This window comes from Primulina eburnea, unplaced genomic scaffold, assembly GCF_022965805.1.
Source record: "Primulina eburnea isolate SZY01 unplaced genomic scaffold, ASM2296580v1 ctg1252_ERROPOS400000+, whole genome shotgun sequence".
Lineage (NCBI taxonomy): Eukaryota > Viridiplantae > Streptophyta > Magnoliopsida > Lamiales > Gesneriaceae > Primulina > Primulina eburnea.
This window is the reverse complement of record NW_027330781.1, coordinates 28,861-173,039: the sequence shown is the minus strand read 5'-3', so window position 1 is coordinate 173,039 and position 144,179 is coordinate 28,861. Positions and strand designations below refer to the sequence as shown.

Sequence of the window (144,179 nt, the reverse complement as noted above, 5' to 3'; positions counted from 1 at the left end):
TCAACTAAAATAAGATACCATCTTTAAATTGCCAAAAATCGTCCCCGGGTCTTTTCCTCAATCCCGCCTCGAATGATCGCCTGAAACATGAAACTCGAAAGAAATTTTAACGTGCATCACATAAACGTAGATACTTTAAAATAATGCATTTAAATGAATTATGCATGACTAAACTCCTTTAAAATAAATTAAATGCTTTACTAATTTAAATAAATGCATGGGTTTTACATGTACGAAATTGGGCTCTACAAATACCATCGTTATTATTATTCATGCTATGATATTCTTATTTCAGAGTTGATGGTATTTAATGTTTTCAAAGTTATGTTTTTAGAGTATGATATGTACATTGCTATGTAAGAGTTCCACTTGCTGAGTTTTATACTCATTTCAGTTTATTCATGTGATGCAGATCAGAGCGACGGACCAGGACGTTGATTGGAGTCGGGGTCATATGCATAGAGAGATGGAAGGGAGAAGATATTTTGATGGCATCTTTGGACATGATCATAGGAATGATATTTTATGTTTTTGTTATATCATTGGAATGATCATGTATTTATTTTGGTTGTAAATATTTTATGGTAATGCATTTTGAATCCTTCCTCTCTTCAAGTAAAAATTTTAAATTCCGCTGTATTTTATTTAAAACGGGTAGAGGTGTCACATTAATGGTATCAGAGCACCGTTCTTCGGACCAATGCATATGACTTCGTCTACTTTCAACTGTCCGGGGTATGTCTTCTTCTACATCTATTCATTGTTATTTATTGATTTGCTTTTTGTGAGCACATTGTAGAGTATGCCTCCTAAGAGGAAAGCCGTAGAGGGTGAGGATAGTTCTTCTTCTAGAGTTGTCGATGAGTTCGGCAAGTTGTTGAAAGAGCAAGCTAAGGTCCATAGTGAGCAGATCCAGAAGTTGCTTCGTATGCAAGTTACAGGCCAAGGCAGAGGTCAAGTGAGAGGCCAAGTAGCTCAAGCAGTTGGTACCGATGGCATCTTTACTGTTTTCGAGAGGATGGATCCGCCGGAATTTGCAGGAAGCACTGATCCGTCAGTGGCCGTAGAGTGGATCAAGGAACTCGAGGCTATCTTTGATCATCTCAACTATTCAGACAAGGACAGAATCAGTTGTGCAGTGTTCATGTTAGTCAAGGCTGCACGTATTTGGTGGAATGCGACCAAGGTTAGTGTTGATCTACCGGCTTTAAAGTGGCAAGAGTTCACCGATCTTTTCTATGACAAGTACTTCCCAGATGCACTTCGAGCTAGGAAGGTGACTGAGTTCTTGCAGCTTCGACAGGGAGGCATGAATGTCGATGAGTACATTCTGAAGTTCGAGGAGGGCTGTTTGTGTGCCCCGTATATTGCTTCCAACGACAAGGACAAAGGTGCTCATTTTATTCGACGCCTTAGAGCGGAGATCAGAAGAGATATCAACATGTCGAAGGCTGTGACGTTCAAGGAGATTGTGTCTAAGGTGTTGTTGGCTGAGCAAGACGAGAAAGACATTGCTAGGGAGAGACAGGAGAGACAGCAGGCTATTGCTCAGAGGGGTCAGGGCTCGAACCAAAGAGGAAAGGATCGTTCCAAGGGGAAAGGCAAGATAGAGCCGAGTCCGAAACCACCAGCAGGCTATTGCTATTTATTCGTATTGAGATTCACATCATTTGGTATCAGAGCATAGGTTTATTGAAATCAAGTAAGTTATCTTGTTATATTTCAGATCTGCGTTATTTCTTCAATCGTTTTCAGATCTGTTTCGTTTTATCGTTATTCAATTTTCGTGAAACAGTGTTTCTCGAAAATTAGGTCAATTTTCTTCATTTTTTTTAGGATTTTCGAGTTGTACTCGGCCTAAAAAAAATACAAAATTTCGAAAATTTGCCTACACAATTGTTTTGGTATATTGTTCTATTCGCTTTAGAGAGTCATATTCAATTGTCTCTCACAGTCAAAAAAAAAATATTCCCTATATTCGAATTTCTTGTCTACACAGTCCAAGTGAGTCGGTCGCATTTGTTCACAAGTTTGAACCTTGATTGTTTGATATACCCAGAATACAAAGCTTGAGCACTTCCAAGAGAGCTCTCAAAATTTGAGTGATACACTTGAGTGCGAGTGACTTTTCTTTGGAGTGAACGGTGAGTATTTGTTGTGAGCAAACAAAATTGTGAGAAAAGATGAGTGAATTTCTTTGGAGTGACCGTGAGCATTTGGGTGAGGATTATTTTATTTCTACTAACCTTTTCTTGCAGGTACAAATTGACATTAAATGGAGAGGGAGGTAGGAGGTAGTTCGAATTCGGGGTTGTCTAAGGCCCAAATAGATGCGTTGTTTGGGGATTTTAGTAGGATGATGACGACCCAAATGGAGTCATTGCATGAGAGGTTGGATAAACTTGAGGTTAGTGTTAGTGGGGGTAAACCTAAGCCTAGGGATTTGGGTAGAGATGATGAGGAGTATGATCTGGGAGGAGGCGATGAGAGTCAAAATGAGAATTGGGGTAGGAATGGAGGAGGTAGAGGATTTGGTAGAGGAAAAAGGGAAGCCATGCGGGGTAGATATGAGGAGACTAGGGAAGATGGTCACATGGGTAGCATTAAGATGAAAATTCCATCGTTCCATGGGAAATCTGACCCGGAGGCATACCTAGAGTAGGAAAAGAGGGTAGAGTTCATATTTGAATGTCACCACTACTCCGAACAAAAGAAGGTGAGGTTGGCGGTGGTTGAATTCTTAGACTATGCTCTCATTTGGTGGGATCAATTAGTTACCACTAAAAGGAAGTATAATGAGAGACCCATTGAGTCTTGGGATGAGTTGAAGAGGGTCATGAGGAAGAGGTTTGTGCCTAACCACTACTATAGGGAGATGTTTAAGAGGTTACAAACTTTGAGGCAAGGAGCTAAGAGTGTGGAGGACTACTATAAGGAGATGGAGGTAGTCATGATTAGGGAAAATACCGAGGAGGATAGTGAGGCGACCATGACACGTTTTCTTTGTGGTTTGAACAGGGAGATTCAAGATCAAGTGGAGCTTAGGCACTACTTGAACCTTGACGAGATGGTGCAAATGGCCACAAAGGTGGAACAACAACTCAAAAGACGTGGAGTTGGCCGCACCAACCAAACTGGAGGTACGTCTTCTTCTTGGCGACCAAATGTAGCAAAGCGTGATGATAGCAAAGTGGTGACCAAGCCTAAGATTGAGACAAAGCAAGAGGCACCTAGACACGGTGTAACACCCTGACCCGTAACATTAAAATAATACAGCGGAAATAAAATTTTCTTTAAAATATGGAAGGAGTTTCAAAATACATTTCTTTAAACATCTTTACAAAATAACAATACATGATCATTTAAATGACATAACAAAATACAAAACATCATTCCTATGATCATGCCAAAATCTTCCTTCCAACGGTGTATGCATATGACTCCCATCCACGATCACTGTCCTGGTCGGTCACTCTTATCTGCACCACATGAAAATAACTTAAATGAGAATAAATCTCAGCAAGTGGAACTCTACATAGCAATGATACATAGTATACTCTGTAAAACATGACTTTGAAATCATAAATACCATCAACTCTGAAACATGAATAATATAGCAATAACTGTAGCAATAGCAATAGCAATAGATAGCAATACGATGGTATTTCTCTTTTCTCTGGTTGGATTGATATCAATAGTATCTCTGACTGTGGTTGCAAATATCCCATCGATATAAATCGATAACTGTGAGGGATAAAAGCCTATGGTCGTTGATCAATTAATTGCATGCAATCTCTGACTATGTATTTATCAATCCAATAGAAACATTTAAACTCTCTCTGGCTTTAACAATCACTTTGAAACTCTATCTTTTCTCTTGTATTCCCTTTTGAACAATAATGAGACATAAAACCCTCCAATATGCATAGCAATGGAATTAATACATAACAATGAATCAATTGAAGGGAATAACACATTAAAACCTTTGAAACACAATACATATAACATCATGTGAGCACAAGGGATGAAATTCCACTTACAACCAATAGAACACCTCCAAACTATACTCTTGGTACACCACCTACAACAATAACCCATAAATAACACCAAAATCAACTCTATATCCAAAAATACAAGTCAAACAATCCATTAAACCAACAATAACATCACCCTATAACATCTCATATCCAAAACCATGATAGAACTCAACCAAAAACTTACCTAAGCTTCCTTATACCACGTAGAACGTCGATCTCAAGTCGAAAATCCAAAAAAATCCAAGAATCAAAGGTAGGAAGCAAAAGAAAATGGAGAAAACCCTTGGAAAATAGAGAGGAAATCGGAAATGAAGGGGAAGATGAGGATAAGGTATGGCCAACAACTCCAAAAAGTAACTTAAAAACTCGCCCATACCTATACCGCGGGTGCGCTGCCACAAGCACCGCGGGTGCGCTATGCTCACGGCACAACAAAATAAATTCCATGCACGATGACCGCGGGTGCGGTGCTGCAATGACCGCGGGTGCGGTCCTTGCACTGTCGCGGGTGCGGTGATGCCACGGCCTTCTAAATCCAAAATGATGAATAGTACACCACGGGGGCACTCCTCTAAGAGCGCGGGTGCACTCTTGCTATGGCAATGATCAACACCAAAGCAACTAAAATCAATCCGTAACGCTGAAACGACGCAACCAACAACATCTAATACAACAACCAAGCCACAAACAATAATACCAACTAAACTATAACCCATAACACGACTCAAGTCATCTAAATCATAAAACCCAATAAACACATAAAACTTAAACCGTACCGTACACCGGGCTCGGCTATTACAATCTCCCCTCCTTAGAGGAATTTCGTCCGCGAAATTGACGTCACTACACGAACAACTCAGGATACCTCTCTCTCATCTCAACCTCTGGTTCCCACGTAGCCTCTTCTTTCAAATGATTCCTCCAAAGGACTTTAACAATGCCGATCTCTTTGTTGCTCAAAACTCTAACTCTGCGATCCAAAATCTGAATCGGAATCTCTTGGTATGTCAAATTCGGCGTCAAGTCCAATGGCTCGTGGCGAAGAACATGGGAAAGATTCGCAATATACTCTCCTGAGCATCGAAACATGAAACACATTGTGAACTCTGTCAAAGGCAACATAGAATCCCAGCTACCTGGATAATCGATAGTACAAGCTCTGAGCATATCCTCTAGAATCTGAATGACTCTCTCTGATTGACCGTCGCTCTGAGGGTGATAAGCTGTACTAAATGCTAACCGAGAACCCATAGCTCTATGCAAACTCTTCCAAAACTCTGAAGGAACACAAATACAACCTCTAAGGGTCACCAAACCATCACCATACACTCTAAACTCTAAGATAACTCTCTCCTCTGCTCTAGCTCTCATCTCTATCAACTGAACCACGACAGTCTGCTCTCTACGGATCCTGTCCGTCAATGTAGCCCTAATAACCAATGCTGATAAACGAGCAATGATTCCAGGGACCATCAAATCAATCACAAACTCCCTATCTCTGTCCGGAGGCAAACCCAGCACATCAAGCTCAAACACATCAACAAACCCTATCACCACATCAATATCACCAATATTCAACTTAACCATACTATCCACATCAAAAATAAAAGCCAAAAACCCAACACAACCTCTACACAGCAATCTCTCAGCCTCAAAACAAGAAGTAAAAGGAAGGACCAGCGAAGTACCTGCACTGGCGAGCATACCTCCCCTATCGCCATCATCTTCCTTGGTCAACGAAAAGATACGACCCTGCACTCTCTCTTGACTAGCTCCCTGAGGACAATCTCTGGCAACGTGTCCTGCCGTGCCACAACGATAACAAGTATGAGTGCCATATCTGCACTCTCCCCAATGATGTCTGCCGCACTTGGGACACAATGGCTTCTCAGGATCAGATGGGACTGTCGGTGGTCTAGGACTCAGATCCATCTTGTCTTTCCCTTTGAATCGATCTCCACCTTGCTGACTCGAACTCTGGCTCCTCTGAGCACTAGCCTGATGTCTCGCTTGCCTCTCTCGGGCAATGTCCTTCTCGTCCTGCTCGGCCAACAAAGCCTTAGACACGATTTCCTTGAAAGTCACAGCCTTGTACATGTTGATATCTCTACGAATCTCTGCTCTAAGGCCTCGAATGAAATGAGCGCCTTTATCTCTGTCATTGGATGCAATGTAAGGAGCAAATAGGCAACCCTCCTCAAACTTCAGGATATACTCACCAACATCCATGCTCCCCTGTCGAAGCTCCAAGAACTCTGTCACCATCCTCGCTCGAAGTGCGTCGGGGAAATACTTGTCATTGAACAACTCTATAAACTCTGTCCACTTCAGTGTCGAGACATCAACTCCAACTCTGGTCGCATTCCACCAGATGCGAGCAGCTTTAACCAACATGAAAACAGCCCAACTGATACGGTCTCTGTCCTCGTAGTGGAGATGATCGAAGATCGCCTCTAAAGCCTTGACCCACTCAACTGCAACTAAAGGATCGGTGCTCCCTGAAAATTCCGGTGGATCCATCCTCTTAAAATCAGAAAATATGGCATCAGTGCCAACAACCTGAGCAACCTGCCCTCTACCTTGATCTCTGCCCTGACCTGCTCCTTTCAATCGGAGCAACTGCTGGATCTGCTCACTATGAACCTTGGCCTGCTCTCTCAGTAACTTGCCGAACTCGTCGACAACTCTCGAGGAAGAACTATCCTCACCCTCTACTGTTTTCCTCTTAGCTGGCATCCTCTACTCTACAATGTTCTCACAAAAGACATATCAATATATAACAATGGATAGATGCAAGAAAACATACACTACAAGAAAAAGCCCAAACAACAACACACATTTAACAACGGTTTTTGTTAAAACCGTTGTTAAAAAACTTTTAACAACGGTTTTTGCGAAAACCGTTGTTAAAAGTGTGTTTTTTAAGAAAAAGACAACGGTTTTTATAAAACTGTTGTCTTTTGGGGGCAAACAACAACGGTTTTATAAAAACCGTTGTCTTTTGAGTGCAAAAGACAACGGTTTTTTTGATCAAAGACAACGGTTTTATAAAACGTTGTCTTTGAGCGTTTTTTAGGGTCAAAGAAAACGGATTACAAAACCGTTGTCTATGAACGCTTTTTTTGGTACATTCGACAACGGTTTTGTATATGATAGTTTTTTGTGGTATATTTAGCGACGGTTTTAACAAAAACCGTCGCTAATTTTAGCGACGGTATTAAATTACTGTCGCAAAATTTTAAATCGGCGACGGTTGACTCCTAACCGTCGCTCATGTTAGCGACCGTTAAAGAAAAACCGTCGCATCTTTAACATCAGCGACGGTTTTGTTCATATCGTCGCTACATTTGGCGACCGTGTTATCAAAACCGTCGCTATATTTAGCGACAAATAAGATTAAACCGTCGCCGATTTTAAATATTGCGATGGTTTTAGTCAAAACCGTCGCTATTTTCAAAAAATTCGTTCCCCCCCTAACTTCCCTCCTTTTTTTCCCCTCACTCTCTATAAATACATACAACTTTCATTCAATTTCTTCCACTTCACTTCACAACAATTAAAATTTTCTCACTTACACAATTTTACAACTTCACAACACTTAAATTTTTTATCTCTTACATGATTTTACCACTTCACAACACTTAAAATTTTTATATTTTACACGATTTTTTTTACAATATCAAAACAATTAAAATTTTTATCTCTTATACAATTTTATTATTTCACGACACTTAAATATTTTATCTTTTATATGATTGTACCAATTTACGTATTTATTAAATTTTAATTTTTTTTTATTTTACCAAAAATTTTAGCGACGGACTTATAAACCGTCGCTATTAGCGACTGTTTTTCCACATGAATACTGTCGCTACATTTAGCGACGGTTTATATCAATTTTCGTCGGCACTAAATTGTGCGACGGTTTTAAAACCGTCGCAATTTTCATTTGCGACGGTTTAAAAAACTGTCGCAATTATCATTTGCGACGGTTTTTAAAACCGTCGCAAATTGCAGATACGACGACGGTTTTTAATTGGCGACGGTTTTTAAAACCGTCGCAAAATATAACTACAACAACAGTTTTTAACCATTGTCTTTGAGCGAACATTTAACAACACTGGCTTCAACAATAGTTTTAAAATGGCTACGACAACGGATTTTATCCGTTGTCGTATAGCATTTTTCTTGTAGTGATACCCGGACAGTTGACAGTAGACGAAGTCATATGCATTGGTCCGAAGAACACCGCTCTGATACTACTAAATGTAACACCCTGACCCGTAACATTAAAATAATACAGCGGAAATAAAATTTTCTTTAAAATATGGAAGGAGTTTCAAAATACATTTCTTTAAACATCTTTACAAAATAACAATACATGATCATTTAAATGACATAACAAAATACAAAACATCATTCCTATGATCATGCCAAAATCTTCCTTCCAACGGTGTATGCATATGACTCCCATCCACGATCACTGTCCTGGTCGGTCACTCTTATCTGCACCACATGAAAATAACTTAAATGAGAATAAATCTCAGCAAGTGGAACTCTACATAGCAATGATACATAGTATACTCTGTAAAACATGACTTTGAAATCATAAATACCATCAACTCTGAAACATGAATAATATAGCAATAACTGTAGCAATAGCAATAGCAATAGATAGCAATACGATGGTATTTCTCTTTTCTCTGGTTGGATTGATATCAATAGTATCTCTGACTGTGGTTGCAAATATCCCATCGATATAAATCGATAACTGTGAGGGATAAAAGCCTATGGTCGTTGATCAACTAATTGCATGCAATCTCTGACTATGTATTTATCAATCCAATAGAAACATTTAAACTCTCTCTGGCTTTAACAATCACTTTGAAAATATATCTTTTCTCTTGTATTCCCTTTTGAACAATAATGAGACATAAAACCCTCCAATATGCATAGCAATGGAATTAATACATAACAATGAATCAATTGAAGGGAATAACACATTAAAACCTTTGAAACACAATACATATAACATCATGTGAGCACAAGGGATGAAATTCCACTTACAACCAATAGAACACCTCCAAACTATACTCTTGGTACACCACCTACAACAATAACCCATAAATAACACCAAAATCAACTCTATATCCAAAAATACAAGTCAAACAATCCATTAAACCAACAATAACATCACCCTATAACATCTCATATCCAAAACCATGATAGAACTCAACCAAAAACTTACCTAAGCTTCCTTATACCACGTAGAACGTCGATCTCAAGTCGAAAATCCAAACAAATCCAAGAATCAAAGGTAGGAAGCAAAAGAAAATGGAGAAAACCCTTGGAAAATAGAGAGGAAATCGGAAATGAAGGGGAAGATGAGAATAAGGTATGGCCAACAACTCCAAAAAGTAACTTAAAAACTCGCCCATACCTATACCGCGGGTGCGCTGCCACAAGCACCGCGGGTGCGCTAAGCTCACGGCACAACAAAATAAATTCCATGCACGATGACCGCGGGTGCGGTGCTGCAATTACCGCGGGTGCGGTCTCACCGCGGGTGCGGTCCTTGCACTGCCGCGGGTGCGGTGATGCCACGGCCTTCCAAATCCAAAATGATGAATAGTACACCGCGGGGGCACTCCTCTAAGAGCGCGGGTGCACTCTTGCTACGGCAATGATCAACACAAAAGCAACTAAAATCAATCCGTAACGCTGAAACGACGCAACCAACAACATCTAATACAACAACCAAGCCACAAACAATAATACCAACTAAACTATAACCCATAACACGACTCAAATCATCTAAATCAAAAAACCCAATAAACACATAAAACTTAAACCGTACCGTACACCGGGCTCGGATATTACACACGGAGTGCAAGGTAAAACTGAAATTCCTTCTACTCGTTCAAGAGATACTAAATGTTTTAGATGTCAAGGGTTGGGTCATATTGCTAGTGAGTGTCCTAAAAAGAGGGTAATGTTTTTGAATGATTATGGTGAGTATGAGTCTCAAAGTGAGGGAAATGGCGAGGGCAGTGATGATGTTATGCCTGCGCTGGAGGAACCCGATGAGGGATATGGAGCGGTTATAGGAGAAGCGCTAGTGACTAGGCGAATCATGAGTGCCCAAGTCAAGGATGAGGAGGCTAGCCAAAGGGAGAATTTGTTCCACACTAGGTGTTTTGTGAATGGTAGGGTTTGCAATGTAATCATAGATGGGGGAAGTTGCACTAATGTGGCTAGTGTTGAGATGGTGGAAAAATTGGGATTGCCTACAATAAAACACTCTCAACCATATAGGCTTCAATGGTTGAATGATTGTGCGGAAGTGAAAGTAAATAGGCATAAAAAGAGTGATCAAAAGAGTGGGATAGCCATAAAAACAAAAAAAGAGAGGAAATAAAATGAGGGAAAAGAAAAGGAGAGGAAAGAGGCCAAAAAGAAATCATACATGGCCCAAAAAGGTGAGTTGAAACAATTGTTGCACACACATGAACCACTTGTGTTAATTCTTTACAAGGAGATCAATTGGTACTAGATATGTTGCCAAGTACCTTATATCCAGGGAGGTCTTGGGTTCCATTCTGGGAAGGCACAAACTATAGCCTGGACTATAGAAGTTCTATGAGTAACCCGTACGATGCCTATGGAAAGTCCGTGAGGGACAAGGCCCCGTAGAGGGACCCCAAGATCGGGATAGCCTTGGGTCGATCGGGGCAGTGGGCCGTATGGGCGGTCCACTGGGCCTGTAATGGGTCGTTACAATAAAAGGCGCCTTTTATTGTAACGACCCATTACAGGCCCAGTGGACCGCCCATACGGCCCATTGCCCCGATCGACCCAAGGCTATCCCGATCTTGGGGTCCCTCTATGGGGCCTTGTCCCTCACGTGCTTTCCATAGGAGTCGTACGGGTTACTCATAGGATCTCCCCCTCCCTACCAAGGGGTTTCTTTCGCCTCCCCAGGAGTCGATCCCATGACCTATAGGATAAGTACATAGATATCAAGAGTCTTGGTACCAATTGAGCTAGTATTGTAATAGCCGAGCCCGGTGTACGGTACGGTTTAAGCTTTGCATGTTATTTGGGTTATGTGATTAGATGTTAAGAGTTGTGTTTATGGGCTATAGTATGTTTGGTATTATTGTCTTGAGGTATTAGTTGTTGTTGGTTGTTCGTTTCAGAGTTTCAGATTGATTTTAGTTGCATGGGAGGTGTTCATTGTCGTGACTAGAGTGCACCCGCGCTCTTAGAGCAGTGCCCCCGCGGTGTACTATTCATGATTTTGGTATTGGGAAGCCGTAGCAGGACCGGACCCGCGGTAGAGTAAGCACCGCACCTGCGGTGGTGTAAGGACCGCACCCACGGTCCTAGTGGTTCAGGAAATGATGGTTTGGTCGAAGGCATAGCGCACCCGCGGTGATTGTGTTAGCGCACCCGCGGTCATGCATTATTGAGGTATGGGCGAGAAATTTAGTAGCTTTTTGGATAAGTTGACTTCATTTCCTCCTTTCCTTTCCCCTTCAAACTCGATTTTCTCTCTTCTAGCAAGGGTTTTCCTCCATTTCTTTCACTTCCCATCTTTGATTCTTGGATCTAGTTCGATTTTCGACTTGAGATCGAGGTTCTCCTTGGTGCTAGGAAGCTAAGGTAAGTTTTTGGTTGTGTTATTTCATGGTGTTGGAGAGGAGATGCTATAGGTTGTTGTTTTTGATGGTTGAATGGATTATTTGACTTGGATTTTTGGATATAGAGTTGATAATGATGTTATTTATGGATTATTTTTGTAGGTGGTGTATCAAGAGCATAGATTGAGATGTTCTTGTGGTTTGTAAGTGGAAATTCATCCCTTTTACTCACATGATGTTATATGTATTGTGTTTCAAAGGTTCTAATGTGTTATTCCCTTCAATTGATTCATTGTTATGTATTGATTCCATTGCTATGTTTATTGGAGACTTTGATGTCTCGTGTGAGGCCCTTAGCTCCTAATCGTTATTACAACACAATTTGATTAGGGTTAAGTAATCACAGCGGAAAACGAGTTTAAAATTTCTTTACAATGAGCCCAAAATATCTCTTCTGATATTTAAATACTAAAAATAGTATCTAAATTCAAATCATAAAACATGCCCACACATAATCAAAACCAATCACATACAAACAACTCATATCCTCGGGACATGCCCCGGTATATAGATACATATACATATATACTGGGAACAACATATAAAACCTCAACTCAACAGTGACTCCCTCCAGAAGTACCCTCTCCGGTCTCCTGATATCCTGGAGTACCTGCCATTGTCCACACACAAAGACAACAACAGCCCCCCTTGGGGGTGAGCAAAGCTCCGTATGGAACAACCAATCATATATACCACAGATATCTAAACAATGATATATGGTATGCAATGCATGTATGTCGTGGAGGTATCAGGTCAAATGCCCATCCACTGAGCACATGTCAGAATCAATCGAATCGCTATCAAATCAAATCAATGCTCGAGCTGGCACACCGGCCGTTATGGGAATACACATATGACAACGTCGACGAAGCGTCGTCTATCCCACATCTCATATCCAATCATATGGGGCCACAATTGTCTATGCTTTACGGGTCATATAATACCGGCATAGCGATTGTGTTCACAAACCCCGAAATCCAATCAAATCATATCAGGGTATCCAAGGATCATAGCTCAACGTGCATGTCATGTATCGATGTATGCATAAAATGATGTGTGTTAACAAAACATTTATTTTATACATCGATACTCAAATCTCAATGTCATGTATGCCACATCAAATCATCAAATAGGCACATAGACACGTATTCCAATCCAATCCAATCATATATCATATAATACAGATACCTGTCGTATGTTACCCGGTCGCAACATACCTCAATTCTTCGTTCCAATTGATGTAGCTGGAAGATACACTTTATCTACATCAATTACATACTCATTTCAATCAATAACATACTCCAAAATCATTAATATGAGTTTCAAATATCATTTGAAACTTCAAAAATTCATATCAAATCATAATCATATCATAATTCAATTCCGACTTCGAATACGAGTTTATTGTCGGTTATTCTACTACATATCAGAAATTCAACTTCAAATACATGCTATTCCAGCACTTTGATATTTAAAGCTGCTGAAACCAGAAGAAAATTACCTCAGTCTAAAGCCCTCGACTCGCAGATAACAAATATATAATTTGTTTCGCGTTTAGACGGCGTTTCGAAGTCGATTCGGACGAAAGAAATCGGAATCCTCTCGGTTATTTTCGAAACTCTTAAATAAAAATGAAGACGAAGCAAACAAAATCTTATTCTTATCCTTCCACCGTTCTCGCGCTCGGGCGGTAGAATTCTCGCGCCCGAGCGCGAGAAACTCTGCCCCCGAGTACAATTGCACCGCGCTCGGGCGGTAGGAAATTACCGCTCGGGCGCGGCATGTTCTGTCCGAGAACATGATTTACATCGCGCTCGGGCGGTAACAAACTACCGCTCGGGCGCGAAGTATTCTGCCCGAATACTCTCCAACTCAACCCTGGCGCTCGGGCGGTCATTTTCTACCGCCCGGGCGCCGCACATTCTGTACAAAATATAAAATTTGTACTAATTTGGCGTCCGTCCTTTCCAATCGAGCTCTTACAACGTCAATTCATATCCAATACTCATGGTCAAAATGCACATCATATACATAATCACATCTCAAATTCATTAATTATCGATAATCACATAGGATTTACGATAATACGATACACGGTCCTTACATTTCTCCCCCTCTTAAAAGATTTCGTCCTCGAAATCTCAAACATCACTATATACATAACATTGGTAAACATAGATATGTCACCAGTTATAGTACATATCAAAACTAAAATCAGAATAAGGATCAGAATACATCGAATACAATGGAACAGATGGATCAGCATCAAATAAATGCGGATATGATTCTCGCATTTTGCTCTCCAATTCCCACGTTGATTCTTCAACACCATGTCGTGTCCATTGCACTCGTACCAGAGGAATCGATTTATTTCTCAATATCTTTTCCTTTCGATCCATAATGCGAACAGGTTGTTAAACATAGGAAAGAGAAGGATCCAGCTCAACCTCATCAGGTGCAAGTACATGTGATGGATCAGGTTCATATTTCCTCAACATAGAAACATGAAACACATCGTGAATAGCAGATAGAGCTGGTGGCAATGCCAATCGATACGCAAGATCACCAACTCGATCCAGAATCTCGTATTGACCAACATATCGAGGAGATAACTTCCCTCGCATGCCGAATCGAACCGTGCCTCTAAAGGGAGATATCTTCAAAAACACTCTGTCACCTTTCTGGAATTCCAAGGGTCGTCTTCGTTTATTCGCATAACTCGTTTGACGATCCTGAGCAGCTTTCATCTGCTGCCGAATTAACTGAACCTTATCGTTCATTTCCTGTATCATTTCAGGTCCAGTCAATTGTTTCTCACTAATCTCATCCCAGAATAACGGTGATCTACATCGTCTCCCATATAGAGCTTCAAACGGAGCCATACCGATACTCGTCTGAAAGCTATTGTTATAAGAAAATTCAACCAATGGTAAGGCATCTTGCCATCCCATTCTAAAGTCCATCACCACAGCACGCAACATATCTTCTAACGTTTGAATCGTACGCTCGGTTTGGCCATCAGTTTGAGGATGATAAGCAGTACTCATAGCCAAACGCGTACCCATCGCTTCCTGAAAACTATCCCAGAATTGAGAAGCAAATCTGGGATCACGATCAGAGACAATCGAGACTGGCACCCCGTGCAGTCTCACAACATTCTCAATGTATAAACGGGCCATTCTCTTATAAAAATAAGTCCGTTCATATGGAATAAAATGTGCAGATTTCGAAAGCCGATCAATAATCACCCAAATAGCATCACAGCCCTTGGGCGAACGAGGTAAATGAGTCACAAAATCCATAGCAATATGCTCCCAATTCCATTTTGGGATTTCAAGACTATGGAGCAATCCTCCCGGTTTCATTCTCTCGGCTTTCACTTGCTGGCAGACAAGACATTTAGAAATAAATTCAGCAATGTCCTTCTTCATACGTTTCCACCAAAATTGAGGTCTCAATGTCAAATACATCTTCCGACCTCCCAGGTGAATACTATATTTGCTACAATGTGCTTCTCGAAGAAGGGCAGATCTCAAATCAGAGTCGTCAGGAACTACCAGCCGACCATTAAGTCGTAAAGAACCATCAGAAGAAATCTGGAATCCAGACTGATGTCCTGCAGATACAAGTTCTTTCGACTTTTGAATCTGAGCATCGCTTCATTGGGCCTTTCGTATCTTCGATATCAAACTCGGCTCAATTTGCAATGCTGAGACAGTGACAGAATTCCAATTCGAGTGAAAAGTCCAACCAGAAGTACATATATCTTCATGTACCTTGGCGACACTGACAGAAGCTAGAACAGAATCATGAACTTTACGGCTCAGGGCATCCGCAATAACATTCACCGATCCGGGGTGATATTGAATCTCACAATCAAAATCCTTCAGGAGATCCATCCACCTGCGTTGCCTCATATTCAAATCAGATTGACAAAAGAGATATTTCAGACTCTTATGGTCCGAATAGATAACAAACTTTTCTTCGTACAAGTAATGGCGCCAAATCTTCAAAGCGAACACAATGGCGGCCAATTCGAGGTCATGAACAGGATAACGAGTTTCATGAGATTTCAATTGACGAGACGCATAAGCAACCACTTTGCCATGTTGCATCAGAACACAGCCCAACCCTTTACCAGACGCATCTGTACAAACCACAAATCCTCCGGTACCTGAGGGAATAGTAAGCACAGGTGCTGTGGTTAATCTCGTCTTCAATTCAAGAAAACTAGCTTCACATTCATCTGACCAAATGAATCTCTGATTCTTCTGTGTCAGTTGAGTAATCGGTTTAGGTATTTTCGAAAATCCTTCAATAAAACGACGATAATATCCAGTTAAACCCATGAAGCTACGGATCTCAGGAACATTCGTAGGTCTCGGCCAATTCAATACAGCTTCGACCTTCGTAGGATCAACAGATATGCCATGTCTCGAAATGACGTGGCCCAAAAATACCACTTTGTCCATCCAGAAGTCGCATTTGGACAATTTAGCATATAAATGACTAGTACGAAGAGTTTGAAGTACCAGTCTCAGATGTTCAGCATGCTCCTTTCTCGAGTTCGAATACACAAGAATATCATCGATAAACACAATAACGAATCGGTCCAGATAATCTCGAAAGACCCGATTCATTAAGTCCATAAAAATAGCAGGAGCATTCGTAAGACCGAAAGGCATAACCAGAAATTCATAATGGCCATACCTCGTACGAAAAGCAGTTTTGGGTACATCTTCGTCTCGAACACGTACTTGATGATACCCAGAACGAAGATCAATCTTCGAGTAAACAGAAGTACCTTGAAGCTGATCAAACAAGTCATCAATACGCGGAAGTGGGTACTTGTTTTTCACAGTAGCCCGATTCAATTGTCTATAATCGATACACATTCGCATTGTACCATCTTTCTTTCGAACAAATAAAACTGGAGCTCCCCAAGGTGATACTGTAATGCCCGGGAATTATAGAATTGTTAAACCAAGATTATTAACCTTCATTAACGGGAGACTCGGAAGATATGAGAACGCATGGCATGCAATGAGGGAAGAAAAGACATGAGAAAATAGGGTTTGCAAGACCGCACCCGCGCTCAGAACAGGAGTGCACCCGCGGTCATTAAAAATGGAAATTTCGAAGGTGATCCCGTAGCCACACCGCACCCGCGGTATTAGACGGAGCGCACCTGCGCTAATGACACCGCACCCGCGGTCTCGTAGGAAGCGCACCCGCGGTCTGAGCTGCCGAGAAATGTAGTGATAGACATGGCATGAGCGCACCCGCGGTGCATGTATGACCGCACCCGCGGTGCGACGTGCTGCAAAAAGAAGCGTGCCACGTTTTCCTTTATGCATGTAGTATATATACATGGACATAAACGTGTCTTCTTCAGAATTTGAAGAGGAAACCGAGAGCTTAGAGAGAATTTCACTTTTTAAGTTTAGGATTGATTTACAACGAATCCGTCTATCAGAATTCGAATCCGAACGCAGTATCGTGTTCCTCTCGAGTAGAGCTACGCAAGGACGTAAGTTTTATTACGTTTTAAGATGTTTTGAAAATATGATGTTACTAGAATTGCATGTGATTCAGATATGGTGTTTCTACTACCGGGGATATCGTATAATTGAAGTCAGATTAAAGAACAGATTATTTCTGTGATTGTTATGAATTGTGAAAGATATTGATTGAGATTCTGATATCAGAATTGTGTATTACTGATTTTGAATATACCGATATTCAGATTATGAGTTCTGGTATTATATATGTGATGTTCAGATTGACGGGGTATTCAGATTGTATTGTTATGCCGTAGAAACATCACTTGATTTAGATTGATCAGACTCAGTATTAATTGAGATTGATCAGATTCCGTAATTATTCAGATTGTATTGTTATGTCGACGAAATGAATTGGATTGTATCTTGTTCAGATATTGATCAGATTGTATACTGATTTGTGTATTGATCAGAACAGAATGTGTTTTGAGTTACACATTGATACAGTGTATTTATATTGTCATGTCAGATCGGATATGGACAGACTGAACTTCGAGACTTCGTCTTCCTCAGACGGGGACGACAAAGGTATAATTCATGTGATATTCGGGAAGAAACAACTCAATTGAGATCACCATTTGAGTTGCCCAATAAATCACATACTATATTCTTGTTTATGTATTTGTTTACAGAACTTATATATAAATCTTGCTATGCTTTGTTTACAGATCATGTTGCATTGCATTAAGATGATTATGCTTGTCAGATTGTGTATTCATGCATTAAGATAGGAAAGTCTGCGAGATCATCCAGACTTCAAGATGTTCGGCGATATCACAGCTTAGGGGAAGATCACCGCCCCTATTGTAGATGCGGATACAGATCAGGCCGAAGTCTAGGAATAAGACGGACAGCACCTCGATTGGGAGGGTAGGTGACAGACAGTGCCGTCTTATTCACCCCGGGATCCCTAGAGTTCCAGATCGAGTCGAGTCTAAACATGATTTGATTAGGACTTCATGCTTATATGGATGTGGCTCCTAGACCATGGGACCCATCGTTATTGCTTTCAGTTGTGCTAGCATGATTTTATGATTTAGATTGTTTATATGCATGTTCATCTGATTTGAGCTGCATGCTTAATTTCATAGATTATGAAATATATTGTGTTTATACATGATCGCATGTTTTATGAATTAGTTTGTTGATATACATGCTTACCATGTTTTATACTGGGATTTATTCACCGGAGTTATCCGGCTGTTGTCTTGTTTTGTATGTGTGCATGACAACAGGTGGGGCTGGATCAGGGTCGAGATGACGATGAGAGAAGACGAGTTAGCGTGGTGATTCCGGACTTGCAGTAGATTGGATTTTACTACTAGAACTTTAGTAGTGAACCTTAGATTAGAATGTTGTACATTATTGTACTTTTCTACTGAACTGTAGTTTTTATACAGATATGTATATTGTTTAGATTCCATTACCTTCCGCAGTTACTTATTAAAAAAGAAAAATTTTTAGACCCTGTTTTATCAGAAATGATAATTAAATCCCAAAAGATGATTAAGAAGATGATTAGCGTCCGGGTCCCCACAACAGGTGGTATCAGAGCTGATAGTTCCTTTAGACTTAGATTATCAGAACTGATAGATCCTTTAGACTGAGTTAGATTGAGATAGAAGCGAATGAGCGAGGTAGATTGAACTTTCTCCCTTGCATGTGATTGCTAGCATGAGATTTATTTCAATGTTGACTACATTGTGTGTGCTAGCATGATTTATTGCTTTCCCTATTACATGTTGTTTGTTATCTGAGTCGATTGCAGCATGTAATTAATAAGCCTGAATCAGAACCGAGTCTGGATCAGAGGTATATGATCAGAGGAGGGCTGAGACAGATTATACAGATTGTGTATTGATTTTTTTGACCTTCAGATATACCGCCTCGGAGATTTCCAGAAAGGGGTAGTACTTCGTCTGAACAGCTAGATGCATCCGAAGCTCAGCTAGAAGAAAAGATGAAAGAATTTGAGTTATTACACTCGTCGATTCTGAGTGGTACCGAGACATCTGAAGACTGTCAGAACTGGTTTGATGATATAGAAATCTTGTTTGATTTACTTGATTGTACAGATGAACAGAGAGTTAAAATGATGCCTTACCAGTTACGAGAAGCCGCCAGGAGTTGGTGGATTACCAGTACAAGAATGTGGGCACAGAGAGGTACAGTGATGTCGTGGGAAATATTCAGAACTGAATTCTATCGAAGATTTTTCTCAGCTTCGTACCGAGAGGACAAGAAATTAGAGTTTGAGAATTTGAGCCAAGGGCAGCTAAATATTGACGCATATATTGCTAAATTCTCGACTCTAATGCGTTTTGCTCCTCATTTAGCTGGAAATGATGAAGCTATAGTAAATCAATTTATCATAGGATTGAATTCAGAGGTAGTTGCATTCATGAATTTGCAACGACCTTACCATTTTGCTGACATCCTGAGTAGAGCGAAGAGAGCGGAGGCGAGTCTGATTAGACAATTGACAAGGTTGTGTGTGAAGCCACCCCAGACACAGCAATCCCCTCTTCGATATGAGCGTGGCAGTACGAGTGGGAAACAAGAGTTGCTGAAAACTCGTAAGAAGCCATTCAAGAAGTTGGGAAGTGGCTCCTCTAGCTCAAGTGGTTCGAGTCCAAGCCATACTGATGTCTATTGTAGGACTTGCGGAGGGAGACATTCCTCAGAGCAATGCCAAGGAGTGCTTGGTAGATGCAATATCTGTAAACAGCTGGGGCATTTTGCTAAAGTTTTTCCCCAGAGATGGTCCCGAAGATCGTAGGGAACAGCGTTTAATTGAGAAACAGAACCAGAATCCACAACAGGTACTATTCTTTATGATTTTATTGCATATGTATTGATATATACGAATGCATTTGTTAAAAAATATCTTTGACTGAGTTGTATGGAGATATGCTGTATCTGTTGGGTCTAGTGGTACTGTAGTATTGATTTCCTAGCTTGTTGAGGAAATGTTGATATCAGAGATGCCTGTGACATATTATATACTACAGTAAGATAAGAATGAGATTGAGTTAGATTATGATGTATTTGTGTTTTCTGATTTGCACGCATTATTGATATGTATATGCTGCACAAGTACAGACATATTGTAGAATTTTTTCAAAAATGGTAAGAGTAAGACTAGAAAGGAATGATCAGTGGAGATACCACGATAAGGATTCTAGATTTAGAATTCCTTTGACATCTGTATTGTATATGACTCGACTAGTACAGAAAAGAACAGATGGTATCCTTATGTATTCAATAGATGTACTGGAATCAAGCCTGGCATTGGCAGATTTGCCAATGAGGTATGAATTGACTGATGATTTTTAGATAAGATTGCAGATTTGCTTTATATCAGAATTGAATCGAGATCAGGTACTGTTTATTTGATTAGAATTCAGTACAAAATAATATGGAAGATACAGAATGAGTTGAAAGAATTGACAGATTAGAATATCGACTGAGAATCACAGTTGATTGAGTATTTCTTTCGAAGATACTTCAATTCTGTTTATAAATTGACAGATTCTGGGTGTTCAGAGGTATTTTGAAGAGCTATGCTTGTTATATCTGCTTGCGTATGGTGATTGCTCTAAATCAGTATTTGAGACATCTGATATTGTTTGAGAGCATATTCTATTTGCAGATGAGATATGGCAGATGATTTAGGCACTGTGAAGATTGATCAGTAGTCAGAATCCTCAGTGTTGTCGCAATCTTTGTTTTATGAGTTTTTTTAAACTCACTAGATCTGTATAGGTTCTTTCTATTCTGAATCTGATGTAATATTACTGTTATTGTGAATCAGTGTTTGATACAGATTAGTGTAAGCAGTCAGACATGTGATCAGAATGTTCAGAATTTGTTTGTAATAATCAGAACAGAGCATCAGTCAGAATAACAGATATTTGATTTTGTGTTATATGGGACTGATTATGTTATGATATCAGAATGTTTCAGAATTGGTTACAGATTTTGATATTGATAGTCAGAGCTGAATACCAGGTAGGTATTTCTTACTTAATTTATGTTATTCACTAATTTGTTTATACAGGATGGTTCGAATCTGAATTCACAGATAACGTCAGAACCGAACAGTTATGGATTCAGTTTTCATTCAGATAGTTGTGAATGTACGTTATTCGAACAGATAGTGGTGATATAGACAGATCAGATCAGTTGTCACAGAATTTGTACAGAAATGTTGGCAGAAATTGTACTGATAAGTCTGAATTGCTAACAGAAGAAGCCAGAAAGATAGAAATCAGAAGATTATTACAGAATTTGTATATTTCTGAATAGAAATGGAAGTACATTTCTATGGCTTTCGTAATGAAATTACCGTCATTTTCTTTAGATTATGATATGATATGATTATGATTGACATATTTCTCAATCTATATCTATCAGTTTGTACCAGATTACGTTCAAATAGAACTAGATGACATAGATCGATGTCAAAGAAATAATCAGATAGATTAGAATATTGAATAAGATGATATCAGATTGTGATTTTGGTGGAGTTGTACTTATGATAAACTATATCATAAGCTCTCTTGTGCAGATTTACTACAGATTGGCAGGCAGTTAGAGAGATTGACAGACAGTCAGAATGTACTAGTCAGATATTGGAAGATATCCAGAGAGTGGTAGTGCTGGATGCTAGCACTAGTTGACATAAAGTTTTGTTACCTTATGGGTGATTGTGTGGTGATAGCTATCCAAAGAGTACGGAGATTGTTACAGATGACACATTGTACAGTAAGTGCTACAGAGTCCGTATAAAGAAGATTCAGACAGGAATAAAGATAACTCAGAAATGACAGATTTGATAAACCAACATCAGATGATGATGCTTGGTATTGAGAGTGGAAGATTGAATATATCCTTGATTGGGATAAACAGGTTGAACAATGGCTGTTGGTATTGGTTACTGAACTGTAATTGGTTTATACAGATGTTGTATAACCAGCATGGCAAGATTGATTCGGTCAGAGTTGGTTTAAGAAATATTATAATAGGATACTTCATGAATTCTTGTTCCAGACTGGAATCAGAGAGTTGAGTTTGAGTTTAACTCTAGTATACATTTCTTCTCGTACAGCTGAATTGATTACTTGAGAGTTCGAGGACGAACTCAGATCTAAGAGGGAGAGAAATGTAATGCCCGGGAATTATAGAATTGTTAAACCAAGATTATTAACCTTCATTAACGGGAGACTCGGAAGATATGAGAACGCATGGCATGCAATGAGGGAAGAAAAGACATGAGAAAATAGGGTTTGCAAGACCGCACCCGCGCTCAGAACAGGAGTGCACCCGCGGTCATTAAAAATGGAAATTTCGAAGGTGATCCCGTAGCCACACCGCACCCGCGGTATTAGATGGAGCGCACCTGTGCTAATGACACCACACCCGCGGTCTCGTAGGAAGCGCACCCGCGGTCTGAGCTGCCGAGAAATGTAGTGATAGACATGGCATGAGCGCACCCGCGGTGCATGTATGACCGCACCCGCGGTGCGACGTGCTGCACAAAGAAGCGTGCCACGTTTCCTTTATGCATGTAGTATATATACATGGACATAAACGTGTCTTCTTCAGAATTTGAAGAGGAAACCGAGAGCTTAGAGAGAATTTCACTTTTTAAGTTTAGGATTGATTTACAACGAATCCGTCTATCAGAATTCGAATCCGAACGCAGTATCGTGTTCCTCTCGAGTAGAGCTACGCAAGGATGTAAGTTTTATTACATTTTAAGATGTTTTGAAAATATGATGTTACTAGAATTGCATGTGATTCAGATATGGTGTTTCTACTACCGGGGATATCGTATAATTGAAGTCAGATTAAAGAACAGATTATTTCTGTGATTGTTATGAATTGTGAAAGATATTGATTGAGATTCTGATATCAGAATTGTGTATTACTGATTTTGAATATACCGATATTCAGATTATGAGTTCTGGTATTATATATGTGATGTTCAGATTGACGGGGTATTCAGATTGTATTGTTATGCCGTAGAAACATCACTTGATTTAGATTGATCAGACTCAGTATTAATTGAGATTGATCAGATTCCGTAATTATTCAGATTGTATTGTTATGTCGACGACATGAATTGGATTGTATCTTGTTCAGATATTGATCAGATTGTATACTGATTTGTGTATTGATCAGAACAGAATGTGTTTTGAGTTACACATTGATACAGTGTATTTATATTTTCATGTCAGATCGGATATGGACAGACTGAACTTCGAGACTTCGTCTTCCTCAGACGGGGACGACAAAGGTATAATTCATGTGATATTCGGGAAGAAACAACTCAATTGAGATCACCATTTGAGTTGCCCAATAAATCACATACTATATTCTTGTTTATGTATTTGTTTACAGAACTTGTATATAAATCTTGCTATGCTTTGTTTACAGATCATGTTGCATTGCATTAAGATGATTATGCTTGTTTACAGATTGTGTATTCATGCATTAAGATAGGAAAGTCTGCGAGATCATCCAGACTTCTAGATGTTCGGCGATATCACAGCTTAGGGGAAGATCACCGCCCCTATTGTAGATGCGGATACAGATCAGGCCGAAGTCTAGGAATAAGACGGACAGCACCTCGATTGGGAGGGTAGGTGACAGACAGTGCCGTCTTATTCACCCCGGGATCCCTAGAGTTCCAGATCGAGTCGAGTCTAGACATGATTTGATTAGGACTTCATGCTTATATGGATGTGGCTCCTAGACCATGGGACCTATCGTTATTGCTTTCAGTTGTGCTAGCATGATTTTATGATTTAGATTGTTTATATGCATGTTCATCTGATTTGAGTTGCATGCTTAATTTCATAGATTATGAAATATATTGTGTTTATACATGATCGCATGTTTTATGAATTAGTTTGTTGATATACATGCTTACCATGTTTTATACTGGGATTTATTCACCGGAGTTATCCGGCTGTTGTCTTATTTTGTATGTGTGCATGACAACAGGTGGGGCTGGATCAGGGTCGAGATGACGATGAGAGAAGACGAGTTAGCGTGGTGATTCCGGACTTGCAGTAGATTGGATTTTACTACTAGAACTTTAGTAGTGAACCTTAGATTAGAATGTTGTACATTATTGTACTTTTCTACTGAACTGTAGTTTTTATACAGATATGTATATTGTTTAGATTCCATTACCTTCCGCAGTTACTTATTAAAAAAGAAAAATTTTTAGACCCTGTTTTATCAGAACTGATAATTAAATCCCAAAAGATGATTAAGAAGATGATTAGCGTCCGGGTCCCCACAGATACACTCGGTCGAATATATCTGTAATTGTTCTTTCAATTCTTTCAATTCCAATGGTGCCATGCGATAGGGAGCTTTAGAAATAGGCACAGTCCCCGGCACAAGATCAATACTAAACTCAACTTCTCGATGAGGAGGAAAATCAGGAATCTCATCGGGAAATACATCTGGAAACTCTTTCGCAACAGGAATCTCAGATAAAGAAGACTCCTTCTTCGAAATATCAATAGCGTAGATAAGATAACCCTCATCTCCGCTATTCAACAATCGAGACATCTCCAAGGAAGATACCAATGGAATTTTGGCTTGGGAACCCTTGCCATAAAAATTCCACTTGGGTCCATCAATAGGTCGAAATCGAACCACTCCGTGACAACAATCAACGATAGCTCGATTTGTTGTCAAGATATCCATGCCAACAATACAATCAAAGTCGTGCATAGGGAGGACAATCAAATTCAGAAATATCACATTATCCTCATATATCAATACACAATTATGCACAACTTTCTCAGACAATATAATCTTCCCTGCTGGCGTGGCTATCGACAAAGTATCATACAACGGGGTACACTCAATATCGTGAGATGCAACAAATGCATGAGATATGAATGAATGAGATGCTCCTGTATCAAATAAAACACGTGCAGGATAATCGCAAAGCGTGCAAATACCTGCAATCACACCTCCAGGAGCTTCTCTTGCCTGATCCTCAGTCATGGCGTACACTCTCACTTGAGGAGGAACTTGGGCACTCTGACCACCCGGTCCTCGATATCGTGGGACACTCGACTGCTGAAAAGATGGAACAGGAACAGCAGGTCTCATCATACTAGGGCCACCTCTAAATCCTGGCTGGGGTTGAGCAGAAGTCGTACCCCTGTTCGGACATACTCGAGAGAAATGGCCTTCCTGCCCACATTGATAACAAGTACCAAACATAACTCGACACTGCTCGATAGTATGTTTGCCTCCACAATGACTACAGTAGGGAGCTATCACAGGAACTAGAGCTCGAAGAAGACGAAGAAGCAGATCCAGTCTTCTTGAACTTCTTACCCCTCGGTCGCAAAGTAGGCTGCTGAGCTGACACCGGTGGTGGAGGAGTATACTGTGGACCTCCCCGCCTAAGTCCAGCCTCGGCTGCCTTGGCTCGTTCAACTGCCTCTGCGTAGCTGGTAGGCAATCCAGAAACAACATATGTATACAAGACAGGATGTAAACCATTTACAAACCTGTTATATTTTGCCCTCGCATTCCCAGCTACGTGAGGTGCATACTTCAACAAAGTAGAAAACTTTGAAGCATACTCTGCAACAGACATCGTTCCCTGCTGCAGATTATTAAATTCATTCTCCTGAGCAGTATAATAAGAAGGAGGGGAATACTGCTCCAAAAACTGGGCCTTGAAGACATCCCATGTGACTTCAGTCCCGGCCTCTTTCAATCCAATCTCAGCGGCTTCCCACCAAGATTTAGCTCGGTCTTTCAACTGATAGAGAGAAAGTTTCAGTCTCCGAGCCTTGGAATACTCAACAATATTAAACAAGTGCTCGATATCCTTCAGCCAGGCCTCAGCTCTTTCAGCACTCTCAGTGCCAAAGAACCTCGGTGGTTTCAGATCCTGGAATCGAGCCATCACAACATCCATGGACAATCCTTCAAATTGCCCAACAATCCTCTCAGTACTGCTACTCGCAGTTTCATTTGTGTGATCCATCTACAAATCAAAAGATGAATATCACAATTTCATATCAATTTCATAATCTCATCACCTCATATCATCAATCTCATCAGATACTTACTCAAATCAAATCACATAAGAGCAAGTAATATAAATAAGTCAAACACATACGCACAATTCATTTGTGCCTATTCAAGTGTACACAAGACTCAATAGAGTATTCCCAGCTATGCTCTGATACCATCTAGTGTGGGGCCCTTAGCTCCTAATCGTTATTACAACACAATTTGATTAGGGTTAAGTAATCACAGCGGAAAACGAGTTTAAAATTTCTTTACAATGAGCCCAAAATATCTCTTCTGATATTTAAATACTAAAAATAGTATTTAAATTCAAATCATAAAACACGCCCACACATAATCAAAACCAATCACATACAAACAACTCATATCCTCGGGACATGCCCCGATATATAGATACATATACATATATACTGGGAACAACATATAAAACCTCAACTCAACAGTGACTCCCTCCAGAAGTACCCTCTCCGGTCTCCTGATATCCTGGAGTACCTGCCATTGTCCACACACAAAGACAACAACAGCCCCCCTTGGGGGTGAGCAAAGCTCCGTATGGAACAACCAATCATATATACCACAGATATCTAAACAATGATATATGGTATGCAATGCATGTGTCGTGGAGGTATCAGGTCAAATGCCCATCCACTGAGCACATGTCAGAATCAATCGAATCGCTATCAAATCAAATCAATGCTCGAGCTGGCACACCGGCCGATATGGGAATACACATATGACAACGTCGACGAAGCGTCGTCAATCCCACATCTCATATCCAATCATATGGGGCCACAATTGTCTATGCTTTACGGGTCATATAATACCGGCATAGCGATTGTGTTCACAAACCCCGGAATCCAATCAAATCATATCAGTGTATCCAAGGATCATAGCTCAACGTGCATGTCATGTATCGATGTATGCATAAAATGATGTGTGTTAACAAAACATTTATTTTATACATCGATACTCAAATCTCAATGTCATGTATGCCACATCAAATCATCAAATAGGCACATAGACACGTATTCCAATCCAATCCAATCATATATCATATAATACAGATACCTGTCGTATGTTACCCGGTCGCAACATACCTCAATTCTTCGTTCCAATTGATGTAGCTGGAAGATACACTTTATCTACATCAATTACATACTCATTTCAATCAATAACATACTCCAAAATCATTAATATGAGTTTCAAATATCATTTGAAACTTCAAAAATTCATATCAAATCATAATCATATCATAATTCAATTCCGACTTCGAATACGAGTTTATTGTCGGTTATTCTACTACATATCAGAAATTCAACTTCAAATACATGCTATTCCAGCACTTTGATATTTAAAGCTGCTGAAACCAGAAGAAAATTACCTCAGTCTAAAGCCCTCGACTCGCAGATAACAAATATATAATTTGTTTTGCGTTTAGACGGCGTTTCGAAGTCGATTCGGACGAAAGAAATCGGAATCCTCTCGGTTATTTTCGAAACTCTTAAATAAAAATGAAGACGAAGCAAACAAAATCTTATTCTTATCCTTCCACCGTTCTCGCGCTCGGGCGGTAGAATTCTCGCGCCCGAGCGCGAGACACTCTGCCCCCGAGTACAATTGCACCGCGCTCGGGCGGTAGGAAATTACCGCTCGGGCGCGGCATGTTCTGTCCGAGAACATGATTTACATCGTGCTCGGGCGATAACAAACTACCGCTCGGGCGCGAAGTATTCTGCCCGAATACTCTCCAACTCAACCCTGGCGCTCGGGCGGTCATTTTCTACCGCCCGGGCGCCGCACATTCTGTACAAAATATAAAATTTGTACTAATTTGGCGTCCGGCCTTTCCAATCGAGCTCTTACAACGTCAATTCATATCCAATACTCATGGTCAAAATGCACATCATATACATAATCACATCTCAAATTCATTAATTATCGATAATCACATAGGATTTACGATAATACGATACACGGTCCTTACATCTCGATTATTGTTCAAAGGGAATACAAGAGAAAAGATAGAGTTTCAAAGTGTTTTTAATGCCAAGAGAGAGTTTAAATGTGTTTATTCGATTGATAAATACATAGCCAGAGATTGCATGCAATTAGTTGATCAACGACCATAGGCTTATATCCCTCAGAGTTATCGGTTTATATCGATTTGGGATACGAGCACCCTAGAGCAGAGATACTATTGATATCAATCCAAGCAGAGTAAAGAGAAATACCATCTCATTTATATGCTATTGCTATGATATTCATGTTCAGAGTTTATGATTCAGAGTTGATGGTATTTATGATTTCAAAGCTATGTTTTACAGAGTTTATTGTCATTGCTATGTAAGAGTTCCACTTGCTGAGATTTATTCTCATTTCAGTTATTTCATGTGATGCAGATCAGAGTGGAGGACCGGGACGTTGACTGTGGACAGGGGGGTCATATGCATACACACGTCGGAAGGAAGATCGTGTCCAGGGTCGTGACTTTCAAGGAGATCGTGTCCAAGGCTTTGTTGGCCGAGCAGGACGAGAAGGACATTGCCCGGGAGAGGCAAGCGAGACATCAGGCTATTGCTCAGAGAGGCCAAAGTTCGGGTCAGCAAGGTGGAGATCGATTCAAAGGGAAGGGCAAGATGGAGTCTCCTAGACCACCGTCAGTTCCAGTTGATCCCGAGAAGCCATTGTGTCCCAATTGCGGCAGACATCATTGGGGAGAGTGCAGATATGGCACTCATTCTTGTTATCGTTGTGGCACGGCAGGCCACGTTGCCAGAGATTGTCCGAGAGGAGCTAGCCAAGAGAAGGTGCAGGGTCGTATCTTTACGATGACAAAGGAAGGTATTAATCATGATTCTTCTGTGATCTCTAGCACTATTTTAATTTCAGACAGAGTAGCTACGACTTTGATTGATACTGGTGCTACTCATTCCTTTATGTCTGAATTGTTTTTGAGATCTTTGGGTATAGTTCCTTCTGTTTTTCCCCTCCAGTTCAATGTTGTTTTGCCTTTGGGGGATGTGTTGTGCCCGACGTCTATAGTGTATGCATGCCCTGTTCGTATTGTTGAGCGAGAGGTCTTTGCTGATTTGATTGTGATTCCGATGGTTGCTTTTGATGTTATTCTTGGTATGGATTGGCTATCGACTTACCGTGCAGTGATCGATTGTGTTGCTAAGACGGTGACTTTTGCAGATGATGGCGATAGGGGAGGTATGACCAGTGCAGGTACTTCGCTGGTCCTTCCTTTTATTTCATGTCTTGAGGCTGAAAGATTGCTGTGTAGAGGTTGTTGATGTGTTTGAGAATGTTGTGCCGGGTTTGCCTCCAGACAGAGATGGGGAGTTTGTGATTGCTTCGGTGGTTCCGGGGACCATTGCTCGCTTTTCAGCGTTGGTAATTCGGGCTGCATTGACGGACATGATCCGTAGAGGGCAGACTGACGAGGTTCAGTTGTCAGAGTTGAGAACTAGAGCAGAGGAGAGAGGTAACTTAGAGCTTATAGTGTATGGTGATGGTTTGGTGACCTTCCGAGGTTGTATTTGTGTTCCTGTGTTGATCGTGATTGATCGTAACCTTAGATTTACTTCAGAGTTTTGGAATAGTTTGCACAGAGCTATGGGTTCGCGGTTAGCATTTAGTACAGCTTATCACCCTCAGAGCGACGGTCAATCAGAGAGAGTCATTCAGATTCTAGAGGATATGCTCATAGCTTGTACTATCGATTATCCAGTTAGCTGGGATTCTATGTTGCCTTTGGTTGAGTCCGAGATTTATTGGTCCATTTGAGATATTGGGCGGAGTTGGTGATCGAGCCTACAGGTTAGCCTTACCGCCAGATCTTGACAGAGTTCACAATGTGTTTCATGTTTCGATGCTCAGGAAGTATATTGCGAATCCTTCCCATGTTCTTCGCCACGAGCCATTGGACTTGACGCCGAATTTGACGTATCAAGAGATTCCCATTCAGATTCTGGATCGCACAGTCAGAGTACTGAGGAACAAAGAGATCGGCATTGTTAAAGTCCTTTGGAGGAATCATTTGATAGAAGAGGCTACGTGGGAACCAGAGGTTGAGATGAGAGATAAGTATCCTGAGTTGTTCGTGAAGTGACGTCAATTTCGCGGACGAAATTCCTCTAAGGAGGGGAGATTGTAATAGCCGAGCCCGGTGTACGGTACGGTTTAAGCTTTGCATGTTATTTGGGTTATGTGATTAGATGTTAAGAGTTGTGTTTATGGGCTATAGTATGTTTGGTATTATTGTCTTGAGGTATTAGTTGTTGTTGGTTGTTCGTTTCAGAGTTTCAAATTGATTTTAGTTGCATGGGAGGTGTTCATTGCCGTGACTAGAGTGCACCCGCGCTCTTAGAGGAGTGCCCCCACGGTGTACAATTCATGATTTTGGTATTGGGAAGCCGTAGCAGGACCGCACCCGCGGTAGAGTAAGCACCGCACCCGCGGTGAGCACCGCACCGGCGGTGGTGTAAGGACCGCACCCGCTGTCCTAGTGGTTCAGGAAATGATGGTTTGGTCGAAGGCATAGCGCACCCGCGGTGCTTGTGTTAGCGCGGTCATGCATTATTGAGGTATGGGCGAGATATTTAGTTGCTTTTTGGATAAGTTGACTTCATTTCCTTCTTTCCTTTCCCCTTCAAACTCGATTTTCTCTCTTCTAGCAAGGGTTTTCTTCCATTTCTTTCACTTCCCATCTTTGATTCTTGGATCTAGTTCGATTTTAGACTTGAGATCGAGGTTCTCCTTGGTGCTAGGAAGCTAAGGTAAATTTTTGGTTATGTTATTTCATGGTGTTGGAGAGGAGATGCTATAGGTTGTTGTTTTTGATGGTTGAATGGATTATTTTACTTGGATTTTTGGATATAGAGTTTATAATGATGTTATTTATGGATTATTGTTGTAGGTGGTGTATCAAGAGCATAGATTGAGGTGTTCTTGTGGTTTGTAAGTGGAAATTCATCCCTTTTGCTCACATGATGTTATATGTATTGTGTTTCAAAGGTTCTAATGTGTTATTCCCTTCAATTGATTCATTGTTATGTATTGATTCCATTGCTATGTTTATTGGAGACTTTGATGTCTCGATTATTGTTCAAAGGGAATACAAGAGAAAAGATAGAGTTTCAAAGTGTTTTTAATGCCAAGAGAGAGTTTAAATGTTTTTATTGGATTGATAAATACATAGCCAGAGATTGCATGCAATTAGTTGATCAACGACCATAGGCTTATATCCCTCAGAGTTATTGGTTTATATCGATTTGGGATACGAGCACCCTAGAGCAGAGATACTATTGATATCAATCCAACCAGAGTAAAGAGAAATATCATCTCATTTATATGCTATTGCTATGATATTCATGTTCAGAGTTTATGATTCAGAGTTGATGGTATTTATGATTTTAAAGCTATGTTTTACAGAGTTTATTGTCATTGCTATGTAAGAGTTCCACTTGCTGAGATTTATTCTCGTTTCAGTTATTTCATATGATGCAGATCAGAGTGGAGGCCCGGGACGTTGACTGTGGACAGGGGGGGTCATATGCATACACCGTCGGAAGGAAGATTTTAGCATGATCATAGGAATGATGTTTTGTATTTTGTTATGTCATTCAAATGATCATGTATTGTTATTTTGTAAAGATGTTTAAAGAAATGTATTTTGAAACTCCTTCCGTATTTTAAAGATAATTTTAATTTCCGCTGTGTATTTTATTTAAAGAGGTCAGAGGTGCCACAGCAATCAATAACATAACCATTAAGTATAGGCATCCCATACCTAGACTAGATGATATGTTAGATGAATTGCATAGGTCTTGCATTTTTAGCAAAATTGACTTGAAAAGTGGGTATCACCAAATTAGGATGAGAGAAGGTGATGAGTGGAAAACTGCTTTTAAAACTAAATATGGGTTATATGAATGGATGGTTATGCCTTTTGGCTTAACTAATGCACCTAGCACCTTTATGAGGTTAATGAATCATGTTTTGCGTGCACACATAGGAAAATTTGTTGTGGTCTATTTTGATGATATCCTAGTGTATAGCAAAAACTTAGATGAGCATGTTAACCACTTGAAACTTGTGCTAATCACATTAAGGGCTGAAAATTTGTATGCTAACTTGAAGAAATGTGATTTTTGTACTAGCAAACTTGTCTTCCTTGGTTTTGTGGTAAGTTCACAGGGTATACAAGTTGATGAAGACAAGGTAAGTGCTATTCGAGATTGGCCAACGCCTACTACTATTGGTCAAGTTCGAAGTTTTCATGGTCTTGCAAGCTTCTGTAGGAGGTTTGTCAAAGATTTTAGCACATTGGCGGCACCGATGACGGCGGTGATCAAGAAGAACGTTCCATTCCATTGGGGCGAGAAGCAGGAAAAGTCCTTTAATCTCATTAAGAAAAAATTGATTAATGCTCCTTTACTTGTTTTACCTGATTTTGCTAATACGTTTGAAATTGAATGTTGTGACACCCTGACCCGTAACAATAAAATAATACAGCGGAAATTAAAATTTTCTTACACTGGAAGGAGTTCAAAATACATTTCATAAAAATGTTTACAAAATAAATACATGATCATTCAAATGATTTAACAAAAATACAAAACAATCATTCCTATGATCTGAAAGGGAACGATTTAGGGAGACCGAAAACGCAACGGAAGCTAAAATTTTAAAAATATAAGCTGAAAAATTCGGCCCCCTTCCATTTTGTGCAACAAATACATTTAACACCTTAAATCTCATTCATAGGGTGTTTTAGAAGATATTACCTATCAACCTCTTGAGGTTGATGATGGCTCCAACTTTGTTGTCATGCAACAAAGCTCTTGAATGGCATGAAGATCTACAAGCTCTCCAAGATCTTGAATCTTTCCTTCAAATTAGGCCCACCACTAACTAGCTAGAACCCTTCTTATTTTGCACTAGAAAAATAAGAAGATTTTTCAAAGAGAAGTGTTTTGTTTCCTCAACAAATTGAAGAACAAAAGGAGAGAAAAATTTGGGGAGAAAGATCATCAAGAATTCGGCCAAGGCATTGTGGGAGTGAAGTGGGAAGACTTGTCTTGGTTTGTGAAAAAGTAGATATCACTTTTTGCATGCCATGCCTTGAAAACTCAAAAAGTAGTCTCCCAACCCTTGACCTCCCATGCATGCATATTATATGGTTTTTAATCAAATTAAAAACCTTGGACTAAATTTTAATTATCTCAAACATATTTGAGACTAATTAAACATTACTTGAATTTACCCAAGTCCCACTAGTTAAATAATTATTTTAATTGAGCTCTACAAGACTCAATATTATTTAATTAATTCAACACTTGAATTAATTTAATTATTTGGACTCTACTAGGTCCACTAGTGTTTAATTAATTCAACACTTGAATTAATTTAATTTAGTCCATAATAATGTTTATGAAAATCACAATTTTCAAATACATTATTCACTTGGCCAATTTTAATTTAGGAACACTTCCAAAAATTAAAATTTACATTTCTCTCATAGAAGTCATACTTCTATTTTTCTTTACACTTATAAACTCATTTATAAGTCGTTCAACACATTGAACTATTTTCTCCTTTATAGAAGTCATACTTCTAATTTTCCTTACGCTTATAAACTCCTTTATAAGCCGTTCAACACATTGAACTATTTTTACTTCTCAACGGGATCTAGAAAGCTAGTACTTGTGTGGCCCTCAATGGTTCATTGATACAACTAGCCGTGGGTTCACATCTCTATGTGATTCGGACTAAACATGTCCTTATATGAGCATACCCCAATTGCTCTATTCTTATTTATCAACACCTTGATAATAAGAACGTCAGAACTCAAGTCTGATAGTACCCAACCAATCATGTTAAACGCCTAGCAGCATCGCTTACATGATTCCCTAGGTATCAAATGATAGTGCCTGCAAGAACCATTCAATTATGGTTAGCGTACAGTACGGTCCCTTCAACTCATATATCCCGATCGATTCGACAACCATTGGTTTATCGAGAGTTGTCAATGAATCGATACTATGTGTCATGTCGTAGTTGCATCGATGGTGTAATCTATGAAACACCTTTCATAATTACAACCATACTCTGGCCAGAGATTTCGATCTACATACACATGATAACACATAGGATATCCATACCCGAAGGTAAGCGGTGAATCCCCGACTACAATGCATCGACTCCTATGTGTTTCGACAGAACACCCAACCTTGCCACCTGATGACCCCATAAGAGTCGGTAAACAAGTCAAAGTGTAATTCTAGCACATAGAGTCTCAATGTTGTCCCGGGTCATAAGGACTAATTCTGTACAACCATAAACCAGGACTTTTCCACTCGATAAGTGAGAACCACTTGGAAAGTCCTTTTATGGAGGGTTGTTGAGTGCACTCTACAAGGAGCACCTATCTGCATGTTCGGACATCACAATGTCCCCTACCAATGAAACATGGTACTCACATCGCAGATACTAGTCTCTAACTCGAGCGGCCTATATCCTTCTTAGTGGCGGCTGAATCGACTAGGAACCGTTTAGAATATACAGTATTACAAATATGAATTTCATGATACTCATCATATGAGCATCTCATATTCTTTCTACTATTTGTATATTCAAGGGCTTTATCTATGCAACTAGCATGGGTATACAGATAAAGATTTTCCAAAATAATAATTTCAAATATTATTAAAATAAAGATTGCTTATACATAGAGTTTCCATTGTGAACACTCGGCCAACACTTGGCTCGACGGGCACCTATTCTAACAATCTCCCACTTGCACTAGAGCCAACTATCCATATGCTTAAAACCCATTGATTCGCGATGCTTGTCGAATAATGGTCGAGGTAAAGGCCTAATTAGTGGATCAACAACATAATCTGCGGAGCCGACTTTGTCAATAGACACTTCTCTTCTTTCCACAATCTCTCCGAGGATTTGGTACTTTCTCAATACTAGTTTGGATTTCTGACGAGACCTTGGCTCCTTTGCTTGAGCTAAAGCTCCCGTGTTGTCACACAACACCGGGACAGGAGAAACTCCATTAGGAATGACGCCCAACTCTTGGACGAAATTCCTTATCCAAACAGCCTCCCTTGCTGCATCTGATGCAGCAATGTATTCGGCTTCTGTGCTGGAATCCGCAGTATTGTCTTGCTTGGAACTCTTCCAAGAGACAGCAGCACCATAGAGCATGAATACAAAACCAGAGGTTGACTTCGAGTCATCGATATCGCTTTGGAAGCTAGAGTCGGTATAGCCTTCCAATTTTAGTTCTCCACCCCATAGACCAAGAACAATTTATTGGTCCTTCTCAACTACTTGAAGATGTCTTTCACAGCTTTCCAGTGTGGAAGACCAGGGTTCGATTGATATCCTTTCACTACACATAGTGCTAACGCCACATCAGGATGTGTAGATATCATTCCATACATGATGTTACCAATTTCCGAAGCATACGGAATGCGTGTCATCGCCACTATCTCTGCATCAGTCTTGGGAGACAGACTTGGATAGGGACACGCCATGACACATTGGTAGATGTCCTCTCATGGACTCATCCATCGAGAACCGCTTCACGATGGTATCAATGTATGTGGACTGGGTGAGACCAAGCCATCTTTTCGATCTATCTCAATAGATCTGTATTCCCAGTACAAAAGATGCTTCACCCAAGTTCTTCATCGAGAACTTACTCGCTAAACATATCTTAGTTGATTGCAACATTCCTACATCATTCCCAATGAGTAGAATGTCATCAACACAAAGCACCAGGAATGTCACAACACTCCCACTGACCTTCTTATATATACACGGTTCCTCAAGATTCCTAGTAAAACCAAACTCTTTGATCGTACTATCGAATCTGAGGTTCCAACTCCTATATGCCTTCTTTAGACCATAAATAGATCTCTGAAGTTTGCATACCATATGCTCACTTCCGACAGATGTAAACCCTTCAGGTTGAGACATGTAAATCACTTTCTTAATATCCCCATTAAGAAAGGCTGTCTTGACATCCATCTGCCATATCTCATAGTCATACTATGCAGCCATGGCTAGCAATATCCTATAGACTTGAACATTGCAACTGGTGAAAAGGTTTCCGCAAAGTCAACTCCTTGTCTTTGAGTATATCCTTTTGCCACCAATCGCACCTTGAAGGTCATTACCTTCCCATCCGCCCCAAGTTTCCTCTTGTAAATCCATTTACACCCTGTGGGAACAATTCCCTCAGGTGGATCCACGAGATTCCACACTTGGTTTGAATGCATGGAATTCATCTCAGATTCCATCGCTTCAAGCCATTTGGATGAATCGGCATCAGATAACGCTTCCTTGAAGGTCCTTGGATCACATCCATGGTTAGGCTCATCATGGCCCTCTTCAAGAAGCTGACCATACCTCATAGGTGGTCTCGAGACTTTCTCGGATTTTTTAGGAGCTTGTATCTCCTCACTTGGCTCTTCGGGTGTGGGTTCTATAATTGTGGGTGTCTCTCGAACCTCTTCGAGTTCTATCATCTCCCTTTTCTATCCAATAGAAAATTCCTTTTTCCAAAAAGTTGCATTCCTAGAAACAAACACCTTTGTTTCTTGGGGATGATAGAAGTGATATCCAACTAAATTCTTTGGATATCCCACAAAGTAACATAAAATGGATCAACAATCCAATTTATCTCCCACTACCTGCTTCATAAGCAGGGCACCCCATATTCTAAGATAAGAATACTTAGGAGGCTTACCCATCCATATCTCATATGGTGTATGCCTTTGAATGGACATTTAGTAGAATATCTTTTCATTTTAAGTTATAGAGATTGTTTTCAAGTTTTCAAGTACCAATCAAACATTCATTCATGTAAATGTTGCAAACACCTTTGCAAAATAAACAAGAATATCCATTTTTATCACCATAGAAATGGAAACAATGTTTTTACAAAATTAGGTACAAACAAAACTGTTAGAGTAGGTGCACGTCGAGCCAAGTGTTGGCCGACTGTTCACAATGAAACTCTTTGTATAAACGATCTTTATTTTAATAATATTTCAATTTATTAATTTGGCGCATCTTTATCTTTATACACATGTTTGTTGCATAGATAAAGTCCTTGAATATACAAATAGTAGAAAGAATATGAGATGCTCATATGATGAGTATCATGAAACTCATATTTGGAATACTGTATATTCTAAACCGTTCCTAGTCGATTCAGCCGCCACTAAGAAGGATAAATGCCGCTCGAGTTAGAGACTAGTATCTGCGATGTGAGTACCATGTTTCATTGGTAGGGGACATTGTGATGTCCGAGCATGCAGATAGGTGCTCCTTGTAGAGTGCACTCAACAACCCTCCATAAAAGGACTTTCCAAGTGGTTCTCACTTATCGAGTGGAAACGTCCTAGTTTATGGTTGTACACCATTAGTCCTTATGACCCGGGACAACATTGAGACTCTATGTGCTAGCGTTTCACTTTGACTTGTTTACCGACTCTTTTGGGGTCATCAGGTGGCAAGGTTGGGTGTTATGGCGAAACATATAGGAGTCGATGCATTGTAGTCGGGGATTCACCGCTTACCTACGGGTATGGATATCCTATGTGTTTCTCATGTATGTGTGGGTTGAAATCTCTGATCAGAGTATGGTTGTAATTATGAAAGGGGTTTCATAGATTACACCATCGATGCAACCACGACATGACACGTAGTATCGATTCATTGACAACTCTCGATATACCAATAGTTGTCGAATCGGTCGGGATATATGAGTTGAAGGGACCGTACTGTACGCTAACCATAATTGAATGGTTCTTGCAGGCACTATCATGTGATACCTAGGGAATCACGTAAGCGATGCTGCTAGGCGTTTAACGTGATTGGTTGGGTACTATCAGACTTGAGTTCTGACGTTCTTACTATCAAAGAGTTGATAAATAAGAATGGAGCAATTGGGGTATGCTCGTATAAGGACATGGTTAGTCCGAATCACATTGAGATGTGAACCCATGGCTAGTTGTATCAATGAACCATTGAGGGCCACACAAGTACTGGCTTTGTAAATCCCGAAGAGAAGTAAAATAGTTCAATGTGTTGAACGGCTTATAAATGTGTTTATAAGCGTTAAGAAAAATAGAAGTATGACTTCTAAGAGAGAAATATAAATTTTAATTTATGGAAGTGTTCCTAAGATTAAAATTTGGCCAAGTAAATAATGTAGTTGAAAATTATGATTTTCATAAACATTATTGGGGACTAAATTAAATTAATTCAAGTGTTGAATTAATTAAACACTAGTGGACCTAGTGGAGTCCAAATAATTAAATATAATTCAAGTGTTGAATTAATATTATTGAGTCTAGTAGAGCTCAATTAAAATAATTATTTAACTAGTGGGACTTGAATAAATTCAAGTAGTATTTAATTAATCTCAAATGTGTTTGAGATAATTAAAATTTAGTCTATGTTTTTAATGTGTTAAAAAACCATATAATATATAAGTGAGACATGTAGGGTTTGCATGCTTGGGAGGTGAAGAGACTTCAATACTTTTTAATAAAATAATGCATGGCATGGGGAACATCTTTTTCCACTTTTCCCACACCCAAGTCTAGACTTCACTCCCTCACTTGTATCACTCCTTGGCCGAAAATTTGAAGGATTTCTCTCTCAAATTTTTTCTTTCTTTTGTTCTTCATTTTCTTGGAGAAAAAATTCTTCTCTTTGATAAATCCTTAAGTTTTTCTAGTGCAAAACTTAAGGGGGTTTACATAGCTTGTGGTGGGCCTAATTCTTGGAGGATTGGAGGTGGAAGCTTGTAGATCTCTCATCCATACAAGAGCCAAAGTGTTTACACTTTGGTTGGTGCCATTCATCAACTCTAAGGGGTTGATAGGTAAACCTCTTTATACATCCTATGCATGTTTTATGATTTTGCAAATTTTACACAAAACTTTTCATGGGGGCCGAAATATATGCTCTAAAAATTTTAATTTTTCGCTTCCGTTGCGTTTCCGGCCCCCGTAACCGGTCCGCTTTCAAGTGGTATCCGAGCTATGGTTACGGTTTTTGTGTAATATTTGCATAATATTATGTTGAGATCGATTTCTAACCGTTTGAGATTTTTTTGTGCAAGAAAACTCAAGGACCGAAATTTTGAAAAACAAACAAAAAAAAAAAATATATTTTTAGGGGCTGCCCGAGGGCTGCCCGAGGGGCTGCCCGAAAATTTCGGGCAGCCGAGGGGCAGCTCGAAATGCTTCGGTTTTTAATAAAAAAAAAAAAATTTTTTTGTTGTTGCCGGAATCCGGCGACGGAGCTCCGACGACGACAATGACGACTAGGTTTTCCAAAAATGTTTTGGACAATCTTAGTGTCATGGGCCTTGAGTTGTTGGGCCATTGGATGGCCAACATAATTTGTGAAATTTAAATGGGCCAAAATAATTTTTGGTGAAAAAAATGGTTTTTGGGCCCTTAAGTTTAAATTTACAATGGTTGCACATATTTTCTCATAAAATAAATAATTGAAGTAGGACTTTAATTATTTATAGTAAATTGTGATTTACAAGAAATTCGATTATAAATAAATTAATTTGAAAGTAGACAAAGTTGTTTGTATACTTTGTTAATTTAATTTATAATTGTGGCGGTTAGTGATTGGATCAAGATATATAATATTGGATCAATTAATTATGGTGATAATTAATTGATGGTGTATGATATGTGATATTATGCATGAAGGATGATCAAAAGCCCAAGCCCAATTTGCTAGGTGTATGCTAGGATATTTGTGTTGTATGATTGTAATAATTATCAATTTAAAGTGGGCTTGGTTTATGGCCCGTTCCCACCCCCCATGAGATGTATCCCTATGTGCCATGGATATTTAATTGTAAATATTAGAATAGGTGAAGATCAAGATTGGAATATGGTGGCCTTGATGATTATGAAGATCGAAGACATGTAATATTGGATGCTAATGTAATAGTATAGTTGCATTGCATCCCGTGCATTTACCCTAGGATTGGACCTAGGCCCGTGTTTGGCTCACACGGGCCATTAGTGTTGGGGCAATTGATCATCCTTGTACTGTTTTCTATTTATAATATATGCATGATATGTTATAAATAATGAGTATGTGCGTTATTATTATTATAATAACAAAGTTGCATGAATCCGGCAAACATACGATCAAACATGGCGAGCTTTTAAAATAAAATTAATGATGAGACCTTTCAAAATTAAAACCCCTCATTTTGAATAAGATTCAAAATTAATATCAAGTCCGAAAAGGGGAATTATAAATTTGTTTATAATTTCCTTGTCTTCCATCGACAATGGATGCATGATGAACGCTACCCGTACTCGGGGCTCGGCTCATATTATTGGGGGAGCCTTGAGTGCCGGAAAGCTGTGACATCCATTGACATTGCGATGTGAACTACGTGGAACTCCCATGATTTCGGCTCATATTATTGAGGGAACTCTTGGCGACCGTCCATTAAGGTTCAATATCGATGGGTTAGGCTTGACACGTAAAGATGAACGACGTCATATTATTGGGTCCTAATCAAACGTGAGACAAAAGTATACGTAGAGGGTTGCATGGCGATGCAATTGGAAATTACCTTTTAGGAATTGTGATGGCCGATATTATTCGGGATCACAATTCGCTAATTGGACCTTACGTACCTTCTGAGGAAAGTGTTTCCCGTTTTCACTAGAGGGTAGTGAAAATGTCAAAACAGTGGGAGCGATTATTTATAAAGTAAAAGTCCAAACTTTATATCTTATTAAATATTTTAAAATAGTCATTAACATTTATCTGTTTTACTTTTCAGTACAATCTTTGACATGTCATCAATTCGCAACCCGTTTTCAGTCATTCTCGAAAAACACATTCTAACCGGACCAAACTATATCACTTGGCTAAGAAATTTAAAGATTGTCCTAAACTCGGAGAAGATCGCATATACACTTACTGAGGCGCCCCCTGCTGAGGCTCCTATAGGCTGCACTCCTGAGGAATTGCAGACCTACAAGGATTGGTGCGACCATGACTTGAAGGCGAAGTGTTATATGCAGGCTTCAATGAACGATGAGCTGCAAAGGCGATTCGAGGATGCTATGAATGCTGCTGACATTCATATGCACCTCAAGGAGCTCTTCGGTGAGAAGACTCGGCCTTTGAGGCATGCCACAGTAAAGGAGCTCATCACTTTACGCATGCGAGATGGGACTTCGGTCCATGAGCATGGCCTAAAGTTGATTGGGCTCGTGGATAAACTCGTAGGCATGGATTTGATCTTGCCATCGGAGTTGACCACGGATGTGTTGCTGTTGTCACTGCCCAGCTCTTTCGATCCTTTTGTCGTGAACTTCAACATGAACAAGCTTGAGCCCAGCCTTGAAGATTTGGTGAACATGCTTGTGACCTTTGAGTCCACAATCAAAAAGGAGAAGCAGGTTCTTTATGTGGGCTCTTCATCTGGCACGAAGACCGGTCCACATGGGAAGGGAAAGAAGCGTTCTTTCCAGCGCCCCAAGAAGAGCGAGCCCTTGAAGAGGCAGACTCCGAGTCCCTTAGTGGCAGCCGCGCCAGCAAAGGCTGAGAAGACTGTTGACATCTGTCACCACTGCAAGAAGCCTGGACATTGGAGGCGTAACTGCAGGGAATATCTTGCGCAGAAGAGTTCTGGCAAAGGTATGTTCTACATTGAAATGAATATCTCCATTAACTCTACTTCTTGGGTATTGGATACCGGCTGTGGCTCACATCTCTGTAATGATTTGCAGGTGATGGGAAGAAGTAGGAAGCTCAGGGAAGGTGAGACCTTCTTGAGGTTGGGCAATGGAGCAAGGGTTGCTGCCAAGGCTGTGGGAGATGTTTATTTATGTTTGAACAATGATTTTAATTTGGTTTTAAGAGATGTTTTATTTGTACCAGACTTGATCAAAAACATTATTTCCATTCCTATGCTTGATATCGATGGATTTTCTTGTTTATTTGGCAAAGGTGTTTGCAATATTTACAAGAATGAATGTTTAGTTGGTACGGGTGAACTTGAAAACAATCTCTACACCTTAAAATTAAAAGATATTCCACTTAACAATGTCCAAACGATAACAACAACAAATAAGCGCAAACAAGATACTCTTAATTCGGCACAATTATGGCATGCTCGATTAGGACATATTTCCTCAAGAAGGATGAACAAGCTAGTGGGAGTTGGCATGTTTGATATGTCTGATATTAACGCTCTCACGACTTGTGAATCCTGTCTGAAAGGAAAGATGACCAAAATTCCCTTTAAGGGCCATGCGGAGCGACCCAAAGGGTTATTGGATTTGATCCATACCGATGTGTGCGGTCCACTTAGCATCACCACTAAGCATGGACATGCCTACTTCATCACCTTTACCGATGACCATTCGAGGTATGGGTATGTGTATTTGATGAAATACAAGTCTGAAGCCTTTGAAAAGTTCAAAGAATTCAGAAGTGAAGTAGAGAATCAATTGGGACGAAGCATCAAGACACTTCGATCGGATCGAGGTGGTGAGTACTTGAGTGCCGAGTTCCAAGAGTATCTTAGAGAGAATGGGATTCTCTCGCAGTGGACTCCGCCCGCTACACCGCAGTTGAATGGTGTTTCGGAGCGTCGTAACCGGACTTTGATGGACATGGTTCGGTCTATGATGGGGTTCACGGAGTTGCCGCCATCCTTTTGGGGATATGCGCTTGAAACAGCGGCACTGTTGTTGAACAATGTCCATACAAAGACAGTTGACAAGACTCCATATGAGATATGGATGGGTAAGCCTCCCAAGTATTCTTATCTTAGAATATGGGGGTGTCCTGCTTATGTGAAGCAGACAGTGGGAGATAAATTGGATAGTCGATCCATTTTATGCTACTTTGTGGGATATCCAAGAAATTCCATTGGATATTATTTCTATCATCCCCAAGAAACAAAGGTGTTTGTTTCTAGGAACGCAACCTTTTTGGAAAAGGAATTTCTATTAGATAGAAAAGGCGAGATGATAGAACTCGAAGAGGTTCGAGAGACACCCACAGTTGTAGAACCCACACCCGAGAAGCCAAGTGAGGAGATACAAGCTCCTAGAAGAACCGAGAGAGTCTCGAGACCACCTGTGAGGTATGGTCTGCTTCTTGAAGAGGGCCATGATGAGCCTAACCTTGGATGTGATCCAAGGACTTTCAAGGAAGCGTTATCGGATGCCGATTCATCCAAGTGGCTTGAAGCAATGGAATCTGAGATGAATTCCATGCATTCGAACCAAGTGTGGAATCTCGTGGATCCACCTGAGGGAATTGTTCCCATAGGGTGTAAATGGATTTACAAGAGGAAACTTGGGGCGGATGGGAAGGTATTGACCTTCAAGGCGCGATTGGTAGCAAAAGGTTATACTCAAAGGCAAGGTGTTGACTATGAGGAAACCTTTTCTCCAGTTGCGATGTTCAAGTCTATTAGGATATTGCTAGCCATAGCTGCATGGTATGACTATGAGATATGGCAGATGGATGTTAAGACAGCCTTCTTTAATGGGGATATTAAGGAAGAAATTTACATGTCTCAACCTGAGGGTTTCACATCTATCGGAAGTGAGCATATGGTATGCAAACTTCAAAGATCTATTTATGGTCTTAAGCAGGCATCGAGGAGTTGGAACCTCAGATTCGATAGTACAATCAAAGAGTTTGGTTTTACTAAGAATCCTGAGGAACCCTGTGTGTATAAGAAGGTCAGTGGGAGTGCTGTGACATTCCTAGTTCTTTATGTTGATGACATTCTACTCATTGGGAATGATGTAGGAATGTTGCAATCAACTAAGATATGGTTAGCAAGTAAGTTCTCAATGCAGGACTTGGGTGAAGCATCTTTTGTATTGGGAATACAGATCTATAGAGATAGATCAAAAATATTGCTTGGTCTCACCCAGTCCACATACATTGATACCATCGTGAAGCGGTTCTCGATGGTTGAGTCCAAGAGAGGACATCTACCAATGTGTCATGGCGTGTCCCTATCCAAGTCTATGTCTCCCAAGACTGATGCAGAGATAGCGGCGATGACACGAATTCCGTATGCTTCAGCCATTGGTAGTATCATGTATGGGATGATATCTACACGTCCTGACGTGGCATTTGCACTAAGTGTAGTGAGTAGATATCAATCCAACCCCGGTCTTCCACACTGGAAAGCTGTGAAAGACATCCTCAAGTATTTGAGAAGGACCAATAAGTTGTTCTTGGTCTATGGGGGTGGAGAACTGAAATTGGAAGGCTATACCGACTCTAGCTTCCAAAACGATGTTGATGACTCGAAGTCAACCTCCGGATTCATATTCATGCTCAATGGTGGTGCTGTCTCTTGGAAGAGTTCCAAGCAAGACAGTACTGCGGATTCCACCACTGAGGCAGAATACATTGCTGCATCGGCTGCAGCAAAGGAGGCTGTTTGGATTAGGAATTTCGTCCAAGAGTTGGGCGTCATTCCAAATGGAGTTGCTCCTATCCCGGTGATGTGCGACAACACGGGAGCCATAGCTCAGGCGAAGGAGCCAAGGTCTCATCAGAAGTCCAAACACGTATTGAGAAAGTACCACATCCTCAGAGAGATCGTGGAAAGAGGAGATGTCGTGATTGACAAAGTCGGCTCCGCAGATAATGTTGCTGATCCACTAACTAAGCCTTTACCAGGACCATCGTTCGAGAAGCATCGCGAATCAATGGGTCTAAAGCATATAGGTAGTTGGCTCTAGTGCAAGTGGGAGATTGTTAGAGTAGGTGCACGTCGAGCCAAGTGTTGGCCGACTGTTCACAATGAAACTCTTTGTATAAACGATCTTTATTTTAATAATATTTCAATTTATTAATTTGGCGCATCTTTATCTTTATACCCATGCTTGTTGCATAGATAAAGTCCTTGAATATACAAATAGTAGAAAGAATATGAGATGCTCATATGACGAGTATCATGAAACTCATATTTGGAATACTGTATATTCTAAACCGTTCCTAGTCGATTCAGCCGCCACTAAGAAGGATAAATGCCGCTCGAGTTAGAGACTAGTATCTGCGATGTGAGTACCATGTTTCATTGGTAGGGGACATTGTGATGTCCGAGTATGCAGATAGGTGCTCCTGGTAGAGTGCACTGAACAACCCTCTATAAAGGACTTTCCAAGTGGTTCTCACTTATCGAGTGGAAACGTCCTAGTTTATGGTTGTACACCATTAGTCCTTATGACCCGGGACAACATTGAGACTCTATGTGCTAGCGTTTCACTTTGACTTGTTTACCGACTCTTTTGGGGTCATCAGGTGGCAAGGTTGGGTGTTATGGCGAAACATATAGGAGTCGATGCATTGTAGTCGGGGATTCACCGCTTACCTACGGGTATGGATATCCTATGTGTTTCTCATGTATGTGTGGGTTGAAATCTCTGATCAGAGTATGGTTGTAATTATGAAAGGGGTTTCATAGATTACACCATCGATGCAACCACGACATGACACATAGTATCGATTCATTGACAACTCTCGATATACCAATAGTTGTCGAATCGGTCGGGATATATGAGTTGAAGGGACCGTACTGTACGCTAACCATAATTGAATGGTTCTTGCAGGCACTATCATGTGATACCTAGGGAATCACGTAAGCGATGCTGCTAGGCGTTTAACGTGATTGGTTGGGTACTATCAGACTTGAGTTCTGACGTTCTTACTATCAAAGAGTTGATAAATAAGAATGGAGCAATTGGGGTATGCTCGTATAAGGACATGGTTAGTCCGAATCACATTGAGATGTGAACCCACGGCTAGTTGTATCAATGAACCATTGAGGGCCACACAAGTACTGGCTTTGTAAATCCCGAAGAGAAGTAAAATAGTTCAATGTGTTGAACGGCTTATAAATGTGTTTATAAGCGTTAAGAAAAATAGAAGTATGACTTCTAAGAGAGAAATATAAATTTTAATTTATGGAAGTGTTCCTAAGATTAAAATTTGGCCAAGTAAATAATGTAGTTGAAAATTGTGATTTTCATAAACATTATTGGGGACTAAATTAAATTAATTCAAGTGTTGAATTAATTAAACACTAGTGGACCTAGTAGAGTCCAAATAATTAAATATAATTCAAGTGTTGAATTAATATTATTGAGTCTAGTAGAGCTCAATTAAAATAATTATTTAACTAGTGGGACTTGAATAAATTCAAGTAGTATTTAATTAATCTCAAATGTGTTTGAGATAATTAAAATTTAGTCTATGTTTTTAATGTGTTAAAAAACCATATAATATATAAGTGAGACATGTAGGGTTTGCATGCTTGGGAGGTGAAGAGACTTCAATACTTTTTAATAAAATAATGCATGGCATGGGGAACATCTTTTTCCACTTTTCCCACACCCAAGTCTAGACTTCACTCCCTCACTTGTATCACTCCTTGGCCGAAAATTTGAAGGATTTCTCTCTCAAATTTTTTCTTTCTTTTGTTCTTCATTTTCTTGGAGAAAAAATTCTTCTCTTTGATAAATCCTTAAGTTTTTCTAGTGCAAAACTTAAGGGGGTTTACATAGCTTGTGGTGGGCCTAATTCTTGGAGGAATGGAGGTGGAAGCTTGTAGATCTCTCATCCATACAAGAGCCAAAGTGTTTACATTTTGGTTGGTGCCATTCATCAACTCTAAGGGGTTGATAGGTAAACCTCTTTATACATCCTATGCATGTTTTATGATTTTGCAAATTTTACACAAAACTTTTCATGGGGGCCGAAATATATGCTCTAAAAATTTTAATTTTTCGCTTCCGTTGCGTTTCCGGCCCCCGTAACCGGTCCGCTTTCAAAAACATCTCATAAAATTAACTTAAACTATTGTTCAATAATAAGTAAACATATTCTATAGCCTTGGAAACAACTCTTGCTCCATTGCCCATCCTCAAGAAGGTCAGACCTTCCTTAAGCTTCCTACTTCTTCCCATCACCTGTAACCCATTACAGAGATGTGAGTCATAACCGGTATCTAATACCCAAGAAGTAGAGTTAATTGAAATGTTTACTTCAATTTAGAACATACCGTTTCCAGAACTTTTCTGGGCAAGATATTCTTTGCAATTACGCCTCCAATGTCCAGGCTTCTTGCAGTGATGACATACATCATCAGTCTTGTCAGCCTTAACTGGTCTGGCTGCCTCAACGGGATTCGGAGAATGCCTCAACAAGGGCACGTTCTTCTTGGGACGTTGGAAAGAACTCTTCTTTCCCTTCCCATGTGGATCAATCTTCGTACCAGATGAAGAACCCACATAAAGAACCAACTTCTCTTTCTTGATGGTGGATTCAAACGTAACAAGCATGTTTACCAACTCCTCAAGGGTCGGTTCCATCTTGTTTATGTTGAAGTTCACCACAAAAGGATCAAATGAGCTAGGCAGCGATAACAGCAACACGTCGGTGGTCAATTCCGAAGGCAAGATCAAATCCATGCCAACGAGCTTGTCCACGAGCCCGATCACCTTTAGGCCATGCTCATGGACCGAGGCCCCATCTCGCATGCGCAAAGTGATCAGCTCCTTGACGGTAGCATGCCTGAGAGGACGCGTTTGCTCTCCAAAGAGCTCCTTGAGGTGCAAATGAATGTCAGCAGCACTCTTTGCACCCTCAAAACGCCTCTGCAGCTCATCATTCATAGAAGTCAGCATATAACACCTGGCTATCAAGTCATGGTCACACCATTCCTTGTAAGCCTGCAATTCCTCAGGAGTGCAGTCAGTCGGAGCCTCAACAGGGGGCGACTGAGTCAGTGTATATGTTACCCTTTCCGAATTCAAGACTATTTTCAAATTTCTTAGCCAAGTGAGGTAATTAGGTCCAGTTAATATGTGTTTGTCGAGTATAACAGATATCGAATTGCGCATCGAAGACATTGTCGATTTGTACTGAAAGTTAAAAACAGATAAATGTTGATGACTATTTTAAATATTTAGTAAGATATGAAGTTTGGACTTTTACTTCATAAATATTTTCTCCCACTGTTTTGACATCTTTCACTACCCTCTAGTGAAAGCGGGAAACTCATTTCCTCAGTAGGTACGTAAGGTCCAATTAGCGAATTATGATCCCGAATAATATCAGCCAATCACAATTCCTAAAAGATAGTTTCCAATTGCATCACAATGCAACCCTCTACGTAAACTTTTGTCTCACGTTTGATTAGGACCCAATAATATGACGTCGTTCATCTTTACGTGTCAAGCCTAACCCATCGATATTGAACATTAATGGACGGTCGCCATGAGTTCCCTCAATAATATGAGCCGAAATAATGGTAGTTCCACGTAGTTCACATCACTATGTCAATGGATGTCACAGCTTTCCGGCAACCAGGGCCCCCCCAATAATATGAGCCGAGCCCCGAGTACGGGTAGCGTTCATCATGCACCCATTGTCGATGGAAGACAAGGAAATTATAAACAAATTTATAATTCCCTTTTTCGGGCTTGATATTAATTTTGAATCTTATTCAAAATGAGGGTTTTTAATATTGAAAGGTCTCATCATTAATTTTATTTTAAAAGCTCGCCATGTTTGATCGTATGTTTGCCGGATTCATGCAACTTTGTTATTATCATAATAATAACGCACATACTCATTATTTATAACATATCATGCATATATTATAAACAGTAAACAAACAAGGATGATCAATTGCCCCAATACTAACGGTCCGTGTGAGCTAAACACGGACCTAGGTCCAATCCTAGGGTAAATGCACGGGATGCAAATGCAACATTTACATAAGCTTCCAATATTTACATGTCTTCGATCTTCATAATCATCATGGCCACCATCTTCCAATCTTGATCATCCACTATACTAATATTTACAAATAAATATCCATGGCAAATAGGGATACATCTCATGGGGTGGGAACGGGCCATAAACCAAGCCCACTTGATAAATTGATAATATTACAATCATTCAACACAAAATATCCTAGCATACACCTAGCAAATTGGGCTTGGGCTTTTAATCATCCTTCATGCATAATATCACATATCATACACCATCAATTAATTATCACAATAATTAATTGATCCGATATTATATATCTTGATCCAATCACTAACCGCCACGATTATAAACTAAATTAACAAAGTATACAAACACCTTTGTCTACTTTCAAATTAATTTATTTATAACCGAATTTCTTGTAAATCACAATTTACTATAAATAATCAAAGTCCAACTTAAATTATTTATTTCATGAGAAAATATTTGCAACTTTTGTAATTTTAAACTTAAGGGCCCAAAAAACTCAATTTTTCACCAAAAACATTTTTGGCCCATTTAAAATCACAAATGTGTTGGCCATCCAATGGCCCAACAACTCAAGGCTCATGACACTTTGGTAATCCAAAACACTTTTGGAAACCCTAGTCGTCATCGTCGTCGCCGGAGCTCCGTCGCCGGATTCTGGCCAACATTCCGGTGAACAAAAAAAAGTTTTTTTTTTATTAAACAAGAGGTTTCGGGCAGCCCAAGGGGCTGCCCTTGCTGCCCGTTTCGGGCAGCCCCTCGGGCAGCCCGAGGTGCCCGAAATGGGCAGCAACATGCTGCCCAAAATAGCTTCAAAAGTGGCCTTGATTTTGGTTGCAAAAAATATCTCAAACGGTTAGAAAATGATCTCAATATAATATCATGTATTATGCTACACAAAATGGTAACCATAGCTCTGATACCACTTTTGAAAGGGAACGATTTAGGGAGACCGAAAACGCAACGGAAGCTAAAATTTTAAAAATATAAGCTGAAAAATTCGGCCCCCTTCCATTTTGTGCAACAAATACATTTAACACCTTAAATCTCATTCATAGGGTGTTTTAGAAGATATTACCTATCAACCTCTTGAGGTTGATGATGGCTCCAACTTTGTTGTCAAGCAACAAAGCTCTTGAATGGCATGAAGATCTACAAGCTCTCCAAGATCTTGAATCTTTCCTTCAAATTAGGCCCACCACTAACTAGCTAGAACCCTTCTTATTTTGCACTAGAAAAATAAGAAGATTTTTCAAAGAGAAGTGTTTTGTTTCCTCAACAAATTGAAGAACAAAAGGAGAGAAAAATTTGGGGAGAAAGATCATCAAGAATTCGGCCAAGGCATTGTGGGAGTGAAGTGGGAAGACTTGTCTTGGTTTGTGAAAAAGTAGATATCACTTTTTGCATGCCATGCCTTGAAAACTCAAAAAGTAGTCTCCCAACCCTTGACCTCCCATGCATGCATATTATATGGTTTTTAATCAAATTAAAAACTTTGGACTAAATTTTAATTATCTCAAACATATTTGAGACTAATTAAACATTACTTGAATTTACCCAAGTCCCACTAGTTAAATAATTATTTTAATTGAGCTCTACAAGACTCAATATTATTTAATTAATTCAACACTTGAATTAATTTAATTATTTGGACTCTATTAGGTCCACTAGTGTTTAATTAATTCAACACTTGAATTAATTTAATTTAGTCCATAATAATGTTTATGAAAATCACAATTTTCAAATACATTATTCACTTGGCCAATTTTAATTTAGGAACACTTCCAAAAATTAAAATTTACATTTCTCTCATAGAAGTCATACTTCTATTTTTCTTTACACTTATAAACTCATTTATAAGTCGTTCAACACATTGAACTATTTTCTCCTTTATAGAAGTCATACTTCTAATTTTCCTTACGCTTATAAACTCCTTTATAAGCCGTTCAACACATTGAACTATTTTTACTTCTCAACGGGATCTAGAAAGCTAGTACTTGTGTGGCCCTCAATGGTTCATTGATACAACTAGCCGTGGGTTCACATCTCTATGTGATTCGGACTAAACATGTCCTTATATGAGCATACCCCAATTTCTCCATTCTTATTTATCAACACCTTGATAATAAGAACGTCCGAACTGAAGTCTGATAGTACCCAACCAATCATGTTAAACGCCTAGCAGCATCGCTTACATGATTCCCTAGGTATCAAATGATAGTGCCTGCAAGAACCATTCAATTATGGTTAGCATACAGTACGGTCCCTTCAACTCATATATCCCGATCGATTCGACAACCATTGGTTTATCGAGAGTTGTCAATGAATCGATACTATGTGTCATGTCGTAGTTGCATCGATGGTGTATGTAGTAACCCGATTCCTAATTTGAGTTAATTATTGGATTAATTATATTTCGGTGGGATCGGAAAGACCGAACCAGGTTCGGATCGTCCGAAGAGGGTTCGGATCATCCGAAGTGGGTTCGGACCGTCCGAGACAGGTGGCTGGACACGTGGAAGGGTTCTGGACACGTGGAAGGGTTCGGATCATCCGATCAAGGTTCGGATCGTCCGAGCCAGGTGTCTGGACACGTGGAAGGGTTCAGATCGTCCGATCAAGACTCGGATCGTCCGGGACAGGTGGCTGTACTCGTGGAAGACATGCAGGGTTCGGATCGTCCGAAGTGGGTTCGGATCGTCCGAAGTGTACCAGATCGGAGCTTCCGAAGTGGATCGGAGCGTCCGAACATTGGCTATAAATAGAGGCGCGAGGCTTCATTTGTGACTCGTCATTTCAGAGAGTTCCAGAGCATTTCAGTCGTTTCTGACAGGTTTCTAGTCTTTTTCCGAGGTTCGGGCACTAGCGGGGAGCTACTAGTGTTGTAGCGGAGCTGTGCTCTAGTTTGGAGCTAGCGGCACCAGTGGGCTGACTGCGGACGCAGGCGTGAGTCTAGGACTGATTGTTAGGATCTGCTGGTTTGAGGTACGAAAGTACTATCCGAGATATCCTGGTCGAGTATACATTCTTATATGTGTTGCATGATTATGTGGTGCATTGATATATGTCATATGATGCATGCTATTATGTCACGTTTTATGATGCATGTTGCATTTCATGTTGAGCCGTATCTCCTTCGAGATAGCCTTTACTGTTGAGCTGTATCTCTTTCGAGATAAGCTATATCTTGTGGGGCCGCTCAGCCCTGTCTTGTCTTGTGGACGCATGGACACCGAGAGTACACAGTGGCCGACGGGTCCGGAGGGCTTCGGTGATCCGGGACATTTTAGGTCCACGTCTGTTCTTGTAGTGGATGCAGTGACCCAGAGGAGTACCGCGCGGCACTATCCACTTGGCGCCTCTAGACTGAGCATATTGAGATCCTTTGTTACTCCTGTTTCTTGACTACCCTGGTATCATATCATAGCATGTGCATTTCATATAGGCTTGTATACTCATGCTTTTGTACTGGGCGTTCTTATCGCTCACGTCCTCGGTTTTGTTTATCTTGGACACCCCATTCCCTCGGGGCAGGCCTCAGGTTGGACAGCTCAGGAGGAGGAGGAGGAGGACGTGAGTAGCTGGTTGGTTTAGTTTTCAGTACTATTTCTATTCGATATGGTTGTACCGTATATTTCATTTTAGTTTAGTTGTCCTGGATTTTCGATTGGGTTGTATAACTATCTTTTGGTGACAGTTTTCCGCTGTTATCTCTGATTATTATTATTATTATTAATTAAGTTAATCGCATGCTTAGTTCTTGATTAGTAGGTGATTCTAGAACGGGTCACTACATTTATGGTATCAGAGCATGCTTACGATTTTGGGATATAGATCCTGTTTTGAGATTTTCGTTGACCATTTTACCATTTTTCCCCATTCTATCTTGTAGCGATGGCTGACCACTTTGGTGATGAGAGTAGTCAGGGAAGTGTAGGTCGTTGGGGTGACCAGGACGATCGTAGGCGTCATCGTGAACATCGTCATCGTCGGGATGGTCCTAGGCGTTTTGATTTGCACCGTTTCATTCAGATGGGGCCTAAGCCTTTAGTCGGCGGTGAGACTCCCGATGATGCTGAGGATTGGTTAGAGCGCATGGAGAGTTGTTTCCGTGCATTCCAGTGCACCGAGGAGCAGCAGATGGAGACCCTTAGTTTTCTTCTCGAGGGCCGTGCGCGCAAGTGGTGGCGATCGACTTCTGCGCCGATAGTCCAGTCCCAGGGTAGGGTGACTTGGGCCGATTTCCGTGCAGCTTTCATGCAGCTGTATTTTCCTCCAGCCCTTCGCCAGGCAAAGACGATTGAGCTCCTGAATCTTAAGCAGGGGAGTATGTCTGTTGATGAATATCAACAGAAGTTCTTTGAGTTGTTACCTTTTGCTCCTCATATCAGTGGCAGTTCTGAGGCCAAGTATGACCATTTTCTCCAGGGTCTTAACCAGGAGATTTTTGATCGAGTCACTGTCTGTGATAATCCTACTTCGTATGATGGGTTAGTGAACCGGTGTTGCCAGGCAGAGATCAGTCTCCAGCGTGGTAGGGCTATTCTTTCTTCTAGACCTCCGAGTATTTTGAGCCCTCGATCTCAATCTTTCAAGAAGTCAGGTTCTTCTTCTTCTGGATCTGGATCACGGTCTAGCGGTGTTTTCCGCTTTGTTAAGAAGAAGGTTTCTTGTGTGCATTGTGGGAAGAACCATCCATCGGAGCAATGCCGATCAGCCGCGGGAGCTTGTTTTCAGTGCGGAGAGATGGGTCATCTCAAGAAAAATTGTCCTCAGTTGCGAGGTGGAGCAGGATCTGGTTCCGGATCTCAGACGACTGTTCAGCAGAGGAGGCAGGGTCAGGCAGTGGGTAGTTCAAATCTTCGACCTCGTGCCCAAGGTCAGGTTTTTGCGCTGAACCAGGATCAGGCTGCAGATGAAACGGAGAGAGTCATAGCAGGTACTTTTCGTTTATGCGGTATTCCTGCTTTTGTTCTTATTGATACCGGAGCATCTCATTCATTCATTTCTACACGATTTGTTAAGCGTCATAAGTTACCGTATGTTTCTCTAGACGTCATTCTTTCCGTTTCTACCCCGATGGGTCATTCGGTGTTAGCGAAGCGTCTAGTGATGGGTTGTCCCTTAGATTTTGAGGGTAACGAATTGATTGCGAATCTTATAATCCTAGAGATGGAAGATTTTGATTGTATTCTAGGTATAGACCTATTGACTACCTACCGAGCTACCGTGGATTGTTACCAGAAGCTTGTTCAGTTTCGTACGACTGAGAGCTCTAGTTGGTTTTTCTATGGTGAGGGAGCGCGACCTCCGATGCCAGTGGTATCTGCTCTGAAAGCCTGTCGTGCTTTAGAGGCGGGCGGGGAAGGCTACCTCATCTATGCGATTGATTCATCCACAGGTAGTGTTGGTATAGAGGATATTCCAGTGGTTTGTGAATTTCCTGATGTCTTCCCAGATGAGATTCCTGGTTTTCCTCCGGTTAGAGAGGTGGAATTTGGCATTGAGTTAATGCCAGGGACTGCACCGATTTCTCGTGCCCCCTATCGTCTTGCTCCGTCAGAGATGAGAGAATTGAAGCAGCAATTGCAGGATCTTCTTGATAAAGGTTATATTCGCCCGAGTGTTTCACCTTGGGGAGCTCCAGTCTTGTTTGTCAAGAAGAAAGATGGATCTATGCGATTGTGCATTGATTATCGCCAGCTGAATCGTGTGACGATCAAAAACAAGTATCCATTACCTCGTATCGATGATTTGTTCGATCAGCTTCAGGGTACCTCTGTTTACTCCAAGATTGACTTGCGATCGGGTTATCATCAGATGAGAGTCAGAGATGATGATATTTCCAAGACTGCATTTCGTACTCGATATGGGCATTACGAGTTTCTAGTTATGCCATTCGGATTGACGAATGCGCCAGCGGTGTTCATGGATCTAATGAACCGAGTCTTTCGGGATTTTCTGGATCAGTTTGTTGTGGTTTTCATCGATGATATCTTGATTTATTCTCACAGTGTGGAAGAGCATATCCAGCACTTGAGGATTGTGTCGCAGATTCTTCGCGAGAAGCAATTGTATGCTAAGCTGAGTAAGTGCGAGTTCTGGATTGATCGTGTAGTATTCCTTGGTCATGTGATTTCCAAGGAAGGAATTTCTGTGGATCCCAGCAAGATCGAAGCAGTGCTGAATTGGTCACGTCCTACGACGGTGGCTGAGATCCGTAGTTTTCTAGGTCTGGCAGGGTATTATCGTCGCTTCATCGTGAATTTCTCTCAGGTAGCTAGACCATTGACGCAACTTACTCGGAAGGATGTTCCATTTGAGTGGTCATCTGAGTGCGAAGATAGTTTCAGAGAGCTTCGTCGACTTCTGACTTCTGCACCTGTTTTGGCGTTACCGTCAGGATCTGATGGTTTCAGTGTTTACACCGATGCCTCTTTTCAAGGCTTAGGGTGTGTGTTGACGCAGAATGATCATGTGATCGCTTACGCATCCAGGCAGTTAAAACCTCACGAGGAGAAGTATCCTATTCATGATCTAGAATTAGCTGCTATTGTGTTCGCGCTGAAAATCTGGCGTCATTACTTGTACGGGGTTAAGTTTGAAATTTTTACTGATCATAAGAGTCTGAAGTATCTGTTCACTCAGGCTGAGTTGAACATGAGACAACGTCGTTGGATGGATCTACTTAAAGATTATGACTGCGAGATCAAGTACCATCCAGGTTCTGCGAATCTCACAGCCGATGCTCTTAGTCGCAAGGTGAGAGCCTCTGCACTTCAGACCAGTGCTATGATTAGTACTATCCAGGATTGTTGTTCATTGGGATTTAATTTCAAACATTGGAAAGGTATGGAGAGCATTCGTGTTGCTACCATTTTATCTGAGCCAGCTTTGTTCGCTCGGATTCGAGATGCTCAGATGTCTGATCTCAAGACTCAGAGATTAGCTCGGTTGGCTGGTGGAGATAGCAATTTCCATTATCAGTCTAATGGTCTTCTGTGTTTGTCTAATCGGGTTGTGGTACCAGAGGATGATACTCTGAGGGAAGAGATCTTGGCTCAGGCTCATCGAAGCAAGTTGAGTGTCCATCCAGGAAGCAACAAGATGTATAAAGATTTGAGGACACGATTTTGGTGGAAAGGGATGAAGCGCAGCGTGTATCAGTTTGTTTCCAAGTGTCTTGTTTGTCAGCAGGTTAAGGCAGAGCACCGTCGACCGGGAGGATTATTGTTGAACTTACCTATTCCCGAATGGAAGTGGGAGCATATCGCGATGGACTTCATTACTCACTTACCATTGTCTTCGAGGAATAGTGATGCTATTTGGGTAGTGGTGGATCGACTCACCAAGTCTGCTCATTTTCTGCCTTATAACCGTGATTTCACTTTCGATCGTATGGCTCGATTGTACATTCAAGAGATTGTACGTTTGCATGGGGTGCCAGTTAGTATTGTCAGTGACAGAGATCCTCGTTTTACCTCACGATTTTGGGGTAGTTTCCAGTCAGCATTGGGCACTTCATTAAGTTTAAGTACGGCTTATCATCCAGAGACCGACGGTCAGACAGAGAGGACTATCCGTACACTTGAGGATATGTTGCGAGCCTGTGTTATGGATTTCGGAATCGCTTGGCATGATCATTTGCCTTTGATTGAGTTCGCATACAACAACAGCTATCATCGTAGTATTGGTATGGCACCATTTGAGGCGTTGTATGGGCGACGTTGTCGTACTCCATTATTCTGGGACGAAGTTGGGGAACGACATGTTGAGGGACCGGAGTTAGTCCAGCAGGCTATTGATAAGGTTGCAATAATCAAGAAACGGATTAAGATCGCTCAGGATCGACAGGCTAGTTATGCGAACACCAAGCGGCGACCTCTTTATTTTAAGCCAGGTGAGAAAGTGTTTCTCCGAGTTTCACCTTTTCGCAGGATTTTGAGATTTGGTCTCAAGGGTAAGCTGTCTCCGAGATTTATTGGTCCATTTGAAATATTGGAAAGCGTGGGAGATTTGGCTTACAGACTTGCTTTGCCGCCGTACCTATCAAGTATTCATGATGTGTTCCACGTATCTTTGTTGAGACGATACGTAGCAGATGAGTCTCACATCTTGCATCCCTCAGAAGTTCAACTTGATTCGGATTTGTCTTACGTAGAACGACCAGTGCGGATTCTCGATCGCAAAGACAAGGTATTGCGGAATAAGATCATTCCTCTTGTCTTAGTTCAGTGGCAGCGCAGAGGCACTGAAGAAGCCTCTTGGGAGCTAGAGAGTCGTATGCGTTCGGAGCATCCAGAGCTCTTTTGAGTTATGCTTTGTATATGTTTGTGTTTTCAGTTATAATCGAAATATCAGTTGTATTCAACAACAATTGAGATGTAATAACAATGTTGTTATTTCAGTTTTTGTTCATCCTATAAACCTGATTTCGAGGACGAAATCTTTTTAAGGGGGGGAGAATGTAGTAACCCGATTCCTAATTTGAGTTAATTATTGGATTAATTATATTTCGGTGGGATCGGAAAGACCGAACCAGGTTCGGATCGTCCGAAGAGGGTTCGGATCATCCGAAGTGGGTTCGGACCGTCCGAGACAGGTGGCTGGACACGTGGAAGGGTTCTGGACACGTGGAAGGGTTCGGATCGTCCGATCAAGGTTCGGATCGTCCGAGCCAGGTGTCTGGACACGTGGAAGGGTTCGGATCGTCCGATCAAGACTCGGATCGTCCGGGACAGGTGGCTATACTCGTGGAAGACATGCAGGGTTCGGATCGTCCGAAGTGGGTTCGGATCGTCCGAAGTGTACCAGATCGGAGCTTCCGAAGTGGATCGGAGCGTCCGAACATTGGCTATAAATAGAGGCGCGAGGCTTCATTTGTGACTCGTCATTTCAGAGAGTTCCAGAGCATTTCAGTCGTTTCTGACAGGTTTCTAGTCTTTTTCCGAGGTTCGGGCACTAGCGGGGAGCTACTAGTGTTGTAGCGGAGCTGTGCTCTAGTTTGGAGCTAGCGGCACCAGTGGGCTGACTGCGGACGCAGGCGTGAGTCTAGGACTGATTGTTAGGATCTGCTGGTTTGAGGTACGAAAGTACTATCCGAGATATCCTGGTCGAGTATACATTCTTATATGTGTTGCATGATTATGTGGTGCATTGATATATGTCATATGATGCATGCTATTATGTCACGTTTTATGATGCATGTTGCATTTCATGTTGAGCCGTATCTCCTTCGAGATAGCCTTTACTGTTGAGCTGTATCTCTTTCGAGATAAGCTATATCTTGTGGGGCCGCTCAGCCCTGTCTTGTCTTGTGGACGCATGGACACCGAGAGTACACAGTGGCCGACGGGTCCGGAGGGCTTCGGTGATCCGGGACATTTTAGGTCCACGTCTGTTCTTGTAGTGGATGCAGTGACCCAGAGGAGTACCGCGCGGCACTATCCACTTGGCGCCTCTAGACTGAGCATATTGAGATCCTTTGTTACTCCTGTTTCTTGACTACCCTGGTATCATATCATAGCATGTGCATTTCATATAGGCTTGTATACTCATGCTTTTGTACTGGGCGTTCTTATCGCTCACGTCCTCGGTTTTGTTTATCTTGGACACCCCATTCCCTCGGGGCAGGCCTCAGGTTGAACAGCTCAGGAGGAGGAGGAGGAGGACGTGAGTAGCTGGTTGGTTTAGTTTTCAGTACTATTTCTATTCGGTATGGTTGTACCGTATATTTCATTTTAGTTTAGTTGTCCTGGATTTTCGATTGGGTTGTATAACTATCTTTTAGTGACAGTTTTCCGCTGTTATCTCTGATTATTATTATTATTATTAATTAAGTTAATCGCATGCTTAGTTCTTGATTAGTAGGTGATTCTGGAACGGGTCACTACAGTGTAATCTATGAAACACCTTTCATAATTACAACCATACTCTGGCCAGAGATTTCGATCTACATACACATGATAACACATAGGATATCCATACCCGAAGGTAAGCGGTGAATCCCCGATTACAATGCATCGACTCCTATGTGTTTTGACAGAACACCCAACCTTGCCACCTGATGACCCCATAAGAGTCGGTAAACAAGTCAAAGTGTAATTCTAGCACATAGAGTCTCAATGTTGTCCCGGGTCATAAGGACTAATTCTGTACAACCATAAACCAGGACTTTTCCACTCGATAAGTGAGAACCACTTGGAAAGTCCTTTTATGGAGGGTTGTTCAGTGCACTCTACAAGGAGCACCTATCTGCATGTTCGGACATCACAATGTCCCCTACCAATGAAACATGGTACTCACATCGCAGATACTAGTCTCTAACTCGAGCGGCCTATATCCTTCTTAGTGGCGGCTGAATCGACTAGGAAACGTTTAGAATATACAGTATTACAAATATGAGTTTCATGATACTCATCATATGAGCATCTCATATTCTTTCTACTATTTGTATATTCAAGGGCTTTATCTATGCAACTAGCATGGGTATACAGATAAAGATTTGCCAAAATAATAATTTCAAATATTATTAAAATAAAGATTGCTTATACATAGAGTTTCATTGTGAACACTCGGCCAACACTTGGCTCGACGGGCACCTACTCTAACATGATCATGTCCCAAAAATACTTGCAAAACAACATCCTTCCAATCTTCGTATGCATATGACCTCTGACCACAGTCAACGTCCTGGTCCGTCGCTCTTATCTGCATCACATGAAAATAACTGAAATGAGTATAAAAACTCAGCAAGTGGAACTCTTACATAGCAATGATACATAGTATACTCTGTAAAACATGACTTTGAAATCATAAATACCATCAACTCTGAAACATGAATACTGTAGCAATAACTGTAGCAATAGCATAGCAATAAGATAACAATACGATGGTATTTCTCTTTTCTCTGGTTGGATTGATATCAATAGTATCTCTGACTGTGGTGCTCGTATCCCAAATCGATTATAAACCGATAACTCTGAGGGATATAAGCCTATGGGCGTTGATCAACTAATTGCATGCAATGCTCTGACTATGATTAAATCAATCCAATAAAACATTTGAATTCTCAATAGCATTTAAACAATCACTTTGGAAACTATATCTTTTCTCTTGTATTCCCTTTTCAATAAATGATACATACAATGCCTCCAATAGATAATCAATGAAATCAATACATAACAATGGATCAATTGAAGGGAATAACACTTTGAAATCATTAGAACACCATACATATATAATCATGTGAGCAAAGGGATGAAATTACACTTACAAACCAATAGAACACCTCCAAACTATACTCTTGGTACACCACCTACAACAATAATCCATAAATAACACCAACATCAACTCTATATCCAAAAATACAAGTCAAATAATCCATTGAACCATCAAAACATCCACCTATAACATCTCATCTTCCAAAACCATGAAAGAACACAACCAAAAACTTACCTTAGCTTCCTCTCACCACGTAGAAGCTCGATCTCAACTCGGAAATCCAAACAAATCCAAGAATCAAAGCTAGGAAATGAAATGAAATGAAGGAAACCCTTGTTTCTAGAGAGAAAATCGGAAATGAGAAGGAAGGAAAAGATAAGGTATGGCCAACAACTCCAAAAAGTAACTAAATATCTCGCCCATACCTAGACCGCGGGTGCGCTGCTACAAGCACCGCGGGTGCGCCTAGCTCACGGCACAACACAATAATTCTGGAACACAAACACCGCGGGTAACCACCGCGGGTGCGGTCCTTGCACTACCGCTGGTGCGGTCCTGCTACGACTTCCCAACTCCAAAATCATGAATAGTACACCGCGGGGGCACTCCTCTAAGAGCGCGGGTGCACTCTGGTCACGGCAATGAACAACTTCCAAGCAACTAAAATCGATCCGAAACGTTGAAACGAACAATCAACAACAACTAATACCTCAAGAACAATAATAACCAATAATACTATGGCCCAAAACACAACTCTAAACATCTAATCACAAAACCCAAATAACAAGGAAAAGCTTAAACCGTACCGTACACCGGGCTCGGCTATTACAAATGTGATGCTTCAGGTGTAGGTATTGGTGGCGTGTTGATGCAAGGAAGAAGGCCGGTGGCGTACTTTAGTGAGAAGCTCAATGGGGCAGCGCTGAACTATCTCACGTATGACAAGGAGTTCTATGCACTTGTGAGGACTCTTGAGACGTGGCAGCACTACTTGAGGCCTAAAGAGTTTGTGATTCATACGGATCATGAGTCTCTAAAGTACCTCAGGGCGCAACAAAAGCTGAACAAGCGGCATGCTAAGTGGGTGGCATTCATAGAGACATTCCCCTACATGATCAAATACATGCAAGGTAAGGAAAACATAGTGGCCGACGCACTATCACGGAGGTATGTGCTTTTCTCTACTTTGGAATCTAAAATCTTGGGGTTTGAGCTTGTTAAAGAATTGTATGTGCTAGATGATGACTTTAAAGAAGTGTTTGAAACTTGTATGCATGGTCCACATGATAAATTCTACTTGCATAAGGGTTTCTTGTTTAGAGAGGATAGATTGTGCATTCCTAAATCATCAATTCGTGAATTACTTGTTAGGGAAGCACATGGGGGTGGCTTGATGGGACACTTTGGGGTGGCTAAAACTTTAAGTGCATTGCATGAATATTTCTACTGGCCACACATGAAACGTGACGTTGAGCGTGTTTGTGAGAAGTGTATAACTTGTAGACAAGCTAAGTCTAGGACACAACCACATGGATTATATACACCACTTCCCGTCCCTAGTGAACCTTGGGTTGATATCTCTATGGACTTTGTTTTGGGGTTACCTAGGACAAAGAATGGTAGGGACTCTATATTTGTTGTTGCGGATAGGTTTTCTAAAATGGCACACTTTATTGCTTGTCACAAGACTGATGATGCATCTAACATTGCGGATTTGTTCTTTAGAGAAGTCGTTAGGTTGCATGGCATGCCTAGGACTATTGTTTCTGACCGTGATGTTAAATTCTTAAGTTACTTTGGAAAACACTATGGGCTAAACTTGGCACTAAATTATTGTTTTCTACGACCTGTCATCCTCAAACTGATGGTCAAACTGAGGTAGTTAATAGGACGCTAGGAACTTTATTACGTGCTATACTTAAAAAGAACTTAAAGAATTGGGAAAGTTGCTTGTCATTTGTTGAGTTTGCATATAATCGTTGCGTGCATTCTACTACCAATTATTCGCCATTTGAAATTGTGTATGGTTTTAATCCTTTAACTCCGTTGGATTTGATGTCTTTACCTGTGAGTGAAAGGTTAAACATGGATGGAAAAAAGAAGGCTGAATTTGTTAGGGGGTTGCATGAAAAGGCCAAAGACAATATTGAGAAGCGGAATGAGCAATATGCCAAGCAAGCTAACAAGGGGAAAAAGAAGGTAGTATTCGAGAAGGGTGATTGGGTGTGGCTACACTTGAGGGAGGAGAGGTTTCCGGAGAAGCGACGCTCAAAACCTAGGGGCGATGGACCATTCCAAGTTCTTGAGAGGATCAATGACAACGCCTACAAACTCGATCTGCCAGGTGAGTACAACGTAAGTTCTACATTTAATGTTAGTGATTTGTCATTGTTTGATGTAGGTGATGAGCAAGATTTGAAGACAAATCCTTTTCAAGAAGGGGAGGATGATGCAAACACGGGTCGTCAAGCCCCAAGGAAAGCATGGGACCCTTTGCAGTTGCCGGAGGGACCAGTCACGAGGGGTCGATTAAAGAAGTTCAAGGAGGCACTACAAGGAGTCATGAGTAGGAATAAAGGAGTCGTGATGCATGGGAGTGTGTTAGAAGACCAAAGGAATAGTATTCAAGTACTGATAGCATTGGCCGAGTCTGGACGGACCTGTACACGGACCTGCACACGGGGTCCGTGTTCTATACAACCTGAGGTGCCCATTGACAGTATCTACACGGACCCGACGATGGACCCAGGCACGAGGTCCGTGCCCTATGTTATTGGCGAAGACAGTGTCTACACGGACCCGTACACGGAGGTGGGCATGGGGTCCGTGTCCCTTGTTTCCAACTGAAGTCTATTTACCGAGTGTACAAGGACCTAGACACGGAGGTCTGCACGGGGTCCGTGCCTAGTGTTTTTCTGCGCGAATTATTTCCTTCTTTAGAGTTTTATTTTGTTACGTAACTAGATTCTAGTAATCTTTTTGATATGTAAACCATATTGGACGGAATTTTACACACAATACAGATATTATTTTGAGTTTATCAAACTTGTGAGAATTTTCTCTCAACTCTTTCAAGGCTTTAGCTTTGTTAAATCAAATCAAACTTATCAAAGTTTATAACTTTGTGGCGTTTGTCGATCGTGCTTGTGCGGATTGTCATAGGCGTCGTTCTTCGAAGGTTCGTATCAAATTTCGATTGTTAACCTCGTGTTTATTTGTTGCTAAACTTTTATAGTTTAGAGGTGAATAACACATCAATTACTTGATTCAAAAGATCGGGAAACACACGAGTCTTATTATCGTAATTAAATATAGGGTGCGATTGCGTTTTAATCGTGTTTGCTATTTATTCGTATCGAGATTCACATCATGTTGTGCCCGGCATCTATTGTGTATGCGTGCTCTGTTCAAATTGATGAGCGAGTGGTTTATGCTGATTTGATTGTTATCCCAATGGTTGCATTTGATATTATTCTTGGCATGGATTGGCTATCGACCTATCATGCAGTGATTGATTGCGTTGCTAAGACGGTAATTTGCAGATGATGGCAATAAGGAAGGTATGCTCGCCAGTGCAGGTACTTCGCTGGTCTTTCATTTTATTTCATGTCTTGAGGCTAAGAAGTTGTTATTTAGAGGATGTGATGGGTTCTTGGCTTCTATTGTGGATGTGGATAAGATTGTGAAGTTGAATATTGATGATATTGATGTTGTGAGAGAGTTATCTGATGTGTTTGAGGATGATATGCCGGGTTTACCGCCGGACAGAGATGTGGAGTTTGTGATTGATCTAGTTCCGAGTACGGTTCCTATTTCCAAAGCTCCGTACAGAATGACCCCTACAGAGATGAAGGAGTTGAAGACGCAGCTGCAGGATCTTTTGGATAAAGGTTTCATTCGGCCGATTTCTTCGCCTTGGGGAGCTCCGGTTCTTTTCGTCAAGAAGAAAGATGGGTCTTTGCGGCTGTGTATTGATTACAGAGAGATCAACAAAGTGACTATCAAGAATAAGTATCCGTTGCCACGGATAGATGACTTGTTTGATCAACTGCAGGGGGCTACAATGTTTTCGAAGATTGATCTGCGATCTGGCTATTATCAGTTGAAGGTTAGGGAGTCTGATATCCCTAAGACGGCGTTCCGGACCAGGTACGGTCATTATGAATTTTTTGTGATGTCTTTTGGTCTGACCAATGCTCCTTCAGTCTTCATGGATCTTATGAACCGTGTGTTCAAGCCGTATTTAGATAGCTTCGTCATTGTTTTCATCGACGACATCTTGATCTATTCTAAGACCAGAGAGCTTCATGCAGAGCATCTCAGAGTTGTTCTTCAGTTGCTGAGAGAGAATAGGTTGTATGCTAAGTTGAAGAAATGTGAGTTCTGGTTGGAGCAGATTTCTTTTTTAGGCCATGTTGTTTCGAAGGATGGCATAGCTGTTGATCTGATGAAGATCGAGGCGATTCAGAAGTGGCCTATCCCTACCACTGTATCAGAGGTACGCAGTTTTCTTGGTTTGGCGGGTTATTATCGTCGCTTTATTTCAGATTTTTCCAAGATTGCCTTGCCGTTAACCAATCTGACGAGGAAGACCGTGAAGTTCGAGTGGTCCAATGATTGCCAGAGTGGATTTCAAGAGTTGAAAGATAAGTTGACGACAGCTCCTGTTCTTGCATTGCCCAGTGGTTCAGAGGATTTTGTTGTTTTTACCGATGCGTCGAAGAAGGGTCTTGGGGCAGTGTTGATGCAACGTGGAAAAGTCATAGCCTATGCTTCTCGCCAGTTGAAGGAATATGAGAAGAATTATCCTACGCACGATTTGGAGCTGGCAGCTGTGGTTTTCGCCCTGAAGATTTGGAGACATTATTTGCATGGCGAAAGGTGTGAAATTTTCACGGATCACAAAAGTTTGAAGTATTTGTTATCTCAGAAAGAGCTCAATATGCGACAGAGGAGGTGGTTAGAGCTTGTCAAAGACTATGATGTGACGATCAGTTACCACCCAGGGAAAGCGAATGTTGTAGCGGATGCTTTGAGCCGTAAGTCGAGTTCTTCTTTGAGTTCGATGATTCAGCAGCCGTTGCTGTTAGACTTACAGAGAGAGGAGATAGCTTTGGTGGTTCCGGGAACCATTGCTCGTTTTTCAGCATTATTTATTCGTGCTACTTTGACGGACAGGATCCGTAGAGAACAGGCCATTGATGTTCAGTTGGCAGAGATGAGAGTTAGTGCAGAGGAGAGAGGTGATTCAGAGTTTGTGTTGAACGGAGATGGTTTGGTGACTTTCAGAGACCGTATTTGTGTTCCTGTTAGTGACGATATTCGGCGAGACATTTTGACTGAGGCACATATCGCGCCATATTCGATACATCTAGGCAGCACCAAGATGTATCAGGATCTTTGTAGACTTTACTGGTGGCCAGGTATGACGAAAGATATTGCCATGTTTATTTCTCAGTGCCTAACTTGTCAGCAGGTGAAAATCGAGCACCAGAGACCTGCTGGGGCATTGTTGTCATTGCCAATTCCTCAGTGGAAATGGGAGCATATTGGTAAGGCTCGAGAGTCATTAGTCTTCATTGATGTTGTGGGGACCCGGACGCAGATCTTTCTCATTAATCATCTTTGGGATTTAATTATCAGTTCTGATAAAATAGGGTCTAAAAATTTTTCTTTTTAAAATAAAGTGCGGAAGGTAATGGCATCTACATAATATACATATCTGTATAAAACTACATTTCAGTATGAAAGAACCATACTGTACAACAGTCTTTTAACTAATCTAAGGTTCAACTACTAAAATTCTAGTAATAAAACCTACTCTACAGTAAGTCCGGAATCACCACGCTAAACTCGTCTTCTCTCGTCATCTTCTCGACCCCGATCATGCCCCACCTGTTGTCATGCACACATACAAAACAAGACAACAGCCGGATAACTCCGGTGAGAATAAATCCCAGTATAAAACATGGTAAACATGTATAGAAACGATCAAAATAATAAAACATGCTATCATGATCATATTCAAAAGTAATAGATTTCATAGTCTATGAAATCAAATCAAAATAAGCATGCAACTCAATTTAGATAAACATGCAATTTAAATCAAATCATATAAACATTCTGTCATAACTGAAAGCAATAAACATGGGTTTCATAGTCTAGGAAACCATATCTATAACACATGCATTTCTAGTCAAATCATGTCTAGACTCGACACAACTATAACTCTAGGGATCCCGTTGTGAATAAGACGATCTATCACCTACTCTCCAATCGGGGTAACGGTACGTCTTATTCCTAGACTTCGGTCTGATCTATATCCACATCTACAATAGGAGAGTGAATCTTCCCCTAAGTTGTGATACCACCGAACGTCTAGAAGTTTGACGGATCTGTCAAGACTCCCTATCTTAAATGCAATGCATATAAATCTATAAACAAAGCAGTAGCATATCAGCATATAAACAAGAATATTCATATCAGAATATAATAATAATCTAGTATGTGATTTTATTGGGAAACTCAAATGAGATCTGATTTGAGTTATGTCTTCCCAGATATCACATGAATTATACCTTTGTCGTCCCGATCTGACGAAGACGATGATCTGTATTCAACTCTGTCCATATCAAATCTGAAATGACAATATCGAATACGCCGTATCAGTGAATAACTCAATACACAACATGTTCTGATAAATAATCAATTCAATATACAATCTGATCAATATCTGAACAAGATACAATCTAATTCATGTCATCGACATAACAATACAATCTGAATAATTACAGAGTCTGATAAATCTCAATCAATACTGAATCTGATCAATATAAATCAACTGATGTTTCGACGGCATAATAATACAATGTGAATAACCCCGTCAGTCTGAACATCACATATATAATACTGAAACTCATAATCTGTGTCAATACAATTCATACTCTGAATACTAACACAATTCTGATATCAAAATATCAATCAATATCTTTCACAATTCATAACATTTGCATAACCAGTCTATTCTGAAATCTGACTTCAATTATACAATATATATGGTAGCAGAAACACCATAACTGAATCATATTAAATTCTGACAACATCGTAATGTCAAAACACTGCAAAACGTAATGAAACTTACGTCCTTGTGTAGCTCAAGTCGAGAGGAATACGATGATGCGTTCAGATTTGAATTCTGATACACGGATTCTTCGTAACTTAAATTCTAAGCTCAAGAATATCAAGTTCCTCCCTAATCTCTCGATTTATTTCTAAAGAATGAAGGAGATTTTTGTTTGACACCTATATATATATATACTACATGCATAATTGAAAACGTGGCATAGTTCTTGCACGGCACGTCGCACCGCGGGTGCGGTCCTTGCTGCACCGCGGGTGCGCTCTTGTATGTTTATCATTACATTTCTCGGAAGTATCGACCGCGGGTGCGCTCTGTTCTATACCGCGGGTGCGGTATCAGCACCGCGGGTGCGCTCTGGCTAGCACCGCGTGATGTGAATCTTGATACGAATAAATAGCAAACACGATTAAAAGTGAATCGCACCCTCTATTCAATTACAATAACAAGACGCGTGTGTTTTCCCGATCTTTTGATTCAAGTATTGTGTGATATTTACCTCTAAACTAGCAAGAGTTTAGCAACGAATAATCAACGAGAGAAACAATCGCGTTTCAAGAGAACCTCCAAAGAACCCGCCCTTGGCAACCCTCGTGAAAATCGATCGACAAACGCCACAAAAGATAAATCTTTTGATAAGTTTGATTTGATACAACGCAAAAGTTATAACGAAACTTAAGCTTGTGTTGAGAGAATTCTCAATATCATAAAAGATGAATAATAATCAATGTTGTGTTTACAATCAATAAAATTCGTCTATATATTGACTACAAATCAAAAAGATATGAAATCTAGTTACCAAAATAAATAAAACTCTTATTTAGGAAAATAACTCTCCGTCAAAACTAAAGGGCACGGACCCCGTGTAGGCCTCCGGGTAAGGGTCCGTGTAGGCTCTGTAAAATTACTCTCCGGAAAACAATGGACACGAACCCCGTGCACAGGTCCGTGCTCGGGTCCGTGTAGACTCGGGTTTCTCTTCCTCAAATGTAATGGACACGGACCCCGTGTACTGGTCCGTGCAGCCTCGGTTCTTCAAAATAATGCTTGATTAATGTTCCTTCGGCTTTCCAACGTGCTCCCATGCATCACGAGCCCTTCTCCCTTGCTTATCAATAATTTGAACACCATGCCCGGCCAGATTCACATCATACTCCCCTTCTTCAAAAAGATTTGTCCTCAAATCTTGCCCCCCTGCACAAAAACGAAGCAAGTTAGTAATAACAAGGACGATATTATCAACATGCTTACCTCTAAGCTCAAGTTTGTAGACGCTATCGTTTGCCCACTCCCTTAGCACTGGAATTCCCAACATCACCATTGTCTTTCCTACAAACTCATCAACTTTACCAAACATTAAATAACAAATGACACCAAATAACAACAACAAGATATTATTAAGTATCACGAAAATCAGATTCCTCCCCTTCTTAGACCTAATCAACACACAAATGATATCCATACACGTGTACGACCATAGCTCACTAGGAATAAGACATAGTTCATGCACGATATAAGAATCTAGGCAAAATGTCAATCTCTTATATGCAATTCATGCCTCACAATCCCACTCAACATACCTCTTCATATGCAACCAACACATATAATCATGCATTTTATCAAAGATAAAAACACCACTTATGCATCACTAGTACATAACTCATGCAATGAATATAGAATGAAGAATTTATTCTCCTTAAAATTGTACTCATTTTGCACATAAAAATTCTTACATTCATTCATGCTATTTCCAAAGCCATCATCAAACAAGTAAGAATCATGCAAATAGAACACATTAAATGTACTATCCATGTAATCATTCAACTCATCACATGAATTGAATTCAATTGCACACAAGTCATTGCCATGACAAAGCCTGATCAACTTGACAATCTTTGAAAAATCAATCACATTTGAATCTAGTCCATTCAATATATCACCACTCTCAATTTTGTGACGCCTCGACAAAATCGTTAACTCATAGTTAGGCCATTTGGACATAACACTTTCAACACTCACCCCAAATTCTTGAGCACAACACAACAATGAATTAAGATAAGGATTGAAATCATACCTCATGCTTGTTGCGTGGGCAACTATGCTTACCTCACGGTGATTGCTCTCAACACCAAATGGATCACCCCATTGCATTTTTACACCTTCCACATTTGCTCGTCCCCTCATCACAACTTCATCATAACCCTGCAAATGAGAAATAACGATGCTCGGGATTGAACCGGCTACATTATCACTAGATATGTAAATCTCATCTTTGTACCTAGGTACTTGGAGAGATTTATACAAAATTAAACAACTCTCATCCTCACTCTTTTCACTCTTTTGGGCCTTCAAATTATATTTCTTTTCCTTTTCTTTTTCTTTTTCTTTGCCCTCTTTTTCACACAACTCTTTTTTTTCATCGAGGGCCATCTCACTTTTTTTATCACTCTTTTTTTCGACCATCTCATTTTCTTTTTCTCTCAACTCATAACAAATTGATTCGTCAATACAAATGACATTCGTAGACAGCGGAGCAAAAGAAACAACTTGCACATCATCCAATAACTCACCCTCCACAGCACAACACTTAATACTCGCATGAGACACAATTGAAGTATCAACCTCAACATTCAAATCATCCACAGGTTTGGCTTCAAGGTTGGAAGTGGAATCCACTACCTTCATATCCTCATTCGGACAATGATAAATATCATGTCCTACCTCTAGACACCAACAACATATAATATCACAAGTACGAGAATTTGAGTTTTTAAATGTACCTTGATATTCAAGCTTCGAAACCAACTTCGGTCTAGTTATGACCTTCTTCTCTCCACTCGACCTTCGTGCGGATGTCAAGAACTCCTCCCACGAGTCAATTCCCTGCCTACCACTCGAGTTGCACCTCCTAGCATTATGATTTGGAACAAACTGCTTCCTCATCACCATTTTCATCTCATCCCATGTAACTATAGGGTCATGCCCACATCGTCTCCTACCTAGTACTAACTTATCCCACCAAGTACTAGCATAGTCGGTAAACTCACTGCAAGCTCGTCTTACCTTCATTGCTTCGGTATAATCCTCCCGTCTCTCAAATACACACTCCATTCTCTCTTCCCACTCAAGGTACACCTTTGGATTGGCTTCCCCACTGAAAAATGGAATTGTCATCTTCGTACCACTCAGTCTATACCCTTCCCAGCTTCTATACCCCTTATCCTCATCAAATCTCCTATAATGATCCATGTTCAACAACGTATCTCCTCCAACTTTACTACCTCGCCTATTCTCATCAATATGCATATCATACATCTCCTCTTCTTCACACCTCCGATATTTTTTTCGTTGAGGCTTAAACTCCTTCTCCCACCTTCTATCCAATCCTCCTAACATCGTTTTAAATTGACGTCCGTCAATCATTATACCTGCAAGAAAAAGGTTAGTATAAAACAATAAAGAATAAAGTTTCCTCACCACAAATTCTCACTAGTCACTCCAATGAAAATTCACTCGCACTCGTCTTTTTCCCTCACCACAAAACCTCACAAATCACTCCAATGAAAATTCACTTTACTCATATATTTTCACTCAAGTGAGAATTCTCGAGGGGCGCTTAAGTATCGTGGCTTCCACGTATCAAACTTATGAGATCAATCCTGTGACGCTTGAAATTCGACTCACTTAGACCACACAAGAATAAGCAACTTTGGAAATTGACTAGAATGCGACTAAATGACAAGGACAAACTTAGCTGCAATATAAGCGCTAAAATTCCAACAAACACCCGATTCAAAATTTTTTTTTTTTCTTCTTTTTTTTTCGGGGGAACAGTACGCTACAGTACCGTGAACAGTAACTCCGTCGAATGAACAGTAACTCCGGAAAGAACAGTACTCGCGATGAACAGTAATCGCGAATTCCGGCGATGAATAGTATTCACGAATCCGACGATGAACAGTAAAATCGGAAATGAATAGTGATCCCGGCAACGAACAGTAATTCCGGCTTGTGAACAGTGTCGGCGTTGAACAGTAACCTCGAATTTTTTTTTTTTTTTTTGTAGATTCAACAACAACGAAGAAATCGCTACACGAAAATCGGTATTGAAATCCTACGAAGAATTGAATGGATACGCTTACTTGAATCAAAAACCTTGAGCTCTGATACCAAATGATGTGAATCTTGATACGAATAAATAGCAAACACGATTAAAAGTGAATCGCACCCTCTATTCAATTACAATAACAAGACGCGTGTGTTTTCCCGATCTTTTGATTCAAGTATTGTGTGATATTCACCTCTAAACTAGCAAGAGTTTAGCAACGAATAATCAACGAGAGAAACAATCGCGTTTCAAGAGAACCTCCAAAGAACCCGCCCTTGGCAACCCTCGTGAAAATCGATCGACAAACGCCACAAAAGATAAATCTTTTGATAAGTTTGATTTGATACAACGCAAAAGTTATAACGAAACTTAAGCTTGTGTTGAGAGAATTCTCAATATCATAAAAGATGAATAATAATCAATGTTGTGTTTACAATCAATAAAATTCGTCTATATATTGACTACAAATCAAAATGATATGAAATCTAGTTACCAAAATAAATAAAACTCTTATTTAGGAAAATAACTCTCCGTCAAAACTAAAGGGCACGGACCCCGTGTAGGCCTCCGGGTAAGGGTCCGTGTAGGCTCTGTAAAATTACTCTCCGGAAAACAATGGACACGGACCCCGTGCACAGGTCCGTGCTCGGGTCCGTGTAGACTCGGGTTTCTCTTCCTCAAATGTAATGGACACGGACCCCGTGTACTAGTCCGTGCAGCCTCGGTTCTTCAAAATAATGCTTGATTAATGTTCCTTCGGCTTTCCAACGTGCTCCCATGCATCACGAGCCCTTCTCCCTTGCTTATCAATAATTTGAACACCATGCCCGGCCAGATTCACATCACCGCGTGTAAGGCTCGAGAATTATTAGCTGTCATTGATGTTAGATTTGAAGAGGAGAATGCATGTCATAAAAATGAGTATGTCAACAAGCAGGGCCGAAGCCACACTGCACCTGCGGTGTTAAGACTACCGCACCCGCGGTGTATGTGACAGAAAGTTGGTGAATTTGTGCGAAGCAAGACCGCACCCGCGGTGCTAACAAGACCGCACCCGCGGTGGTGAGACCGCACCCGCGGTCATGCAGGGACCGCACCCGCGGTCTAAGTGTTGCAATTTTTGATGAACTCGCCGTGAGCACAGCGCACCCGCAGTACAAGAGGAGCGCACCCGCGGTGCTGCATGCGAGAGATCCACCTCCTTTTCTTGGCTTGACACATGGCATGTATATATATACGAAATTGCTGAATCTTCATTCTTCATTTCAGCTGCTAAGAGCACCGAGAGTTCCTTTTTGTTTTCTTCAAAGTTTCTTCATGTTAGAATTGAGATTATGCAACAACTAGCTATCCGATTTTAATTTCGAGTACAGATTTGTGATCCTTGCAACAAGAGCTAGCTAAGGATGTAAGTTTTATTACATTTCAGCATGTCTCAAAATATATGTGTTGGGGAAATTCAGATTTGAGTTAGAATATGTGTTCTTGATATGTTGAGCATGATTTATTCGTTACCGAATCGAAATTTGGAGACCATATGCTATTGTTTCGATTTCAGCATGTGTTATGGGAAGATTATGCAGATTTCAGTGTATGTATTGTTGTGTTGATGATATTGGGAGTTGATTTGGAATTAGCATGTTATTATTGAGTTATCGGTATCACGAGACTACGCCGTTATGCCGTTCAACTGTATTGAAATCAAGTATTGTTTGTATATGAGTTGGTTGTGTTCTATATTGATAGAAGGTGCATCTATATTGCCATTTCAGATTTGAAGTGACAGGTTTGACATTTGATTCGAGATCTCGACAGACAGTGCGACAAGAAAGGTATAATTCATGTGGTCACGGGATTGCACAACTCGATTCAGACTTGATACGAGTTTCCCTAAATCACATACTAGATTGTTATTACATTTCATTATGTAATGCCTTGTTTATTGATTTACGAGTCCTGAGATAGGAGATATTGGCAGACTGGCCAAAACTAGACGTTTCGGTGTATCGACGCATAGGAGTAGATTTGCTCTATGTGTAGACCCTCGATACAGAGTTGACCGAAGTCTAGGAATAAGACGTACCGTCGCCCGATTGGTTGAGTAGGTGACAGACCGTCTTATTCACACCGGGATCCCTAGATTAGAAATGATTCGAGTCAAGATTTAAAGGTTGAATACATATTTGTATTCTTCTACATGTTTAGATTGTATTCATGTTAATTGATATATGCTATGCTTTTGTACATGATTATTACATTGCATGCATTCATGTTTTATACTGGGATATGTTCTCACCGGAGTTATCCGGCTGTTGTCGTGTCTGTATGTGTGCATGGCAACAGGTGGGGCAGGATCTGGGTCACGAGCTAGATGAGAGGTTGATGATAGCGTGGAGATCTCGGGCATGGAAGATTTCTTGTGGTTTTTATTTAGACTTGTATCACCTATGTTTGTAGTTGGTATGTAAACACTAGTGTATGGTTGTACTAGACAGACATGTATGTATATTATGTTGTTATTTCTTATAAAGACAATGTTATGCTTTGACTATACATTTGAATTAATGTTAAAAGCAAATTTTGACCCACATTTTCGAACAAAGATCCAATTAAATCCCAAAAGAATTGAGTTAGAGCCCGGGTCCCCACAACAGGTGGTATCAGAGCAGTAGGTTCTGTAGACTGAGATAGAATAGAATGAGCGGGGTAGATCGAGTCATCTTCCTTGCTTATATCATGCTAGCATGTCATGATTTATTGCTTCCTCTATTATATGTTGTGTTGTATTATCTGAATTGGTTTACAGCATTTCAAGCCTGAATCAGAACCGATTCTCGATCAGAGGTATATGATCAGAGGAGGGCTGAGACAGATGATATTGATTGTATACTAATCAGTGTTATAATCAGATTTTTGCTGCCTAGACGTATACCACAGCCAGAGCAGGGTAGCACATCAGGTGCACAGATGGATGTCACCGCTACGCCGATGGAGACTTTATTGAAGAGATTTCAGTCTTTCCATCCGCCTACCTTGAAGGGCACAGAGAGTGCAGTAGAGTGCGAGAGCTGGCTTGATGATATCGAGATGCTGTTTGAGGATTTGGCATATACTGATGAGCGACGTGTGAAACTGATAGGGCATCAGATGCAAGAGGTTGCCAAGAGCTGGTGGTTGACTACGAAGAGAGCCTTGGAGCACCGAGGCATTGACATCACGTGGAAAGTCTTTAAAGATGAGTTCTATCAGCGCTTCTTCCCCGTTTCCTACCGAAAAGATAAAGGAGCTGAATTTGCGAATTTAAAACAGGGACAGTGGAACATCGAGGAGTATGTTGCTAAATTTTCTGCATTGCTACGATTTGCACCGCATGTGGCCGGAAACGACGAGGCAGTGGCCGATCAGTTCATCAACGGATTGAATCCCGATGTCTTTACCCTGGTGAACACGGGCCGGCCTAGTACTTTTTCAGAGGCACTGAACCGAGCGAAGGGAGCAGAGGCTGGCTTGATCAGGCAGCGAGGGGCTTCCTACGGTGTTCAGGGGCAGAGACCGCCACAGCCTACTACCGTACAGTTTCCACCACCTCCTCCTCATTTTGAAAGCGGAGCTAGTGGTAGTGGCAAGAAGGAGTTTCTGAAGGCTAAAGGCAAACAGTTTAAGAAATCTGGGAGTAGTTCATCGAGTTCGAGTGGATCTCGACAGAGAGGTCAGGGGTCTGATTATAGTGGCGCATACTGTGGTTCGTGCGGAGGGCGACATACCACGGAGCAGTGTCAAGGAGTTCTGGGACGCTGCAACATCTGTAGGCAACAGGGACACTTCGCTAGAGTTTGTCCCCAGAGAGGTGCACAACGATTCCAGAGCACAGGATCATCAGCACCAGCGCCACAGATGGAGAGACAGGCATCTTCTGTACACCCCTTTCAGACACCCTTTACACAGACCCAGCAGAGACCAGGAGGTAGTCAAACTGTGAGTCAGCCTCCCCGACAGCAGGCACGTGTTTTTGCCCTGACAGAGGAGCAGGCGCAGGAGGCGCCAGATGACGTCATTACAGGTAACTGTTTTCTTTGCGGTTATCCTGCATATGTGTTGATAGACACAGGGGCATCTCATACATTCATATCTGAACATTTTGCATTGAGACATTCATTGCCTGTTGAGTCGATGTCTACGGTAGTGTCTATAGCTTCTCCGTTGGGAAGTGTTTTGATATCTGTGACTACTGTTAGACACTGTATGCTTCAGTTTGAGGGGCATGAGATTGATCTTGATTGTGTAGTACTTGGTTTAGCTGATTTTGACTGTATAGTTGGCATAGACATGTTGACCAAGTACAGGGCCACTGTAGATTGTTTCCACAAGATTGTCAGATTCAGACCCGACATGACAGATGAGTGGAAATTCTACGGCAAGGGTTCCAGATCTCGGATTCCCTTAGTATCTGCTCAGACTATGAGTAGATTGCTTCAGAGAGGAGCAGTGGGCTTTCTCGTATATTCAGTAGATCTACTGAAGTCGAGCCCAGCATTGGCAGATTTGCCAGTGGTTTGCGAGTTTGCAGATGTTTTTCCTGACGAAATTCCAAGGTTGCCTCCAGTTCGAGAGGTTGATTTCAGCGTTGATCTTGTGCCAGGCAGTGTTCCTATCTCGAGAGCTCCATATAGGATGGCACCGATAGAGCTGAAAGAGTTGAAAGCACAGTTGGAGGATCTTCTGTCCAAGGGATATATCAGACCCAGTGTATCACCTTGGGGTGCTCCGGTGCTTTTCGTTAGAAAGAAAGATGGTTCGATGCGACTGTGTATTGATTATAGGCAGCTGAATAAGGCAACAGTGAAGAACAAGTATCCTTTGCCTTGCATCGACGATCTGTTTGATCAGTTACAAGGATCTTCGGTATACTCGAAGATTGATTTGAGATCAGGGTATCATCAGCTCCGAGTTAGAGACGTTGATATTCCGAAGACTGCATTCCGAACCAGGTATGGGCATTACGAGTTTATTGTTATGCCTTTCGGTTTGACGAATGCACCAGCGGTGTTTATGAGTTTGATGAACCGCATTTTTCAGAGATATTTAGATGAGTTTGTAATTGTGTTTATCGATGATATTTTGGTGTATTCGAAAAGTTTGACTGAGCATGCAGATCATCTGAGGATCGTATTGAAGACTTTAAGAAAAGCGCAGTTGTATGCCAAACTGTCCAAGTGTGAATTCTGGTTGCGACAGGTTGTCTTCTAGGGGCATATTATATCTGGAGAGGGTATTGCTGTAGATCCGAGTAAAGTTGAGGCTGTGATCAGTTGGCCGAGACCGACTTCAGTGCCGGAGATACGCAGTTTCATGGGTCTAGCCGGGTATTATCGTCGTTTTATACGAGATTTCTCCAGTATAGCGAAGCCGATTACCCAGTTGACACAGAAGAACATGCCATTCGTGTGGTCAGAAGAGTGTGAGAGCAGTTTTGTTGAGCTGAAAAAGAGGCTGACTAGTGCGCCTGTCTTGACGATTCCTTCAGGTACAGGTGAGTTTGTTGTATATTGTGATGCATCTCACAGAGGGCTTGGATGTGTTCTTATGCAGCGAGGGCACGTGATAGCGTACGCCTCTAGACAGCTGAAGCCGCACGAGACCCGTTATCCGATTCATGATCTTGAATTGGCGGCGATTGTATTTGCACTCAAGATCTGGCGTCATTATCTGTATGGCGAGAAATTTGAGATCTATTCCGATCATAAGAGCTTGAAGTATCTCTTTTCTCAGTCAGAGTTGAACATGAGGCAGCAACGATGGCTTGATCTGCTGAAAGATTTTGATTGCGAGATCAAGTACCATCCAGGAAAGTCGAATGCAGCAGCAGACGCCTTGAGTCGAAAGGTATGTGCTCTTTCCTTGTCGACGGTAAGTGTATCAAATTTAGTAGAAGATTGTTGCTTGTCTGGATTGACATTTGATACAGAGAGTAGACCGCTGCGACTTGCTGCGATTCAGACTGAGCCAGATCTGATTTCGAGGATCAAAGAAGCACAGAGAACTGATCCGAGCATGCAGAGATCGATTGATATGGTCAGAGCTGGTCATATATCAGAATATCAGGTTAGAGATTCTATTCTGTATGTGAATAACCGTCTAGTAGTTCCAGATGTTTCAGATTTGAGACGACAGATCATGTCAGTGGCACACTGTAGTCGGTTCAGCATTCATCCTGGAGGCAGGAAGATGTACAACGACTTGAAGACACAATTCTGGTGGAAGCAGATGAAGACAGACATTGCAGAATTTGTGTCTAAGTGCCTGAATTACCAGCAGGTGAAGGCAGAGAGGAAGAAGCCCGGAGGTTTACTTCAGAGTTTGTCTGTTCCTGAATGGAAATGGGACCACATTTCCATGGACTTCGTGACGAAGTTACCTCGATCTTCGCGGGGCTGTGACGCGATTTGGGTTGTGATTGACAGACTGACCAAATCAGCGTGCTTTATTCAGTACAGAATGACCTATCGACAGGATCAGATGGCAGAGTTGTATGTTAGAGAGGTCGTCAGATTACACGGTGTGCCGAAGTCGATCGTATCAGATCGGGATCCACGATTCACTTCTCACTTTTGGCACAGCCTGCAGCAGGCTTTGGGTACGACTTTACACCTGAGCACTGCTTATCATCCTCAGACAGACGGACAGTCAGAGCGGACTATCCAGACTTTAGAGGATATGCTGAGAGCTGTAGTACTAGATTTTGGTACTAGTTGGCAAGATTCATTGCCGTTGTGTGAGTTTTCATACAACAACAGCTATCAGACTAGCATTGAGATGGCACCGTTCGAAGCTTTATACGGAAAGAAGTGCAGATCTCCTCTCTATTGGGATGATATCTCTGAGGTACCAGAGTTGGGGCCTGATATGAGTCGTGAGATGACCGAAAAAATGAAGATCATTCAGAAGAGAATGAAGACAGCACAGGATAGACAGTCGAAGTACGCCAATATCAGACGCAGACCGTTAGTATTCGAACAGGGAGACAGAGTATTTTTGAAAATTTCACCTTTCAGAGGCGTTGTCAGATTTGGCAAGCGTGGAAAATTGTTCTCCTAGATACGTCGGTCCGTATGAGATCCTTGAGAAGATTGGCGATCGAGCTTACAGACTTGCTCTTCCTCCTTCACTGTCCGGTATACATGACGTTTTTCATGTATCGATGTTGCGCAGATACATGCCGGATGATTCTCATGTCATTCAGCCTGACGAAGCAGAGTTAGATCAGACTTTGAGCTATATTGAACAGCCGATACAGATTCTTGATCGTAAAGAAAAGAAGCTCAGGACGAAGACTATTCCGCTTGTGAAGATTCAATGGAGTCGTCATGGCATCGAGGAAGCAACCTGGGAAACAGAGTCTGAAATGAGATAGAGGCATCCCGAGCTATTCCGTTGATGTAAGTATTTTGCTAGTTTGATTTTACTGCTTCTGTATATATGCTTGCATTACTAGAATGGCATGCGATTTCGAGGACGAAATCATTTCTTAGAGGGGTAGAAATGTAAGGCTCGAGAATTATTAGCTGTCATTAATGTTAGATTTGAAGAGGAGAATGCTTGTCATAAAAATGAGTATGTCAACAAGCAGGGCCGAAGCCACACTGCACCTGCGGTGTTAAGACTACCGCACCCGCGGTGTATGTGACAGAAAGTTGGTGAATTTGTGCGAAGCAAGACCGCACCCGCGGTGCTAACAAGACCGCACCCGCGGTGGTGAGACCGCACCCGCGGTCATGCAGGGACCGCACCCGCGGTCTAAGTGTTGCAATTTTTGATGAACTCGCCGTGAGCACAGCGCACCCGCAGTACAAGAGGAGCGCACCCGCGGTGCTGCATGCGAGAGATCCACCTCCTTTTCTTGGCTTGACACATGGCATGTATATATATACGAAATTGCTGAATCTTCATTCTTCATTTCAGCTGCTAAGAGCACCGAGAGTTCCTTTTTGTTTTCTTCAAAGTTTCTTCATGTTAGAATTGAGATTATGCAACAACTAGCTATCCGATTTTAATTTCGAGTACAGATTTGTGATCCTTGCAACAAGAGCTAGCTAAGGATGTAAGTTTTATTACATTTCAGCATGTCTCGAAATATATGTGTTGGGGAAATTCAGATTTGAGTTAGAATATGTGTTCTTGATATGTTGAGCATGATTTATTCGTTACCGAATCGAAATTTGGAGACCATATGCTATTGTTTCGATTTCAGCATGTGTTATGGGAAGATTATGCAGATTTCAGTGTATGTATTGTTGTGTTGATGATATTGGGAGTTGATTTGGAATTAGCATGTTATTATTGAGTTATCGGTATCACGAGACTACGCCGTTATGCCGTTCAACTGTATTGAAATCAAGTATTGTTTGTATATGAGTTGGTTGTGTTCTATATTGATAGAAGGTGCATCTATATTGCCATTTCAGATTTGAAGTGACAGGTTTGACATTTGATTCGAGATCTCGACAGACAGTGCGACAAGAAAGGTATAATTCATGTGGTCACGGGATTGCACAACTCGATTCAGACTTGATACGAGTTTCCCTAAATCACATACTAGATTGTTATTACATTTCATTATGTAATGCCTTGTTTATTGATTTACGAGTCCTGAGATAGGAGATATTGGCAGACTGGCCAAAACTAGACGTTTCGGTGTATCGACGCATAGGAGTAGATTTGCTCTATGTGTAGACCCTCGATACAGAGTTGACCGAAGTCTAGGAATAAGACGTACCGTCGCCCCGATTGGTTGAGTAGGTGACAGACCGTCTTATTCACACCGGGATCCCTAGATTAGAAATGAGTCGAGTCAAGATTTAAAGGTTGAATACAGATTTGTATTCTTCTACATGTTTAGATTGTATTCATGTTAATTGATATATGCTATGCTTTTGTACATGATTATTACATTGCATGCATTCATGTTTTATACTGGGATATGTTCTCACCGGAGTTATCCGGCTATTGTCGTGTCTGTATGTGTGCATGGCAACAGGTGGGGCAGGATCTGGGTCACGAGCTAGATGAGAGGTTGATGATAGCGTGGAGATCTCAAGCATGGAAGATTTCTAGTGGTTTCTATTTAGACTTGTATCACCTATGTTTGTAGTTGGTATGTAAACACTAGTGTATGGTTGTACTAGACAGATATGTATGTATATTATGTTGTTATTTCTTATAAAGACAATGTTATGCTTTGACTATACATTTGAATTAATGTTAAAAGCAAATTTTTGACCCACATTTTCGAACAAAGATCCAATTAAATCCCAAAAGAATTGAGTTAGAGCCCGGGTCCCCACACCGCGGGTGCGGTGATGCTACGGAATTTCTTGCCAACTTACTGTCCATGCACCGCGGGTGCGGTCATGTCTGACACCGCAGATGCGGTGATGCTTCGGCCTCACCTTCAAAATTCCATTTTTAATGACCACGGGTGCACTCCTGTTCTGGGCGCAGGTGCGGTCTTGTCTCCAATAAAAACTCTTATTTTCTCATGACTTTTCTATCTCCATTGCATGTCCTACATTCTCATATCTTCCTAGTCTCACGTTAATGAAGATTGATAATCTTGGTTGATCAATTCTATAATTCTTGGGCCTTACATTTCTCCCCCTCTTAGATCTGAGTTCGTCCTCGAACTCATAACAATAAATTCAGAGATATCAGAAGAAATGCATAATAGAGGTAAATCAAAACTCAAATATCTGATTCCGGTCTGGAATATGAATTCACTAAGTATAACGTCATAATACTTCTCCAGTCCTTCTGACAGAATCAATCTCGCATTACTGGCTATACAACGTCCGTATAAATTAATCCACAGCTCATCATATATCAGTACTATCTGCTGTTATCAAATCAGTTTATCCCGATCAAGGACATATACCATCTTCAGCTTCAAGTACCAATCGTCATCATCCGACGTTGGTTTCTTAAGTCTGTCCATTCTGAACTATCTTCATCTCCCTTCTAATTTTCTTCAAAAGAAATCTGTAGTATTCACCGTATACTGTCTTGTCTATAACTATCTCATTACCCATCTGATAAGCTCATAGCTATTGTCACACAATGATAATAAATCATATTAATTAGTGCTAACATCCAGCACCAAAGCTGTATCCAAGTCTTCCAATATCTGGATAACATATTCTAACTGCCTGTCAATCTGTGAAACAATCTAAGAAAGAGTTCATGATATATTCTGTCACGAATACAAACTCAAGCAAAATCACAAACTGACATAATCTACTATGACATTCCGATCTTTCTGACCACTTTTCTGACACCGATCTGTGTCATTTGTCATGTTTGTACATTATCTGGTACAAACTAATAATATATAGATTGAACAATCTGTCAATCACAATCATATTATATGACAATCTGTAAAAAAATGGCAGTAATCTCATTACAAAAGCCATAGCAATGTACTCCCACTTCTATTTAGAACTATACAATTCTGTAATAAATCTTCTGATTCCTATCTTTCTGTCTTTTCTGTTAGCGATTTAAACATATCAGTACAATTTCTGCCAACATTTCAACACAATTCTGTTATAACTGATCTTATCTGTCTATATCACAACTATCTATTCGAATATCATACATTTTCAGTCAAAAACACGACAACTGAAGTCACTACAGCGCATTTCTGACATTATCTGTAATTTCCAATTCGAACTCTTTGATACCAACAAATCAGTTAATAACATAATTTAAAGAAGAAATACCTACCTGGTATTCGGCTCTGTCTGGCAATATCAATTCTGTTATACAATTCTGAAACATTCTGATATCACAAACTAATCAATCTCATACAAAACACAAAATCCCATATCTGTTACTCGGCTCTGATTACTGAAATCTAGTTCTAAATATTCTGATCAAATTTCTGAATTACTGTACCTCTCGAATTCAGCTCTAATTCGGTTGAAACTGTATATACTCCCTCTAATTCACACTAATCTGTAGCATATACGGATTCAAAACACAGTAATATCAAATCAGATACAAAATATCAGCAACCTATACAGACCTAGTGAGTTCAATGAACTCATAAAACAATGATTTCTGATAAACATCTTCATATCATTCTGATCAACTGATATATCTCATCTGCAAATAAAATATGCTCCCCAAAACAATATAAGATGTCTCAAATACTGATTTAGAGCAATAATAATACTCAGTAGATATAAAGCAACAGTCGAATAAAATAATCTGCCAAATCAGACAAAAATATATATCTGACAATTCTGACAGTTCTGAACTTTCTGGTCTTTCTGATATCGATATCTTATCAGTCACTGATCGAAATCTCAACTGTATCAAAATCAATCTGTATACTAACTTCAGATAACGCATATTCTGAATACAATCTGTTTCAAGCAGAATTCTTATCTGAATAATTTCTGTATACAATCATTATAGTTCTCAGAATATTCAATATAATCTTCAGATATTCTCTTCAATCAATCAAATGCTGGAAATATATCAAAATCTCACAGATATAACAAGCATAAAATCATCAGAGCATCTTTGAATATACTGAAACATTCCCAAGAGTATCACTAAATCAGATGTACTCCTGGTCGATTACTCTTCTACTGATTTTTCAATTCTTTTAATTCATTCTGTATCATTCTGTACACTCAATATTATTCTGTACTGAATTCTAGAGTAACCATCCGTATCTACTCTGAATTCAATTTTGAAATATATCTTTCTGCTATAAGTAATTCTAAAATCTTATCTAGCAATATCAGCCAATTCGTATATTATTGGCAAATCTGCCAATGCTAGGCTCGATTTCAGTACCTCTACTGAGTACATAAGGATACCATCTGTCCCTTTCTGTAACAATTGAGTCATATACGACAATATCAAAGGAATTCTAAATCTAGAATCCTTATCAAGAAATCTCTACTCATCAGCCATATCTGGTCTGAATCTTATACTTTCCTAACTGGAATCTATAATAGTTCTGTACTTGTTTAGCATATTAACATCAATAATGTGATCGAATCAGAATACACAAGTACATTATAATCCAACTCAATCTTATTCTCATCTTACTGTAGTATACCATATTCTACAAAAATTTTCTGATATCACTCTTTCTTTCCCAACAAATAGGAATCACTACCACAGTACAAACAAACCCCACATATACATCATATATCAATGCAATTCAGTCAAAGATAATCGTAGGGAAGACATTAGTATATATCAATACATATGCAATTTAATCATAAATAATAGTACCTGTTGTAAATTCTGGGTCTGTTTCTCAATTAAACGCTGTTCCTGAAGATCTTCGGGACCATCTCTGGGGACAAACTTTAGCAAAATGCCCCAGCTGTTTACAGATATTGCATCCACCAAGCACTCCTTGGCATTGTTCTGAAGAATGTCTCCCTCCGCAAGTCCTACAATAGACATCAGTATGGCTTGGACTAGAACTGTTGGAGCTAGAGGAACCACTTCCCAATTTCTTGAATGGCTTCTTTCGAACTTTCAGCAAATCTTGTTTCCCACTCGTACTGCCGCGCTCATATCGAAGAGGGGATTGCTGTGTCTGGGGTTGCTTCACACACAGCCGTGTCAATTGTCTAATCAGACTTGCCTCAGCTCTCTTCGCTCTACTCAAAATATCCGCAAAATGGTAAGGTCGCTGCAGATTCATAAATGCAACTACCTCCGAATTCAACCCTCTGATGAACTGATTCACTACAGCTTCATCATTTCCAGCTAAATGAGGAGCAAAACGCATTAGAGTAGAGAATCTAGCAATATATTCATCAATATTCAATTGACCTTGGCTCAAATTCTCAAACTCTGCTTTCTTGTCCTCTCGGTACGAGACAGAAAAATCTTCGATAAAATTCAGTTCTGAATATTTCCCACGAAATCACTGTAACTCTCTGTTCCCACATTCTTCTACTGGTAATCCACCAATTCCTGGCGGCTTCTCGTAACTGATAAGGCACTATTTTAACTCTCTGTTCATCTGTACAATCAAGTAAATCGAACAATATTTCTATATCATCAAACCAGTTCTGACAATATTCGGACGTCTCGATACCATTCAGAATCGGCGGCTGCAATAACTGAAATTCTTTCATCTTTTCTTCTAGCTGAATTTCTGCTGCCTCTATCTGTTCAGATGAAGTACTGCCCTTTTCTTAAATTCTTCGAGGCGGTATATCTGATAATCAAACAGATTAGTACATAATCTATACAATCTGTTTCAGCCCTCCTCTGATCATATACCTCTGATCCAGACTCGGTTATGATTCAGGCTTAACAATTACATGCTGCAATTAACTCAGATACAAACAACATGTAATAGGGAAAGCAGTAAATCATGCTAGCACACATAATGTAATTCAACATTGAAATAAATCTCATGCTAGCAATCACATGCAAGGAAAGAAGACTCAATCTACCCCGCTCATTCTCTTCTATCCCAGTCTAACTCAGTCTAAAGGATCTATCAGTTCTGACTATTTCAATCTAAAGGATCTATCGCTCTGATACCACCTGTGGGGACCCGGACGCAGATCTTTCTCATTAATCATCTTTGGGATTTAATTATCAGTTCTGATAAAACAGGGTCTAAAAATTTTTCTTTTTAAATAAAGTGCGGAAGGTAATGGCATCTACATAATATACATATCTGTATAAAACTACATTTCAGTATGAAAGAACCATACTGTACAACAGTCTTTTAACTAATCTAAGGTTCAACTACTAAAGTTCTAGTAATAAAACCTACTCTACAGAAAGTCCGGAATCACCACGCTAAACTCGTCTTCTCTCGTCATCTTCTCGACCCCGATCATGCCCCACTTGTTGTCATGCACACATACAAAACAAGACAACAGCCGGATAACTCCGGTGAGAATAAATCCCAGTATAAAACATGGTAAGCATGTATAGAAACGATCAAAATCATAAAACATGCTATCATGATCATATTCAAAAGTAATAGATTTCATAGTCTATGAAATCAAATCAAAATAAGCATGCAACTCAATTCAGATAAACATGCAATTTAAATCAAATCATATAAACATGCTGTCATAACTGAAAGCAATAAACATTGGTTTCATAGTCTAGGAAACCATATCTATAACACATGCATTTCTAGTCAAATCATGTCTAGACTCGACTCAACTATAACTCTAGGGATCCCGTTGTGAATAAGACAATCAATCACCTACTCTCCAATCGGGGTGACGGTACGTCTTATTCCTAGACTTCGGTCTGATCTATATCCACATCTACAATAGGAGAGTGAATCTTCCCCTAAGCTGTGATACCACCGAACGTCTAGAAGTTTGATGGATCTGTCAAGACTCCCTATCTTAAATGCAATGCATATAAATCTATAAACAAAGCAGCAGCATATCAGCATATAAACAAGAATATTCATATCAGAATATAATAATAATCTAGTATGTGATTTTATTGGGAAACTCAAATGAGATCTGATTTGAGTTATGTCTTCCCAGAAATCACATGAATTATACCTTTGTCGTCCCGATCTGACGAAGACGATGATCTGTATTCAACTCTGTCCATATCAAATCTAAAATGACAATATCGAATACGCCGTATCAGTGAATAACTCAATACACAACATGTTCTGATCAATAATCAATTCAGTATACAATCTGATCAATATCTGAACAAGATACAATCTAATTCATGTCATCGACATAACAATACAATCTGAATAATTACAGAGTCTGATCAATCTCAATCAATACTGAATCTGATCAATATAAATCAACTGATGTTTCGACGGCATAATAATACAATCTGAATAACCCCGTCAGTCTGAACATCACATATATAATACTGAAACTCATAATCTGTGTCAATACAATTCATACTCTGAATACTAACACAATTCTGATATCAAAATATCAATCAATATCTTTCACAATTCATAACAATTGCATAACCAGTCTATTCTGAAATCTGACTTCGATTATACAATATATATGGTAGCAGAAACACCATATCTGAATCATATTAAATTCTGACAACATCCTAATGTCAAAACACTGCAAAACGTAATGAAACTTACGTCCTTGTGTAGCTCAAGTCGAGAGGAATACGATGATGCGTTCAGATTTGAATTCTGATACATGGATTCTTCGTAACTTAAATTCTAAGCTCAAGAATATCAAGTTCCTCCCTAATCTCTCGATTTCTTTCTGAAGAATGTGAAAACGGACCGGTTACGGTGGCCGGAAGCGCAACGGAAGTCAAAAATTTTTAATTTTCTACAAGAAATTTCGGCCACCATGGTTTTTGCACAATATTTACAAAACAACATCAAACATAGGATGTTTAGAGATTTACCTATCAATCTCAAGAGATTGATGAATGGCACCAACTAAAGTGTAAACACTTTAGCTCTTGTATGGATGAGTTGATCTACAATCTACCTCCTTGAACACTCCTTGTTCAAAAATCAAGCCCACCACAAGCTATGTAAATCCCTTCTTGCTTTGCACTAGAAAAGCAAGAAGATTTTTCAATGAGAGGACTTTTATTCTCCAAGAATGAAGAACAAAACAAGAAGAAAATGGAGAGAATTTTTGAGAGCAAAATTTCGGCCAAGTGAGTGGTATGGATGAGGGAGTGAAGTCTAGACTTGGGTGTGGGAAAAGTGAAAAAGTTGATCCCCATGCCATGCATTATTTTATTAAAAAGTATTCAAAGTCTCTTCACCTCCCAAGCATGCAAACCCTAGCATGTCCCACATATATTATATGGTTTTTAACACATTAAAAACCATGGACTAAATTTTAATTATCTCAAACACATTTGAGATTAATTAAATACTACTTGAATTTATTCAAGTCCCACTAGTTAAATAATTATTTAATTGAGCTCTACAAGACTCAATATAATTTAATTCAACACTTGAATTATTTTTAATTATTTGGACTCTACTAGGTCCACTAGTGTTTAATTAATTCAACACTTGAATTAATTTAATTTAGTCCCCAATAATGTTTATGAACATCACAATTTTCAACTACATTATTTACTTGGCCAAATTTTAATCTAGGAACACTTCCTTAAATTAAAATTTATATTTCTCTCATAGAAGTCATACTTCTATTTTTCTTTACGCTTATAAACACATTTATAAGCCGTTCAACACATTGAACTATTTTACTTCTCATCGGGATTTACAAAGCTAGTACTTGTGTGGCCCTCAATGGTTCATTGATACAACTAGCCGTGGGTTCACATCTCCATGTGATTCGGACTAAACATGTCCTTATTCGAGCATACCCCTATTGCTCCATTCTTACTTGTCAACTCCTTGATAGTAAGAACGTCAGAACTCAAGTCTGATAGTACCCAACCAATCACGTCAAACGCCTAGCAGCATCGCTTACGTGATTCCCTAGGTATCACATGATAGTGCCTGCAAGAACCATTCAATTATGATTAGCGTACAGTACGGTCCCTTCAACTCATATATCCCGACCGATTCGACAACTATTGGTTTATCGAGAGTTGTCAATGAATCGATACTATGTGTCATGTTGTGGTTGCATCGATGGTGTAATCTATGAAACCCCTTTCATAATTACCACCATACTCTGATCAGAGATTTCAACCCACACATACATGAAAAACACATAGGATATCCATACCCGTTGGTAAGCGGTGAATCCCCGGCTACAATGCATCGACTCCTATGTGTTTCGCCGTAACACCCAACCTTGCCACCTGATGACCCCATAAGAGTCGGTAAACAAGTCAAAGTGAAACGCTAGCACATAGAGTCTCAATGTTGTCCCGGGTCATAAGGACTAATGGTGTACAACCATAAACTAGGACCTTTCCACTCGATAAGTGAGAACCACTTGGAAAGTCCTTTATAGAGGGTTGTTCAGTGCACTCTACCAGGAGCACCTATCTGCATGCTCGGACATCACAATGTCCCCTACCAATGAAACATGGAACTCACATCGCAGATACTAGTCTCTAACTCGAGCGGCCTTTATCCTTCTTAGTGGCGGCTGAATCGACTAGGAACGGTTTAGAATATACAGTATTCCAAATATGAGTTTCATGATACTCATCATATGAGCATCTCATATTCTTTCTACTATTTGTATATTCAAGGGCTTTATCTATGCAACTAGCATGGGTATACAGATAAAGATTTGCCAAAATAATAAATTCAAATATTATTAAAATAAAGATCGTTTATACAAAGAGTTTCATCGTGAACAGTCGGCCAACACTTGGCTCGACGTGCACCTACTCTAACAGAATGAAGGAGATTTTTGTTTGACACACATATATATATACTACATGCATAATTGAAAACGTGGCATAGTTCTTGCACGGCACGTCGCACCGCGGGTGCGGTCCTTGCTGCACCGCGGGTGCGTTCTTGTATGTTTATCATTACATTTCTCGGAAGTATCGACCGCGGGTGCACTCTGTTCTGTACCGCGGGTGCGGTATCAGCACCGCGGGTGCGCTCTGGCTAGCACAGCGGGTGCGGTGATGCTACGGAATTTCTTGCCAACTTACTGTCCATGCACCGCGGGTGCGGTCATGTCTGACACCGCAGATGCGGTGATGCTTCGGCCTCACCTTCAAAATTCCATTTTTAATGACCGCGGGTGCACTCCTGTTCTGGGCGCAGGTGCGGTCTTGTCTCCAATAAAAACTCTTATTTTCTCATGTCTTTTCTATCTCCATTGCATGTCCTACATTCTCATATCTTCCTAGTCTCACGTTAATGAAGATTGATAATCTTGGTTGATCAATTCTATAATTCTTGGGCCTTACAGATGTGATATTCGAAGATATGAGAATGCATGACATGTAATCAAGAGCACTAGATGAGATGAGAGTAGGAAAGACATGGCAAAGGCATTTGAAATTAGAGTTTTGAATTTAAGATGGACCGCACCCGCGCCTAGAACAGGAATGCACCCGCGGTCATAAAATTCTGAAATTTGAAAGTGAGGCCGAAGTCACACCGCACCCACGGTGTTAGAATGACCGTACCCGCGGTGCAGCTACAGTGGCGTGACCGCACCCGCGGTAAGAACAGGACCGCACCCGCGGTCGTCAATTTCTGAAAAATTAAAATGGTGCCGAGAGCATGGCGCACCCGCGCTGTAGGAGTTACCGCACCCGCGGCGAGACGTGCCACTTGAAAAATAATAACACTTGTCTCTTGCCATGCATTCACATATATGTGTCCTCAGTTCCTTCATTCTTCAGCAGACATCACCGAGGGAAGCTAAGGAGAAACTTCAATTCATTTGGATCTTAGAATTGTGATTTTGAATGATCTAGTTGTCCGATTTTCGATACGAGGTTATTTCCATGATCCTTTCGTCAAGAACTACAAGAGGATGTAAGTTTCTTTAAATTCCAGTATTGATTGTGATGAACATGAGTTGAGGGTATTGATTATTGATATATGATGAGATTTAGATTGATTGGTATCAAGAACTACACCGTTATGCCGTTGAAATTGCACCAAGATGGATTATTGAATTGTACAAGACCTACTTTGAATTGTATTTGATATGGTGCATCTCTAAATTGCCATTTCAGATTTGTATTGGCAACTTTGATAGCGAGACTTCGACATCGACAGAGATTGTACGACAAAAGGTATAATTCATGTGATTATAGGGAAGACACGACTCGAATCAGATTTGATTTGAGTTTCCCAACAAAATCACATACTAGATTTATTAATGTTTATATCTTTTGATATGTTTCGATTTGTTTATAGATTATATTCAAATCTTCTGATATGATAATGCTGTGTTTATAGATTTATATTCAAGCATTGAGATAGGAGAGTCATTGACAGATTTGTCAAAACTAGACGTTAGGTGTATCGACGCATAGGAGCAGACTTCCTCTGATTGTAGACATTCGATACAGACACGACCGAAGTCTAGGAATAAGACGTACAGTTACCCCGATTGGGAGGGTAGGTAACAGACAGTGACGTCTTATTGACCCCGGGATCCCTAGAGTAGAGTCGAGTGGAGTCAATGTTAGAGTAGGTGCACGTCGAGCCAAGTGTTGGCCGACTGTTCACAATGAAACTATTTGTATAAACGATCTTTATTTTAATAATATTTCAATTTATTAATTTGGCGCATCTTTATCTTTATACACATGCTTGTTGCATAGATAAAGTCCTTGAATATACAAATAGTAGAAAGAATATGAGATGCTCATATGATGAGTATCATGAAACTCATATTTGGAATACTGTATATTCTAAACCGTTCCTAGTCGATTCAGCCGCCACTAAGAAGGATAAAGGCCGCTCGAGTTAGAGACTAGTATCTGCGATGTGAGTACCATGTTTCATTGGTAGGGGACATTGTGATGTCCGAGCATGCAGATAGGTGCTCCTGGTAGAGTGCACTGAACAACCCTCTATAAAGGACTTTCCAAGTGGTTCTCACTTATCGAGTGGAAAAGTCCTAGTTTATGGTTGTACACCATTAGTCCTTATGACCCGGGACAACATTGAGACTCTATATGCTAGCGTTTCACTTTGACTTGTTTACCGACTCTTATGGGGTCATCAGGTGGCAAGGTTGGGTGTTACGGCGAAACATATAGGAGTCGATGCATTGTAGCCGGGGATTCACCGCTTACCTACGGGTATGGATATCCTATGTGTTTTTCATGTATGTGTGGGTTGAAATCTCTGATCAGAGTATGGTGGTAATTATGAAAGGGGTTTCATAGATTACACCATCGATGCAACCACAACATGACACATAGTATCGATTCATTGACAACTCTCGATAGACCAATAGTTGTCGAATCGGTCGGGATATATGAGTTGAAGGGACCGTACTGTACGCTAACCATAATTGAATGGTTCTTGCAGGCACTATCATGTGATGCCTAGGGAATCACGTAAGCGATGCTGCTAGGCGCTTAACGTGATTGGTTGGGTACTATCAGACTTGAGTTCTGACGTTCTTACTATCAAGGAGTTGATAAGTAAGAATGGAGCAATTGGGGTATGCTCGAATAAAGACATGTTTAGTCCAAATCACATTGAGATGTGAACCCACGGCTAGTTGTATCAATGAACCATTGAGGGCCACACAAGTACTTGCTTAGTAAATCCCGAAGAGAAGTAAAATAGTTCAATGTGTTGAACGGCTTATAAATGTGTTTATAAGCGTAAAGAAAAATTAGAAGTATGACTTCTATGAGAGAAATATAAATTTTAATTAATGGAAGTGTTCTTAAGATTAAAATTTGGCCAAGTAAATAATGTAGTTGAAAATTGTGATTTTCATAAACATTATTGTGGACTAAATTAAATTAATTCAAGTGTTGAATTAATTAAACACTAGTAGACCTAGTAGAGTCTAAATAATTAAATTAAATCAAGTGTTGAATTAATTAAATAATATTGAGTCTTGTAGAGCTCAATTTAAATAATTATTTAACTAGTGGGACTTGAGTAAAATCAAGTAATATTTAATTAATCTCAAATGTGTTTGAGATAATAAAATTTAGTCTATGGTTTTTAATGTGTTAAAAACCATATAATATATAAGTGAGACATGTAGGGATTGCATGCTTGGGAGGTGAAGAGCCTTGATTACTTTTTATTAAAATATTCAAAAGGCATGCAACTTTTGAGAGACAACTTTTCACAATACCTAGGCTATTCTCCCACTCTCCCTAACACATCACTTGGCCGAAATCTCTCAAGGATTTTTCTCTCATTTTTCTTCCATTTTGTTCTTCATTTTGGAGAGCAAAAATCATTCTCTTTGAAAAATCCTCAAGTTTTTCTAGTAGAAAACTTGAGGGGATTTACATAGTTAAGTGGTGGGCCTTATTCTTGAAGAGGAAGAAGGTGTGCTTGTAGATTTGTCTACCAAAGAAGAGCTAAAGTATTCATACTTTAGTTGGAGCCATTTCATCAACTCTAAGGAGTTGATAGGTAAATCCTTTAATCATCCTATGCATGGTTTTAGTTTTTGTAAATATTACACAAAACATTTGAGGGGGCCGAAAATTCTTGATAAAAAATTTTAATTTTTTGCTTCCGTTGCGTTTCCGGCCTCCGTAACCGGTCCGCTTTCAAGTGGTATCCGAGCTATGGTTACGGTTTTTGTGTAATATTTGCATAATATTATGTTGAGATCGATTTCTAACCGTTTGAGATTTTTTTGTGCAAGAAAACTCAAGGACCGAAATTTTGAAAAACAAAAAAAAAAATATATATTTTTAGGGGCTGCCCGAGGGCTGCCCGAGGGGCTGCCCGAAAATTTCGGGCAGCCGAGGGGCAGCCCAAGGGGCTGCCCGAAATGCTTCGGTTTTTAATAAAAAAAAAAAAAAAATTTTTGTTGTTGCCGGAATCCAGCGACGGAGCTCCGGCGACGACGATGACGACTAGGTTTTCCAAAATGTTTTGGACAATCTTAGTGTCATGGGCCTTGATTTGTTGGGCCATTGGATGGCCAACATAATTTGTGAAATTTAAATGGGCCAAAATAATTTTTGGTGAAAAAATGGTTTTTGGGCCCTTAAGTTTAAATTTACAATTGTTGCACATATTTTCTCATAAAATAAATAATTGAAGTAGGACTTTAATTATTTATAGTAAATTGTGATTTACAAGAAATTCGATTATAAATAAATTAATTTGAAAGTAGACAAAGTTGTTTGTATACTTTGTTAATTTAATTTATAATTGTGGCGGTTAGTGATTGGATCAAGATATATAATATTGGATCAATTAATTATGGTGATAATTAATTGATGGTGTATGATATGTGATATTATGCATGAAGGATGATCAAAAGCCCAAGCCCAATTTGCTAGGTGTATGCTAGGATATTTGTGTTGTATGATTGTAATAATTATCAATTTAAAGTGGGCTTGGTTTATGGCCCGTTCCCACCCCCCATGAGATGTATCCCTGTGTGCCATGGATATTTAAATGTAAATATTAGAATAGTGGAAGATCAAGATTGGAAGATGGTGGCCTTGGTGATTATGAAGATCGAAGACATGTAATATTGGATGCTAATGTAATAATTTAGTTGCATTGCATCCCTGCATTTACCCTAGGATTGGACCTAGGCCCGTGTTTGGCTCACACGGGCCATTAGTTTTGGGGCGATTGATCATCCTTGTACTGTTTTCTATTTATAATATATGCATGATATGTTATAAATAATGAGTATGTGCGTTATTATTATTATAATAACAAAGTTGCATGAATCCGGCAAACATACGATCAAACATGGCGAGCTTTTAAAATAAAATTAATGATGAGACCTTTCAAAATTAAAAACCCTCATTTTGAATAAGATTCAAAATTAATATCAAGTCCGAAAAGGGGAATTATAAATTTGTTTATAATTTCCTTGTCTTCCATCGACAATGGATGCATGATGAACGCTACCCGTACTCGGGGCTCGGCTCATATTATTGGGGGAGCCTTGAGTGCCGGAAAGCTGTGACATCCATTGACATTGCGATGTGAACTACGTGGAACTCCCATGATTTCGGCTCATATTATTGAGGGAACTCATGGCGACCGTCCATTAAGGTTCAATATCGATGGGTTAGGCTTGACACGTAAAGATGAACGACGTCATATTATTGGGTCCTAATCAAACGTGAGACAAAAGTATACGTAGAGGGTTGCATGGCGATGCAATTGGAAACTACCTTTTAGGAATTGTGATGGCCGATATTATTCGGGATCACAATTCGCTAATTGGACCTTACGTACGTTCTGAGGAAAGTGTTTCCCGTTTTCACTAGAGGGTAGTGAAAATGTCAAAACAGTGGGAGCGATTATTTATAAAGTAAAAGTCCAAACTTTATATCTTATTAAATATTTTAAAATAGTCATTAACATTTATCTGTTTTACTTTTCAGTACAATCTTTGACATGTCATCAATTCGCAACCCGTTTTCCGTCATTCTCGAAAAACACATTCTAACCGGACCAAACTATATCACTTGGCTAAGAAATTTAAAGATTGTCCTAAACTCGGAGAAGATCGCGTATACACTGACTGAGGCGCCCCCTGCTGAGGCTCCTATAGGCTGCACTCCTGAGGAATTGCAGACCTACAAGGAATGGTGTGACCATGACTTGAAGGCGAAGTGTTATATGCAGGCTTCAATGAACGATGAGCTGCAAAGGCGATTCGAGGATGCTAAGAATGCTGCTGACATTCATATGCACCTCAAGGAGCTCTTCGGAGAGCAGACTCGGCCTTTGAGGCATGCCACAGTAAAGGAGCTCATCACTTTACGCATGCGAGATGGGACTTCGGTCCATGAGCATGGCCTAAAGTTGATTGGGCTCGTGGACAAGCTCGTAGGCATGGAATTGGTGTTGCCTTCGGTGTTGACCACTGATGTGTTGCTGCTGTCGCTGCCTAGCTCTTTCGATCCTTTCGTTGTGAACTTCAATATGAACAAGCTCGAGCCCAGCCTTGAAGAGTTGGTGAACATGCTTGTGACCTTTGAGTCCACAATCAAAAAGGAGAAGCAGGTTCTTTATGTGGGCTCTTCATCTGGCACGAAGACCGGTCCACCTGGGAAAGGAAAGAAGCGTTCTTTCAAGCGCCCCAAGAAGAGCGAGCCCTTGAAGAGGCAAACTCCGAGTCCCATAGTGGCAGCCGCGCCAGCCAAGGCTGAAAAGACTGTTGACATCTGTCACCACTGCAAGAAGCCTGGACATTGGAGGCGTAATTGCAGGGAATATCTTGCGCAGAAGGGTTCTGGCAAAGGTATGTTCTATATTGAAGTAAATATCTCGATTAATTCTACTTCTTGGGTATTAGATACCGGCTGTGGCTCACATCTCTGTAATGATTTGCAGGTGATGGGAAGAAGTAGGAGGCTCCGAGAGGGTGAGACCTTCCTGAGGATGGGCAATGGAGCAAGGGTTGCTGCCAAAGCCGTAGGAGATGTTTATTTAATATTGAACAATGATTTTAAGCTTGTTTTGAGAGATGTTTTATTTGTACCAGACTTGATCAAAAACATTATTTCCATTCCTATGCTTGATATCGATGGATTTTCTTGTTTATTTGGCAAAGGTGTTTGCAATATTTACAAGAATGAATGTTTAGTTGGTACCGGTGAACTTGAAAACAATCTCTACACCTTAAAATTAAAAGATATTCCACTTAACAATGTCCAAACGATAACAACAACAAATAAGCGCAAACAAGATACTCTTAATTCGGCACAATTATGGCATGCTCGATTAGGACATATTTCCTCAAGAAGGATGAACAAGCTAGTGGGAGTTGGCATGTTTGATATGTCCGATATTAATGCTCTCACGACTTGTGAATCCTGTCTAAAAGGAAAGATGACCAAAATTCCCTTTAAGGGCCATGCGGAGCGAGCCAAAGGGTTATTGGATTTGATCCATACCGATGTGTGCGGTCCACTTAGCATCACCACTAAGCATGGACATGCCTACTTCATCACCTTTACCGATGACCATTCGAGGTATGGGTATGTGTATTTGAGGAAATACAAGTCTGAAGCCTTTGAAAAGTTCAAAGAATTCAGAAGTGAAGTAGAGAATCAATTGGGACGAAGCATCAAGACACTTCGATCGGATCGAGGTGGTGAGTACTTGAGTGCCGAGTTCCAAGAGTATCTTAGAGAGAATGGGATTCTCTCGCAGTGGACTCCGCCCGCTACACCGCAGTTGAATGGTGTTTCGGAGCGTCGTAACCGGACTTTGATGGACATGGTTCGGTCTATGATGGGGTTCACGGAGTTGCCGCCATCCTTTTGGGGATATGCGCTTGAAACAGCGGCAATGTTGTTGAACAATGTCCATACAAAGGCAATTGACAAGACTCCATATGAGATATGGATGGGTAAGCCTCCCAAGTATTCTTATCTTAGAATATGGGGGTGTCCTGCTTATGTGAAGCAGACAGTGGGAGATAAATTGGATAGTCGATCCATTTTATGCTACTTTGTGGGATATCCAAGGAATTCAATTGGATATTACTTCTATCATCCCCAAGAAGCAAAGGTGTTTGTTTCTAGGAACGCAACCTTTTTGGAAAAGGAATTTCTATTGGATAGAAAAGGCGAGATGATAGAACTCGAAGAGGTTCGAGAGACACCCACAGTTGTAGAACCCACACCCGAGAAGCCAAGTGAGGAGACACAAGCTCCTAGAAGAACCGAGAGAGTCTCGAGACCACCTGTGAGGTATGGTCTGCTTCTTGAAGAGGGCCATGATGAGCCTAACCTTGGATGTGATCCAAGGACTTTCAAGGAAGCGTTATCGGATGCCGATTCATCCAAGTGGCTTGAAGCAATGGAATCTGAGATGAATTCCATGCATTCGAACCAAGTGTGGAATCTTGTGGATCCACGTGAGGGAACTGTTCCCATAGGGTGTAAATGGATTTACAAGAGGAAACTTGGGGCGGATGGGAAGGTATTGACCTTCAAGGCGCGATTGGTAGCAAAAGGGTATACTCAAAGACAAGGTGTTGACTATGAGGAAACCTTTTCTCCAGTTGCGATGTTCTAGTCCATTAGGATATTGCTAGCCATAGCTGCATGGTATGACTATGAGATATGGCAGATGGATGTTAAGACAGCCTTCCTTAATGGTGATATTAAGGAAGAAATTTACATGTCTCAACCTGAGGGTTTCACATCTATCGGAAGTGAGCATATGGTATGCAAACTTCAAAGATCTATTTATGGTCTTAAGCAGGCATCGAGGAGTTGGAACCTCAGATTCGATAGTATTCGATAGTACAATCAAAGAGTTTGGTTTTACTAAGAATCCTGAGGAACCCTGTGTGTATAAGAAGGTCAGTGGGAGTGCTGTGACATTCCTAGTTCTTTATGTTGATGACATTCTACTCATTGGGAATGATGTAGGAATGTTGCAATCAACTAAGATATGGTTAGCAAGTAAGTTCTCAATGCAGGACTTGGGTGAAGCATCTTTTGTATTGGGAATACAGATCTATAGAGATAGATCAAAAAGATTGCTTGGTCTCACCCAGTCCACATACATTGATACCATCGTGAAGCGGTTCTCGATGGATGAGTCCAAGAGAGGACATCTACCAATGTGTCATGGCGTGTCCCTATCCAAGTCTATGTCTCCCAAGACTGATGCAGAGATAGCGGCGATGACACGAATTCCGTATGATTCAGCCATTGGTAGTATCATGTATGGGATGATATCTACACGTCCTGACGTGGCATTTGCACTAAGTGTAGTGAGTAGATATCAATCCAACCCCGGTCTTCCACACTGGAAAGCTGTGAAAGACATCCTCAAGTATTTGAGAAGGACCAATAAGTTGTTCTTGGTCTATGAGGGTGGAGAACTGAAATTGGAAGGCTATACCGACTCTAGCTTCCAAAGCGATGTTGATGACTCGAAGTCAACCTCCGGATTCATATTCATGCTCAATGGTGGTGCTGTCTCTTGGAAGAGTTCCAAGCAAGACAGTACTGCGGATTCCACCACTGAGGCAGAATACATTGCTGCATCGGCTGCAGCAAAGGAGGCTGTTTGGATTAGGAATTTCGTCCAAGAGTTGGGCGTCATTCCAAATGGAGTTGCTCCTATCCCGGTGATGTGCGACAACACGGGAGCCATAGCTCAGGCGAAGGAGCCAAGGTCTCATCAGAAGTCCAAACATGTATTGAGAAAGTACCACATCCTCAGAGAGATCGTGGAACGAGGAGAAGTGTCGATCGACAAAGTCGGCTCCGCAGATAATGTTGCTGATCCACTAACTAAGCCTTTACCAGGACCATCGTTCGAGAAGCATCGCGAATCAATGGGTCTAAAGCATATAGGTAGTTGGCTCTAGTGCAAGTGGGAGATTGTTAGAGTAGGTGCACGTCGAGCCAAGTGTTGGCCGACTGTTCACAATGAAACTATTTGTATAAACGATCTTTATTTTAATAATATTTCAATTTATTAATTTGGCGCATCTTTATCTTTATACCCATGCTTGTTGCATAGATAAAGTCCTTGAATATACAAATAGTAGAAAGAATATGAGATGCTCATATGATGAGTATCATGAAACTCATATTTGGAATACTGTATATTCTAAACCGTTCCTAGTCGATTCAGCCGCCACTAAGAAGGATAAAGGCCGCTCGAGTTAGAGACTAGTATCTGCGATGTGAGTACCATGTTTCATTGGTAGGGGACATTGTGATGTCCGAGCATGCAGATAGGTGCTCCTGGTAGAGTGCACTGAACAACCCTCTATAAAGGACTTTCCAAGTGGTTCTCACTTATCGAGTGGAAAAGTCCTAGTTTATGGTTGTACACCATTAGTCCTTATGACTCGGGACAACATTGAGACTCTATATGCTAGCGTTTCACTTTGACTTGTTTACCGACTCTTATGGGGTCATTAGGTGGCAAGGTTGGGTGTTACGGCGAAACATATAGGAGTCGATGCATTGTAGCCGGGGATTCACCGCTTACCTACGGGTATGGATATCCTATGTGTTTTTCATGTATGTGTGGGTTGAAATCTCTGATCAGAGTATGGTGGTAATTATGAAAGGGGTTTCATAGATTACACCATCGATGCAACCACAACATGACACATAGTATCGATTCATTGACAACTCTCGATAGACCAATAGTTGTCGAATCGGTCGGGATATATGAGTTGAAGGGACCGTACTGTACGCTAACCATAATTGAATGGTTCTTGCAGGCACTATCATGTGATACCTAGGGAATCACGTAAGCGATGCTGCTAGGCGCTTAACGTGATTGGTTGGGTACTATCAGACTTGAGTTCTGACGTTCTTACTATCAAGGAGTTGATAAGTAAGAATGGAGCAATTGGGGTATGCTCGAATAAAGACATGTTTAGTCCGAATCACATTGAGATGTGAACCCACGGCTAGTTGTATCAATGAACCATTGAGGGCCACACAAGTACTTGCTTAGTAAATCCCGAAGAGAAGTAAAATAGTTCAATGTGTTGAACGGCTTATAAATGTGTTTATAAGCGTAAAGAAAAATTAGAAGTATGACTTCTATGAGAGAAATATAAATTTTAATTAATGGAAGTGTTCCTAAGATTAAAATTTGGCCAAGTAAATAATGTAGTTGAAAATTGTGATTTTCATAAACATTATTGTGGACTATATTAAATTAATTCAAGTGTTGAATTAATTAAACACTAGTAGACCTAGTAGAGTCTAAATAATTAAATTAATTCAAGTGTTGAATTAATTAAATAATATTGAGTCTTGTAGAGCTCAATTTAAATAATTATTTAACTAGTGGGACTTGAGTAAAATCAAGTAATATTTAATTAATCTCAAATGTGTTTGAGATAATAAAATTTAGTCTATGGTTTTTAATGTGTTAAAAACCATATAATATATAAGTGAGACATGTAGGGATTGCATGCTTGGGAGGTGAAGAGCCTTGATTACTTTTTATTAAAATATTCAAAAGGCATGCAACTTTTGAGAGACAACTTTTCACAATACCTAGGCTATTCTCCCACTCTCCCTAACACATCACTTGGCCGAAATCTCTCAAGGATTTTTCTCTCATTTTTCTTCCATTTTGTTCTTCATTTTGGAGAGCAAAAATCATTCTCTTTGAAAAATCCTCAAGTTTTTCTAGTGCAAAACTTGAGGGGATTTACATAGCTAAGTGGTGGGCCTTATTCTTGAAGAGGAAGAAGGTGTGCTTGTAGATTTGTCTACCAAAGAAGAGCTAAAGTATTCATACTTTAGTTGGAGCCATTTCATCAACTCTAAGGAGTTGATAGGTAAATCCTTTAATCATCCTATGCATGGTTTTAGTTTTTGTAAATATTACACAAAACATTTGAGGGGGCCGAAAATTCTTGATAAAAAATTTTAATTTTTTGCTTCCGTTGCGTTTCCGGCCTCCGTAACCGGTCCGCTTTCAGTCAAGACATGATTTGATTTGCATTGCATGTTTATATAGAGTGGCTTCATAGACTATGGAACCCATGACTTATGTTACATGCTGAGTTTGTGCTTTATGATTTTATTATGCATATGCATGTATACATGATGTGAATCTTTGTACGAATGAATAGCAAACACGATTAAAATCGAATCGCGCCCTCAATTCAATATCAAACAAAGAATCTTTGTTGTCCCGATCTTTTGAATCAAGTGTGTGTGTTGTGATATTCACCTCTAAACTATGAAAAGACTAGCAACAAATAATCACTAGATAAACAATCGAAATTATAACGAACCTTCGAAGAACTAGTCGACGACAATCCGCACAAGCACGATCGACAAACGCCACAAAGTTAAAAACTTTAATAAGTTTGATTTCTGAATAACAAAGCGAAGCTTTGAACGTTTGAGAGAAAAACTCTAAACTTTGATAAAAATCAAAATAATGAAATCTGAATTGTGTGTAAAATTTCGTCCAATATGGTTTACATATCAAAAAAGATTACTAGAATCTAGTTACCTCACAAAATAAAACTCTAAAGTAGGAAATTAAAATATTCTCGAAAAAGACGCACGCTCGGGCGGTAGGAAATTGCCGCTCGAGCGCCGAGGGCTCTGGACTATTCGCGCTCGGCGGTAGATTATTACCGCTCGGGCGCGAGGCTTTCTGTAAGTTTTCTCCGCGGGCAGTACATGTGGCGCTCGGGCGGTAATCTTTGGCCGCTCGGGCGCCGATGCTTCTGGCCTCTTCTTCATTTATCACTTGAATTTTGTTCTTGTGACTTCCAAACTCACTCCCATGCATCGAAAACCCTCCAGCACTTAGCGGTCCTTCCTCCTTGCTCATAAGCCCCTGCAATGCTTCCTTGAATCTCTTCGATCGTCCCCTCGTGATTGGTCCCTCCGGCAACTCTAAAGGGTCCCATGCTTTCCTTGGAGCTTGACCATCCGTGTTTGCATCATCCTCCCCTTCTTGAAAAGGATTTGTCCTCAAATCCAGTTCGTCACCTACATCAAACAACGACAAGTCACTAACATTAAAAGTAGAACTCACGTTATACTCACCCGGTAGATCGAGTTTGTAGGCGTTGTCATTGATCCTTTCAAGGACTTGGAATGGTCCATCACCCCTAGGTAATAGCTTTGAACGTCTCTTCTCGGGGAACTTTTCCTTCCTCAAGTGTAGCCACACCCAATCCCCCTTCTCAAATATCACCTTCTTCTTCCCTTTGTTGGCTTGCTAAGCCTATTGTTCATTCTTCTTCTCAATGTTGGCTTTGGTCTTTTCATGCAACCCCCTAACAAATTCAGCCTTCTTTTTGCCGTCCAAGTTTAACCTTTCACTCACAGGTAAAGACATCAAATCCAACGGAGTCAAAGGATTAAAACCGTATACAATTTCAAATGGCGAATAGCTAGTAGTAGAATGCACACAACGATTATAAGCAAATTCAACAAATGGCAAGCAATTTTCCCAATTCTTTAAGTTCTTTTCAAGAATAGCACGTAATAAAGTTCCTAACGTCCTATTAACTACCTCAGTTTGACCATCAGTTTGAGGATGACAGGTCACAGAAAACAGTAATTTGGTGCCAAGTTTAGCCCATAGTGTTTTCCAAAAGTAACTTAAGAATTTAACATCACGGTCAGACACAATAGTCCTAGGCATGCCATGCAACCTAACGACTTCTCTAAAGAATAAATCCGCAATGTTAGAGGCATCATCAGTCTTGTGACAAGCTATAAAGTGTGCCATCTTAGAAAACCTATCCACAACAACAAATATAGAGTCCCTCCCCTTCTTTGTCCTAGGCAACCCCAAAACAAAGTCCATAGAGATATCAACCCATGGTTCACTAGGGACGGGAAGTGGTGTATATAATCCATGTGGTAGTGTCCTAGACTTAGCTTGTCTACAAGTTATGCACTTCTCACAAACACGCTCAACATCACGTTTCATGTGTGGCCAATAGAAATGTTCATGCAGTGCACTTAAAGTTTTAGCCACACCAAAATGTCCCATCAAACCACCCCCATGTGCCTCCCTAACAAGTAGTTCACGAATGTATGATTTAGGAATGCACAACGTATCTTCTCTAAACAAGAAACCATGATGCAAATAAAATTTTTCATGTGGACCATGCATACAAGTTTCAAACAAGCTCTTAAAATCCTCATCTAGCACATACAATTCCTTCACATGCTCAAACCCCAAAATTTTTGACTCCAAGGTAGAGATTAGTACGTACCTCCGTGATAGTGCGTCGGCCACTACATTTTCCTTACCTTGTTTGTACTTTATGATGTAGGGGAATGTTTCAATGAATGCTAGCCACTTGGCATGCCGCTTGTTCAACTTCTGCTGCCCCTTAAGGTGCTTAAGAGACTCATGATCCGTGTGAATCACAAACTCCTTAGGCCTCAAGTAGTGCTGCCACGTCTCTCAGGTCCTCACAAGTGCGTAGAACTCCTTATCATACGTGGGATAATTCAGCGCTGCTCCATTGAGCTTCTCACTAAAGTATGCCACCGGCCGTCCGCCTTGCATCAAAACTCCACCGATACCTACCCCTGAAGCATCACATTCAATTTCAAAAGTGTTAGAAAAATCAGGTAAAACAAGTAAAGGAGCATTAATTAATTTTTGCTTAATAAGATTAAAAGACTTCTCTTGCTCCTCGCCCCAACAGAATGGAACGTTCTTCTTAATTACCGCTGTCATTGGTGCTGCCAATGTGCTAAAATCCTTTACAAACCTCCTATAGAAGCTTGCAAGGCCATGGAAGCTTCGAACTTGACCAACAGTAGTAGGCATTGGCCAATCTCGAATAGCACTTACCTTGTCTTCATCAACTTGTATCCCCTGTGAGCTTACCACAAAACCAAGAAAGACAAGTTTGTGTGTACAAAAATCACATTTCTTTAAGTTAGCATATAGATTTTCAGCCCTTAGTGTGATTAGCACAAGTTTCAAGTGACCAACATGCTCATCCAAGTCTTTGCTATATACAAGGATATCATCAAAATAAACAACAACAAATTTTCCTATGTACGCACGCAAAACATGGTTCATTAACCTCATAAAGGTGCTAGGAGCGTTAGTTAAGCCGAAAGGCATGACCATCCACTCATATAACCCGTATTTGGTTTTAAAAGCAGTTTTCCACTCATCACCTTCCCTCATCCTAATTTGGTGATAACCACTCTTCAAATCAATTTTGCTAAATATGCAAGCACCATGCAATTCATCTAACATATCATCTAGTCTAGGTATGGGATGCCTATACTTAATGGTAATGTTATTAATTGCCCTACAATCTACACACATACGCCATGAGCCATCTTTCTTAGGAACTAATAAAACAGGTACGGCACAAGGTGACATGGAATCACGCACAAAACCCCTATCTAACAACTCACTTACCTGCCGTTGAAGCTCCTTGGTCTCCTCCGGATTGCTCCTATAAGCTGGACGATTTGGCAATGCACTTCCGGGTACCAAATCAATTTGGTGCTCAATCCTCCTCAATGGTGGTAGTCCTTGAGGTAACTCCTCCGGAAATATATCATCAAATTCCTGCAAGAGTGAAACAACAATGCTCGGAAGGGATCCGGCTATATCACTTGTGTTAAAGAGGATCTCTTTATAAAGAATCAACACAAGTGGTTCATGTGTGTGCATCAAGTGTTTCACCTCACCTTTTTGGGCCATATATGTTTTCTTTTTGGCCTCTTTCCTCTCTTTTTCTTTCCTCTCATTCTTTTTTTGTATGGCTATCTCACTCTTCTGATCACTCTTTTTTTCAGCCATTTCTTTTTTATTTTCCAAGGCCACCTCACTTTTTATTTCACTCTTTCTTTCGGCCTCATCTCTCTTCTTTTTTTTCAAATGGTCCTCCAACACTTGCTTTGGAGACAAAGGAAGTAATACAATGGTTTCCTTCTTCAAGACAAATGAGTACTTATTCTTAAACCCATCATGTGACACACGCCTATCATGTTGCCAAGGTCTACCCAACAAAATATGACATGCATGCATGGGTACAACGTCACACAAGACCTCATCAACATACTTCCCAATAGAAAAGGACACCAAAACTTGTTCGTTCACCTTCACCTCCGCACAATCATTCAACCATTGAAGCCTATATGGTTGACTATGCTTTAATGTAGGTAAACCCAATTTTTCTACCATCTCACTACCAGCCACATTAGTACAACTTCCCCCATCTATGATAAGATTGCAAACCTTGCCATTCACAAAACACCTAGTATGGAACAAGTTTTCCCTTTGGTTAGTCTCCTCCTCCTTGGCTTGGGCACTCATGATACGCCTAGTCACTAATGCTTCACCTACAACCGCCTCATATTCCTCATCAGGATCCTCTAACGCAGGCATCTCATCATCATCATCACCCTCACTATGCGACTCATTGACGTGAATCTTGACACGAATAAATAGCAAACACGATTAAAAATAAATCGCACCCTCTATTCAATTACGATATTAAGATCCGTGTGTTTTCCCGATCTTTTGATTCAAGTATTGTGTGATATTCACCTCTAAACTAGCAAGAGTTTAGCAACAAATAAACACGAGGATAAACAATCGAAAACTATACGAACCTTCGAAGAACTTTGCCTACGACAATCCGCACAAGCAACGATCGACAAACGCCACAAAGTTAAAAACTTTGATAAATTTGATTTGATTTGACAAAGCTAAAAGCTTTGAAAAGTTGAGAGAAAATTCTCACAAGTTTGATAAACTCAAAAAAATATGTGTATTGTCTTCCAAAAATTCGTTCAACATAGTCTATATATCAAAAGATATCATAAAATCTAGTTTCCTAACAAAATAAAACTCTAAAAAAAAGGTAATTTTGTCGCGCAGAAACACTAGGCACGGACCCCGTGCAGACCTCCGTGTCTGGGTCCGTGTACATACTGTAACTCATCTTCAGTCGGGATCAAGGGACACGGACCCCGTGCTCACCTCCGTGTACGGGTCCGTGTAGGCACGGTCTTCGCCTATGTAGTAGGGCACGGACCCCGTGCCTGGGTCCGTCTTCAGGTCCGTGTAGGCTCTGTAGTTGCTCATCTCAGGGTGTAAATGGCACGGACCCCTTGTGCAGGTCCGTGTGCTGGTCCGTGCAGACTCGGCCGATGAGAATAATGTTTGAATCATGTTCCTTTGGCCTTCCAACATACTCCCATGCATCACGACCCCTTCATCATTTTGCTCCTCGCACGTAAATCCATCTTCTTTGCTCATACTCCCGTGCAAGGCTACCACGATCGCATCATCCTCACCTTCTTGAAAAGGATTTGTCCTCAAATCTTGCCCCCTTGCACAAAAACGAAGCAAGTTAGTAACAACAAGGAGGATATTATCAACATACTTACCTTTAAGCGCAAGTTTGTAGATGCCATTGCCCACACGCGCCATCAACGCCTTGATCCCTAACTCCATGGCAGCATTCACTATCAACTCACCAACATCAACATATACCAAATAATAAATGACATAAAATGATAGAATACCGTTAAGTATCACAAAAATCAAGTTCCTCCCCTTCTTAGACCTAGTCAACACAAAAATGAAATCCATACACGTGTACGACCATAGCTCACTAGGAATAAGAACGGCTTCAAGCAACTTATAGAAATCAAGCTCAGGTGCCCTAGCCCTATAGGCAATGCATTCTTTGCTATTCCATTTAACATACCTCTTCATATGCAACCAACATAGAAATCCATTAATTTTGTCAATGATGAAATCACAACAATACGCCTCACTAACGATTATTTCATAAAATGAGCATGACATGAACAATTTAATCTCCTTAAAATTATATTCATCATGAACAAAGAAATTATTATATTCATTTAACTCACCACATGAATTTAATTCTAATGCACATAGGTCATTGTCATGACAAAGTGTCAATTGGACAAACTTTGAACACTCAAAATCAATAACATTCGAATCTAATTCATGCAATACATCTCCCTCCTCATTTCTATGACACTTCGGCAACAAGATTAAATCACATTCATATCTCCTAAACATCACATTTGCAAGTTGCTCCCATAATTCTTGAAGACAAGACAACAATGAATTAAGGTAAAGAAGAAAATCATACCTCATAGTTGTTGTAGTGGCAACTAACCTTACCTCGCCGTGATTGCACTTGCATTCTCTAGGCTCAAACTTTTGGGTTCTCCCTTCGACAGGATTCACTTGTCTCCTTGTCATGATAACTCCAAGATCCTGCAAATAAGAAATAACAATGCTCGGGATTGAACCGGCGATTTCATCACAATATGGGTAAACCACTTTGTACAAAGGTACATGTAATGGTTTTTGCAATAATAAACAACTCTCAACCTCACTCTTTTCACTCCTTTGGGCCATCAAATTATTTTTCTTTTCTTTCTCTTTGGCCTCTTTTTCTCTCTCTTTTTTCTTTTCTATGGTCATCTCACTCTTTTGTTCACTCTTTCTTTCGACCATATAATTGTCTTTTTCTTTTTCGAAGGCCATCTCACTCTTTTGGACACTCTTTTTTTCGGCCTCATCTCTTTTTTTCTTTTTCAATTGATCTTCAAGTATTTGTTTTGGTGACAAAGGTAGTAATATAATTGGTTCTTTGTTTAGGACAAATGAGTACCTATTCTTGAAACCATCATGTGTTACCTTCCTATCAAATTGCCAAGGCCTACCCAACAATATATGACAAGCATGCATAGGTACCATGTCACACAAAACCTCATCCGCATACTTCCCGATAGAAAAAGACACTAGTACTTGCCTATTTACTTTCACTTCCGCACAATCATTCAACCATTGAAGCCTATATGGTTGAGGGTGCTTTAAAGCAGGCAAACTCAACTTCTCCACCATCTCAACACTAGCCACATTAGTGCAACTTCCCCCATCTATAATAACGTTGCAAACCTTTTCGTTCACAAAGCACCTAGTATGGAACAAGTTCCTCCTTTGATTGGTCTCCTCCTCCTTGACTTGGCCAATCATGATACGCCTAGTCACCAATGATACTCCTACAACCGCCTCATATCCCTCATCGGGATCCTCCAATGCAGGCATATCATCATCACTACCCTCGCTTTGGGACTCATACTCACCATAAGCATTCGAAACCATCACCCTCTCATTAGGACATTCACTAGCAATATGTGTAATATCCCAAGTTTTATTGTTCATTGATCAGTGATTTCATGTGTTATGATTATGGGATATTCATATATATTGATATGGTCAAGTTTTAGTGTTGATTATAGTTCATGTTATTGTCAATGGGTTAGAGAAATTATAGTGGCCTAGTTGTGGATGAATATGGGATTGGACAAGTTTTGGTGATGGTTTTATGCTTAATTTTATAAAGAAGTTGGTGGTTAAAATTCATAATAATTGAGTGGAATAAGAAAAGGTTGGATATCAAGTCTAGAAAAGTCGTTTTTAGAGGTTCGTGTCGGAGGAGTTGGGCGTCGGTGCGGGCGGCAGCGCTGCTGGGCAGGCAGCGCCGCACCAGCGCTGCCATAGGCAGCGCAGGGGCGCTGCCCTGCCGAGGCAGCGCCGCACCCGCACTGCAAGATGCAGCGCGGGTGCGCGGCCCTGCCGAAGCAGGGCCGCACCCGCGCCCGCGCTGCCTCGTGCTGGGCAGCGCCGCACCCGCGCTGCCCATTGAGCGCGGGTGCGGTGCTGGATATTTTTGGACGAAAAGTGCTATTCCGAAATGCGATTTTAAGGTTAGGAATGAGTTTTTATAGCATGGTTTGAAGATTTATTTTCATTTCTTCTTTCTCCTTCTTTCTCCTACGTTTCTCATCTTTTTCCCCAAAATTTCTCTCTACCAAATCTTCTTCAAGTTCAAGGATTTTGTGGAAATCTTAGCATCTCCTAGACTAGGTGCTAGCTACAAGGTAAGATCTTAATTATTTATGGGTTTTGTGAAGAATTGTTGGGTTAGATGAATACGTTGACTTTATAGATCTAAGTTTATATGATGTTAATTCATAGTTTTTATGGTGTTTATTGTTGTAGGGATTCTATTGAGGTGATCTTTGCAACCAAGTGTTGATTGGGTTGTAAGTAGAAGCTATTTCTTGTGCTCACATGATATATATGTATCCAAGCCATGTTTATTGATGTCTAGCTTCTTTTATGGTTATATTATGCCATATTCATTGTTATATATTCAAAGATCCAAGTATTCTATTGATTCCATTGTTAAAGAAGGTAGCAAACTATTGTGCCTATCAAGTGTTTGATGAATTGTCCCAATAAATTCATATGCTACAATCCTTTGTGCATATCAAGTGTTTGATGAATTGTCCCAATAAATTCATATGCTACAATCCTTTGTGCATATCAAGTGTTTGATGAATTGTCCCATTGAATTCCATATGCTACAATCCTATGTGCATATCAAGTGTTTGATGAATTGTTTCAATGAATTTCATATGTTCCAATCCAAGGAAATGATAGTAATTCATGCATGTCATTGGCCAATCACATGAAGAGTTTCTCTCACAGCCTGGTATATATTTTCATATATCACAGAGATGCTATACATAGATTATCTCTCACAGTCCGATATATATTTATATATATCAACAGAGATAATATTCACAGGTCACAGATTACAAGTTACAGACTATCATTTCATTTCATGGTTATCTCTCACAGTCCGATATATATTTATATATATTAACAGAGATAACATTCACAGATTATAGATCCTTGAGCTATTGTTTCATATTCATTGTGGGGACCCAGACGCTAATCATCTTTGGGATTTAATTATCAATTAAGATAAAACAGGGTCTAAAAATTTTTCGTTTTAAGATATAACTGCGGAAGGTAATGGAATCTAAATACTATACATGTCTGTATAAAATACATTTCTGTATTAAAGTACAACAAGCTAATTTAAGGTTCAACTACTAAAGTCCAGTAATAAAACCAAGTCTACTGTAAGTCCGGAATCACCACGCTACACTCGTCTTCTCTCATCATCATCTTGACCCTGATCCAGCCCCACCTGTTGTCATGCACACATACAAAACAAGACAACAGCCGGATAACTCCGGTGAGAAATAAATCCCAGTATAAAACATGGTAAACATGTATATACATAAAATAATTCATGAAACATGCTGTCACGAATAAAATCAAAACATTAGATTTCATAAGCTATGAAATCTAATCACAACAAGCATGCACTTCAAATCAGCTAAACATGCATATAAACAATGTAAATCATACAAACATGCTATCATAACTGAAAGCAATAATGATGGGTCCCATGATCTAGGAGCCACATCCATATAAGCATGCAGTCCTAATCGAATCATGTCTAGACTCGACTCAACTATAACTCTAGGGATCCCTGTGTGAATAAGACGTCACTGGCTGTCACCTACCCAACCAATCGTGGTGCTGTACGTCTTATTCCTAGACTTCGGCCTGATCTGTATCCACATCTACAAAAGGGCGGTGATCTTCCCCAGAGCTGAGATATCGCCGAACGTCTAGAGTCTGCCTGATCTCCAGACTGTCCTATCTTAATGCATGAATAACCATGTATAATCATAGCATAATCATATAAAACATAACAAGAGTATAGTATGTGATTTAGTGGGCAACTCAACGCGATCTCAATTGAGTTGTTCTTCCCGGATATCACATGAATTATACCTTTGTCTTCCTGATCTGATGAAGACGACGTCTCGAAGTCGAATTTGTCCATATCTGATCTGAAATGATAAGAATCAATACACTGTATCAATGTATAATCCAACTCAAAATCTGTCTGGTCAATATCTGAATAAGCTACAATCTGATTCATATCAACAATATCACGAGATAACAGAAACCAATACTGAATCTGATCAATCTGTACCAACTGATGTTTCGACGGCATAACAATACTGTCTCGATAACCCCGTCAGTCTAAACATCACAAATATAATACCAGACTTCGAAATCAATAGTGATACAAATGATAATCTCAATAACAATACGAATCTGATATAAAATCTCAATCAAATCAACTCTGAAAATCATAACAAATACATAAACAATCTGTTCTTCAATCTGACTTCAATTATACGATGTCTACAGTAGCAGAAACACCATATCTGAATCATATTCAATTCTAACAACATCAGAAATTCAAATCTTGTCTAAACGAAATAAAACTTACGTCCTTGTGTAGCCTGCGTTGATAGGAACACAGTACCGAAGTCGGATTTCAATTCAGATAGACGGTTTACTCGCAAATCGATTTCGAAGAAAAGAACAAAGCTTTTCTTAAGCTTCTCGATTCCTTCTCCATATTCTGAATGAGGAATCCGATTTTTATACATATATATATATATATATATATATATATATATATATATATATATATATATATATATATATATATTCCACGCATGCAAGGCAAGTGGCGGAGTGCATTGAAAGAGGACCGGTTACGGTGGCCGGAAGCGCAACGGAAGTCAAAAATTTTAAATTTAATCACTAAATTTCGGCCACCCTTGGTTTAGGTGTAATATTTACAAAAACTCCAAAAACATGCATAGGATGTTTAAGAAAGATTACCTATCAACCTCTTGAGGTTGATGTAATGGCTCGAACTAAAGTATGAATACTTTAGCTCTTCTTTGGTAGACAAATCTACAAGCACACCCTCTTCCTCTTCAAGAATTAGGCCCACCACTTAGCTATGTAAATCCCCTCAAGTTTTGCACTAGAAAAACTTGAGGATTTTTCAATGAGAAGACTTTTATTCTCCAACACTTGAAGAACAAAAGAGAGAAGAAAAATGTGAGAGAAAAATGGGATGAATATTTCGGCCAAGATAGGTGCAAGAATGAGGGAGAAAATTGAGTCTTGGGGTTGCAAAAAGCTAGATCCAAAAGTTGCATGCCATGCAATATTTTATTAAAAAGTATTCAAGACCCTTGATCTCCCAAGCATGCAAACCCTAGTGGGCTTGCAACTTTTGCAAGGCCCATGGACTCTTTTCTAATTGTCTCAAACACATTTGAGCCCAATTATATTTTACTTGATTTTACTCAAGCCCACTAGTTAAATAATTAATTCCAATTGGGCTCTACAAGGCCCAATGTTATTTAATTAATCCAACACTTGAATTAATTTAATTATTTGGACTCTACTAGGCCCACTAGTGTTTAATTAATTCAACACTTGAATTAATTTAATTAAGTCCATAATAATGTTTATGAAAATCACAATTTTCAAATACATTATTCACTTGGCCAAATTTTAATCTAGGAACACTTCCATAAATTAAAATTTATATTTTTCTCATAGAAGTCATACTTCTATTTTTCTTTACACTTATAAACTCTTTTATAAGTCGTTCAACACATTGAACTATTTTCTCCTTTATAGAAGTCATACTTCTAATTTTCCTTTCGCTTATAAACACCTTTATAAGCCGTTCAACACATTGAACTATTTTTACTTCTCATCGGGATTTACAAAGCTAGTACTTGTGTGGCCCTCAATGGTTCATTGATACAACTAGCCGTGGGTTCACATCTCTATGTGATTCGGACTAAACATGTCCTTATTCGAGCATACCCCAATTGCTCCATTCTTACTTTTCAACTCCTTGATTGCAAGAACGTCAGAACTCAAGTCTGATAGTACCCAACCAATCACGTTAAACGCCTAGCAGCATCGCTTACGTGATTCCCTAGGTATCACATGATAGTGCCTGCAAGAATCATTCAATTATGGTTAGCGTACAGTACGGTCCCTTCAACTCATATATCCCGACCGATTCGACAACTATTGGTTTATCGAGAGTTGTCAATGAATCGATACTATGTCTCATGTCGTAGTTGCATCGATGGTGTAATCTATGAAACCCTTTCATAATTACCACCATACTCTGATCAGAGATTTCAACCTACATACACATGATAACACATAGGATATCCATACCCGAAGGTAAGCGGTGAATCCCCGACTACAATGCATCGACTCCTATGTGTTTCGACAGAACACCCAACCTTGCCACCTGATGACCCCATGAGAGTCGGTAAACAAGTCAAAGTGTAATTCTAGCACATAGAGTCTCAATGTTGTCCCGGCTCATAAGGACTAATTCTGTACAACCATAAACCAGGACTTTTCCACTCGATAAGTGAGAACCACTTGGAAAGTCCTTTTATGGAGGGTTGTTCAGTGCACTCTACAAGGAGCACCTATCTGCATGTTCGGACATCACAATGTCCCCTACCAATGAAACATGGTACTCACATCGCAGATACTAGTCTCTAACTCGAGCGGCCTTTATCCTTCTTAGTGGCGGCTGAATCGACTAGGAACGGTTTAGAATATACAGTATTCCAAATATGAGTTTCATGATACTCATCATATGAGCATCTCATATTCTTTCTACTATTTGTATATTCAAGGGCTTTATCTATGCAACTAGCATGGGTATACAGATAAAGATGTGCCATAATAATAATTTCAAATATTATTAAAATAATGATTGCTTATACATAGAGTTTCATTGCGAACACTCGGCCAACACTTGGCTCGACGGGCACCTACTCTAACATGCATGACTCGCACGTTTCGCGCATATGCGCGCACAAAGTCGCGCATATGCGCCAGTTGTTCGAACCAGCCATTTTCCTTCTCGCGCATATGCGCCAATCTTTCCGCGCATATGCACCAACCATTCTGTCCCTTCCGCGCATATGCGCCATCATCTTCGCGCATATGCGCCAATGCTTCTGGCCTTGCCGCGCATGTGCGCCATCTTCTTCGCGCAGATGCGCCGCTGCTTCTGCCATCTCCGCGCATGTGCGCCAATACATGCTGCGCATGTGCGCGGGACCCTTCTTGCACACATAATTTTAATTCTTTTCGCGACTCTCCCGGTCCGATCCGTTCCGTCTATGATCATCTCGATTAATTAAATAACTCATTCCGGATTAATCTCTGATTACAGTAATCATATCCAAAGCATTTCAGATTACGATAATTAAATTCACGGGCATTACATTTCTCCCCTTCTTAAATCTGAGTTCGTCCTCGAACTCACCAATCATCAAACCACATCTATCCGAAAATCTGTATGACAGAGTTTCACATCCAAACTTATTTCACTAGCCAACTCAATCCCATATTACTGGCTATACAACACCCGTATACGCCAATTGCAACCCATAACAAAGAAATACCACCTGTAGTTGCTATTCCATCTTTTTATTCCAATCAAGGACCTATTCCATCTTTGGTTTCAAATACCAATCGTCATCATCCGACATTGGTTTCCTACATCTATCCATTCTGAATTATCTTGATAACTAATGCTAACATTCAGCACTAGAGTTCTACCAATAACTTTCAATATCTGAACAAGACACTCCGACTACCTGTCAATTTGTGAACAATCTGCCAGAGAAAGCTTATGATATAATCTACCACAAGTACATACTTAATCGTAATCATAGTCTGATATACTTTATTCGAAATCATCATTCTAGTCAATCTGACTATTTCTTTGACAGGGATCTCTGTCATCTAGTTCTGTTTGTACATCATCTTTACAAACTACTAGATATAGATTGAACAATCTATCAATCACGATCATACCATATCCCAATCTGAAGAAAATGGTGGTAATTTCGTTACAAAAGCTATAGAACTGTACTCCCATTTCTATTCAGGAATATACTCAGTCGGTAATAATCTTCTAATTCCTAGTTTTTGGCTTCTTTTGTTAGCGATCCGGACATATCAGTACCATTTTTACCAACCTTACAACATAAATTGCTGTCCCAACTGATCTCATCTGTCTATACCAACACTATCTGTTCGAATATCATACATTCTGAACCATCTGAATGAAACTGAATCCCTTACTGTGCATTTCTGACACTGCCTGAGAGTTCAGATTCGAACTATGCTGTAAAAGATCAGTTAATAACATAAAATAATGAAAAAAAATACCTACCTGGCATTCGGCTCTGACTACCCATATCAAAAGCTATAAATAATTCTGAAACATTCTGACATCACACAATAGAAGTAGTATGTCTGATACAAACACAAAATCATATAGATGTTATATTGATCTAATCAACAAAATACAGGTCTGAAAATTCTGATCACCGTTCGGGACTACTGTATTTTCCACAAACAACTCTGATACAATTGGAACTGCATAGTATCACACACTGAATAATAATTACAATAACACCAAATCAACCTCAGAATATAAATATCCTATGCTGATCTAGTGAGTTTAAGAAAACTCATAACATAATAGATTCTGGCTGGCTGACCAATCTTCATACTGCCCAGATCAACTGCTTTATCTCATCTGCAAATAGAATATATTCCCAACCAATATAAAATGTCTCAAATACTGATTTAGAACAATAACAATACTCAGCAGATATACAACAATACGAGAATAAGATAATCAGAAGAAGATAATCTGCCCAAACCAGCTAATAAAGTTCTGACATCTTTGACATTCTGCTAATTTTGATATTCCTGATACCGCATAGTCTGAGTATAAACCTGTATCAATAACTGCATTCGGATCCATACCTGACCCATTGCTGTATACAATAATCACAGTTCTCGGAATATTTAACCCAGTCTTCAAATATTCAATATAAACAATCAGATGCTGTGGATATATCCCGGAATCATAGATATAACAAGCATAATTCTTCAAAATACCCCTGAACACATAATCTGTCAATCTAGAAACAGAACTAAAATGTCTTCAAGAGAAATACACAATCAACTGGATTCTTTAGCCCATACTTTAATCTGTCAATTCTTTCAATTCTCTCTGATAGAGAACCCATCTGACATCTTATCTAAGCAAACACCAGTTAACTATTATCTTACTATCAAAGTTTAGACTCGATTTCAGTGGATCTACTGGATACATAAGGATGCCATCTGTTCCTTTCTGTAATAATCGAGTCCTAAACCCTAAAATTTTCTAAGGACTTCTGGATCGAAAATCCTCATTTATCACCTAGATCTAGTCTTAATCTTACTATTTCTGGAACACATGCTACAATATTTCGGTACTTGTTCCGCATATTCATGTCAATAATGCAATCCAACTCAGATAATTACAAGTACATCATAATCTAATCCAGTCCCATCCTCATCTACCTGTGGTATATAATATGTCACAGAAATTTCTGATATCAACATATTCCTCAACAGCCAAGGAATCAATACTAAAGTATACACAGACCCAACAGATACAGCATATCTTCATACTACTCATTCACAGATACTCATAACGAATGTATTAGTATATATCAATACGTATGCAATATAATCATAAAGAAGGGTACCTGTTGTAACTACTGGGTCTGTTTTTCACGCATTGCCACCCGATGGTCCTGCTCCCCAGAATCTTTGGGAAACCTTCTGAGGACACACTCTAGCAAAATGCCCATGCTGTCCGCAGATATTGCATCTACCAGTCACTCCCTGGCATTGTTCGGTGGGATGTCTCCCTCCACACCTAGCGCAATAGACTCCAGTATAACTCGGACTGGAACCACTGGAACTGGAGGAACCACTGCCTAACTTCTTGAACTGTTTCTTCCGAGCTTTCAGCAAATCTTGCTTTCCACTCGTGCTGCCACGTTCAAATCTCGAAGGGGATTGTGGTGTCTGGGGTTGCTTCACACACAACCTCGTTAATTGTCGAATCAAACTCTCTTCTGCTCTCTTTGCTTTACTCAAGACATCAGCAAAGTGATAGGGTCGCTGTAGATTCATGAATGCAACTATCTCCGAATTCAATCCTCTAATGAATTGATTCACTACAGCTTCATCATCCCTAGCCATATGAGGAGCAAAACGCAACAGAGTAGAAAATTTAGCAGCATAATCATCAATATTCAATTGACCTTGACTTAAATTCTCAAATTCTGCTTTCTTGTCTTCTCGGTACGAGGCGGAGAAAAATCTTTGATAGAATTCAGTCTTGAAGACTTCCCACGTGATCACAGTACCACGTAGTGCTAATACTCTTTTGATTGTAATCCACCAACTTCTGGCAGCCTCTTGTAATTGGTGAAATACCAATTTAACTCTTTGGTCATCTGTACAATCCAGTAGATCGAACAATATCTCTATGTCCTCAACCCAGTGCTGACACGTTTCAGGCGTCTCTGTACCACTCAGAATCGGCGGCTGAAATAACTGAAATTCTGCCAACTTGGTTTCCATCGGAGTCGCTGACACATCTATCTGCGGTTCTGGTATATATGGCTGCTCATACGATGTACTGCCTGTTTCCAAAATCCTTCGGGGAGGTATATCTGATTACCACAAACATTAGTAACCCAATACTGCAAATCTGTGCCAATCTTTTTCTGATCATGATCATCTTACTGCTGATCATGAATCCGATCTGATTCATACTCAAGAATACATAATACCAATTTAAATCAAATAGTCAGGTAGCCATGTATCTTTAAGCAGTAACACATAGTCCCATGCTAGCACACAATGTCAGTCAACATTAAAATCAATCTCATGCTAGCACACACATGCAAGGAAAGAAAATTCATCTACCCCGCTCATTCTCTTCTATCTTAATCTAAGTCAGTCTAAAAAATCTATCAGTTCTGACTATCTCAATCTAAAGATCTATCTCTAAAGGATCTTCGCTCTGATAATCTAAGTCTAAAGGAACTATCAGCTCTGATACCACCTGTTGTGGGGACCCGGACGCTAATCATCTTTGGGATTTAATTATCAATTAAGATAAAACAGGGTCTAAAAATTTTTCGTTTTAAGATATAACTGCGGAAGGTAATGGAATCTAAATACTATACATGTCTGTATAAAATACATTTCAGTATTAAAGTACAACAAGCTAATTTAAGGTTCAACTACTAAAGTCCAGTAATAAAACCAAGTCTACTGTAAGTCCGGAATCACCACGCTACACTCGTCTTCTCTCATCATCATCTTGACCCTGATCCAGCCCCACCTGTTGTCATGCACACATACAAAACAAGACAACAGCCGGATAACTCCGGTGAGAAATAAATCCCAGTATAAAACATGGTAAACATGTATATACATAAAATAATTCATGAAACATGCTGTCACGAATAAAATCAAAACATTAGATTTCATAAGCTATGAAATCTAATCACAACAAGCATGCACTTCAAATCAGCTAAACATGCATATAAACAATCTAAATCATACAAACATGCTATCATAACTGAAAGCAATAATGATGGGTCCCATGATCTAGGAGCCACATCCATATAAGCATGCAGTCCTAATCGAATCATGTCTAGACTCGACTCAACTATAACTCTAGGGATCCCGGTGTGAATAAGACGTCACTGGCTGTCACCTACCCAACCAATCGTGGTGCTGTACGTCTTATTCCTAGACTTCGGCCTGATCTGTATCCACATCTACAAAAGGGCGGTGATCTTCCCCAGAGCTGAGATATCGCCGAACGTCTAGAGTCTGCCTGATCTCCAGACTGTCCTATCTTAATGCATGAATAACCATGTATAATCATAGCATAATCATATAAAACATAACAAGAGTATAGTATGTGATTTAGTGGGCAACTCAACGCGATCTCAATTGAGTTGTTCTTCCCGGATATCACATGAATTATACCTTTGTCTTCCTGATCTGATGAAGACGACATCTCGAAGTCGAATTTGTCCATATCTGATCTGAAATGATAAGAATCAATACACTGTATCAATGTATAATCCAATTCAAAATCTGTCTGGTCAATATCTGAATAAGCTACAATCTGATTCATATCAACAATATCACGAGATAACAGAAACCAATACTGAATCTGATCAATCTGTACCAACTGATGTTTCGACGGCATAACAATACTGTCTCGATAACCCCGTCAGTCTAAACATCACAAATATAATACCAGACTTCGAAATCAATACTTATACAAATGATAATCTCAATAACAATACGAATCTGATATAAAATCTCAATCAAATCAACTCTGAAAATCATAACAAATACATAAACAATATGTTCTTCAATTTGACTTCAATTATACGATGTCTACAGTAGCAGAAACACCATATCTGAATCATATTCAATTCTAACAACATCAGAAATTCAAATCTTGTCTAAACGAAATAAAACTTACGTCCTTGTGTAGCCTGCGTTGATAGGAACACAGTACCGAAGTCGGATTTCAATTCAGATAGACGGTTTACTCGCAAATCGATTTCGAAGAAAAGAACAAAGCTTTTCTTAAGCTTCTCGATTCCTTCTCCATATTCTGAATGAGGAATCCGATTTTTATACATATATATATATATATATATATATATATATATATATATATATATATATATATATATATATATATATATATATATATATTCCACGCATGCAAGGCAAGTGGCAGAGTGCATGACTCGCACGTTTCGCGCATATGCGCGCACAAAGTCGCGCATATGCGCCAGTTGTTCGAACCAGCCATTTTCCTTCTCGCGCATATGCGCCAATCTTTCCGCGCATATGCACCAACCATTCTGTCCCTTCCGCGCATATGCGCCATCATCTTCGCGCATATGCGCCAATGCTTCTGGCCTTGCCGCGCATGTGCGCCATCTTCTTCGCGCATATGCGCCGCTGCTTCTGCCATCTCCGCGCATGTGCGCCAATACATGCTGCGCATGTGCGCGGGACCTTTCTTGCACACATAATTTTAATTCTTTTCGCGACTCTCCCGGTCCGATCCGTTCCGTCTATAATCATCTCGATTAATTAAATAACTCATTCCGGATTAATATCTGATTACAGTAATCATATCCAAAGCATTTCAGATTACGATAATTAAATTCACGGGCATTACATTCATGCTATGGTATACCATCTATATTATTCTTTCATTATTGTTCATTGAAGATGGTATTGTTCACTTTCATTGCCATTGAGATATTTCAAGCCAAGCCATATAAATATGTATTTGTTATGTAAAGTTCTCTACTTACTGAGTTTTATCTCATTCCAGTTATTTCATGTGATGCAGGTAATAAAAAGATTTGAAGCAGATTGTCCAAGGAGAAGAAGTCATATAGCTATTGAAAATGGAACAAATTTTATTTGGTTATGTTAATGTTTTATTGGTGTGAGTTGAACATTTAAAGTTTTAAAAATATCATGTATTTTATTATATGTATTGTGGGTATTTGATTTATGATGTATTGAATTTATGTATTGTTTGGTTTGTATTTTATGAAAATGGTTATAATGGATATAAAGTATATTTTCTTTACGATAAATGCTTCCGCTGATGTCAAGTTATATTTCATTTTAAAATAATTTTAAGTGGGGTGTTTCAATTGGTATCAGAGCAATGTTCTTTGGACCATGTATGACTTCTTCTGCCTAGGACAATCTGGTATGTTTTCAATCCTGCATCTATTGATTTTAACATTGACATTTGATTCTATTCCATTGCCATTGATGTATTCTTTCATTCTATCCATGTTAACATGAGCACCTATATAGGAAATGCCTACCAAGCGTAAGAATGTTGAAGGGGATGATAGTACTACTTCCTCAGATAAGACTACTCATGTAGTAGATGAATTTACTAAGTTATTGCAAGATCAAGCTAAAGTTCATGGTGATCAGATCCAACAGTTATTGACTATGCAAACTACGATTCAAGGTCAAGCACAAGAAAGAATTCAAGGCGCGACAAATAATTCTGAAAATGGTGCGTATGATCGTTTCAGGATGATGAATCCTCCTGATTTTATTGGTGGTCCTGATCCATTATTAGCTCTTGAATGGGTCAAAGCTTTGGAAGCCATCTTTGACTATTTGAAATTTTCTGATCAAGATAAAGTTGGTTGTGCTGTGTTTATGTTGGTAAAGGCTGCTCGTATTTGGTGGGAAGCCACCAAAGTGACTGTTAATGTTAAAGAACTGGTGTGGAACGAGTTTAAGGAATTATTTCATGCCAAATATTTTTCAAAGGAAATTAAGGCCAAGAAAGTGAAAGAGTTTCTGGAGTTGAGACAGGCTTCTTTGTCTGTTACTGAGTACATACTGAAATTTGAAGAAGGTTGTGTGTTTGTTCCTTTTATTGCTGAGAATGACAAGGATAAAGGTGAACACTTTATTCGTGGTTTGAAATCTGAAATTTGTAGGGATGTCCATATGTCCAAGGTAGTGAATTATCAAGAAATTGTGGAGAGAGCCTTACTTGCTGAACATGATGAGCACGAGATTGAGAAGGATAGACAGTTGAGGAGACAAGTTTTTCAAGCCAGAGGTCAGGGTCAGGGTTCAAGTGTGAATTTTAGAGGAGGAGGTTATAAAGGCAAAGGCAAGATGGATCAGCGTAGTAGATTTCCTTTGCCTCCTGCAGATAATGATCGACTATTGTGTGCCAAGTGTGGAAAGTCACACAAAGGAGAATGTTTAATTGGCAGCGGTCGTTGCTATAGATGTAAGGAAGTTGGACACACGGTTTATAACTGTCCTCTTTCTTTTGGAAAAGGTAAAGTGCAAGGTCGAATCTTTTCAATGACAAAGGAGGGCGCAAATCATGATGCTTCAGTCATATCAGGTAATATTTTTATTTTGGGAAAAGAAGCACTTACCTTAATTGATACTGGTGCAACACATTCTTTTATATCTGAGGAGTTTATGCATACTATATCTGTTGAACCTACTGTGGTGTCTGTTCAATTTAATAATGTGTTGCCTTCTGGGGAAGAAATTTGGACAAATAGTATAATTAAGGCTTGTCCTGTGTTGATGGGATCAAGATTGTTGTATGCAGATTTAATTGTAATTTCAATGGTTGCATTTGATGTGATATTGGGTATGGATTGGTTGTCTGCTTATCGTGCTGTGATTGACTGTGTTAGCAAGACAGTAAAATTTTTAGCAGATGATATTGAGAAGGATTTATTTGTGGGTGGTACCTCTTCATTAAGTATCCCTATTATTTCTTGCCTTCAAGCTACTAAATTGTTGCTTAAGGGTTGTGTTGGTTATTTAGCTTCAGTTTTGGATACAAGAAAGGAAAGTAAAATACAGATACAGGATATTGATGTGGTTCAGGATTATCCTGATGTATTTGATGATGATGTACCTGGATTACCACCTGATCGAGAGGTAGAGTTTGTTATTGATTTAATTCCAGGTACAGCTCCAATTTCTAAGGCTCCTTACAGATTAGCTCCAACTGAAATGAAAGAATTAAAGAATCAATTGCAGGAGCTATTAGATAAAGGTTTTATCCGTCCTAGTTTCTCACCTTGGGGAGCTCCAGTGTTATTCGTGAAAAAGAAGGATGGATCATTGCGATTATGTATTGACTATCGTGAACTGAATAAGGTAACTATTAAGAATAAATATCCTTTGCGAAGGATAGATGATCTTTTTGATCAATTGCAAGGAGCAATAGTATTCTCGAAGATTGATCTTCGGTCTGGTTATCATCAATTAAAGGTGAGAAATGAGGATATATCAAAGAGTGCTTTTAGAACGAGGTATGGACATTATGAATTTTTGGTGATGTCTTTTGGATTAACCAATGCTCCTTCAGTGTTTATGGATTTAATGAATCGTGTCTTTGCACCGTATTTGGATACCTTTGTCATTGTTTTTATTGATGACATTTTGATTTATTCTAAGACACGAGAACTTCATAGAGATCATTTGAGGATTGTGTTGAACTTGTTGAGGGAAAAACAATTATATGCAAAGTTCAAGAAATGTGAATTTTGGTTAGAACAAGTGGCATTTTTGGGCCATATTGTTTCTAAGGAAGGAATTTCTGTAGATCCTTCTAAGATTGAGTCTATTCAACAATGGTCCATTCCAAAGACAGTTTCAAATGTGAGAAGTTTTCTGAGTTTAGCAGGATATTATCGAAGGTTTATAGAGAACTTCTCAAAGATAGCATTGCCATTGACGAGTTTAACTCGTAAGTCAGTCAAGTTTGAGTGGACTATAGCATGTCAACAAGCATTTCAAGAGTTAAAAGATAAGTTGAATTCTGCCCTTGTGTTAGTACTTCCTTGTGGTACTGAAGATTTTGTGGTTTATTCAGATGCTTCAAAATTGGGGTTAGGTGCTGTACTGATGCAGCATGGGAAAGTGATAGCTTATGCTTCTCGTCAGTTAAAGGACTACGAGAAAAATTATCCTACTCATGATTTGGAGTTAGCAGCTGTGGTGTTTGCATTAAAGATTTGGCGACACTATCTTTATGGTGAGAAATGTGAAATTTTTACGGATCACAAAAGTTTGAGTTATTTGTTTTCACAGAAAGAATTGAATATGCGGCAGCGGAGATGGTTAGAACTTGTCAAGGATTATGATTGCACCATTAGCTATCATCCTGGTAAAGCTAATGTGGTTGCAGATGCTTTGAGTCGCAAGTCAAGTTCAGAATTAAATGCTATGATTTCTAAATTTTTGTTGCTTGATTTGCAAAGAAATGAGATAAATTTAGTATCTTCAGGGACAGTGGCTCGATTATCTACATTAGTTCTCCGCTCAACTTTGTTTGATCGAATTTTGAAGGAACAACAGTCTGATTTTCAGTTATTGGAGTTAAAAAGGAATAAAGAATTATCAGGAGTTTCTGAATTTGGAGTGAATCGTGATGGTTTGGTTACCTTTCGAGGTAAAATATGTGTTCCTATTGGTGATAACATACGAAGAGAGGTACTCATAGAAGCTCACACGGCGCCATACTCTGTACATCCTGGTGGTACCAAGATGTACCAAGATCTTCGACGTCTTTATTGGTGGCCAGGTATGAAAAAAGACATTACAGTATTTGTTTCTGAATGTCTAACCTGTCAGCAGGTTAAGAGTGAACACCAAAGACCGGCGGGATTATTGCAATCTTTGCCTATACCGCAATGGAAATGAGAACACATCACAATGGATTTTGTGGTTGGATTGCCAAGATCTCAGAAAGGTTTCAATTCTATTTGGGTGATTGTTGATCGATTGACTAAATCATCGCATTTTCTTCCTGTCAAGATAACATATTCTATGAATCAATATGCCGATGTATATATTCAAGAAATTGTGAGACTTCATGGTATACCGGTATCTATAGTGTCAGATCGTGATCCGAGGTTTACATCAGAGTTCTGAAAAAGTTTACATCGAGCTTTGGGCACGAAGTTAGCCTTTAGCACCGCCTACCATCCTCAAAGCGACGGGCAATCAGAAAGGGTTATTCAAATTCTTGAGGATGTGTTAAGAGCTTGCACAATTGATTTCCCTAGGAGTTGGAATTCCAAGTTGCCATTGGTTGAATTCACGTATAATAATAGTTACCAGTCTTCCATTGGCTTAGCACCTTATGAAGCCTTATATGGAAGAAAGTGTAGATCTCCTTTGTATTGGGAAGAGGTAGGTGAAAGAAAGATGTTGGGCCCTGAGTTGGTTCAACAAACAGCAGATGTTGTGGTGTTAATTCAAGAAAGATTGAAGACAGCTCAGTCTAGACAGAAAAGTTATGCCGATGTGAGAAGATGGCCTTTGGCATTCGAGGTTGGTGATCATGTTTTTATCAAGATAGCTCCTCTCAAAGGAGTTATGAGATTTGGCAAGAAAGGTAAGTTAAGTCCTCGATACATTGGACCATTTGAAATTCTAAATAAGATTGGAGAGCGAGCCTATCGTCTTGCTTTACCACCGGACTTGGACCGAGTTCATAATGTATTTCATGTATCCATGCTTCGTAAGTATATTGCGAATCCATCTCATGTTCTTAGGTACGAGTCATTGGAACTTTTGCCTAACCTAAGCTATGATGAAAAGCCGGTTCAAATTCTTGATCGTAAGGTTAAGGTGTTAAGGAACAAAGATATTGGCATTGTCAAAGTTTTATGGAGAAATCAAGTGATTGAAGAGGCCACGTGGGAACCGGAAGAGGAAATGAAGCAACGTTATCCTAATCTATTTGATAGTAAGTAATTTCGGGGACGAAATTTTTATAAGGAGGGGAGATTGTAATATCCCAAGTTTTATTGTTCATTGATCAGTGATTTCATGTGTTATGATTATGGGATATTCATATATATTGATATGGTCAAGTTTTAGTGTTGATTATAGTTCATGTTATTGTCAATGGATTAGAGAAATTATAGTGGCCTAGTTGTTGATGAATATGGGATTGGACAAGTTTTGGTGATGGTTTTATGCTTAATTTTATAAAGAAGTTGGTGGTTAAAATTCATAATAATTGAGTGGAATAAGAAAAGGTTGGATATCAAGTCTAGAAAAGTCGTTTTTAGAGGTTCGTGTCGGAGGAGTTGGGCGTCGGTGCGGGCGGCAGCGCTGCTGGGCAGGCAGCGCCGCACCTGCGCTGCCTATGGCAGCGCAGGGGCGCTGCCCTGCCGAGGCAGCGCCAGGCAGCGCGGGTGCGCTGCCCTGCCGAGGCAGGGCAGCACCCGCACTGCAAGATGCAGCGCGGGTGCGCGGCCCTGCCGAAGCAGGGCCGCACCCGCGCTGCCCATTGAGCGCGGGTGCGGTGCTGGATATTTTTGGACGAAAAGTGCTATTCCGAAATGCGATTTTAAGGTTAGGAATGAGTTTTTATAGCATGGTTTGAAGATTTATTTTCATTTCTTCTTTCTCCTTCTTTCTCCTACGTTTCTCATATTTTTCCCCAAAATTTCTCTCTACCAAATCTTCTTCAAGTTCAAGGATTTTGTGGAAATCTTAGCATCTCCTAGACTAGGTGCTAGCTACAAGGTAAGATCTTAATTATTTATGGGTTTTGTGAAGAATTGTTGGGTTAGATGAATACGTTGACTTTATAGATCTAAGTTTATATGATTTTAATTCATAGTTTTTATGGTGTTTATTGTTGTAGGGATTCTATTGAGGTCATCTTTGCAACCAAGTGTTGATTGGGTTGTAAGTAGAAGCTATTTCTTGTGCTCACATGATATATATGTATCCAAGCCATGTTTATTGATGTCTAGCTTCTTTTATGGTTATATTATGCCATATTCATTGTTATATATTCAAAGATCCAAGAATTCTATTGATTCCATTGTTAAAGAAGCTAGCAAACTATTGTGCCTATCAAGTGTTTGATGAATTGTCCCAATAAATTCATATGCTACAATCCTTTGTGCATATCAAGTGTTTGATGAATTGTCCCAATAAATTCATATGCTACAATCCTTTGTGCATATCAAGTGTTTGATGAATTGTCCCATTGAATTCCATATGCTACAATCCTATTTGCATATCAAGTGTTTGATGAATTGTTTCAATGAATTTCATATGTTCCAATCCAAGGAAATGATAGTATTTCATGCATGTCATTGGCCAATCACATGAAGAGTGTCTCTCACAGCCTGGTATATATTTTCATATATCACAGAGATGCTATACATAGATTATCTCTCACAGTCCGATATATATTTATATATATCAACAGAGATAATATTCACAGGTCACAGATTACAAGTTACAGACTATCATTTCATTTCATGGTTATCTCTCATAGTCCGATATATATTTATATATATTAACAGAGATAACATTCACAGATTATAGATCATTGAGCTATTGTTTCATATTCATGCTATGGTATACCATCTATATTATTCTTTCATTATTGTTCATTGAAGATGGTATTGTTCACTTTCATTGCCATTGAGATATTTCAAGCCAAGTCATATAAATATGTATTTGTTATGTAAAGTTCTCTACTTACTGAGTTTTATCTCATTCCAGTTATTTCATGTGATGCAGGTAATAAAAAGATTTGAAGCAGATTGTCCAAGGAGAAGAAGTCATATAGCTATTGAAAATGGAAGAAATTTTATTTGGTTATGTTAATGTTTTATTGGTGTGAGTTGAACATTTAAAGTTTTAAAAATATCATGTATTTTATTATATGTATTGTGGGTATTTGATTTATGATGTATTGAATTTATGTATTGTTTGGTTTGTATTTTATGAAAATGGTTATAATGGATATAAAGTATATTTTCTTACGATAAAGGCTTCCGCTGATGTCAAGTTATATTTCATTTTAAAATAATTTTAAGTGGGGTGTTTCAATATGACCCAACCCTTGACATCTAAAGCATTTAGTATCCCTAGAACGATTAGAAGGAGTTTCAGATTTACCTTGGACTCCTTGTTTAGGCGCCTCTTGCTTAGTGTCAAATCTTGGCTTGGACTCCACTTTATTCTCCTCACGCTTCACAACATTGGATTGCCAAGAAGATGATGACCCCCCGGCTTGATTGGTGCGGCCAACTCCACGCCTTTTTAGTTGTTGTTCCACCTTTATGGCCATTTGCACCATCTCGTCTAGATCCAAGTAGTGCCGAAGCTCAACTTGATCTTGGATTTCCCTGTTTAAGCCACAAAGAAAACGAGCAATGGTTGCTTCATTATCTTCCTCAATATTGGCCCTAATCATGACTACCTCCATCTCCTTATAGTAGTCCTCAACACTCCTTGACCCTTGCCTCAAGGTTTGAAGCCTCTTAAACATCTCCCTATAATAGTGATTAGGCACAAACCTTTTTCTCATCACGCTCTTCATCTCATCCCAAGACTCAATAGGCCTCTCATTACACCTCCTCCTAGTGGTCACTAATTGATCCCACCAAATGAGAGCATAATCTAAGAATTCAACCACCGCCAACCTCACCTTCTTTTGTTCGGAGTAGTGGTGACATTCAAAAACGAACTATACCCTCTTTTCCCATTCTAAGTACGTGTAATGCCCGAGAATTTAATTTTCGTAATCTAAAATGATTTGGATATGATTACTGTAATCAGAGATTAATCCGGAATGATTTATTGAATTAATCGAGATGATTATAGACGGGACGTGTTCTTGTTAGATTTTGAAAGGAAGAATATTGCGTGTGCGTGACTCGAAGGTCTCGCGCATATGCGCGAGAAGTGTACGCGCATATGCGCGAGCCATGCGAGAAGCCAAGGGAGAAATCCAGAAGGTTTGGCGCACATGCGCGGTGTAAGTGCGCGCACATGCGCGGCAAGGCCAGAACCAGTGGCGCATAGGCGCGAGTAGAGTGGCGCATATGCGCGGGAGGGCCAGAAGGGGTGGCGCATATGCGCGGAATTAATGACGCATATGCGCGAGTAGCAGTTTCGCCGAGACAGTAGGTCTCGCGCATATGCGCGAGTAGTGGCCGCGCATATGCGCGAGACGTGTTGCGCGAAGGACGAGCCATGTGCTTTGCTGCATGTGAGTGCAAGTATATATATATATATTTACATGCGTAAATCTCATTTCAGAAGAGGAGAAATCGAGATTTGAAGGGAAAGCTTCGTTCTTAATGTTCAAAATCGATTTGCGAGTAAACCGTCTATCTGAATTGAAATCCGACTTCGGTACCGTGTTTGTATCAACACAGGCTACAACTGGACGTAAGTGTTATTACGTTTAGACAAGATTTGAATTTATGATGTTGTTAGAATTGAATATGATTCAGATATGGTGTTTCTGCTACCGTAGATATTGTAGAATCGAAGTCAGATTTAGAAATAGACTGGTTATGGCATTGTTATGAATTTTAGAGTTGATTTGATTGAGATTGCTATCAGAATTATGCTGTTATTCATTTTACAAGGTACAGATACTGAAGTTATAGATTGTACTGAGATTTATTAGGAATTCTGGTAGTGTAATTGTGAGGTTAAGACTGACGGGATTACAAGACTGTAGTGTTATTCCGTCTAAACATCAGTTGATACAGATTGATCAGATTCAGTATTGGTTTCTGTTATCTTGTGATATGGTTGATATGAATCAGATTGTAGTGTATTCAGATATTGACCAGACAGATTTTGAATTGGATTATACATTGATACAGTGTATTGGTTATTGTCATTTCAGATCAGATATGGACAAATTTGACTTCGAGACTTCGTCTTCATCGGACGGGGACGACAAAGGTATAATACATGTGATATTCGGGAAGTCCCAACTCAAATGAAATCTCATTTGAGTTTCCCAATAAAATCACATACTAGATTATTATTTATATCGTTACCTGATTATGCTTTGATTTTAGAATTGTATTCAAGCAGGTAAGGTAATTGTGATATTTAGTTATGAATATGATTATGCTTTGTTTACAGATTTCTATTCATTGCATTTAAGATAGGAAAGTCTTGACAGCCATTGTCAGACTTCTAGACGTTCGGTGTATCTCAACTTAGGAGTAGTCAGTACTCCTATTGCCAGCCGTCGATACAGCTCGGACCGAAGTCTAGGAATAAGACGTACAGTCGCCCCGAGTGGTTGGGTAGGTGACAGCCAGTGACGTCTTATTCACCCCGGGATCCCTAGAGTTATAGTTGAGATGAGTCTAGACATGATTTGATTAGGACTGCATGCGCATATGGATGTGGCTCCTAGATCATGGGACCCATCGTTATTGCTTTCAGTTATGATAGCATGTTTGTATGATTTAGATTGTTTATTTGCATATTTATTGATTAAATTGCATGCGAGTTTAAATGGATTTCGTAGATTAGGAAATCTATTATTTTGATTCTAATCATGATTTATTTTGAATATATACATGCTTACCATGTTTTATACTGGGATTTATTCTCACCGGAGTTATCCGGCTGTTGTCTTGTTTTGTATGTGTGCATGACAACAGGTGGGGCTAGATGAGGGTCAAGATGATGATGAGAGAAGACGAGTGTAGCGTGGTGATTCCGGACTTACAGTAGACTTGGTTTTATTACTGGACTTTAGTAGTTGAACCTTAAATTAGCTTGTTGCACTTTAATACTGAAATGTATTTTATACAGACATGTATAGTTTTTAGGTTCCATTACCTTCCGCAGTTATATCTTAAAACGAAAATTTTTTTTAGACCCTGTTTTATCTTAATTGATAATTAAATCCCAAAGATGATTAGCGTCCGGGTCCCCACAACAGGTGGTATCAGAGCGAAGATCCTTTAGAGATAGATCTTTAGATTGAGATAGTCAGAACTGATAGATCTTTTAGATTGACTTAGATTGAGATAGAAGAGAATGAGCGGGGTAGATGAATTTTCTTTCATTGCATGTGTGTGCTAGCATGAGATTGATTTTAATGTTGACTGACATTGTGTGCTAGCATGAGACTATGTGTTACTACTTAAAGATACATGTTTACCTGATTAAATGATTTGAATTGGTATTATGTATTCTTGAATATGAATCAGATCGGATTCATGATCAGCAGTAAGATGATCATGATTAGAAAAGATTGGCACATCATTGTATTATTGGGTTATTAATGTTTGTGGTAATCAGATGTACCTCCCCGAAGGATTTTGGAAACAGGCAGTACTTCATATGAGCAGCCAGATATACCAGAACCGCAGATAGATGTGTCAGCGAGTCCGATGGAAACCAAGTTGGCAGAATTTCAGTTATTTCAGCCGCCGATTCTGAGTGGTACAGAGACGCCTGAAACGTGTCAGCACTGGGTTGAGGACACAGAGATATTGTTTGATCTACTGGATTGTACAGATGACCAAAGAGTTAAATTGGTATTTCACCAATTACAAGAGGCTGCCAGAATTTGGTGGATTACAATCAAAAGAGTATTAGCACTACGTGGTACTGTGATCACGTGGGAAGTCTTCAAGACTGAATTCTATCAAAGATTTTTCTCCGCCTCGTACCGAGAAGACAAGAAAGCAGAATTTGAGAATTTAAGTCAAGGTCAATTGAATATTGATGATTATGCTGCTAAATTTTCTACTCTGTTGCGTTTTGCTCCTCATATGGCTAGGGATGATGAAGCTGTAGTGAATCAATTCATTAGAGGATTGAATTCGGAGATAGTTGCATTCATGAATCTACAGCGACCCTATCACTTTTCTGATGTCTTGAGTAAAGCAAAGAGAGCAGAAGAGAGTCTGATTCGACAATTAACGAGGTTGTGTGTGAAGCAACCCCAGACACCACAATCCCCTTCGAGATTTGAACGTGGCAGCACGAGTGGAAAGCAAGATTTGCTGAAAGCTCGGAAGAAACAGTTCAAGAAGTTAGGCAGTGGTTCCTCCAGTTCCAGTGGTTCCAGTCCGAGTTATACTGGAGTCTATTGCGCTAGGTGTGGAGGGAGACATCCCACCGAACAATGCCAGGGAGTGACTGGTAGATGCAATATTTGCGGACAGCATGGGAATTTGCTAGAGTGTGTCCTCAGAAGGGTTCCCAAAGATTCTGGGGAGCAGGACCATCGGGTGGCAATGCGTGAAAAACAGACCCAGTAGTTACAACAGGTACCATTCTTTATGATTATATTGCATACGTATTGATATATACTAATGCATTCGTTATGAGTATCTGTGAATGAGTAGTATGAAGATATGCTGTATCTGTTGGGTCTGTGTATACTGTAGTATTGATTCCTTGGTTGTTGAGGAATATGTTGATATCAGAAATTTCTGTGACATATTATATACTACAGTTAGATGAGGATGGGACTGGATTAGATTATGATGTACTTGTAACTATCTGATTTGGATTGCATTATTGACATGAATATGCTGAACAAGTACCGAAATATTGTAGCATGTGTTCCAGAAATAGTAAGATTAAGACCAGATCTAGGTGATAAATGAGGATTTTCGATCCAGAAGTCCTTAGAAAATTTTAGGGTTTAGGACTCGATTATTACAGAAAGGAACAGATGAAATCCTTATGTATCCAGTTGATCCACTGAAATCGAGTCTAAAATTTGATAGTAAGATAATAGTTAACTGGTGTTTGCTTAGATAAGATGTCAGATGGGTTCTCTATCAGAGAGAATTGAAAGAATTGACAGATTAAAGTATGGGCTAAAGAATCCAGTTGATTGTGTATTTCTCTTGAAGACATTTTAGTTCTGTTTCTAGATTGACAGATTATGTGTTCAGGGGTATTTTGAAGAATTATGCTTGTTATATCTATAATTCCGGGATATATGCACAGTATCTGACTGACTAGTTAAATATTTGAAGCTTTTGTTGATTATTCAGAAAACGGTGTTCTTGTATACAGAGATGGGTCAGGTAGGAATCCGGTATGCAGTTATTGATACAGGTTTATATTCAGACTATGCGGTATCAGGAATGTAAGAATTAGCAGAATGTCAGATATGTCAGAACTTTCTTATCTAAGCTGGACAGATTATCTTATTCTGATTATCTTCTTCTTTTGTTGATTTACATCTGCTGAGTATTGTTATGAGTTAAACCAGTAATTGAGACATCTTATATTGTTTGGGAGTATATTCTAATTGCAGATGAGATAAAGCAGTTGATCTGGGCAGTATGAAGATTGGTCAGCCAGCCAGAATCTATTATGTTATGAGTTTCTTAAACTCACTAGATCAGCATAGGACATTTCTATTCTGAGTTTGATTTGATGTTATTGTAATTATTATTCAGTGTGTGATACTATGCAGTTCCAATTGTATCAGAGTTGTTTGTGGAAAATACAGTAGTCCCGAACGGTGATCAGAATTTTCAGACCTGTATTTTGTTGATCGGATCAATATAACATCGATATGATTTTGTGTTTTCTATGGGTTTGGTTATTGTGTGATATCAGAATGTTGCAGAATTGTTTCCAGCTTTTGATATGGATAGTCAGAGCCGAATACCAGGTAGGTATTTCTTATTTATTTTATGTTATTAACTGATTTTGTACAGCATAGTTCGAATCTGAAATCTCAGGTATGTCAGAAATGCACAGTAAGGGATTCAGTTTCATTCAGATGGTTCAGAATGTTTGATACTCGAACAAATAGTGTTGGTATAGACAGATTTGATCAGTTATAACAGAATTTGTACCGAAAGATTGGTAAAAATGGTACTGATATGTCTGGATCGCTAACAAAAGAAGCCAGAAAGCTAGGAATCAGAAGATGGTTACTGACTTAGTATATTCCTGAATAGAAATGGGAGTACATTTCTATTACTTTTGTGATAAAAATTACCGCTATTTTCTTCAGATAGAGATGTGAGATGATTGTGATTGATAGATTGTTCAATCTATATCTAGTAGGTTGTATAAGAAGATGTACCAACAAAACTAGAAGACAGAGATCACTGTCAAAGAAATAATCAGATTGAGGTGATTGTGATGAAGTTTGCACTTATGGTAGGTTATATCATAAGCTGTTTTCTTTCAAACTTTTGTTACAGATTGACAGGTAGTCAGCAGGTAGTAGTCAGATATTGAAAGATATTGATAGAACTCTCGTGCTAGATGTTAACACTAGTTATCCAGATAGTGCAGAAGGAATAGATGTAGGAAACCAATGTCGGAGGATGACGATTGGTATTTGAAGCCAAAGATGGAATATGTCCTTAATTGGAATAAACAGATGAAATAGCAACTACAGGTGGTATTGCTTTGTTATGGATTGCAATTGGCGTATATGGGTGTTGGATAGCCAGTAATATGCGATTGATTCGGCTAGTGAAATGAGTTTGGATGTGAAACTCTGTCAAACAGATCTTCGGATAGATGTGGTTTGATGATTGGTGAGTTCGAGGACGAACTCAGATCTAAGAGGGGGAGAAATGTAATGCCCGAGAATTTAATTACCGTAATCTGAAATGATTTGGATATGATTACTGTAATCAGAGATTAATCCGGAATGATTTATTGAATTAATCGAGATGATTATAGACGGGACGTGTTCTTGTTAGATTTTGAAAGGAAGAATATTGCGTGTGCGTGACTCGAAGGTCTCGCGCATATGCGCGAGAAGTGTACGCGCATATGCGCGAGCCATGCGAGAAGCCAAGGGAGAAATCCAGAAGGTTTGGCGCACATGCGCGGTGTAAGTGCGCGCACATGCGCGGCAAGGCCAGAACCAGTGGCGCATAGGCGCGAGTAGAGTGGCGCATATGCGCGGGAGGGCCAGAAGGGGTGGCGCATATGCGCGGAATTAATGACGCATATGCGCGAGTAGCAGTTTCGCCGAGACAGTAGGTCTCGCGCATATGCGCGAGTAGTGGCCGCGCATATGCGCGAGACGTGTTGCGCGAAGGACGAGCCATGTGCTTTGCTGCATGTGAGTGCAAGTATATATATATATATATATTTACATGCGTAAATCTCATTTCAGAAGAGGAGAAATCGAGATTTGAAGGGAAAGCTTCGTTCTTAATGTTCAAAATCGATTTGCGAGTAAACCGTCTATCTGAATTGAAATCCGACTTCGGTACCGTGTTTGTATCAACACAGGCTACAACTGGACGTAAGTGTTATTACGTTTAGACAAGATTTGAATTTATGATGTTGTTAGAATTGAATATGATTCAGATATGGTGTTTCTGCTACCGTAGATATTGTAGAATCGAAGTCAGATTTAGAAATAGAATGGTTATGGCATTGTTATGAATTTTAGAGTTGATTTGATTGAGATTGCTATCAGAATTATGCTGTTATTCATTTTACAAGGTACAGATACTGAAGTTATAGATTGTACTGAGATTTATTAGGAATTCTGGTAGTGTAATTGTGAGGTTAAGACTGACGGGATTACAAGACTGTAGTGTTATGCCGTCTAAACATCAGTTGATACAGATTGATCAGATTCAGTATTGGTTTCTGTTATCTTGTGATATGGTTGATATGAATCAGATTGTAGTGTATTCAGATATTGACCAGACAGATTTTGAATTGGATTATACATTGATACAGTGTATTGGTTATTGTCATTTCAGATCAGATATGGACAAATTTGACTTCGAGACTTCGTCTTCATCGGACGGGGATGACAAAGGTATAATACATGTGATATTCGGGAAGTCCCAACTCAAATGAAATCTCATTTGAGTTTCCCAATAAAATCACATACTAGATTATTATTTATATCGTTACCTGATTATGCTTTGATTTTAGAATTGTATTCAAGCATGTAAGGTAATTGTGATATTCAGTTATGAATATGATTATGCTTTGTTTACAGATTTCTATTCATTGCATTTAAGATAGGAAAGTCTTGACAGCCATTGTCTAGACGTTCGGTGTATCTCAACTTAGGAGTAGTCAGTACTCCTATTGCCAGCCGTCGATACAGCTCGGACCGAAGTCTAGGAATAAGACGTACAGTCGCCCCGAGTGGTTGGGTAGGTGACAGCCAGTGACGTCTTATTCACCCCGGGATCCCTTGAGTTATAGTTGATATGAGTCTAGACATGATTTGATTAGGACTGCATGCGCATATGGATGTGGCTCCTAGATCATGGGACCCATCGTTATTGCTTTCAGTTATGATAGCATGTTTGTATGATTTAGATTGTTTATGTGCATATTTATTGATTTAAATTGCATGCGAGTTTAAATGGATTTCGCAGATTAGGAAATCTATTATTTTGATTCTAATCATGATTTATTTTGAATATATACTTGCTTACCATGTTTTATACTGGGATTTATTCTCACCGGAGTTATCCGGCTGTTGTCTTGTTTTGTATGTGTGCATGACAACAGGTGGGGCTGGATCAGGGTCAAGATGATGATGAGAGAAGACGAGTGTAGCGTGGTGATTCCGGACTTACAGTAGACTTGGTTTTATTACTGGACTTTAGTAGTTGAACCTTAAATTAGCTTGTTGCACTTTAATACTGAAATGTATTTTATACAGACATGTATAGTTTTTAGGTTCCATTACCTTCCGCAGTTATATCTTAAAACGAAAATTTTTTTTAGACCCTGTTTTATCTTAATTGATAATTAAATCCCAAAGATGATTAGCGTCCGGGTCCCCACAGTACGTGTAATAGCCGAGCCCGGTGTACGGTACGATTTAAGTTTCGTTTGTTATTTGGGATATTTGATTAGATGTTCAGAGTTGTATTTTTGGGCTATAGTATTGTTAGTTTTATTGTCTTGAGGTGTTAGTTGCTGTTGGTTGTTCGTTTCAGAGTTTCGGATCGATTCTAGTTGCATGGGAATAGTGCTTGGCCGTGGCTTGAGTGCACCCGCGCTCTTAACTGGAGTGCCCCCGCGGTGTACTGTGCTGTTTTGGAGTCGGAATGCCGTGAGCACACCGCACCCGCGGTGATGTAGAGACCGCCCCTGCGGTAGAGACCGCACCCGCGCTGCTTGCGTCGCCGCACCCGCGCTGTTCGTGTTCCAGAATTTTTGAGAATGCCGTAACCATTGCGCACCCGCGGTGCTTAGAGGAGCGCACCCGCGGTGAAGGTATGGGCGAGTTTTTAAGCTACTTTTTGGAGTGGTTGGCCATACTTTCCCTTTCTTTTCTCCTCCATTCTCGACTTTTCTCTCCATTTCTAGGGTTTTTAGTCATTTCTTTCCATTCCTATCTTCGATTCAGGCGTTTGTTTGGAATTTCGACTTGAGTTCGACGTTCTCCTTGGTGCTAGGAAGCTTGGGTAAGTTTTTGGTGCGATTCTGTTAAGGTTGTAAATTAAGAGTTGTTTAGGTTGGTTGTTTATGTGGATTTATGGATTATTTAGCTTGTAATCTTGGATATTTAGTTGATATTGGTGTTATTTGTGGATTATTTGTTGTAGGTGGTGATCAAGAGCTAAGTTGAGGTGTTTGTTGTGGTTTGTAAGTGGAAATTCATTCCTTTTGCTCACATGATTTTATATGTATGTGTTTCAAAGAGTTTATTGTGTTATTCCCTTTCATTTGACCCATAGTATGTATTGTTATATGTATTGGAGGCATTGTATGTCTCATTATTGATTAAAGGGAATACAAAGAGATATATAGAGTTCAAAGTGATTGTTAAAACCAGAGAAGAGTTTAAATGTTTTCGGATTGATAAATACATAGTCAGAGATTGCATGCAATATTAGATGATCATCGCCCAGAGGCTTATATCCCTCAGAGTTATCGGTATTTATATCGATTTGGGATACGAGCAACCCCAGAGCAGAGAAACTATTGATATCAATCCCAGAGCAAAAGAGAAATACCATCATATTTTTATGCTATTGCTATGTTATTGATATTCAGAGTTTACAGTTCAGAGTTGATGGTATTTATGATTTCAAAGAGATGTTTTACAGAGTTATTGTTCATTGTTATATAAGAGTTCCACTTGCTGAGATTTATTCTCATTCCAGTTATTTTCATGTGATGCAGATCAGAGTGGTGCCTCGGGACGTTGACTGTAGATCGGGGGTCATATGCATACACCGTTGGAAGGAGGATTTTGGCATGATCATAGGAATGATATTTTGTTTTTGTTATGTCATTTAAATGATCATGTATTTATTTTGTAAAGATATTTGATGAAATGTATTTTGAAACTCCTTCCGTATATTTTAAAGAGAAAAATTTTATTTCCGCTGCGTATTTATTTTAAAAGAGGATCGGGGTGTCACATTTAGTGGTATCAGAGCGGTGTTCTTCGGACCAATGCATATGACTTCGTCTACTTTCAACTGTCCGGGTATGTTTTCTTTGCATCTATCTATTGTTATGTATTGATTGGTATCTTGTGAGCATTGTAGAGTAGAGGATGCCTCCTAAGCGTAAGGCATCAGAGGGGGAGGATAGTTCGTCCTCGAGAGTTGTCGACGAGTTCGGCAAGTTACTGAAGGAGCAGGCTAAGGTTCACAGTGAGCAGATCCAGCAGCTGCTTAGACTGCAAGGAGCAGGCCAGGGCAGAGACCAAGGTAGGGGGCAGGTTGCTCCAGTAGCAGTTGGTTCTGATGCTATCTTTTCTGCGTTTAAGAGGATGGATCCACCCGAGTTTCCAGGCAGCTCCGATCCTTTAGCTGCAGTAGAGTGGGTCAAGGCTTTGGAGGCGATTTTTGATCATCTCCACTATGAGGACAGAGACCGTATCAGTTGTGCTGTTTTCATGCTGGTTAAAGCTGCACGTTTGTGGTGGAATGCGACCAAGGTTGGCATTGATGTTTCTACTTTGAAGTGGTCTGAGTTTACTGAGCTTTTCTACGACAAGTACTTTCCTGATGCACTGCGAGCGAGGAAGGTCACAGAGTTCTTGGAGCTTCGTCAGGGGAGCTTGAATGTGGATGAGTATATTCTCAGGTTCGAGGAGGGTTGCCTTTTTGCTCCGTACATTGCTACCAGTGATAAAGATAAAGGTGCTCACTTCATTCGAGGCCTTAGAGCGGAGATCAGGCGTGATATCAATATGTCCAAGGCTGTGACTTTCAAGGAGATTGTGTCCAAGGCGTTGCTAGCAGAGCAGGACGAGAAGGATATCGCCAGGGAGAGACAGGCGAGGCACCAGGCTAATGTTCAAAGAGGCCAGAGTTCAGGTCAGCGTGGCAGAGATCGATTCAAGGGGAAGGGCAAGGTGGATCAGAGTCCTAGGCCACCGTCAGCGCCAGTTGCTCCGTCTGATTCTGAGAGATCTTTGTGTCCCAAGTGTAGCAGACCTCATCGTGGAGAGTGTAGATTTGGCTCTCGTTCTTGTTATCGTTGTGGCATGCCAGGCCATATTTCCAGAGATTGTCCTAGGGGAGCTAGCCAGGAGAAGGTGCAGGGTCGTATCTTTTCGATGACTAAGGAAGGTATTAATCGTAATTCTTCTGTAATCTCTAGTTCCATTTTAATTTCAGGCAGAGTAGCTACTACTTTGTTTGATACTGGTGCTACTCATTCTTTTATGTCTGAATTGTTTTTGAGATCTTTGGGTATAGTTCCTTCTGTTATTCCCCTTCAGCTTAGTGTTGTTTTGCCTTCGGGAGATGTTTTGTGCCCGACTTCCATAGTGTATGCGTGCCCCGTTCGTTTTGTTGATCGAGAGGTCTTTGCTGATTTGATTGTGATCCCGATGGTTGCCTTTGATGTTATTCTTGGCATGGATTGGCTGTCGACCTATCGTGCTGTTATTGATTGCGTTGCTAAGACGGTGACTTTTGCAGATGATGGCCAGGGAGGAGTTCTCGCCAGCTCAGGTACTTCGCTGGTCCTTCCTTTTATTTCGTGTCTTGATGCTGAGAGGCTTTTGTGTAGAGGTTGTGATGTTTTTCTAGCATCTGTTGTGGATATGGATAGACTGATTAAGTTGAATATTGATGATATTGATGTGGTGAGGGAGTTTGCGGATGTGTTTGAGGATGATGTTCCGGGTTTGCCGCCGGATAGAGATGTAGAGTTTGTTATTGATCTTGCTCCAGGTACGGTTCCTATTTCTAAGGCTCCGTATAGGATGGCTCCTACCGAGATGAAAGAGTTGAAGACGCAGTTGCAGGATCTTCTAGATAAGGGTTTCATTCGTCCGAGTTCTTCGCCTTGGGGAGCTCCGGTTCTATTTGTTAAGAAGAAAGATGGTTCCTTGCGTCTGTGTATCGATTACAGAGAGCTCAACAAAGTGACGATCAAGAACAAGTATCCGTTGCCACGGATTGACGATCTATTTGACCAACTCCAGGGTGCCACTGTTTTCTCGAAGATTGATCTTCGGTCTGGCTACTATCAGTTGAAGGTTAGGGAGTCTGATATCCCTAAGACGGCTTTCAGGACCAGGTATGGTCACTATGAGTTTCTCGTGATGTCTTTTGGTTTGACCAATGCCCCTTCTGTTTTCATGGACCTGATGAACCGTGTGTTCAAGCCGTATTTGGATAGCTTCGTCATTGTCTTTATCGACGATATATTGATCTATTCCAAGACCAGAGAGCTTCATTCAGAGCATCTCAGAGTTGTTCTCCAGTTGTTGAGAGAGCGGAGGTTGTTTGCTAAGTTGAAGAAGTGTGAGTTTTGGCTGGATCAGATTTCTTTTCTAGGCCATGTCGTTTCGAGGGATGGCATTGCTGTTGATCCGATGAAGATAGAGGCGATTCAGAAGTGGCCTATTCCTACGACTGTTTCAGAGGTACGCAGTTTCCTTGGTTTGGCGGTTATTATCGTCGTTTCATTTCGGATTTTTCCAAGATTGCCCTGCCATTGTCCAATCTGACAAGGAAGACTGTGAAGTTCGAGTGGTCTATAGATTGCCAGAGCGCATTTCAGGAGTTGAAGGATAGATTGACGTCAGCTCCTATTCTCGCATTGCCCAGCGGTCAAGAGGATTTTGTGGTCTTTACCGATGCGTCGAAGAAGGGTCTCGGTGCAGTGTTGATGCAGAGAGGTAAGGTCATTGCCTATGCTTCTCGCCAGTTGAAGGACTATGAGAAGAATTATCCGACGCACGATTTGGAGCTAGCAGCTGTGGTTTTCGCCCTTAAGATTTGGAGACATTATCTGTATGGCGAAAAGTGTGAGATCTTCACAGACCACAAGAGTTTGAAGTATCTGTTCTCGCAGAAAGAGCTCAATATGCGGCAGAGGAGGTGGTTAGAGCTTGTCAAGGATTACGATGTAACTATCAGTTATCACCCAGGGAAGGCGAATGTTGTGGCTGATGCTTTAAGCCGCAAGTCGAGTGTTTCATTGAGTTCTTTGATTCAGAGACCGTTGCTGATGGATTTGCAGAGAGAGGAGATTGATCTGGTGATTCCAGGCACCATTGCTCGTCTTTCAGCGTTAGTTATTCGATCTTCATTGACGGACAGGATCCGTAGAGAGCAGTCGACTGATGTTCAGTTGACAGAGTTGAGAGATAGAGCAGAGATTAGAGGTAATTCAGATTTTGCCTTGAATGGTGATGGTTTGGTGACTTTCAGAGGTCGTATTTGTGTTCCTTCTGGCGACGATATTCGTAGAGATATTCTGACAGAGGCTCATACCGCGCCGTATTCGATTCATCCAGGCAGTACGAAGATGTATCAGGATCTTCGTCGACTCTACTGGTGGCCAGGTATGAAGAAGGATGTTGCCGTGTTCATTTCTCAGTGCCTTACTTGTCAGCAGGTGAAGATTGAGCACCAGAGACCTGCTGGGACATTGTTGTCGTTGCCGATTCCTCAGTGGAAGTGGGAGCATATTACGATGGATTTCGTGACTGGTCTTCCCAGAGTGCGGAGAGGTTTCAGTTCTATTTGGGTTATCGTTGATAGATTGACTAAGTCAGCGCACTTTCTTCCAGTCAAGACGACGTATTCGATGAACCAGTATGCCGAGGACTACATAGCAGAGATTGTAAGACTTCATGGTGTCCCTGTGTCGATCGTGTCTGATCGTGACCCCAGATTTACTTCAGAGTTTTGGAAGAGTTTGCACAGAGCTATGGGTTCGCGGTTAGCATTCAGTACAGCCTATCATCCTCAGAGTGATGGTCAGTCAGAGAGAGTCATTCAGATTCTTGAGGATATGCTCAGAGCGTGTACTATTGACATTCCAGGTAGCTGGGATTCTTTGTTGCCTTTGGCTGAGTTCACTTATAATAATAGCTACCAGGCGACGATTGGCATGGCACCGTATGAGGCACTTTATGGCAGGAAGTGCAGGTCTCCCTTGTATTGGGACGAGGTTGGTGAGAGGAAGATGTTGGGACCAGAGTTGGTCCAGCAGACTGCTGATGTTGTTGCTGTTATCAGAGAAAGGATGAAGACTGCCCAGTCCAGACAGAAGAGCTATGCAGATGTTCGTCGCAGACCTTTGCAGTTCGAGATTGGCGACCACGTGTTTCTGAAGATAGCACCTCTCAAGGGTGTGATGAGATTTGGCAAGAAGGGCAAGTTGAGTCCTAGATTTATTGGTCCATTCGAGATTTTGGACAGAGTTGGTGACAGAGCCTACAGATTAGCCCTACCTCCAGATCTTGACAGAGTTCATAATGTGTTTCACGTTTCGATGCTCAGGAAGTAGGTTGCAGATCCTTCCCATGTTCTACGCCATGAGCCATTGGACTTGACGCCGAATTTGACGTATCAAGAGATTCCGATTCAGATTTTGGATCGCACAGTTAGAGTTCTGAGGAACAAAGAGATCGGCATCGTTAAAGTTCTTTGGAGGAACCATTTGTTAGAGGAGGCTACGTGGGAACCAGAGGATGAGATGAGAGAGAAGTATCCTGAGTTGTTCGTGCCGTGACGTCAATTTCGCGGACGAAATTCCCTTAAGGGGGGGAGATTGTAATAGCCGAGCCCGGTGTACGGTACGATTTAAGTTTCGTTTGTTATTTGGGATATTTGATTAGATGTTCAGAGTTGTATTTTTGGGCTATAGTATTGTTAGTTTTATTGTCTTGAGGTGTTAGTTGATGTTGGTTGTTCGTTTCAGAGTTTCGGATCGATTCTAGTTGCATGGGAATAGTGCTTGGCCGTGGCTTGAGTGCCCCCGCGCTCTTAACTGGAGTGCCCCCGCGGTGTACTGTGCTGTTTTGGAGTCGGAATGCCGTGAGCACACCGCACCCGCGGTGATGTAGAGACCGCCCCTGCGGTAGAGACCGCACCCGCGCTGCTTGCGTCGCCGCACCCGCGCTGTTCGTGTTCCAGAATTTTTGAGAATGCCGTAACCATTGCGCACCCGCGGTGCTTAGACGAGCGCACCCGCGGTGAAGGTATGGGCGAGTTTTTAAGCTACTTTTTGGAGTGGTTGGCCATACTTTCCCTTTCTTTTCTCCTCCATTCTCGACTTTTCTCTCCATTTCTAGGGTTTTTAGTCATTTCTTTCCATTCCTATCTTCGATTCAGGCGTTTGTTTGGAATTTCGACTTGAGTTCGACGTTCTCCTTGGTGCTAGGAAGCTTGGGTAAGTTTTTGGTGCGATTCTGTTAAGGTTGTAAATTAAGAGTTGTTTAGGTTGGTTGTTTATGTGGATTTATGGATTATTTAGCTTGTAATCTTGGATATTTAGTTGATATTGGTGTTATTTGTGGATTATTTGTTGTAGGTGGTGATCAAGAGCTAAGTTGAGGTGTTTGTTGTGGTTTGTAAGTGGAAATTCATTCCTTTTGCTCACATGATTTTATATGTATGTGTTTCAAAGAGTTTATTGTGTTATTCCCTTTCATTTGACCCATAGTATGTATTGTTATATGTATTGGAGGCATTGTATGTCTCATTATTGATTAAAGGGAATACAAAGAGATATATAGAGTTCAAAGTGATTGTTAAAACCAGAGAAGAGTTTAAATGTTTTCGGATTGATAAATACATAGTCAGAGATTGCATGCAATATTAGATGATCATCGCCCAGAGGCTTATATCCCTCAGAGTTATCGGTATTTATATCGATTTGGCATACGAGCAACCCCAGAGCAGAGATACTATTGATATCAATCCCCAGAGCAAAAGAGAAATACCATCATATTTTTATGCTATTGCTATGTTATTGATATTCAGAGTTTACAGTTCAGAGTTGATGGTATTTATGATTTCAAAGAGATGTTTTACAGAGTTATTGTTCATTGTTATATAAGAGTTCCACTTGCTGAGATTTATTCTCATTCCAGTTATTTTCATGTGATGCAGATCAGAGTGGTGCCTCGGGACGTTGACTGTAGATCGGGGGTCATATGCATACACCGTTGGAAGGAGGATTTTGGCATGATCATAGGAATGATATTTTGTTTTTGTTATGTCATTTAAATGATCATGTATTTATTTTGTAAAGATATTTGATGAAATGTATTTTGAAACTCCTTCCGTATATTTTAAAGAGAAAAATTTTATTTCCGCTGCGTATTTATTTTAAAAGAGGATCGGGGTGTCACAGTACGCCTCCGGATCAGACTTCCCATGGAACGAGGGGATTTTCATCTTAATGCTACCCATGTTCCCATCTTCCCTAATCTCCTCATATCTACCCCGCATGACTTCCCTTCTTCCTCTACCAAATCCTCTACCTCTTCCATTCCTACCCCAATTCTCATTTTGGCTCTCATCGTCTCCTCCCAAATCATACTCCTCATCTTCACCTCTACCCAAGTCTCTAGGCTTAGATTTACCCCCACTAACACTAACCTCAAGTTTACCCAACCTCTCATGCAACGACTCCATTTGGGTCGTCATCATCCTACTAAAATCTCCAAACAACGCCTCCAGTGGAAACTTAGATGACCCTGGGTTCGAATTATCTCCTACCTCCTTCTCCATCTAATTCTTAGAATTGTACCTGCAAGAAAATGTTAGTAGAAAACAAATAACTCCTCACCCAAAAGCTCACCGGTCACTCCAAAGAAATTCACTCGTCTCTCCTCTCTTATTTTTTTGCTCACAACAAATACTCACTAGTCACTCCAAAGAAATAACACTCACACTCAAATGTTTCCACTCGAATTTGATAGTACTCTCAAAAGTGTGCTCAAGCTTTGTATTTGGGATATCAAACAATCAAGGTTCAAACTTGTGAACAAATGCAACCGACTCACTTGGACTGTGTAGACAAGAAATTCGAATATGAATTTTTTTTTTTTTTGACTGTGAGAGACAATTAAATATGACTCTCTAAAG

General features: G+C 40.1%; 1 protein-coding gene across 1 annotated transcript; it reads right to left on the bottom strand.

Annotated features, from left to right (window-relative positions):
* Window positions 1-68,892: 68,892 nt before the first annotated feature.
* Window positions 68,893-143,540, bottom strand: LOC140820594 (uncharacterized). Its single transcript, XM_073180901.1, is given in 13 exon segments — window positions 68,893-68,947; window positions 69,693-69,820; window positions 70,241-70,341; window positions 70,399-70,587; window positions 101,742-101,804; window positions 101,862-102,012; window positions 102,145-102,913; window positions 103,046-103,679; window positions 104,127-104,373; window positions 104,785-105,182; window positions 107,919-107,996; window positions 126,961-127,578; window positions 143,465-143,540. Coding segments are annotated over 13 exon segments (3,507 nt in total).
* Between the last annotated feature and the right edge of the window lie 639 nt (window positions 143,541-144,179).